This window comes from Carassius carassius, chromosome 9 (assembly GCF_963082965.1).
Source record: "Carassius carassius chromosome 9, fCarCar2.1, whole genome shotgun sequence".
Lineage (NCBI taxonomy): Eukaryota > Metazoa > Chordata > Actinopteri > Cypriniformes > Cyprinidae > Carassius > Carassius carassius.
Window position 1 is genome coordinate 4,457,996 of NC_081763.1, and position 144,179 is coordinate 4,602,174.

General features: G+C 39.5%; 3 protein-coding genes across 4 annotated transcripts; all 3 read right to left on the reverse strand.

Annotated features, from left to right (window-relative positions):
* Nucleotides 1–11,550: 11,550 nt before the first annotated feature.
* LOC132148482 (ethanolamine-phosphate cytidylyltransferase-like) lies at nt 11,551–61,229 on the reverse strand. Its single transcript, XM_059557175.1, has 13 exons — nt 61,105–61,229; nt 41,744–41,832; nt 39,933–40,094; nt 24,868–24,934; nt 24,705–24,789; nt 20,011–20,052; nt 19,320–19,458; nt 14,879–14,961; nt 14,720–14,797; nt 14,545–14,610; nt 13,731–13,796; nt 13,407–13,495; nt 11,551–11,641 (listed from the first exon to the last, which is right to left on the reverse strand). Exons 1-13 carry the CDS (start codon nt 61,200–61,202, stop codon nt 11,551–11,553), a joined length of 1,155 nt encoding a protein of 384 aa, XP_059413158.1. The 5' UTR covers nt 61,203–61,229.
* Nucleotides 61,230–77,591: 16,362 nt separating this feature from the next.
* Nucleotides 77,592–104,814, reverse strand: LOC132148777 (transcription factor MafG-like). Of its 2 annotated transcripts, none has more exons than XM_059557480.1 (3): nt 104,671–104,814; nt 78,758–78,831; nt 77,592–78,388 (listed from the first exon to the last, which is right to left on the reverse strand). In XM_059557480.1, exons 1-3 carry the CDS (start codon nt 104,798–104,800, stop codon nt 77,936–77,938), a joined length of 657 nt encoding a protein of 218 aa, XP_059413463.1. In that variant the 5' UTR covers nt 104,801–104,814; the 3' UTR covers nt 77,592–77,935. The 2 variants fall into 2 exon arrangements, with proteins under 2 accessions (XP_059413463.1, XP_059413462.1); XM_059557479.1 differs by lacking the exon at nt 104,671–104,814 and adding an exon at nt 104,277–104,358.
* Nucleotides 104,815–109,917: 5,103 nt separating this feature from the next.
* Nucleotides 109,918–112,690, reverse strand: LOC132148483 (sterile alpha motif domain-containing protein 9-like). Its single transcript, XM_059557176.1, has one exon. It carries the CDS (start codon nt 112,123–112,125, stop codon nt 109,918–109,920), a length of 2,208 nt encoding a protein of 735 aa, XP_059413159.1. The 5' UTR covers nt 112,126–112,690.
* Between the last annotated feature and the right edge of the window lie 31,489 nt (nt 112,691–144,179).

The following is a 144,179-nucleotide window of genomic DNA, read 5'->3' on the forward strand; positions in this document are numbered from 1 at the left end:
TTGATAGGGAGCCAGTGCAGTGTTGACAGAACCGGCCTAATATGGTCATACTTCCTGGTTCTAGTAAGAACTCTTGTGCTGCATTTTGGACTAACTGTAGTTTGTTCACTAAGCATGCAAAACAACCACCCAATAAAGCATTAAAATATGAAGATAATGAATTAACATTTCTGCATTTGACATTAAGATCATAGGCTGTTATTTAGATATATTTTTGAGATGGACAAATGCATATCCAATTGTCTATGAAACCTCTGTTATTCTGCGGGCACCACTTAGACATGCAGCCATTGAGTGATGATAATCTGCTATGCATCTCATCACCACGATAAGCAGGAAGAGGACCAGAGCAGTGTCTGACATCATGCTTGCAAGATCACACACCTCTTTAATGTTATTTTTAGTGATCTCCGACTGGCGAAGTCGAACATCATTAGCGCCGGCATAAATAACAATCTTACTGTATTTCAGACAGGAACCACTTTGGCAAGTTTACTTGAGTTTATTGAACACAATTTATCTTTGGCGGTATGGTTCCTTATGGGGGTTCTTGCTCCCAGAATAATTGAACATACAAGAGCATTAACATTAACCCCCTGGAACCATGAGTTTAGAAATACATAACAATTAAGACTTTTAATAAAGTCTTTAAAGCAAACAGTGATACTCATGTAGATGTAGCAGTGGGACTTTTATCCAGTAGCCTGGTTATGAAGATGGGTGTCTCTCAGCAGTGAGGTCCATACCAGCTAAGATTTTGGAAGACGAAACGAAGAAGACGACAGCCAGAAGGTGCGCAGTAATGTGCTTATGCTTATAATGGGGAGGGAGGGAGAGAGGGTTGCAAATAAAGTTCACATGATCATATGCTTTTTTAAATGCTAACACAGAGGGGTATATACGCTTTGATCGGTGTGGATGATGTGACTCAATACAACAGCTGACTACATTAAAAGGTTTTACTGTTCTAAAAAGCAGATTTGAGGAATGTTGAATAAACCCCGAAACACACGTGATCGTTGTCATGTGGTCAATCTGGCCAATAGTTACAGCTGTGTCGTCATCAGCCACTCTGGAGAAACTGCAGGCTGAATCAGCTGGCTGCTATCGAAACACTCTTGCGATACTTGATGCCACACGTGACGGTCATGTGCGTTGGCGCAGTCTCAGTCGGACAATATTCTACCCGGTATGTACTGCTTCAGTCAGATGCCGATCAGTTTGAACAGTGCTGGTGAGTCAAACATGCCTGATGCTTAGCAAGTCAGCTGCCTAAGATTAGATGCAGCCAGTACTTCTCACTAGTGATTCCCTATGGTTTCAGAGGATGGTTAGTCCTTGTCGCCCTCTGTTGTTCAGAGAAAGGTACACTAGGGTTTTTACGCCCCTCAAGTAAATCTAAGCACTTCCAAAAACATTTAATTTTCCAGCACTTTAGACTGGGTAAATTACCTTTTTTTTTGAACATTAGTTAAGCACATGCACAGATACTCCGCGGATACCCTTACTTGTAAAACGTTTGGATTTTAAGCTGCATTAGCAATTTCATTGTTCTAGACAAATCATCAAATTGCCAACAGGCGGGTCATTTCGACCAGTACAACGGTTTGTATGAATGTCCTTTCAATAATGATGTTCTTAGATTTTGTCACAATAACGATTAATGTTTGTGGGGGAATGACACATCATGTTCATACATCCTTTGATATGTGATTTTTGTAGCATAACAGATGGTTAATCCATTCAGGAATTAATTTACAGAACGTGCAACATATCCTGATTGATGACTGACGATTCCACTGCATTTCGCGGAGTAGCCACAAATGAATTGTTGTTTACATCGTTCCGCTGTTGAGATGATGATGTTCGAGAGAGTCCAGTCCAACGCATAATCTGACACAACTATAGCATTCAACACCGTGTGTGATTAATTATAATGCCAATAATACCTACCCTGATGCTGGGGAACCCTGCATAAGATTGTATGCACTGCGGTCTTAGGATGTAGTTAAACTGAGCAGGGAAATTTTGTTTACCTTTATATGCTCAAGCTCTCCCATGGAAAACAAAACAAGCAGACTTTTTTCTCTTCTATTGGAGGGCGCGCGTTAATGAGAGCACTGTACAGCCACAGGCGCAGATGTCCCGGCACTACTCATGTAAGGTAAGCTGATGGTAAGCAGCCGTTAAGTCAATTGTAGTGAACACTGATGTACCTCTTAGGTCATTCAAAAGTTCATCCATATGCGGCAGGGGATGGCTGTCAACAATCAGGGTCTTATTTGGCTCACCCAGATCAACGCAGAGGCGTATTTTACCTCCTTTCTTTGTGGTGACAACAATAGGTGAAAGCCATGGGGAAGAATCAATTTTCTCAATTATGGCATTTTGTAGAAACATCTTGTCGGACAGAGAATGAAAGTCGACGAAGCTTCTGTCAAACTGGAGTAGCATCAGGTTTGACTGTAGGCTTATGAACAAAGCCTTTCACGCACCCCAAAGAAGTATCTGAAGCAGAAATAGTTTCACCAATGACTACATGTAGTTCGTCAGGTGCAGTAACAGTACCAAAGTGAAAAGAACAGTTCAAGACTCGAATTAAGTCCATGCCCATCAAAGCAGAGCCATCTTTCACAACGTAATCAAGCAGTATCAAGCGGTAAGTGAACAATCTGAAAAGTGTCGTTTGTATACAGCCACAGGCAGAATTGACACTGAAGAGCCCATGTCTACGACTAATTCAGTCTCAAGAAGCACCATTTGGGATTATAACATGAACATTGCATAAAAGTTTATCTGCAGAAGTATTCACAGTATCAGTCAAAAGAACAACCACATCAGGGACATCTTCCCGAACATCCTTAGAAGAACGATAAACTTTAGAAAAAGTCCGGTCTTACCACAAGTACGACATTTGGCTCCAGCGGCCGGGCAATCAGCAGCGTTAGCCAGGTGATTTGTAGCTCCGCAACGGTAACGTGCGATTCGCCCGCCGTGTAGTATCAGCCACAGATTTTGCTCCGTTAGAATGTGCAGCACGCTTCTTCCGATGAAAGGGTTTAGAAGCCATGGCTTGAACTGAACTTTGTGCCGTGAGCATGTGTGAATACGAGATTGCTTGTTCCACCTGACTTGCAATAACAATAGCGGTGTCCAGGGTCAGTGATGGATCTCACAGGAGTCTGTCTCGCACTGCTTGGGCATACGATCGTTCGCCCAGCTGATGGCGCAGCATTTCACTCTCCATATCAGCATAAGCACATGATGAAGATAATTCCCGCAAAGTAGACAGGAACTGAGAAATGGTCTCGTCAGCATGTTGAGAACGCTGGCGAATGCGATGTCGAGTGACCACTACCTTCACCTTCGGAACAAAATGATCCTCCAACACTGTCATTGCCTCTGCAAATGTAGTTCCAGTATTAGGCAACGTGTAAAACAGCCTCTGGCCTTCAGTACCCAAGCTGTGTAGTAGAATAGCACGTTTCCTGGCATCATGCCATGAGTCTCCTGTAGCATTAATAGCAAGTAAGTAATTCTCAAACATTTTCCGCCAGGTAGCAAAAGGAATCGCAGGCTCTCCACTGCATGGCAGAAAAGGTGCAGGCGTAGGTACGGAAACCATCATTGCCAATTTGTTGTGTATTGTAGTATGAAGCACAAGACCAAAGTAATCTCTTCGAATCCCTTTTTATTTAACACATGTCAAACATGCGTTCTTGAACAAAACTTCTATTCTCCTTAGTCAGCAGCACATCAACACTTAAGCGTTACACTGCCACCTTGTGGTTAACTATGAACACCACAAATGAGATGCAATTTTCCATGATCTATGCATGTTTCATGAAGTTACGAATAAAAGCGCATAGTGAAACTACAGTTATTTGTCCTGCTGTGCCTGTAATGTGCCCATTGGGTTTTATGTGTTATAGCAATTTGAGCAATTTCTTTCAATCCAATCTACGGATTATGGTAGGATTGAAGTATATATATGTGTGAAAAGTTCAGATGCAAAAGCCGCTAAATGCCATCTGAAATTTTCACCAGAAATTAGGATTTTTTTCAGGCTCCTATATTTATGTTCAGTTATTTTACTTTAATAGCCTGGAAAAGGACATGCACATTGCCATTAAATTAAAATGACTCAACCTAAGCATAGGAGCTTGATAAAAAATCCTAATTTTAGATGAAAATTTCAGATGGCATTTAGAGGCTTTTGCATCTGAACTCTTCATATATATATATACTTCAATCCTACCATAATCCGTTGATTGGATTGAAAGAAATTGCTCAAATTGCTATAACACATATAACGCAATGGGCACATTACAGGCACAGCAGGACAAATAACTGTAGTTTCACTATGCGCTTTTATTAATATACAACCCGAATTCCGGAAAAGTTGGGACGTTTTTTAAATTTTAATAAAATGAAAACTAAAAGACTTTCAAATCACATGAGCCAATATTTTATTCACAATAGAACATAGATAACATAGCAAATGTTTAAACTGAGAAAGTTTACAATTTTATGCACAAAATGAGCTCATTTCAATTTTGATTTCTGCTACAGGTCTCAAAATAGTTGGGACGGGGCATGTTTACCATGGTGTAGCATCTCCTTTTCTTTTCAAAACAGTTTGAAGACATCTGGGCATTGAGGCTATGAGTTGCTGGAGTTTTGCTGTTGGAATTTGGTCCCATTCTTGCCTTATATAGATTTCCAGCTGCTGAAGAGTTCGTGGTCGTCTTTGACATATTTTTCGTTTAATGATGCGCCAAATGTTCTCTATAGGTGAAAGATCTGGACTGCAGGCAGGCCAGGTTAGCACCCGGACTCTTCTACGACGAAGCCATGCTGTTGTTATAGCTGCAGTATGTGGTTTTGCATTGTCCTGCTGAAATAAACAAGGCCTTCCCTGAAATAGACGTTGTTTGGAGGGAAGCATATGTTGCTCTTAAACCTTTATATACCTTTCAGCATTCACAGAGCCTTCCAAAACATGCAAGCTGCCCATACCGTATGCACTTATGCACCCCCATACCATCAGAGATGCTGGCTTTTGAACTGAACGCTGATAACATGCTGTAAGATCTCCCTCCTCTTTAGCCCGGAGGACACGGCGTCCGTGATTTCCAACAAGAATGTCAAATTTGGACTCGTCTGACCATAAAACACTATTCCACTTTGAAATAGTCCATTTTAAATGAGCCTTGGCCCACAGGACACAACGGCGCTTCTGGACCATGTTCACATATGGCTTCCTTTTTGCATGATAGAGCTTTAGTTGGCATCTGCTGATGGCATGGCGGATTGTGTTTACAGACAGTGGTTTCTGAAAGTATTCCTGGGCCCATTTAGTAATGTCATTGACACAATCATGCCGATGAGTGATGCAGTGTCGTCTGAGAGCCCGAAGACCACGGGCATCCAATAAAGGTCTCCGGCCTTGTCCCTTACGCACAGAGATTTCTCCAGTTTCTCTGAATCTTTTGATGATGTTATGCACTGTAGATGATGAGATTTGCAAAGCCATGCGCGTAATTTGCACGGGGGTTACGGGGGTCATGACCCCCCCAAAAATCAGATCCAGCTAATATAACCCCCCCAATATCATCACATCATTCAGATTAAAATAGATATGAAATATTCAGAATGAATACTTTTGTTCATTTTCTTTATTAATTTCATTTGCCAGCAAGAAAGATAGTATCATATTTTAAATAATCTGTAATGTACCCCCCGCCCACCGCACCGATTTGGTATTACCAAAGTCTCTGGTATTACCCAACCCGCTTTCTGTACCAAGTTTGTTCACTATTTTGCGCAGTCGATGGGATGACTGGTTGGAGAAAGCTGACGGAAAGATGAAAAGGACACTGAAAGGCAGCCAGACAACGATTTTTCATTGTTTGTCGACACCAGCCAAAAAAAAAGAAAAAAAAAAGAAACGAAAAATCCTGACCAAACGGAGGTACCCTTAAGTTAGCTGTTAAGTTAGCTCAGCGTTTCTCAAAGTGTGGGGAATAGAAACATGACAAACAGGTTTTGTGCCCATCTTTTTAATTCCTTTATTTATTGACCATACACTCAAAATAAAGACACATTTAAATGTAAGCCTTGACGTTACTTAACCTCTTCACACGTAAGTTTAAAAGTATTTCAAGGCTACCGTTATTGATCGTAGTATCGCTTTATGGTTCCCATGCAGACGCGCCATTCATTGCTTGTCACACCGTAGCCACAATAGTGCTGAATGACTGATGATCTGCTTTTATTTCCTTTTTTATTCAAAATTTCACAAATGTGTTAGCTATAGCAGGATATATCTGATATTCAGATTGTCAAATATGTGCAAGTGGATGTGTTTTGTTGTTCAAACACCTTTATAACGATCGCATTACTTGAGCTGTATGCGCAACGTATCTTATTAAACGTATTTTATCTTATTAAAATACCTAAAAAAAATACGTACATTATTAGGAATTTACCACCTCTGGTTCAATTTGAGATTATTTTTATTTTTGTTTGTTTTTTTGTTGTTCTTTTTGCATGGATTTTGCAAAGTGTCAAAATGAATCAAAGCACAACTAGGTTAATGTTAGTCCACACTTGTATTGATGTTATCAGAAGCTAAATGCAAACACAATTATTATTATTTTTAAATCTAATTTTGAGTCTTATTTCATCACACTTTCATTTTCTTTATTTGAAAATTTTTAATGCTGTTATTTGATGTTAAGTTTTTAAAATGTGATGTTAATAAAATACATTTTAACAGTTAAACTTAAAGCCTAGTTTATTAACATTTTGTTGGGGTGATTGGGGACAGGTGGGGCTCGAAACCCTTTCCTACCTCTGAAGTGGGGAATGGCAGAAAAGTTTGAGAAACACTGAGTTAACTGATGATTTGTTTTGTTGACTGGAGTTGGCTGGCTAGATGTTCGTTTGCCAGTGTCCTATGAGGTAAAGCCAGAGGGTGCCAGGGACTGTGTAGAACCAATGTCACTGAATTGTAACTGCTGTTTGCTCCAATACAGTCACCCGTTTTGGGGGGGATTGCATAATTAAATTATGCAAATTAGCATGTTACCTTTTACACAAGAAAATAATACAATAAATTAATAAATAAATAAATACGCCGCGAGTTTAACCCCCCCAATGGTAGACCCAAAGTTACGCCCTTGTGCAAAGCCTTTGCAATTTGACGTTGAGGAACATTGTTTTTAAAGTTTTCCACAATTTTTTTACGCAGTCTTTCACAGATTGGAGAGCCTCTGCCCATCTTTACTTCTGAGAGACTCTGCTTCTCTAAGACAAAGCTTTTATAGCTAATCATGTTACAGACCTGATATCAATTAACTTAATTAATCACTAGATGTTCTCCCAGCTGAATCTTTTCAAAACTGCTTGCTTTTTTAGCCATTTGTTGCCCCTGTGCCAACTTTTTTGAGACCTGTAGCAGGCATTAAATTTTAAATGAGCTAATTAAGTGGATAAAAGTGTAAAATTTCTCAGTTTAAACATTTGCTATGTTTTCTATGTTCTATTGTGAATAAAATATTGGCTCATGTGATTTGAAATTCCTTTAGTTTTCATTTTATTAAAATTTAAAAAACGTCCCAACTTTTCCGGAATTCGGGTTGTATATATATATATATATATATATATATATATATATATATATATATAGCAACTTATCAGCAAATAACTCTGCACCACTTTGGAGTTTTTGTTGATCAAGGCGGTGGTTTGAAAAATATGATTAGTAATATTGTGGCATAGGGGGCCCAGTACACTTTGGTTTAGAGGGACCCTTAAAGAGTTGATCAAAATAATTACATTAATTAAAACATAAGACATATGTTATGGCCTATAAATAATGCATAATCTCATTCTGATTCATTTTAAATTGTTTTTACATTTTTTTTCATTTCTTTTTTTGTACTGTTAATGTTTTTAACATTAAATGATCATTATTCAAAATTCAACCTTTGGATAAGCATTATACAAACGCTCTATATTCTGAATGAGTCATATAGTGGAAGCCAATTGATATTCAGTATCGGAGACATTCTACAAGAAACATGCACTTCCACTTATAAAAATCTTGGTGGAAAAAAAGAAACTATTCTTAAATCTGAATGTTGATTCATATAGTAGACATGTTAAACTATAAGAAACACATATCATGCCATTTCAGCATGTTTTTATGACTGGATAAAAAAGATTCTTATACACATTTCAACCCTAAAATATCAGGCCAAATTTGTATATGTTAGAATGGTTTCCTAATTAATTTCTTTGATATGAATAGCATTTTCTTATTGGTCCCATGCCTCTGATTATGTCTAACATAGTATTGTAATTCCTAAAAGAAATATAAGCAACTTTTTGGTCAACTTTAATACACAATATCAGAATACACGTCATGCACTTATATAGCTGTAAAAAGAAAAAAAATAATTTTGGACAAATATCTTACTTGTTCAAAAACAGATAGTACTCTTAGAATGAACAAAAACAGTGAAATGCAAACTCAGAATATTCCGCAAACATCTCACTCCTTACTTAGGATGGTCTAATTAAACCATATGAATAAGTAAAAATGACCGAAGTTCTTAAGTTTTGTAATGGGTCCCCAGTGCATCTACCTGTACAAACCAGGAAAACTGAGTGGCATCTGTACTTTCCTGTCAGAGAGCACCTGTCTATCAAAAGCTCACTATCCAATCAAGAGTAGATCACTGTAAAGCCCGCCCCCACGAGAGGTTTGTGTCAAAACACCAAACTAAAAATGCGAACCATAAACGAAATCTCTGGCGAAATCTGTTAAGAGCCTGTTAAACTTGTGCGAATGAGTTCATTATTTTCATTTTCATTTTCATTGTGTTTTTCTTCTTTTGTAATGGCATATTTTTGATAGTTTCTGAAAAAGTTTCGTTCATTTTTATTGAAGCAAATGTAATTCCATAGATTTCACCGTTGGCTGCATCCGAAAACTGAAAAATGTTGCCGAATTCAGTGTTAGGTTCACTTCCTCTCTCCTGAGATGCCTGCATCTGGCCAGTTTTTGAAGGCATATGTATCTTTCGCTGCCTTTGATATCCCACAATCCTGTGCGTTCCATTCTATGAGAGGCTGCATTCGAAAAAATTCGAGGCAGCTGACTTGCTGCCTCGCTGTCGTATCAGGCAATGACTTTGCAGGCAGCGTTTTTGCACGAAGTAAGTGATTTCATTACTGCAATATTAATTTCTTGCTAGAAATAATATAAAAAGTGGAAAACTTTGACCAGAAACATAAATTTACACACAAACTGACCACCGACTACAACTTTCAGACACCATCTTTATTTTTTGGCTTAACTGTCACAGAATGGAACGCACAGGATTGTGGGATATCAAAAACCGTCCAGATGAAGGCATCTCAGGAGACGGGAAGTAAAGCTAACTTTGAATTCGGATGTGCCTTGATGCCTTCCTACCTCGGAATGCGTCCAAAGGCAGCTTTTTTCAGTTTTTGGATGCAGCCAGAGTTAGGCCAAAAAAAAAATGGCGTCTGAAAGTTGCGGTCGGTGGTCAATTTGTGTGTAAATCTAAGTTTCTGATCAATGTTATCAACTTTTTATGTCATTTCTAGCGAGAAATTGATATTGCAGTAATTAAATATCCACTTAATTATCACCAAAGACTATATTTCACTATATTTTGCTGTAGATCATTAAACCATTACTCTGCCTCAGAAGCCTGTCCGAAATCCTTTTAATGAGGTTCCTTCGTGCAAAACCGTTGCCTGCAAAGTCATTGCTTGATTAGACAGCAAGGCAGCAAGTCACCTGCCTAAGTTTTCGGATGCAGCCGTGTTCCTGGAACAACATATCAATCCACCAATCAAAATTTAGATATAACTTTCCAGGTAAATCTGTTTTAGGCTTGCAATTATGGTAAGTGCTTCTACATCCTTGTTAATCAGCAAGGCTATTATTTCCCACTGAGTTTAGGGATAAATTATGGGTAGGGTTAGGTTTAGGGGTCGTGATTCAGTTAAGTCTATTTTTGGACAATAATGTTGATCCAGTATCATCATAAGATGTTATGCTTTTTCTTTCATTTGTGTATGCATTTAATCGTGTAAATCATATGAATTTAATATTATAGTTCCAGAACAGGGGATTACAAGATTAAAAATCTGTAGTATGCCACACTTCCAAATGATTACCATATACATTTTTTCAAATAAATAAACTGCAACACACCATGATGTGGTTATTGATCAGAGTGATATATTTGAACAATAATTAAAAATTTTGTACTTGAAAGTATTATATTTGTAAGGACAAAAAACAAACAAACAAACAACCAAAAAAACCTATAAATATTTCTGATAACAGTACAGGAATAAATAACATGGGATCATATGAATTAATGCGCTATTTTTGGGCAAAAACAATAATAGTTGTTCAAAAATGTAATAGTTGTTCAGTTAAAAAAAGAAGTGCCAGTATATTTCAAGTTGACTAATATGTTGGCATAAGGGGAATCTAAAAAAAAAAAAAAAAAAAAACTTTTATATTTAAATAAATTAAAAGTATTTAATACATGAAAAAAAGTCAGTTCAAAGTGGACTTAAAATACTATAATCCCTGAAACCATTATATTTTTAGAGAAGTTAGTACCATGACTGAGGTTTCTTGTTTGAAACATTAAAATAATACATACGATAGCACAACACATCAAAACAGAGTTAGTTGTTTTCAGGCAATTTTCTTTTTTTTTACACAGATTTCCACAGATAAGAGGACCTTTTGTGGCTATAATTGGTAGCACATTCTACACAAGTTCTAGGTATAAACGCAACATCAAAATCTATATATGCAGACTGTAAAGGAGTGTATGCCTGTCCTCATGTACAACATGGCCCAGTTTAAAATGCTGATCTGAAATCGTCTTTTAAAATCAAATAGAAAAGAAGGAACTAACTCTGGATCAGCACTTTCACTCTTAGAGCTAGTATCATCAAAAAAAAGTGTGCCTTACAATGGAAAATACTTCATATGAGTATTACCCATTAATTATAACAGATACATATTCATTCTTTATAATTAATACACTGTTTTAGGACAGAAGACTGTAGTGCTCTTCTGATGGATCCAGATCTTCAGAAGTGTTTGTTTCCAAGCAAAGCTTGGTGTAACTCTGGAGTTACATGTGGAGGTAAAGGTCAAGTAGGTCATGTTGGTCATCAAAGTGGCAACATCCTGTGCACAGCAAAGTGTAGCATAATTACCAGCCTCCATTTTTCCTCAGTGAAATGATCTGATGGCAATGGCCCTCTGCCTACAGAAGGAAATGATGAAGAGGTCCTTCAGGTGGCGAATGTGAAAGTGGTTCACAAAAGTAGATACTCCCAAAACAACACATGCTAATTCTAATGTTCTGACAGTATGTAAGTCCAGAATGTAAAAGAGAAAAGCTGCAGCTGCATGTACTGGGTTTTTGTTAGCCTTTGATGATGTATTTTTTTCTACAGCACAGCCTGTTCTCTCTCTTAAGCCTTCTCTTCCTCTTGTTGATTCATGGCCTGGATTACTGCCATCTCTTTTGCCTCTTTTTTCTGGTTTCTCGCCTCAAACAGCAGCCTGACAGGCACAGGAAGGAATAATACTAGCATTGCATTGATCATTGCTGATAGTGCTCGTCCATCACAACTTAATATTAAAGAACTACAGATGGAATATTCTAAACTTAAAGATCACCTTAAGGGGCCGATGTGAGATCACACAACATGCTGAATATTACTTTATTTTTATCCACCGTTATTGAACAATTTGACTCACAGAATTAATCAAATCTGTATATGGGACGCCTAAGTTTACTTCAATATATTACAATTAAATTCTAATCTAACCATGATTATATATCGTTGAAAAGGTCTAAGACTCCTAATTAGATATTTTACCACTGTGTGTTGCTAAATATCATGTAGGAACAGTAATAGATTAGTTAATGATAAGAGTGCACCTCAAAACATGTACATAATAACAGGAGTCCTGACCTTTGTCACAAAAAATCATGTTGCACTTCCTTTGTCCCTATCACATCATAAATTATATATAATTTGAAATCTTAAACCCTCCAAATTCATCCTGTGAAAACCATTTTAAAACTGGACACTGCGTTACCATGTAAATCGTACTTTAAATTCTTATAGCGGGATACAGTATATTATGGTTTTATTAAATAATTAAAACTTTTCATAAACTTGACAAAATACATATCGTTGGAAATGTCTGAATCTCAAGTTTCCATATTTCATGGTATATTGGTGATATCCATATTTTGTCATAGACATAATATTTAGAGATGAATTGATACATTTGTGACAGAAAAAGGCATCAAAAAAATTTAATGGAGTTTGTGTTTCACCCAGTGAATGTTTGTGATATAAAGCCTACAGAAAATTGCATAGGAAACTTTTTTTTTTTTAATATCAACTTATAAACACAACTTATTTAGACATCTGGCTGTAATTTTATAGCAATGTTTGATTAAAACATTTTATAAAATTTATATAAAATAAAATCGTACAGTACATTTTCTTTAAAGTAAATTTAAACTTTTCTTTTTTTAATGCTTTCATTTTTTTAAATGATCTCACTTCTCCAATAATCTGCATTTTTTTGATTGTCTTCTTTAACAAGAGATCAACCTTAGGTCTGTATTCAAAAGCGTTTATAAATTATAACAATTTAAATTTGAATAGTGTATTTTCACATTTATGTTCGAAAAGAGGGGGGTGGGGGGGTGTTGACAGTTTAGAGGTTAAAATAACAATAATAAAATCAAGAGCCATATCACATAAACTGTTAAGACTGGATATTGCAATAGTGTCAGGTAAGATAGCTCCTGATCATTTCTGCACTTAATTACATAATGTTTTAATTACACATGTACCATTTTAAAAAAATTGGTTTACTACAAAAAATAAATAAATAAATAAATCGCTAAACGTAACCACACATTAACATGGTTTTGCAATACTAGCCATTTAGCTTCACCATGGTGTTAAAAGAGTAGAGAGTGGGTGATCTCTGAAACTCCCAGATGTACAAATCAGACCCTCCCACCTCTGTAATAACACGGAGATGTTAGTCCTGTCCGAACTGGTACATGAAAATCATCAGGTGATAGGAATTGAAACTCAAACGTATTTTAGAAAACTAGTCCCGTCTGAATAGGGCTTATGTTTATGTTTTGTGCCATCAAGTGGTTTATAGGAGAACTGAGCCCTTTACCCTATGCACCTTTAACCCAATTGTGCCCTATAAACTGGTTAAGTTAATCCAAATGACAGTAAAAAAAAAAAAAAAAACCTTGTTAACAGATAAAAGCTGAATGTAACACCTGTTTTTGATTATCCTCTGCACAATGCCATCAGTGGTGAGACTGTTTCCACTATCCATTGTTTGCAATATTCCCATTTTCCTTGGTACCTGTGTGTGGAAAACAGACACAGAATATAAACAAAAGCTGGCATTTTTGAGTATACATTCATACATTTAGACATACATATATTTAGCAGACGCTTTTATCCAAAGCGACTTACAGTGCTTTTTTTTCTTTCTTTTTTTTTTACCAGTATGTGTGTTCCCTGGGAATTGAACCCACAAACTTTTGTGCTGCTAACGCAATGCTCTACCATGGAGTAATTATCATTGTGACACTCACAGCATATGGGTCTGATCCATCTCTGTCTGGAAACACTTCAGTTTTCCCATGGCACACCAGGTCTACCTAAACCATGGGGACAGTGTATTACTCTATGGCCATGTTAACACAGCAGAATATGGTTTATCTAATTTATCGCTTATATTCCCACAAAAATCAGTTATTACCAAGAGTAACTGCATTCTATAACAGAACTGACTCCCCTTAAATTTTCTGGATTCTCAACTGAAGTTTTGACGTACAGAACCTTTACCTCCTCATGTAACTCTACAATACAGATGTGCTCGAACCTGATTACCAAAAAATAAGGGATTCAAATCAAAATATGAATTCTACCAAATTATAGTAAAATAAGTAATAGTCAACAAACACAGTCACTCCTCGTGTTTGCTGGATAAAAGGTGATCCAGAGTTATTATGTAATCTCTACAAATGAAATGTGCACAGAAAACAGAGCTTGACATGCCGGAAAAAAAAATGGTGGCCACACAAGTATCGGTCTGAATCTGAGTAAAATGTTATTTAATTTATTTTATTTTTGAGTGATTTTATTTAACATCTAGTTGTATTGCTGTAATAAGAAGATATTGAAATAAATTTTAGAATTGTAATAAATATTAATTTTATAGTTATACAAGGTGTACAGTAAATACTGTTGTCAATCCTAAATACTGTGAACATGGCCAATTGAGACAGCATGATTACTGGCCACAGTTTTTATGCTGATGGTCAAAAGCCGGTGTTATTTCTAACTCTGTCAAGTAGGTCTGACAAAAGTCAAGAATCAAATTTAACATAATGTAGGGGTGCTTACCTTGAAATGTTCCAATAAGTCTTTTGTGATAGCATATGGTGCTCCTATAACAACCTCAGACACATGCTGGGAGATTTGAAAACAAAATAAAGAAATTAAAATCAAACTATTTAGAACAAATATATCAAGACATAAATGGGCATTGACTGCAATGCAATGCAAGATTAATCCTCACTCGACAGGCCAGCACACTTAGAGTCCTCTCATGGATGTTCATGATGGGATAGTTTTTCCCCTTGTAACGATTCACCTCCTAGAGTGATGATGATAATAATAATAATAATAAAAACAAAACCTGTAGATATTTCCTAAGATTTTCCTGTATTCAGCTTACCTGATCAAAGTGCAAGCCCACAATAACATATGGCTTCTCTGAAAGCTGGGAAACTGCATCCAAGAAATCCACATGGCCAATGTCTGAATTGCATCAGGTCAAAGAATGCAGGGGTCTCCAGGGCAAAACAACACATTGTGTACATTCACAAATCAAGTGAGAAAAACGACAGAGCACTGGTAAAATGTACTCGGTTACTAAACGTAACCTCGGTTCTCTCTAGAAGAGCGAACGAGTACTGCGTCTTAGCTAAGACGCTACGGGAAAAGTCTCTTTTCACGAAATACTGAAGCAAAAAATTATCCTTAATTTTGTATTTTTGTAAAGCGCATTTGCAGCAGTACACAGCCATAGGCGAGACGGCTCGTTCGCTCATTGGCTTGTTCTGCGGCAACTGCACAGCCTATCGAGCGCAGGCTGATGCAACATCAGACCAATAAGGGCGCTTCGCGCCCTTCTTGCCACTTCCCGCCGAAACGGGTGTGGCCCAACCTATAAAAGGAGCTCGAAAAGGCTGACTCACCTGATTTATTTCATCGCCGAAGCGAACCAGAGTGAATCGTACGCACGGCAGAGAACGCAGTACTTGTTCGCTCTTCTAGAGAGAACCGAGGTTACGTTTAGTAACCGAGTACGTTCTCTTACGAGAGCTCTCTCGTACTGCGTCTTAGCTAAGATGCTACGGGAACCCAATGTAAAACGCCGTGCGCGCAGGGATCACACACCAATAAACCTGAAGCAACGCCCAGGATTTACAGTACACAGTCACCTGAGGAACTCACAGAGAGTCCAGGACAGGAAGGGGGGAAGCCCTCCGTCCCATATCTAGCAGCATCCGTAGATGCGGCAATATGACATCACACAGCTGAGGCAATACCTGACCAATGTGGCAATGCGGGTCTTACGCAATACGCTCATGAACTCAGAATTCCCCTCAGGGCCCTGATTCGACTATACCGACAGCAGCCTTGCTTGCAAGGCGGGAACCTCCAGGTTATAGAACCTGATAAATGTAGACGGCGAGGCCCAACCTGCCGCCATACATATATCCTGCAAGGAGATCCCAGTAGATCACGCCCACGACGAGGCGACGCCCCTTGTGGAGTGTGCTCTGACGCCCAGCGGGCACTGAAGGCCCCTGGAAGCGTAAGCTAACGCTATAGCATCAACTATCCATCTGGATAGAGTCTGTCTCAAAACAGCCATTCCCTTGGAACGGTCACTGGACGAGACAAACAGCTGCTCAGTCTGTCGAAAGGCAGCAGAGCGAGACACATAAGCTCTTAAAACCCTGACAGGGCAAAGAAGACTCGAGTCTCTATCCTCTCCTGACACCGGCAGGGCAGACAGGGCAATAACCTGAGCCCGAAACGGCGTGTTGAGGGATTTCGGCACATAACCGTGCCTAGGTTTGAGTATGACCTTTGAGCCATTAGGCCCAAACTCCAAGCACGACTGGCTCACACATGGAGGGACCACAACTCCGGTTGAGGGTGCCAAATCGAACCCCTGGCCTGCGAGAGGAGGTCCCTCCTCAACGGTACTGGCCACGGGCTGACATCTGCTAACTGCATCAAATCTGGGAACCATGGTTGGTTCTTCCAAAGAGGTGCTACAAGCAGTATTGAACATCTCGTTTCTCTCACCCGTTCTATAACTTGCGGAAGGAGGGAGACGGGAGGGAAAGCATAAAGCGGGCAGCACGGTCATTTCCGTGACAGCGCGCTTTCGTTCTTGGAAAAGAATGCGGGGCAGTGAGCGTTTTCATGGGACGCGAAGAGGTCCACCTCCGCCCTGCCAAATCTCTCCCACAACAGCCGGACTGTTTGCGGGTGTAGAGACCATTCGCCCGTAGGAACATTGCCTCTGGACAGCCTGTCTGGACCCAGATTCTGTAGCCCAGGCACATGCACTGCCCTCAGCGAACGCACGTTGCGCTGAGCCCAAACCAGGAGGCGTTCCGCCAGCCTGTACAGGTTTTGGGACCCGAGACCGCCCTGGCGATTTATGTAGGACACCACAGACATGTTGTCCGAACAGACTAAGACGTGGTGGTCCTTGATTTGGGGACAAAAGCGCATCAGCGCGTTCTCCACTGCCAGCATTTCCAGACAGTTGATATGATGGAGCTTTTCCTGTTCTGACCACAGGCCAAAGGACGGTCTGCCCTCGAGCAGCGCTCCCCATCCCGAAGTGGAGGCGTCCGTCGACACCATCTTCACATTCGGGGAAGTCCCCAGGCTTACACCTGATTGGTACCAGCCGTTTGCTGTCCAGGGTTTCAGGGCTGTGACACAGCTCTGATTGACCTTGAGACGCAGTAGGCCAGACACCCACGCTCTGCGCGGCACCCGCGCCTTCAGCCAGAGCTGCAGGGGGCGCATGCGGAGCAGGCCCAGCTGCAGAACCGGAGATGCTGAGGCCATGAGGCCCAGCACCTTCTGACAGTGTTTGAGCGAAACGGTCGCGCCGCAGCGGAAAGAACTCGCTGCGCGCTGAATGCCCAACGCGCGCTGTGGTGACAGCTGCGCCGTCATGGAACACGAGTTCAGAACTATACCCAAAAAGCTCCGCTCGTGATCGAGCCAGAATCAGCCAGTCGTCCAAATAATTCAGCACTCGCATGCCTCTGAGTCTAAGAGGAGCGAGCACTGCATCCATGCACCTCGTAAACGTACGAGGAGCCCGGACAAGCCGAACGGCAGGACTGTAAACTGGTATGTCTGGCCCTCGAAGGCGAATCTCAAATATCGCCTGTGACTTGACGCTATCTGTATTTGAAAATATGCGTCCTTCAGATCTATTGACATGAGCCAGTCCCCTCTGCGAATCTGCGCGAGGAGCTTCCTGGTCGTAAGCATTCTGAAACTGCGTTTCATCAATGCCTTGTTCAGCTGTCTTAGATCCAGTATGGGCCGGTCTCCCTCGCTGAGTGGGGCTCTGACGAGCCGCAGGAAGGCATCTTAAAAAAGACGCAAGCTCTTTTACGAGTGTGTGTCACAAGGCGAACACACACACACACACACACATAAAGAACAGTTGGATATAACAGAATTGAAAGGATATAGGCGCCGGACAGCGCAGCAGGAATGGCAGTGGAAGGCGGCGAAGGCCAGCAGCTTCAGAATGGCTTGTCCCGCTGATATGCTTCTCAGACGGCGCTTGCTTCCTTCGTTATCCAGCGATGCGTGAGCTTCGCTGAAGAGATGAAAAATCAGGTGAGTCAGCCTTTTCGAGCTCCTTTTATAGGTTGGGCCACACCCGTTTTGGCGGGAAGTGGCAAGAAGGGCGCAAAGCGCCCTTATTGGTCTGATGTTGCATCAGCCTGCGCTGTGCAGTTGCCGCAGAACAAGCCAATGAGCGAAAGAGCCGTCTCGCCTATGGCTGTGTACTGCTGCAAATGCGCTTAAAATTAAGGATAATTTTTTGCTTCAGTATTTCGTGAAAAGAGACTTTTCCCGTAGCGTCTTAGCTAAGACGCAGTACAAGAGAGCTCTCGTAAGAGAACTACCCATGGTAACATAACATTTTATGGCCTAATTCGTATTTTCCACAGAGAGAATAGGTCAGGTCATTTAAATATTATTAAACAAATAGAACATTAGAGACAAAAAATCCAAAGAGAATTTTAAAGCCACTGAACATGACAAACAAAACGTTTTATTCATATTGTGAATCTAATGTATGTATATACAGAAAGAAAGAGTTCTGCACCTTTACGAAAACTCCAAATGAAATAATAAAAAAAGTTTAATTAGTTTTAAAATATCAAAGAATGAAACAACAAAGTATTCTGAGCTAGTTGTTTGCTTTCATACTGAAGAATAATTAGCTGCATAGACCAATATACTCACACACTGTATGTTTGAAAGAAGGACAGTATTGTCCTTTGTTTTTCTTTTCTGCAGAACATTTAACTTACAGTTCCCAGCCTGACAAATAATAATGACAATAGATAAGAATATCAACAGAGTAACAATGATAACACAATTTATGGTCCAGTGAGGTTATTTATACCTTTGTTTATACAAGTGAATTATATAACTTTATTTAAGAGGGGCTGTTCCTGTCTCCAAGCTATTTTATTTTTGGTAGTGTAATACTGTAGCTGTCATAGCTCTTGTGATGTTGGGAGGAACCACGGCTTATCAGCTGACTATTTTAAATGAATTATTTACCCCCAAAATTACATTTCTGTCATTTTGATATGTTCAATCGCCTGAAGTCATACGATTTGTGTGAGGAACAGACACAGAATTTGTTATTTACTGTTAATCTTCACCTCCACCAGGTTTATAAAATAATTAAAAAATCTATTTTGTGAATGCATTCAGTTACATCTTTTTTTCTGATATTTAACTAATATATTTTATTTTAATATTTTTATTTTAACAGAAGAAATTTTGGGTGCTCTAATTATTGTCTAAGCATTTAAGGATACGGAATAGGTCAAAACCTCCAGCCACATATATGATGGTGTCTCCTGGCTGAGGTTCCTTTCCTGAGGCAAACTGGATGATTTTTTGGGATGTCTGCAGGAACTGTGACACTCCTGTCCAGGGACTGTGGCCCTTTGGGCCCTGTGGTGAGCAGTACAGAAATGATAACAAACATTACAGAAATAAACAACAAATGAGTGATGGCATTTTAATCATAGTTCATAATGCAGATTCCTATAGTAATTACACTTAAGTACAATTTATTGAGCACGATGTGAGCCTTTTAGAACTTTTAAACCAGCAGCCCTTTCAAGAAGCCAACAAGTAATTTACTGGTGTTAAGAGCACACAATGTGTCTCTGATTATGGACTGTGACGAAAATAAAGCTTTTTTATCTGCCAACTTGGCAGAGGCATGTGAATGCAATGCTAGCAGAAGGAAGAACAAAAGGGCAAAGAAATAAAACAAGTAAACAATCCTGGGACCTGCAAAATTATTATTGCAGGCTTGCCTTGCTGACTAGGTTAAGGCAAGAGCATGGTTTTCTAAACAAATGTTTACAATACTGTTGTACTGACGGAATTATTTTAGTTATAACCAAAATTCCCCAAAAAGTATCTGTAGTGTACTTCTAAACATTTTACTCTTTACAAAAAGTTACAAGACTAACCAAAAGGGAATAAAAAACTCACTCTTCCAAAGTTGTCTGTGTGCTGTTGATAGTCTGAACTGCCCTGAAGAGGAAAGAAAGATGAAGAAATTAATGTCCAATTTGACTATGAGTAATTATAGCATACCAGAGACATATCAGAAATATTCTCTACACAAGTATGTAAGGCAGACGTGAATGCTTGGTCAGTGTATTGCAAGCGTGTGTCACGGGGCAGTAGAGACCGCAGAAGAAAGAACAGGGTCTGGGTCCAAATGCAGGGAAGCACTTTTAATAAACTGAAACAAAAGCCAACAAGGCAAAAGAAAAAGGGTTCAAAACTCTACAACAGAAGTACATAACACAGTTCACAACTACAGTTAACAAATAACAATTAATCCAGCCAGACAGAGTGGTTTGTGAGATAAGAGTATATAGTCCTTGAGTCCGGGAGAATGTGAGGAACAGAGGTGGAGCAATTAAAACAATAATCAGATAACAAGATGGCCGGGGTCAGAAAATAGACAGGAGAGAGCACATGGCACCAAACAAACACAACACTCACAGAAAGACAGTGTAATATGGTGGCCTTCCCTGGCACACCAGCTGAAGACTGTGACATAATCCACTCCCTTAAGGAGTGGATTCCAGACACTCCAAAGTAAAAAATCAAGGAGGGAGGCGGAACGGAGGTGGATCAGGGGGAGGGATGGAGGGCCAGACCCGTGTAGTGGAAGAGGACCTGGAGAAAGAGGTAAAAAAAAAAAAAAGATGCCAGGGTGGGGCCGGCAGCTTGGCAGTCAGCAGGAGTGGAGCCTGCCTCTTAGGCCGACTTGGGGGAACTGTGAACGGGTGCCGCCGCCGTCTCGGTGGAACTATGAGCGGATGCCGCTGACTCGGTGGAACTATGAGCGGACGCCGCTACCTCGGTGGAACTATGAGAGGACGCTGCCGCCGCCACCTCGGGGGAACTATGAGCGGACACCGCTGCCTCGGTGGAACTATGAGAGGAAGCCGCTGCATTGGTGGAACTATAAGCAGACGCCGCTGCCTCGGTGGAACTATGAGAGGATGCCGCTGCCTCGGTGGAACTATGAGCGGACGCAGCCGCCTCGGTGGAACTATGAGCGGACACCGCTACCCCGGTAGAACTATGAGCGGACGCCGCTGCCTCGGGGGAACTATGAGCGGATGCCGCTGCCTTGGTGGAACTATGAGCGGACGCCGCCGCAACCTCGGGGGAACTATGAGCGTATGCCGCTGCCTCGGGGGAACTATGAGCGGACGCCGCCGCCTCGGTGGAACTATGAGCGGACGGCGCTGCCTTGGTGGAACTATGAGCGGACGCCGCCGCCTCGGGGGAACTATGACCGGATGCCGCCGCCTCGGTGGAACTATGAGCGGACGCCGCTGCCTCGGTGGAACTATATGCGGACGCCGCTGCCTCGGAGGAACTATGAGCCAAATGCAGGAAAGTCCAAATGCAGGAAAGCACTTTAATAAACTGAAACAAAAAGGATAACAAAGCAAAAGAAAACAGGATCAAACTAGGCAACATCTAATCAACAACATACATGACTAGAAATTCGCTAGCACTAGAAATACAAAATAACAGAACACGATTAACAAGCAACAATTAATCCAGCCAGACAGAGTGGTTCGTGAGACGAGAGTATATAGTCCGTGACAATGGGCAACAGCTGTATGTGTGAGTGTGTGTGATTGAGTGACCAGGTGTGCGGAGTGAAGGTAAATGAGTCTGGGAGAAAGGGAGAAACACAAGTGGAGCAACTAAACATTAATGAGGTAACAAGATGTCCAAAAACAGGCTAGAGGTCAATAACAAGAAAAGCAGTCCAAAAACAAGAAACATGAAAAAACACAAAGGCACATGAGAAAGCCGGGTGACGGAAAACAAGGACTCCATGAAACAGAAACAGACTGGTTTATATAGACAGGTTAAAATGATGAAAGTGGAGACAGCTGAGTGCAATTAACAGGTGTGCAATTAACCGTGATGAAAGGGACAAAGGCTTTGTGGGAAATGTAGTGCCTGCAGTGGGGTGATTATGGGGAAGTGAGACCACTAGTGGACACCCAGGGAAACACAAACCAGACACTGTGACATTACCCCCCCCCCTCTTAGGAGCAGCTACCAGATGATCTACCGAACACAAGAACATACCAAAGAACACAGAGACCAGGAGGGAGGTGGACTGGTGGAGGATAAGGGGGAGGGACGGAGGGCCAAGTCCATAGAGGGAAACAGAGACAGGAAGAGAAAAAACAACAACAACAACAACAACAACGAGACCAGGAGGGAGGTGGACCGGCGGAGGACTAGGGGGAGGAAGTGACCGGAAGTGAAAAAAAACAAAAACAAAACAACAACAAAACAGAGGCCAGGAGGGAACGGAAAGTTCAGGGGCCCAGGGCAGAGCCGACAGGGCAAGAATCCAGGGTGGAGCAGGTGGAACTGGAGCCCACCAGGATGGCGCAGATGGAACTGGAGCCCACTGTGCAGAGAACCACTGTGGCAAGTGGGGCGGGGCCGAGAGCCGTGGGAACGGAGAGAGGCCAGTGGAGTGATTGGAAATGAGTGACACCTGCTCGACCCACCGGTCTCGAGTCCCACGGAGGAGATGGAAGGATATGAAACAGGAGCGATGACAGTGAAGGACGAGAGAGGACCAGGCCTGGATTTATTTTGTGTTTTGATTTTGTTTGTGCATGGCAGTCGTCCGTGAGGGGCTGCTGCGCTGTTTTGTGTTTATTTTGATTATTAAAGTCATTTTGATTATCTGCCGGGTCCCGCCTCCTTCTTCCCAATGATTTTGAAGTTTGTACTGCGTTACAACCACCACTGCCTTGCGGTCGAGACAGAGGCCCACCAGGGCGGCGCAGAGGGCCACCACAGCTGAGCAGACAAGACAGATGGTCACCAGGGCGGCGCAGAGGACCACCACCTCCGTGTGGTCGTGACAGAAGCCCACCAGGGCGGCGCAGAGGACCACCACAGCCGTGTGGTCGAGACAGAAGCACAGTGGGATCGATGGCACAGGAGAGCACAGGAGAGCACAGGAGAGCAAGTCTGGTTAGGTAAGCCTGAAATAGATAGCATAAACAGGTTAAGGGTGGCCTCCATGGCCCTGATGAGATGGTAGATGGTCTCCATGGCCATGACAGGGCAGGCGGTGAGTTCCTGGATGGCCTCCATGGCCATAACAGGATAGGACAAGCGCTCAGGAAGTTCGGTTGAGATGTGACGAGGCTCTGGAAGTTCAGCAGAGACGTGAAGATGCTCTGGTAGTTTAGCAGAGACGTGAAGAGGCTCTGGTAGTTCAGCAGAGATGTGAAGAGGCTCTGGTAGTTCAGCGGAGACGTGAAGAGGCTCTGGTAGTTCAGCAGAGACGTGAACAGGCTCTGGTAGTTCAGCAGAGACGTGAAGAGGTTCAGGTAGTTCAGCAGAGACGTGAAGAGGCTCTGGTAGTTCAGCAGAGACGTGAAGAGGCTCTGGTAGTTCAGCAGAGACGTGAAGAGGCTGTGGTAGTTCAGCAGAGACGTGAAGAGGCTCTGGTAGATCCGTGGTGATTTCACTGGGTTCAGGAAGATCAACTGTGGCTTGACCTCGTTCCGGAAGATCAACGGTGACTTGACTTGACTCAGGAAGATCAACGGTGACTTGACTTGACTCAGGAAGATCAACAGTGACTTGACTTTGCTCATGAAGATCATTGGTGACTTGCCCTTGCTCATGAAGATCATTGGTGACTTTCCTTTGCCCATGAAGATCATTGGTGACTTGACTTTGCCCATGAAGAACACTGGTGACTTGACCTTGTGACTCAACGGGAACCTGACTCGACCCTGGAGGGTCAACGGGAACCTGACTCGACTCAACGGGGACCTGACTCGACTCTGGAGGGGCCACGGGGACCTGACTCGACTCTGGAGGGGCCACGGGGACCTGACTCGACTCTGGAGTGACCACAGGGACCTGGTCAGTGGGGACCTGACTTGACTCTGGATGGTCACCTGACGGAAAACAAGGACTCCATGAAACAGATAAAAACAGAACGGTTTATATAGACAGAAGTAAATGATGAAAGTGGAGACAGCTGAGTGCAATTAACAGGTGTGCAATTAACCGTGATGAAAGGGACAAAGGCTTTGTGGGAAATGTAGTGCCTGCAGTGGGATGACTATGGCTATGTGAGACCACTAGTGGACACCCAGGGAAACACAGACCAGACACTGTGACATTAATATGGTGGCCCTCTCGGACACAACAGCTGAAAAGTACTTAATGTACATTTTTGCATTTCTGTGTCATGGCAAACCTCAGTATTCTAGGTATTTTTTAGAACTTTTTTTAACAGATAGTTTTCATCATCAGTTCCAATAAAACTTACGGAGTTACAGACATAAGGTGTAAACATGGTACCAAAGTGACAAGCAAACCAATAAAACTGAACAACAGTATGATGGTAAATGTTTCCATAAAAATAGGTATTAAAACCCAAAATTATTTAGTTGTAGCATGAACCATGCCAACCAACCAAACCCTGGCCCTGGCATTAGCATGGAATTTATGCTAATGCACACTATAGCGCTCTGTAATGCAACTGTGAATGCAACGTACTTAAATTATGAACGGATGTCTGACATATTTGAAATCATGCTTGTAGAGTGAGAACTGTCTGCATTTACAAATGTTGAGGATGTTTCGGGCCTCACCATGTTGCTGTGATGAGCTTTGGTCATGAGCAGCATGCGGCCAACCAGGTCTGTAGTGGAAACACCTTGGGTTCTCTTGCACTCTCTGTAAAGGTCCACTTTAAATGAGAACTTTAATAAACATGGGCAAAACGTTAGCAGTGTGATCAGCAGAGGGGCTTACCTGTACCTACCCGACTTCTTCACTTCTTCATATGTGTCTTTCCCATCCACAGTAAGAGTGATGTCATCTGAGGAGACAGGAACACAGTTGAGCTGATTCAGGACATAATAAAGTTTCCATTAGTGTTTCCATATTGAGTTTCACAAGGATGGGTCATCTAAGAAAAGAAGATTTTACACTAATTCTTCTTATTGTAAGTTTAACCCTGTGTACAGTGCCAAAAGGAGTGTAACCAGCAAGTGGTGTATTAAATACTGTGCCCAAAATTCTGTGCACGGAGGAACAAGATCAAACAAGTTACTCAAAGCTTTATTTCCAGAGGAGAGTAGTGATGCGCTAACACTTTAGTTAATATATATTCAGACAACTAGAAACATGATATAATGTGCTTTTTAATGTTTACTAATAACCTTATTTAACATTGCCTAGTGATTACATGACTATATGTAGTCCAAAATGCGGCTTTTAGAGTCTTTATCAGGTCAAGAAAATATGATAATATTACCCCAATTTTACAATCTCTACACTTGCTACCTATTAAGGTCCTTATCAGTTAAAAAATATTACTGCATACTTATAAAGCCCTAAATGGTTTAGATTCCGCCCCTGCGTACCTAAACAGTCTTATACCACGCTACAATCCATCAAGCTCTCTAAGGTCACAAAACTCTGGACATTTGGAAGTACCTAGGATATCAAAGTCCACTAAAGGAGTTTTTTTGCATTAGCCTCCCAAACTCTGGAATAGCCTTCCTGTCAACGTTCGGGGTTCAGACACAATCTCTGTTTAAATCTAGATTAAAGACACTTAATAACTCTTTAGCCAACCAATTGCATAATGTATCTCATGACCTTGTACTCCAAATGTATCTGAATGAAAGCTATGATAATCTTTCTCTATTTTCTTCTCTGTTTCTGCCACAGGGTGGGAACTAGGAATTACACAAGCTTGCGTCTGAAAAATGTCTACAGATGTCAATTTCAATTCATATAGTCATGTGCTTCTGGAAAATCTACAAATGATTTGAATAAAAGCTTTTGTTAATTCACAACAATTTTGTTGTTTAAGGGTTGGTGAAAGGGTGGGAAGTGTACAGGGCTCAGGAACACTGTTCATTTATTCTAATATCACTATTCATTGTTTGATAAATGAACAAGTATTATAAATAAGTAGTTTGCTCCCAAATTACAATGTGTGTGATGTGTGATGTTTAGGATTTATTTTTCTTTCTAAACTTATAAGTAACCATCTTTTACACAAACATTGTTACAGCAGCTAAAATCCCATGAAGCCCATAAATATACTAAATGTTAATAAACATTTATAAACAAATTATTCAACAAATGATGAATAGTTTACACTTTAGTTTGGATACTACAAAAACATGAACAAAATTCTTTAAGATGTGAGAATAGTAGAATTCTATACAACCAAGTGAACCAACACAAGACAAAATATCTGAGCTTTACAGATTGTGATTACAATTTAATGAAAAATATGTGAGCATGAATAGTTTGTGAAGAGCTTAAAACTACTAATCAAGTAAAATATAATAATAATGTAAACACACCATTAGGTAAAACATAAACTTACGTTTAATGACATTTGTTAGCATTCAAAAGTACATTAACAATTAAGCTTGTAATCATTGTATAATTTCTGTTATAATCATTTGTAGATTTTTAAAAAGTGCTTATAGTATGAATGGGAAGTTTAATGACATTTGTAAGCATTCCCTAATGGTCAGTTAAGCATTATATAATGTTTGTTAATGATTTATTAATGAAGTATTTAACAATTTAACAAATCATTTGAAAATATTTGTAAAAAGTGCGAATCATGTGAATGGAAAACCTGATGACATTTGTAAGCATTTCAATTTCCATTAAATAATTGTCTGTTAATAATTAGGTTATTTTAATAAGTCCATTAGTAAACATGAACAAGCACATTATCTTATATTTCTAGCTATGTGAATATATATTAACTAATAATCTGTTAAGCTTAAATAATGTTTGTTAATGCTTTATTAATGAGTCATTATAAAGAGTTACTCTCACTGTTCAAAATATTAATAAAAGTATAATATAAATATAATTCCTCTTCAGGAACTCGAGCTGCGTCGAGAACGTTTGGGGAACGCGTCCAGCGTGACGTCTCTGAATAATGTGTATAATCAGTCCAAAAGGAAGGGCGAGACGTCATAGGCGGGTGACATCAGAGACCAGGAAGCATAAAAGCATGAGCGGCGAAGCCGGTAATTAGCCTTGTGTCTTCAGCAAGCGCTCTGTGTGTGTGTGTCAGTTGCTATCTGTTTGTGAGTCTTATTTAGTGTCGTTTGTCCACTGATAAAGTCCATTGTCAAAGCTTCAATCAAGAGAAGTTTTGGGCGAGAGCAGGCAGCATTCAGGCTATGCGTTTTCCCTGCCCAAAAAAAAAGAGGTGGGGACACACACAGCTTGTGTGTTGTCTGCTTCAGAGTGAAGCGCGCAGTGTCAGCTCTCGAGGGAGTTGACGGCTGCGATGCGAGCCTTTGCTTCACTCTCAGAAGGCTCTCTTTGAGGAGAGAGCTTTCACTGGCGTTTCTCGCGGTGCCAGCCCCGTTTTCGCCGAGGCGGAACGGTGGTTGTGCTCGCGGGATTCGCTTTCGGATCTGCTGGAAGGAATGTAAGAGGGGCAAGTCCCTATCTTCTTTCTTAGTCACCAGATCCGGCGCCCGCTCTCGGTGGTCGGAAGCGAGCGTTTGCGGTACTTTCTCCCCGATGAGAGGGCGCGACACGCTGCCTGTCTTTCTCTGAGGAGATTGATGTGGAAAGGCGTCGATGAGCTCGCCAGTTGCACAAGCACCAGTCACACAAGCATATTAATATTAACATAAGCAGCATTAATGAAGAGTGGAGCTCGCTCAGGCAGCTCTCGGGGGCCTGATTGTGCTTTTCTCGCTGTTAAGCGCTCCGCTCTCGCCGGGCACACTCCGAGGAATGTGTCCGTGCATGCAATCTTGCGGTCGCGGTTTCGCCCGTGCTGAGGGGATAGCGGGAATCGCACATGATCTGGCGAACGGGTTTGTGAAGGCTCCTATCTCCACCCGTGTTCACTAGATCTAGAGCTCGTTCTCGAGGCTTGGAAACCAGCGCACCGGTTTCTTCGCCCTCTGAGACAGCTCACTGCTGCTGCTGCATGCTCTCTCGCCGGGCACGCTCCGAGGAGTGTGTCCGTGCATGCGATCTTGCAGTTGCGGTCGCGCTGTTGCTGAGGCACGGCGGCGACCGCGATAGCAGGAATCGCACATGATCTGGTGAACGGTTTGGAGACGGCTCGCCCTATCTCCACCCGTGTTCACTAGATCTAGAGCTCGTTCTCGAGGCTTGGAAACCAGTGGTTTCTTAGCCCTCTGAGACAGCTCGCTGCAGCATCCATCTTTCTCTGAGGAGATTGATGTTGTTTGTGTAACTGAGTAGCATAAAAATATATATATATATATATATATATATATATATATATATATATATATATATATATATATATATATATATAAAACGTGTGTATTACATTGTTTTATTTTTATGTGAGTTTTTTCTACACCAGACCGTGTTGACTAGTCTGGATGCTGACTACATTTAATTCTAAGGAATAAAATGACATATTTATGTGAAGTTAGATGTACAGGGGCTCTAGGGATGTGATTTCTTGTGTGAGAACACGTGTGTAGAACACTTCCTCTAAGGAGGTTGAGGCGATCAGGGGCTGCTGGGCAGAGCCCCACGTGCCGGGGGTGTCACTTTTGTACTCCGCAGACGCTAGAGTCAAAGTGGCGCTCCCAGGCCGAAGGCTTCTAGTGGAAAGCCGTTGTTTTCGCTGGATAGCCTTCATCATAACGTCCTGACGCCTAGACCTAGGATGTTTTGAGGGCCAGCTCCCTCTGTGGAAGAGTGGTGTACACCGCATTACATGGTGCCCGTCTCTCCTCAGTGCCCTCAGGAGATCGTTCTGCCAACCCTGCCGGTGTTCCAGGGAGCAGCGATCTCCGGCGAGCGCTTCTCTCAGTTACCGCCCGGAAACGTAGCGGTGCTGAGAGGCTCGCTACCTCTACGGGGGTCTCTAGAGCAGCTAGTACGGTCGTCCCCTGCTGGTCCACCGCTTCAGGGCACCGAGCTAGTGGCTCTAGGCGCACCAGAGGCCAGTCTCGTGAGACTGGTTCCCTTAGGAGGTCACATGGCGGTGTGGGAGCCCCTGCCAATGTACTTCACGGGGTCCTGCCCCGAGCAGGCTCTGGTCTAGTCTTCCTAGCAGACGATGTGGGTCTGAGGACCGTCGTTTTTAGGAGACTTCAGCTACGAGAGTCCTGATGCTGCGGCTCAGGACCTCAGAGGGCAGGCACCTTTGGGGAAGAGCGGTGTACACCGCATTACACGGTGCCCGTCTCTCCTCAGTGCCCTCAGGAGATCGATCTGCCAACCCTGCCGGTGTTCCAGGGTGCAGCGGTCTCCAGCGAGAGCTTCTCTCAGTTACCGCCCGGAAACGTAGCGGTGCTAAGAGGCTCGCGACCTCCTGGGAGGTTTCCAGAGCAGCTAGTTCGGCCGTCTCCTGCCGGTGCGCCGCTACAGGCCACCGAGCTAATTGCTCTGATGCAACCAGAGATCAGTCTTGAGGGGCTGATTCCCTTAGTAGACTATATTGCAGCGTGAAAACTACTGCCAAATGTGTCTCAGTGGGTCCTGCACACTGTAGTGAGAGGCCACAGAATCCAGTTCTGGTGGGCCCCAAGCAGGCTCTGGTAATGGAACAGAAGTAGACTCTCTCTGAGGACGGAGACCATTGAGGTGGTCCCTCCTTGGGTTGCAGAGTCCGGGTCCTACAGCCGGTACTTCACTATTCTGAGGCAGGATGAGGTGTTGTGTCCTTTTCTAGATCTGTGCTTTTGAACCTCTCAGTCAGGGGACTGAAGTTTAGCACGCCTGCACAGGCCAAGTCCGAGGACTGGTGTGTCACGATCTATCAAAAGATGCACTTATCTCCATTCTTCTTCATCGGAAGTTCCTGAGGTTTGCTTTTGGGGGCAAAAGCCTACCAATACGGATCTTCCACTGGCCTTGCACTCACACCTCACACTTTCACGACTCAACCACATTGACGATTGGTTGATATCAGCTCAATCTGAGCAGATGACGGTTCGGCACCGAGGTGTCGTTCTCGCTCACATGAAAGAGCTGGGGTTAAGACTTAACGCCAAGAAAAGTGTGCTTTCTCCAGTTCACAGAACCACTTATCTGGGCATGGTGTGGGATTCGACCATGGTGCAGGCACGTATGTCACCTGCTCGGATCGAGTCGATCCTCACTGCAGTCGCGAGAGTGAGAGAAGGCCGGTCACTCACTGTCAAGCAGTCACAGAGATTGCTGGGTCTGATGGCAGCTGCGTCCAACGTGAATACTATTGGCCTGCTGTACATGAGACCCCTACAGTGGTGGGTCAAGACCAAGGGGTTCTCCCTGAGGGGAAACCCACTTCGCATGCTAAAGGTCACGCGGCGCGCCTTGGTTCTTGTCCCAGGGCCCAGTGCTGGGAGTTCCTTGTCACCGCATGATGCTAGCGACGGACACATCCCTCACCGGCTGGGGTGCGGTCATGAGTGGGCACCCTGCCTGTGGTCTGTGGAGTGGTCGCCATCTGACATGGCACTTCAATTGCCTGGAGAAGCTGGCCGTGCTTCGTGCACTTCGTTATTTTCTCCCAGACCTAAGAGGTCACCATGTGTTGGTGCGCACCGACAGCAGCAGCGGTGGTCTCTTACATCAACCACAAAGGAGATCAGCACTCACGCCGTTTATACAACTAGCGTACCAGATCCTTGTGTGGGCCCAGGACGAATTCCTCTCGCTCAGAGCAGTTCAGATTCCTGGGCATCTTAATATGGGAGCAGACATCCTGTTGAGGCAGGGGCCGAGGCCCGGGAATGGCGGCTTCACACTTCCTGCAGGCTCTCCGCAGGGTTGACCCACTCCACCCTGAAGGTCTACGTGGCGGCCATGGTGGCCTACCGCGCCCCTCTCTGTGGCCAGTCAGTGGGCAGAAACCCTCTGGTTACATGTTTCCTCCATGGTGCGCTGAGGCTGAGGCCTCCGGCCAGAAGAAGCTTATGCTAAGCGGTGATCAGGATGTTATCCTAAGCCTTGAGTCCTCTAATCTCCCTTCTCCTGGGGGTCAAGACTCACTCCTTCTGAAGTTTGGCCATTGGACGGGTTGTCCCCGAATTCTGTCAGGCTCCTTCTCTTGCTTTAGCTGTGCTCTTCCACACTAGGCAGAGATTTGAAAGTCTGGCGGCGTGGGCATTCTCGTTCCCCAAACGTTCTCGACGCAGCTCGAGTTCCTGAAGAGGAACGTCTAAGGTTACGTATGTAACCCTGGTTCCTCGAAGGAACGAGACGCTGCGTCGCAGTGCCAAACTTCCGGCATCTCTGGCCGGCGCTTGCTTCATCCTTTGAGGCTAATTACCGGCTTCGCCGCTCATGCTTTTATGCTTCCTGGTCTCTGACGTCACCCGCCTATGACGTCTCGGCCTTCCTTTGGACTGATTATACACATTATTCAGAGACGTCACGCTGGACGCGTTCCCCAAACGTTCTCGACGCAGCGTCTCGTTCCTTCGAGGAACCAGGGTTACATACGTAACCTTAGATGGTATTTCCAGCACTTCACTTATAAAATTCCAGTAAAGAAATGTTATGCTATTCTTCAGTGACATACAATCCTAATGCAATGGCTTTCAATGAGTTTCCAGTCTGATCTTTGCACAGACTTGTCAAGTTCTTCCAGACTCATTTCAGACAGGTTTAAATGGTCAAAGTAAATTTATTACAATTATAGTATACAGTTATTGTTGGTGGTATGGTTCTGTTCTGGGCAAAACAGCCCACGCCTTTCCATGCAGCCATGCCAAGAGCAGCAAGTCAATCCCCCCGGGCTACAGAACAGATCCAGTATATGCATACATACATAAAACTCACAATTACATAAGTTGTAGAAAATACAAAATACATGATAGAGATTGTTTTCAAAATAGTGATCTGTATATGAAGAAGAGAGAAAAAGAGACCTTGATTTGTGCACTGGAGCACTGTCACATCATGAACAAAATCAAAGTAGTATGGCTTAAGTACTTAATTTGCTTTAAAAGGTCTATTTAGTATGTATGTGTGTAGTATGCATGTAATTCCAATGTCATATATTTGTAATTTTGGTATTGTAATGTAATGTAATGTACGCTATAAAAAATTATCGTCATTGTCAAGTCAAGTCACCTTTATTTATATAGCGCTTTAAACAAAATACATTGCGTCAAAGCAACTGAACAACATTCATTAGGAAAACAGTGTGTCAATAATGCAAAATGATAGTTAAAGGCAGTTCATCATTGAATTCAGTGATGTCATCTCTGTTCAGTTAATAGTGTCTGTGCATTTATTTGCAATCAAGTCAATGATATCGCTGTAGATGAAGTGACACCAACTAAGCAAGCCAGAAGCGACAGCAACGAACCGAAACTCCATCGGTGACAGAATGGAGAAAAAAACCTTGGGAGAAACCAGGCTCAGTAGGGGGGCCAGTTCTCCTCTGACCAGACGAAACCAGCAGTTCAATTCCAGGCTGCAGCAAAGTCAGATTGTGCAGAAGAATCATCTGTTTCCTGTGGTCTTGTCCTGGTGGTCCTCTGAGACAAGGTCTTTACAGGGGATCTGTATCTGGGGCTCTAGTTGTCCTGGTCTCGGCTGTCTTTCAGTGCAGTAGAGGTCCTTTCTAGGTGCTGATCCACAATCTGGTCTGGATACGTACTGGATCCGGGTGACTGCAGTGACCCTCTGATCTGGATACAGACTGGATCTGGTGGCTAAGGTGACCTCGGAATAAGAAAGAAACAGAGAAATATTAGCATAGATGCCATTCTTCTAATGATGCAGCAAGTACATAGGGTGTTATTGGAAGTGTTTCCGGTTCCGGTTTACCTAATTAATGCAGCCTAAAAATCCTTTAACGGATTTGGATATTAAAAGCATATTAGTATGTTATGTGTAAGCCAGGTTAAAGAGATGGGTCTTTAATCTAGATTTAAACTGCAAGAGTGTGTCTGCCTCCCGAACAATGTTAGGTAGGTTATTCCAGAGTTTAGGCGCCAAATAGGAAAAGGATCTGCCGCCCGCAGTTGATTTTGATATTCTAGGTATTATCAAATTGCCTGAGTTTTGAGAACGTAGCGGACGTAGAGGATTATAATGTAAAAGGAGCTCATTCAAATACTGAGGTGCAAAACCATTCAGGGCTTTATAAGCAGTGTTGGGGAGTAACTAGTTACATGTAACGGCGTTACGTAATTTAATTACAAAATTATTGTAACTGTAATTAGTTACAGTTACTAAGAAAAAATGAGTAATTAAATTACAGTTACTTATGAAATTTTTAACGATTACAAAGTGGATTACATTTGAATGTTTACACGCATCCACATACAGATTTAACTGATTTCTTTCCCAAATTGCACTGACTATTCTGAGACATACCGCCCTAATAATTTCCGGGATGCGGAAATACAGTCTGGTTCGTAGAATCCAGTCATAAAAACGGAATGCCTAACGCGGACGGAATATGCCAAATTTTGGATGACTAAATCAAAAGTAGGTCAGTACACTTGAATCAAAACATGACATCGACTAGTGTCAGTGAATATAAAGCCCCAAAAATGCAATATATGACTTGCACATTCTGCGTGTCTGTGGAAATCAGGCGCGGACTGGACACCGGGAGAACCGGGACAATTCCCGGTGGCCTGGCAGCCGATTTTGCCCCACTATTTAATATCATTATTGTATAATTGCCTGCCGAATGTACTAAAGCGATCATTTGCGAATCCGCCATTTGATAATTAAATCTCTAATAAGTCATGAAGTGTTAGTTATGACTCGCGCGCTCTCCGCGCCTCCGCCAAACGGTTTGGATCAGACTCAGAGTAATCAATGAGAGAGAGAGAGAGAGAGAGAGAGAGAGAGAGAGAGAGAGACTGGAGCAGTGGACAGCTGGAGCAGAGAAGCAGAACTCCTGTTCAGGGTTTCAGGTCAGTTTCATCTGGAAAAATGCTTTTTTGTCTTTGTTTTTTTATTTATTTAATCAAGTAGCAGCACGTTGCTCATCAGTCATCACTCAAAATACTATATAAAGGACATCATTATTATATGTTGTAATGTTACAGAAGTAATTTAGCTGAAAAAAAAATCTGATTTTTTTATAGGTTTAGGGGGAGCTACGACAGACAACAACACACCTTACGAAAATTAACATTTTAATATTTAAATATAAATCCAGAGAAAATGGTTACTATTGTTTAATTGTGATAACCAAAAATGTAAAATTATTTTACAAACGTATTTATTTAAAAATAAATACAAATCCATTTGCAAAAAAAACAAAAAAAAAAACAAGGTTATTTTACTTTTATATAAAAGCATGGTGATTTTTTGTAAGGGAAAAACATGACTCGTGTACAGTATAAGGATTTTTCTATAAAAATATTGTAGTATTGTAGGGTATTGTATTGTAAAGTAGTTTTGTTCAATCTTGAGTATTAAAAGTCATGAGAGAGAAGTGAAGGTGCAGTTAAGGAGAAAACTTTTAATTATTTTGCATGTCCCCAAATTACAGATTTAAACCTTTTTTATGTCAGGTTCATACAAAAAAATAGTTTTGTCCATGAATTTCTTTGTATGAGTTTGAATTTTCCAGTCTGATTTTTTTTCCCAGTCCGCCCCTGCTGTAAATTAATGGCAAAGACATGGTTTCATTTACTACACATAGGCCTGCTGAAGCTCGCAGTGTTTTCAACCTCTGCCATCTTAATATAGGAGTACACAAGCACATAAACAATTTCTAGAACTGCTCTGTGTCACTTCATGTGCATTTTACTTATTTTGAGAACACTATCATCATATACAAAGAAACAGCAGTTTAAAAAAACACCAATGTTTCAGGAGTTTAGTACACAGAATACGTCACATGCTTATTAGATAACTGTATTTAAGTTGATGTATATGCTTTTATTTATTATTCTTTAATTTTCACAAATTTAGAAAAGTAATCAAAAAGTACTCAAAAGTAATTAGTTACATTACTTTAATAAAGTAATTGAAAAAGTTACACTACTATTACATTTTAAACAGGGTAACTTGTAATCTGTAACCTATTACATTTCCAAAGTAACCTTCCCAACACTGTTTATAAGTAATAAGCAATATTACTTTAAAATCTATACGATGTTTGATAGGGAGCCACTGCAGTGTTGACAGGACCGGGCTAATATGGTCATACTTCCTGGTTCTAGTAAGAACTGTTGCTGCTGCATTTTGGACTAGCTGTAGTTTGTTTACTAAGCGTGCAGAACAACCACCCAATAAAGCATTACAATAATCTAACCTTGAGGTCATAAATGCATGGATTAACATTTCTGCATTTGACATTGAGAGCATAGGCCGTAATTTAGAAAGATTGCGATCAAATAGCACACCTAGGTTCCTAACTGATGATGAAGAATTGACAGAGCAACCATCAAGTCTTAGACAGTGTTCTAGGTTATTACAAGCAGAGTTTTTTAGTTCCTATAATTAACACCTCTGTTTTTTCAGAATTTAGCAGCAAGAAATTACTCGTCATCCAGTTTTTTATATCGACAAAATATAATACAAAATTATATTTTCAAATTGGTGTGTTTCACTGGGCCGCAAAGAAATATAGAGCTGAGTATCATCAGCATAACAGTGAAAGCTAACACCATGTTTCCTGATGATATCTCCCAAGGGTAACATATAAAGCGTGAAGAGTAGCAGCCCTAGTACTGAGCCTTAAGGTACTCCATACTGCACTTGTGATCGATATGATACATCTTCATTCACTGCTACGAACTGATGGCGGTCATATAAGTACGATTTAAACCATGCTAATGCACTTCCATTGATGCCAACAAAGTGTTCAAGTCTATGCAAAAGAATGTTGTGGTCAATTGTGTGAAATGCAGCACTAAGATCCAATAAAACTAATAGAGAGATACACCCACGATCAGATGATAAGAGCAGATCATTTGTAACTCTAAGGAGAGCAGTCTCAGTACTATGATACGGTCTAAATCCTGACTGGAAATCCTCACATATACCATTTTTCTCTAAGAAGGATTATAATTGTGAGGATACCACCTTTTCTAGTATCTTGGACAGAAAAGGTAGATTCGAGATTGGTCTATAATTAATTAGTTCTTTGGGGTCAAGTTGTGTTTTTTTTATGAGAGGCTTAATAACAGCCAGTTTGAAGGTTTTGGGGACATATCCTAATGACAATGAGGAATTAATAATAGTCAGAAGAGGATCTATGACTTCTGGAAGCACCTCTTTTAGGAGCTTAGATGGTATAGGGTCTAACATACATGTTGTTGGTTTAGATGATTTAACAAGTTTATACAATTCTTCCTCTCCTATAGTAGAGAATGAGTGGAACTGTTCTTCAGGGGGTCTATAGTGCACTGTCTGATGCGATACTGTAGCTGACGGCTGAATGGTTGCAATTTGATCTCTAATAGTATCGATTTTAGAAGTAAAGTAGTTAATAAAGTCATTACTGCTGTGGTGTTGGGAAATGTCAACACTTGTTGAGGCTTTATTTTTCGTTAATTTAGCCACTGTATTGAATAAATACCTGGGGTTATGTTTGTTTTCTTCTAAAAGAGAAGAAAAGTAATCGGATCTAGCAGTTTTTAATGCATTTCTGTAGGATAGAATCCTGTCCCGCCAAGCAATACGAAATACCTCTAGTTTTGTTTTCCTCCAGCTGCGCTCCATTTTTCGGGCTGCTCTCTTTAGGGAGCGAGTATGCTCATTATACCATGGTGTCAAACTGTTTTCCTTAACCTTCCTTAAGCGTAAAGGAGCAACTGTATTTAAAGTGCTAGAAAAGAGAGAGTCCATAGTTTCTGTTACATCATCAAGTTGTTCTGAGGTTTTGGATATGCTAAGGAATTTTGATACATCAGGAAGATTACTTAAAAAGCAGTCTTTTGTGGTAGAAGTGATGCTTCTTCCATACTTGTAACATTTACAAGTATGGCTAAATTTACAATTTTGGCTATATGAAGTTTGCACAGAACTAAATAATGATCTGAGATATCATCACTTGGCTGAATAATTTCAACACTATCAACATCGATTCCATGTGACAGTATTAAATCTAGAGTATGATTTCGACAATGAGTAGGTCCTGAAACGTGTTGTCTAACCCCAATAGAGTTCAGAATGTCTATAAATGCTGATCCCAATGCATCTTTTTCATTTTCAACATGGTTATTAAAATCACCAACTATTAAAACTTTATCTGCAGCCAGAACTAACTCAGATGTAAAATCACCAAACTCTTTAATAAAGTCTGTATGGTGCCCTGGTAGCCTGGATAACAGTAGCCAGTACAAACATAACAGGGGATTTATCATTAACATTTGTTTCTCTGGATAATGTTATATGAAGCACCATTACTTCAAATGAGTTATACTTGAAGCCTGCCCTCTGAGAAATCCTGAAACCATTGTTATAAATTGAAGAAACACCTCCCCCTTTGCCTTTTAGACGCGGCTCATGTTTATAACAGTAATCTTGGGGGGTGGACTCATTTAAAATAATGTAATCATCAGGTAATCATTGTAATCATTGTAATGGTAAAAGGCTATAAAAATGCTAGTCTAAAAACCTATTCATTATTTAATGGTAAGTTCAACAACTATATACGGTGAAAGACTGTATTGGACATTTTTTTGGAAGTGAAAAGAAATATATAATTTACAGTACGGGTGTAACGGTACATGTATTCGTACCGGACCGTTTCGGTACAGGGCTTTCGGTACGGTGCACGTGAGTACCGAATGATCGAATGCAATATTTTGTGTGCGGGAACATAGGTACATTTTCGTGTTTCCAAACGAACATATTAAGTGGCGGAAGTCTCCGCGTTCAGCGCAAATCCCGCCCTGCAGCTGATTCTAAGGCCGGTGACACACTGGCTGCGTGGCGTGAGCGTGGCATTTCTGCTGCATGTCAGTTGCGTGATGGCTGCTTCGCGTTTTCTGTGTCTTTACACACCTGAATTGTGCCTGACGCAGCGCTGGCATAGAGGTAGGCCGCCGACAGACCAGGATCTTGTCTTCACGACAACAATATCTATACTTCATGTTGAGCATAAATATAAAGCCTACTGATAAAGGACACCGTCAACAGTATTGACGGCAAAATACACTATGTTTGACAGGTGCAATATGCCTGTGTGTCACCGGCCTAAGGTTTTCAAAAGGCATCACGCGAGTGTAAACATCACTACAACTAGGAAAAAAACGACCGTCGGCATTTAAACAGACCTTTGCTCTTAATTCCGATCTGTCCAATGCAATAACGAAATCTGAGCAGGTCTAAAAACTGAAACTGTTGATGCTGCACTTCACACTTTGGAAAAGTTATATATATTTTTAAATATGAGCAGGCCTACAAGCTGGGATTGGTAATGCTGCACTGTAATCATAGTTATTTATTTATATTTTTCATTATATTTTATTATATGATATTGGTTTGAGACTGAGAGTATTTTATTTAGTGGAGAACTTTGCAGCAGTATTTTATTTCTTATTCTTTTTTTATTTTATATATATTTTATGAAAAAATAAAACAAATGTAAACAAATTGTAAAACAAATTGTTAAAAAAAGTTTATAGTAATAAACAACCTGCAGTTTAATGTTTGCATTTCCTTCCCTTACTGTACCGAAAATGAACCGAACCTTGACTGTAAAACCGAGGTACGTACCGAACCGTGATTTTTGCGTACCGTTACACCCCTAATTTACAGTGAAAACCCGAAAATTGACATTCCCAGAATTGCCTGTGTTAAATTTTATGACTGATGTTTTTTGCATTGAAATAACTGTTTCTTCTTAGCTTTTTCATATCATTAGGGATATGAAAGTCCAAGTCACGTTAGTGTTGTGTGTATATATATATATATATATATATATATATACACACACACACAATATATATAGACATATATATATATATATATATATATATATATATATATATATAGACACACATATATATATATATATATATATCTTCACAGCTTGTGGAAAAGCTGCTTGTGATGAGCCACCTTCAGAAGACTAGGGGTACTATCACATTCCAGTCATTCCCACTAGTGGACTAATTATCATGCACACATTACACCCATCAGGAGGAGGAGATTTAGAGCTCCTGCCTTGTCCTGGTCTGTTGATTCCCCATTACTATGAATTGTTGAAATAGCTATGTGCAATATAACAGAAAAAGTTCCACCTTCTTAATAAAATAGCTTTTTAATGTCAGTATGTCACTGCAGCTGCCTTTAGAAGCGCTGGGTTGCCATAGAACCAGTCAGTGACCTTGTGCACATGTGTATTGTCTGGTCCAGCCTGAAATCTAAGTTTTTTAATGCTATTTGAAACAACATTTATTGATTTTGTTGTCAATATGAAATGTTATTTAATTGTGAGAGTGGTATGTTGTTTTTGAGATTTCAGGATTTCCCCATTCAAGAAGTCAGGACTTGGTCTTGTATGAGATAAGGGGAGTTCCTGCGCAGTAAACTGACTAATTTGCAAATACATTACAGTAACCCCCAAGTTAAGTAATCTTTGAGATTTTAACAGTCACTTACAGTACCTGTTTATCTTGTTCTACAAATAAACATCAAGCATTTGGGTTAATTTTCAATTACATTCCTTCGTGTTACCGACAGAAATGACTTTCCCCTGACTGCTTCAAAAATTTAAAGCACACAATTCTGAAGAATTATATTATATAGTGCACAGGTCTTCATCTGTTCTTGGGGATTTACTTTCCTAGTCTATCAATGACAAGGCATTAAACACAAACATTATTAGAATAATGGCTTTTCTATATTGACTTAAATATCAATGTTTTACCACAGGTTAGACATGGTTATTATGTTTAGGCTCTGACCTCCATGAACACAGAAATCGCAGCAATATTTGTCCAGAGTCTCAAGCGTGGTAACATATGGAGCTCCTTCCACGATTTCATCCACCCACTTGATTGCTCGCACCATCTTATATCTCTCAGCTTGAGTAAAGACTGGAGGACCTTTGTGCTTGGAGATCTCCTCTGCAAGAAAAGACAATAGAATCAATCAACTTAATTTACATCTTCTGTTATTTGTTTCACTATTACATTTTTGACCAAACTGTCAAAAAGTGTTTCTGATTTTAACAGCTAGACAGCATGGTTTCCTGGTTCAACATAAAAAAAATAAATAAAATAGACATTTTCAATTAAGCATTTTTAGAAGTAACATGCAGTCTTTAGTCAAAAAATATATCTTCATGTGATTTTCAACTTGACATTATCTCGTATAGGCTGTGAATTCAGTTTGTTTAGCTTAGTTTTTTTTTCTTTCGGTCAAGTATTACTTTTCTGCACAGTTTGTGTTGCGGTTACCTGTCTACCTCCAGAACCCACCAGTTTCAGACTGCTCTCTTGTTGATGACCTTCTGATTTCCTCCTTGGTACTGTCTGCCCCTCATCTGAATTCCTTGTTGGTGCTGTCTGCCCCTCGTATGATCTCTCTCCCTGTCTGACCTTGATTCTCAACTCATATTTGGACTGACCATTCTTCTTGTTTGCTGTCCTGAGCTGGTTTGGAGCCAATAAAGTTAAGTGTAATGGTTTACAAACTTCATAATCTTGGGAAGAAGGAGGCAGGAACTGGCAGACATTCAAATAACAACTTTAATTTCAAAATAAACACAAAACAGTGTGACAGCCCCTCGCGGACGACTGCTGCACCCAAACAAAAGCAAAACACAAAATAAAATCCAGGCCTGGTCCTCTCTCGTCCTTCACTATCGTCGCTCCTCTTTTGTATCCTTCCAATCTCCTCCGTGGGACTTGAGACCGGTGAGTGTTGCAGATGTCGCTCATTTCCAATCACTCCATCGGCCTTGCTCCATTCCCACGGCTCTCGGCCCCGCCCCACTTGTCACATTAAGCATCCTTCTTCTTTTCAATCCTTCATTCCAGAGATTGTAACCCAGATACGTTTTTTAAAGAATGAGTTGTAGACAAGTATTGTCTTAAGTGTTGGTGATTTTAACATTCACATAGAAAATGAAAAAGCTGGATGATCATTATGTAAACCCAACAATAACAATTAGAGTTGTTCCGATTCCGATACTAGTATCGGAAATATCACTGATACCACAACAAATTCTGGCATCGGCGAGTACATGAACCCATATACCGATCTGATACCATTTTCTTAAACAAGACCTAGTTATGACCGCTAGCTTTGCCTAACCACTGCACGGTTCTTCTTTGCTGCTCAGAATGCATTGCAAACACAGGAAGTTGTGCTGTGTTCCCACAAGCAACCCCTGTTTAGAGCAGCAAAGAAGAAATGAAAACGCATTAGCAGTATTGGTGCATTCAAGTCATCTCGTATAGATCGTATTTACGAGTTGAATGCACATGAACGCCCCCACAATATCGTCATTTCAGTTGTCAATTATTGTCTAAAAGTTACACATTTGCATGGATTATTCCTGAGTTTTTCCTGTATGTTTTTGAGTGGATTTATATGAAACACTTTTATTTTGGATTCCCTGCTCTCCTAGATTTTAATCTACCAGAGATCATTACAACTACTCTAATGTATTAAATTTTTCAGTGCTAAGATCAATATAATCAACAAGCAACACTGACTGGTACTGTGTGTTTGTGTGTGTGTGTGTGTGTGTGTGTCTGTGAATCTTCACCGTCAGTATGCACTCCCAGAATTAGATAGTCCCCCATAGCCTTGGCTTGTCGAAGCTGGTTGGAATGACCATAATGGACCATGTCATAGCTAAGAAGGGAGTAAGGTAGATAAAGACAATTGTTAAAATAGGTGAAGAGTCATTTCATTCAAAAGGAAGTGAAAGCAAACATCAAAGCAAGTTTTATCTAATAAAAAAAATCAATGCTATCCTTACCATAAAGTAAAAAAAGGAAAAAAAGTAAGTTTATTTTAAATATACTTAAGTAAAGTTCAAGTATATTTTTAAGTATACTTTATGTAGTAAGTATACAAATATCAGTGTACTAGTAGTATACTTGTTGTTAGTCACCACTAATAAGCTGCTACTAAATATTGTAGAAATTTCATTTTCTGTAAAGTTGCTTTGCTTTGCCTTATTACTTGAATTGAATTCTATTTCAATATTCATTGGGACTAAACTGGTCCACTTTCTAGTATATAAAAGTATACTTTAAAAATACCAGTAGTACATTTTGAGTACACAACTAGTTTACACATCTATGTTTTTAGTTTTTACTGCAACTATACTAAAAGTGAACTTATAGCTATACTGATCGTTTACTAATTAAATACTAGTAGCATTTTTTGTACACTTTGAAGTATAGTCTCAGTAAACTGCTAGTTTAGTAGTTTTGTACAGCATACTCGTAAGATTTCTTTAAGTTAACCTTACATCATACTTTAAGCATAATACTATGTCCCTATTTAGGTATTAATTTGTATATATTTTGTTATATGAATATCTGAACATACAAAATATCAAAAGAACAGGAAGTCTGCTTGTAAACAAAAACATTTATTATAGCTTCATGCATTCTTTTTTTTTTTATAAACACTTGAAGGTGGGTAAGTTTTATAAAAATAAATAAATAAATAAACATTTTGAACAAAAAGCTGAAAAAAGACTATTAATTGGATTCAGAATGATTTACAAAACGTAGATGGAGTCAGTCAACACCCGAAAACTTGACAGTCATTATTACCTATTACCTCTTCATTGGTATTCCATAATGTTTCAGTTTTGTTGCTGTTTTATGTCTGATGATAATGTTAGAATAAATGTGTAAACATCTGTTGGCTGTGTCCGAAAGCCTAGGCAGGCTGCTTTATGAGGCAATGACTTTGCAGGCAGCGTTTTTGCACGAAGGCACCTCCTGAAAGACAGAGGTGAAAGACAAAGTCCTTCAGACAGACTTCGGAGGCAGCATAACGGTTTAATGATCTACAATAAAATAGGAGTTTTGGTGATAACTAAATGAATATTTAATTAGTATAATATTGATTTCTTGCTAGAAGCAAGTGCAAAAAGTTAGTCAAAAATATAAATTTACACACAAACTGACAACTAAACGCAAATTTCTGATCTTTTTTTGTTTTGTTTTTTAGCTCAAGAGTCACAGAATGGAACGCACTGGATTGTGGGATATCAAAGGCAGTTAAGGATACATCTATGCTGCCTTCAAAATTCGATCAAAAGAAGGTAACTCCTGAGACAGGAAGTAAAGCAGAATTTGGACTTGGACGTGCCTTGATGCCTTTCTGCCTTGGAATGCTTGCCTCCAAAAGGAGCTTTCAGATGATTCATTTGTGTTTTTTAAGAAGTGTTATAGCACCCCCTAACTATATAATAAAACACAGTTCCTCGAAGCACAAGTATAGCTCAAATATTTTTAGACTTTTTCTAACTATAAGTTTATTTATTTAAGTATACTTAAATGTAATTTTAAGCATTTTTCTGAGAAGTACATAAAAAGCAAACTGAAATAATACTTCACTATTTTTGGTTTAAAAGATGTATACTAATAGTGGCAAAATTGAATAAACTACTTTTGCGTAAGGGTACAACCTTTCATGATCTATTAAAACTATTTTTGGTATAAATAATATTAAATAATATTTTCAGAAAACTAACCAAAATGTTTTTTTTTTTTTTTTTTTTACTACTTTGCCCTTTTTCTTCACAAATAACATTTTCAGGCATGTTTGTAACTGGCGCGGTTGTATATAATTTTAGTCTTGCATTTGAATAAAAACTTACAATACAAAATGCAAAGTTAAACACTGACTCTTTGTCCTTTACTTTTTGAAAATGAATTCATTATTAATATGACAAAACAAACAAATACATACATACATGTAACATGACAGATACCGTGACACATTTTTACAAACACAAAATATAGATAAAAGATATATTTTTTATATCTCACATACTGCAAGTTTAGCACATAAAAGCAATATGATTGGTGTCACACATTCTAAATATAGCAGAATTATAAAACCAGCTCATAAAAAACAACAGTACTATAGTCATAAACTGTATGCTTTCCTACAGACCAGAAGAGTGACTATCCAGAAATATATCACTTTTTGTATACCAAATATATATATATTTTTTATTCTTCTCAGTGATGATTTTCATTGATGAAATACAGCAATTAAAACATTAGAACACCATAAATATGACAGATTTCCCCCAGTTTCACATGCTACACGTTTCTTGAGATTAATCTATGAATAATTCAAACTTTTTACTTTTAAAATAGTTACCAGCATAGGATCTCACCTGGATAACAAATAAAACCATTCATAAAAGGAGAACCTTCCACTGATTGTTGCGTTCCCAATTTATATTAATGTCATTCTCTCGAATAAATTTTCCATACCATCTGAGTGCCTCTGAATGGGCTTTCAGTGTTTGACTTATTTATACTTTGGTTTGGTATTATTTGTCATCTTCAATATCATTTAGGTCTATGATGTGCATTTAAAGTAAAGTAGAATAAGAGTTTATAGATGAAGCATCTGCTTTTATATATTAATATGATGAACAACAACTAGCCATTGGTTTCCTGACTCTGCTGTATCTTAAGTAGACAGGATCACAGCAACACTAGCCATGAGCATTAAATACAGTGTTGGGAAGGTTACTTTGGAAATGTAATAGGTTACAGATTACAAGTTACCCTATTTAAAATGTAATAGTAGTGTAACTTTTTTAATTACTTTAATAAAGTAATGTAACTAATTACTTTTGAGTACATTTTGATTACTTTTATAAATTTCTAATGAATGTTAATTTGCAACTGTTAATCATCTTCAACCATTTTACACCATGCAGGTTTAACCTTACAGTAGTGCTCAATACTGTCAGACTTTCACCATCCTTCATCACCTGAATTAAGATGATCACATTTGAACACATCCACCACACAATCAGACTTTACTTAGAGATTGATCTGAAGTTCAAAGCAGATTTAAAATCAAAAGAAATAGTTTATAGATACTGTTTTTGAAACCAAATCTTTGCATAACTACAGGCATCTAACTGCATCTAACAATGGTTTGGGGAAAAATAGTTAATAAAAAAATAAAAGCATATACATCAACTCAAATACGGTTATCTAATAAGCATGTGTCCTATTTTGTGTACTAAACTCCTGAAACATTGGTGTCTTTTTGAAACACTGCTGTCTCTTTGTATATGATATGATGATAGTTTCTCAAAATAAGTAAAAAATGCTCATGAAGTGACTGTTCTAGAGATTAATTTCCATGAGGGGCGGACTGGGGAAAACAATAGGCTGGGAAATCTCACACTCATACACCCACAACACATTCTGAAACATGGACAACCCTATTTTTTTTATGGACCTGATATGAAAAAGATTTGAATCCTTAGGTTGGGGACTTGCAACGTAATTAAGAGTTTTCTCCTGAACTGCACCTTCACTTCCATTATCCACCCACCTAGATTTGTATTTGACTTTTACCATGTTTTGTAAGTGCAATTTTGTTTTTTTGGCAAATGAATTACCACTTGTATTTATTTTTACTACAAATTCCATAATTAAACCACAGTTAGTGCCATACCATAGGCTATATTAATTTTCCTAATGGTTTTGTTTTTGTATCCACTAGCTCCCCCTAAACCTATGATAAAATATGATGATTTGTCTGCTAAATTACTACTGTAACATTACAATAGATAATAATGACGTCGTTTATACAGTATTTTGAGTGATTGCGAGCAATGTGCTGATGCTGCTTGACTAAGTAAACAAAGACAAAACTACATTAGCATATTTACAGATGAAACTGACCTGCACCTGAAACCCTGAACAGAAGTGTCGCTTCTCTGCTCCAGCTGTGCGCTTACACATCTCACTCCGGTCTCTCTCTCTCGCATTGATTACTCTGAGTCTGATCCAAACCGTTCGGCGGAGGCGCGGAGAGCGCGCGAGCCCAACCATTGCCAGTCACGACTAACCGATTCATGATTTATTAGAGATTTAATTATCGAATGGCGGATTCGGAAATAATCGCTTTAGTATATTCGGCCTGCAATTATACAATAACAATATTAAAGTAGAAGGCCAAATCGTCTGCCAGGCCACCGGGAATAGTCCCGGTTCTCCCGATGTCCAGTCAGCGCCTGATTTCCACAGACACGCAGAACGTGCAGGATTCATATTCAGTCTTTTTGCGGCTTAATATTCACAGACATCAGTCCATATCGGGTTTTGATTCAAGTGTACTGACCTACTTTTGATTTATTCGTCCAAAATGTGGCATATTGTGTCCGCGTTAGCCTATAGGCTGAATTCCATTTTTATGACTCGATTCTACGAATGTGTTTTCCGCGTCTCGGAGATTATGGGCCATATGTCTTAGTGCAATTTGGGAAAGAAATAAGCTGTATGTGGGTGTGTGTAAATATTCAAATGTAATCCTCTTTGTAATCGTTACAATTTTCATAAGTAACTGTAATTTAATTACTCATTTTTTCTTAGTAACTGTAACTGATTACTGTTACATTTATTTTGTAATTAAATTACGTAACGCCGTTACATGTAACTAGTTACTCCCCAACACTGATTAAATATCAATAACTGAAACTGGCTTGCACTTTGCAGGCATCCAAACTGCCAGTGAGCCAGGACAATGATATCACATGCATAAGCCAGTAGTGTTTGAATGCCCTAGAAATTTCATAGCCTGTCACAAAGTTGAATCCACAACCTTTGTACTGAATAAAAGCTGACCATTCCTCAGGACTTAATGCATTCTTTAGCTGCAAACATTACATCCTCCTTTCCTATACCCTGGTCTGAATCAAAGAGTATAGAAGTAACAAGAGGCGAAACTCAATAGAACGTTCCATAGCAACAAACGCACCCATGCGCAGAGCTGCAGCTCCGCCATCTTGGACTGAACGCAACACAGCTGTCATAGAATTGAATGATACCGGTTCCAATTCAAAAGCGGTTGAGGGAATTAAATAGTAGTTTCTAGTTTTTAATATCTCTATAGCAGACATCCCATGTCTCTAAAATGTGAAACACAACTTGTTCAGATTTTTGCTTTCATTTTCTTGCAGTTATAGAGTAAAATATATATATATATATATATATATATATATATATATATATATATATATATATTATATAGAATATAAATAATTATATTTTTTAATTTGTACATTTTAATAAACTCAAACTTATATAACTTTTTTTCTGTTTCACTTTTCATAATTTATTTCACTTCAACAATAAACTAGCAAATGTCTTCTTTAAAACAAGACCAACCATACAGTAAGTCTATATTCCAAAGCATTCTTGAATTACAATAAAAATCATTTTCTAACATTTAAAAACTGTTTTAATCATTTTAAAAGTTTTAAAATTGCTTGTTTTATTTTTGTTATTATTTTTCTTCATGATTATTTTACTTTCTTTTATGTAAAGCACTTTGAATTACCATTGTGTACGAAATGTGCTATATAAATAAACTTGCCTTGCAGACATAATGTTAATGCTGCAGTGTATACTGTAGTTCTGCCAACGGTAAAGCCGTTGGTTCAGTCCAAAATGGCGGCAGCGCGATAGCAGCGCCATCTAGCGATTGTTGTCAAAACTGCAACGGAGTTTCGCCTCTTGTTACTTCTATACTCTTTGTCTGAATATGTCAGGGAGGGATTACATTACATTTTATTGTGAATTGACTTCTTGACAATCCAGGGTTAGTGATGCATTTACACTTTCACCTAGAACCTTCACGTCATATTCACCTAGATTTTTATTTGGAGTGAAGTGGTTATTATAAACATTTACATTTGGCCAGTAGTTGTCTGGTTACTGCTGACATTCAAATAATACATTTTCAAGAGTAGTTATGGTAAATTTTGTAACAATGATTCATTGTACAGTTAGAAATTTTGCATTTAAGATGACAAGAAAAATGCAAACTGATGTAATTAGTTATGTACTTCTGTATTATTTCATAAACAACGATTTAAAAATAAGGGCCAGATTTACTAACAACTTGCAAAATCCTTCGTTTGGCATTAAATAACTACTGTCAGGGTTTACTAAAGACAAGCACTGAAAAATTAGCAAAAAAACAAACAAAAACATGAACTGTTATTTTTGCAGCTGACTATATTACAAATTTATGAGAGGACAATTTTTAAAACATGCAACACAATTTCCTAAAGTTTGCAGTAGTCAATTGAATATAGTGGTATTTGCAGCATGATTTAATGCCCCAAAAAGCATTGCTGCTAGCAAGTGCTGCAGAGAAGTGTGGTAAAAGAAAAAAGGTTTTCATTTATCTGGAATGCCAGAGTCATTGTGAAAATGACCTGGCTTCATCTGTATTCTTTAATTTTTGCATTGTCATTGGATCAACCACAGAACTTTACACTCCCATTTGTGCTTTTTTGATGTCTTGTACTAATTCATCTATCGAGAACCAACTGTAGAGAACTGTTAACTGTTATACAGTACAACTGAATACTGAGAAACAAGAAACTTTGCAGCGGTAATATTTATAATTAAATTTTTTTTTTGCTCTCTCCTCTGCGCTTCCGTGTTCATAACTTATCACAGTTTGCCTACACCTAGGTTATACGTCAGCATATGACAGTTAGCTGTTTTTATTTTATTTTTTCTCTAGAATCTTTATCTTACTATCACTCTCTGTTTTTGTGATTAAGTGATAAAATATAACTTAATTCACACCATATTTCTGATATTATCGATCAATATTATCAGATTAACTTTGATCGTTCACTTTTATTTTATATCCGTGAGTGCAGTACACCTGCAAAGCATTAGCACTCGTTAGCTTGTCATTAGCATTGTCATTCGAACCTATCGCTGTTTTCTTTTCTCCTCTCCTCTCTCTCGCTCCAGTTTTTCACAAGTTCATCAAACAACCGCAGTAAGAATATTTCATCAAGCACAGTGAGTAATGGCTTCTCCTGCTATTGTTATTTGCACCTCTTGCCACATGTACAGTTTATCTATCTCTGTCGCAGATGAGGGATTCACATGTGATAAATGCAGGGAAATAGTTAGGCTGACAGAGAAGATTTCAGAAGTAGAGACATGCATCCAAACTTTAATTGAGGACAGTAAAAATGTTAGGGCTCTAGATACGGCTTTGGATGCGTCTAGCTCAGGGATTCCTGTACATTGTTCGGTTCCGGAAACAGAGCCCCTGCAGCAGGACAACTGGGTGACGGTGAGGCAGCGTAGTCGTGGGTCAAAACACAGCTCTTCTGTTCCGATCAAAACATTAAACAGGTTCTCCCCACTCAGTGATGCACCCACTGAGAAACCTGATGAAAGTGCTCTAGTTATTGGTGATTCTATTGTACGGAACGTGAATATAGAGACACCAGCCACCATTGTCAAATATTTACCGGGAGCCAGAGCGCCTGACATCTTGGCAAATTTAAAAGTGCTGGCTAATGCTAAACGTAAATACAGTAAGATTGTTATTCATGCCGGCGCTAATGATGTTCGACTTCGCCAGTCAGAGATCACTAAAAATAACATTAAAGAGGTGTGTGAACTTGCAAGCACGATGTTAGACACTGTAATATGCTCTGGTCCCCTCCCTGATTACCGTGGTGATGAGATGCATAGCAGATTGTCATCACTCAATGGCTGGATGTCTAAGTGGTGCCCACAGAATAACATAGGTTTCATAGACAATTGGACGAGCTTTTGGGGCAGACCTGACCTGTTGAAAAGAGATGGTCTTCATCCCTCCTGAGGTGGCACCACTCTTCTCTCTAGAAATATGGCAAATAGTCTTAGAGTTTATACTTGACTAACTGGGGCCCAAGTCATGAAGCAGACAGACTGGTTAAACCGACCGTCTGCTAGCTGCCTCCCGTCACAGAGGTCAGTTAATTCTCAGCACATAGAGACTTTTTCACCTAGATATCACACTATAGAGACTGTGTCTGTTCCCCGAACTAGAAAATACAAAAAACGTCCAAACCAAGTTAAGATTAACAATTTAATTGAGGTTCAACAAATAAAAATCAGATGCAATATGGATAAAGAAATGAATAAAAAAATTACTGTTATAAACATGAGCCGCATCTAAAAGGCAAAGGGGGAGGTGTTGCTTCAATTTATAACAACGTTTTCAGGATTTCTCAGAGGCCAGGCTTCAAGTATAACTCGTTTGAAGTAATGGTGCTTCATATAACATTATCCAGAGAAACAAATGTTAATGATAAATCCCCTGTTATGTTTGTACTGGCTACTGTATACAGGCCACCAGGGCACCATACAGACTTTATTAAAGAGTTTGGTGATTTTACATCCGAGTTAGTTCTGGCTGCAGATAAAGTTTTAATAGTTGGTGATTTTAATATCCATGTTGATAATGAAAAAGATGCATTGTGATCAGCATTTATAGACATTCTGAACTCTTTTGGTGTTAGACAACACGTTTCAGGACCTACTCATTGTCGAAATCATACTCTAGATTTAATACTGTAACATGGAATTGATGTTGATAGTGTTGAAATTATTCAGCCAAGTGATGATATCTCAGATCATTATTTAGTTCTGTGCAAACTTCATATAGCCAAAATTGTAAATTCTACTTCTTGTTACAAGTATGGAAGAACCATCACTTCTCCAACAAAAGACTGCTTTTTAAGTTATCTTCCTGATGTACCCAAATTCCTTAGCATATCCAAAACCTCAGAACAACTTGATGATGTAACAGAAACTATGGACTCTCTCTTTTCTAGCACTTTAAATAAAGTTGCTCCTTTATGCTTAAGGAAGGTTAAGGAAAACAGTTTGACACCATGGTATAATGAGCATACTCGTACCCTAAAGAGAGCAGCCCTAAAAATGGAGCGCAGCTGGAGGAAAACAAAACTAGAGGTATTTCGTATTGCTTGGCGGGAAAGTAACCTATCTTACAGAAAAGCATTAAAAACTGCTAGATCCAATTACTTTTCTTCTCTTTTAGAAGAAAACAAACATAACCCCAGGTATTTATTCAATACAGTGGCTAAATTAACGAAACATAAAGCCTCAACAAGTGTTGACATTTCCCAACACCACAGCAGTAATGACTTTATGAACTACTTTACTTCTAAAATCGATACTATTAGAGATAAAATTGCAACCATTCAGCCGTCAGCTACAGTATCACATCAGACAGTGCACTATAGACCCCCTGAGGAACAGTTCCACTCATTCTCTACCATAGGAGAGGAAGAATTGTATAAACTTGTTAAATCATCTAAACCAACAACATGTATGTTAGACCCTATACCATCTAAGCTCCTAAAAGAGGTGCTTCCAGAAGTCATAGATCCTCTTCTGACTATTATTAATTCCTCATTGTCATTAGGATATATCCCCAAAATCCTCAAACTGACTGTTATTAAGCCTTTTATCAAAAAAACACAACTTGACCCTAAAGAACTAGTTAATTATAGACCAATCTCGAATCTCCCTTTTCTGTCCTAGGTCCCCTTCTATTTTCAATATACATGTTGCCCCTTGGTAATATTATTAGAAAATACAGAATTAGCTTCCACTGTTATGCTGATGATACTCAGCTATATATCTCAATGAGACCAAATGAAACTTCCCAATTATCTAAGCTAACAGAGTGTGTTAAAAATGTAAAAGATTGGATGACAAATAATTTTCTCCAATTAAATTCGGATAAGACAGAGATATTAATTATTGGACCAAAAACACCACACAGAATCTTGTAGATTACAATCTGCAACAAGATGGATGTACTGTTACTTCCTCTACAGTCAGAAATCTGGGTGTTATATTAGACAGCAATTTGTCTTTTGAAAATCATATTTCCAATGTTACAAAAACTGCATTCTTCCATCTTAGAAACATTGCCAAGCTACGAAACATGTTATCTGTTTCTGATGCAGAAAAGCTAGTTCATGCATTCATGACCTCTAGACTGGACTATTGCAATGCACTTCTAGGTGGTTGTCCTGCTTCGTCAATAAACAAGCTACAGGTAGTCCAAAATGCAGCAGCTAGAGTCCTTACGAGGTCAAGAAAATATGATCATATTACCCCAATTTTACAGTCTCTGCACTGGCTACCTATTAAGTTCCGTATCAGTTACAAATTATCATTACTTACCTATAAGGCCCTAAATGTTTTAGCTCCTGCGTACCTAACTAGCCTTCTACCACGCTACAACCCATCACGCACCCTAAGGTCACAAAACGCTGGACTATTGGTAGTTCCTAGGATAGCAAAGTCCACTAAAGGAGGTAGAGCTTTCTCACATTTGGCTCCCAAACTCTGGAATAGCCTTCCTGATAATGTTCAGGGTTCAGACACACTCTCTCTGTTTAAATCTAGATTAAAAACACATCTCTTTCGCGAAGCATATACGAATAATGTATCTTTTAAATTGTGAGTGTAGTTGCATCTGATCAAATGTGCATTTTTATTCATTAGCTTGGGTTAAACTAATTTTACTTTGTTGGATCAGCAGCTATGCTAATGATGTTTCTATTTTGTTTCTATGTTTTGCCACGGGATTTACATCCCGTGATAACTAGGATTTACACAAGCTCCAGTCTGGATCCAGAACACCTGAGAAGAGATGATGCTGACCCTCAGAGGACCCCAGATGATGCTAACCTTGAATCAACAAACAGAACTAACAATTATTGCTACATGTGTGACTGCATCATATAATAACCAATAATTAATGATATTGATAGTTCATCGTCTAGCTGATTACGTCTTGTATTATTATTATTTTTTTTTATTTTTTCTAAAATCCTGTCAAACGTGCACAAATTACTAGCTACTAAATATTGTAGAAACATAATTTTCTGTAAAGTTGCTTTGTAACGATTTGTATTGTAAAAAGCGCTATACAAATAAACTTGAATTGAATTGAATTCTGTCCAAGATACTAGAAAAGGTGGTATCCTCACAATTATATTCCTTCTTAGAGAAAAATGGTATATGTGAGGATTTCCAGTCAGGATTTAGACCGTATCATAGTACTGAGACTGCTCTCCTTAGAGTTACAAATGATCTGCTCTTATCATCTGATCGTGGGTGTATCTATCTATTAGTTTTATTGGATCTTAGTGCTGCGTTTGACACAATTGACCACAACATTCTTTTTCATAGACTTGAACACTTTGTTGGCATCAGTGGAAGTGCATTAGCATGGTTTAAATCGTACTCTTCACTAAAACAGTGACAGAGGTTGGACAGTGTTTTCTCTACTTCCTGTTGGCCTTCTGTAGCAAATTGTAGCTCCGTGTAGCTGTTTTTATTTTATTTTTTTCTCTAGAATCTTTATCTTACTATCACTCTCTGTTTTTTAAAGTGGTAAAATATAACTTAATTCATACCATATTTCTGATATTATCGATCAATCTTATCAGATTAACTTTGATCGTTCACTTTTATTTTATTTCCGTGAGTGCAGTACACCTGCAAAGCGTTAGCACTCGTTAGCTTGTCATTAGCGTCTTCATTCGAACCTATCGCTGTTTTCTTTTCTCCTCTCCCTCGCTCCAGTTTTTCACAAGTTCATCAAACAACCGCAGTAAGAATATTTCATCAAGCACGGTGAGTAATGGCTTCTCCTATCATTGTTTCTTGCACCTCTTGCCACATGTACAGTTTATCTATCTCTGTCGCTGATGAGGGATTCACATGTGATAAATGCAGGGAAATAGTTAGGCTGACAGAGAAGATTTCAGAATTAGAGACACGCATCCAAACTTTAATTGAGGATAGTAAAAATGTTAGGGCTCTAGATACGGCTTTGGATGCGTCTAGCTCAGGGATTCCTGTACATTGTTCGGTTCCGGAAACAGAGCCCCAGCAGCAGGACAACTGGGTGACGGTGAGGCAGCGTAGTCGTGGGTCAAAACACCGCTCTTCTGTTCCGATCAAAACATTAAACAGGTTCTCCCCACTCAGTGATGCACCCACTGAGAAACCTGATGAAAGTGCTCTAGTTATTGGTGATTCTATTGTACGGAACATGAATATAGAGACACCAGCCACCATAGTCAAATGTTTACCGGGAGCCAGAGCGCCTGACATCTTAGCAAATTTAAAAGTGCTGGCTAATGCTAAACGTAAATACAGTAAGATTGTTATTCATGCCGGCGCTAATGATGTTCGACTTCGCCAGTCGGAGATCACTAAAAATAACATTAAAGAGGTGTGTGAACTTGCAAGCACGATGTCAGACACTGTAATATGCTCTGGTCCCCTCCCTGCTTACCGTGGTGATGAGATGCATAGCAGATTGTCATCACTCAATGGCTGGATGTCTAAGTGGTGCCCACAGAATAACATAGGTTTCATAGACAATTGGACGAGCTTTTGGGGCAGACCTGACCTGTTTAAAAGAGATGGTCTTCATCCCTCCTGGGGTGGCGCCACTCTTCTCTCTAGAAATATGGCAAATAGTCTTAGTGTTTATACTTGACTAACTGGGGCCCAGGTCAGGAAGCAGACAGACTGGCTAAACCGACCGTCTGCTAGCTGCCTCCCGTCACAGAGGTCAGTTAATTCTCAGCACATAGAGACTTTTTCACCTAGATATCACACTATAGAGACTGTGTCTGTTCCCCGAACTAGAAAAAACAAAAAACGTCCAAACCAGGTTAAGATTAACAATTTAATTGAGGTTCAACAAATAAAAAACAGAAGCAATATGGATAAACAAATGATAAAGATTGGCTTATTGAATATCAGATCCCTTTCTACGAAAACACTTTTTGTAAATAATATGATCACTGATCATAATATAGATGTACTCTGTTTGACAGAAACCTGGCTAAAACCTGATGATTACATTATTTTAAATGAGTCCACCCCCCAAGATTACTGTTATAAACATGAGCCAGATCTAAAAGGCAAAGGTGGAGGTGTTGCTTCAATTTATAACAACGTTTTCAGGATTTCTCAGAGGGCAGGCTACAAGTATAACTCGTTTGAAGTAATGGTACTTCATATAACATTATCCAAAGAAACAAATGTTAATGATAAATCCCCTGTTATGTTTGTACTGGCTACTGTATACAGGCCACCAGGGCACCATACAGACTTTATTAAAGAGTTTGGTGATTTTACATCTGAGTTAGTTCTGGCTGCAGATAAAGTTTTAATAGTTGGTGATTTTAATATCCATGTTGATAATGAAAACGATGCATTGGGATCAGCATTTATAGACATTCTGAACTCTATTGGTGTTAGACAACACGTTTCAGGACCTACTCATTGTCGAAATCATACTCTAGATTTAATACTGTCACATGGAATTGATGTTGATGGTGTTGAAATTATTCAGCCAAGTGATGATATCTCAGATCATTATTTAGTTCTTTGCAAAATTCATATAGCCAAAATTGTAAATTCTACTTCTTGTTACAAGTATGGAAGAACCATCACTTCTAACACAAAAGACTGCTTTTTAAGTTATCTTCCTGATGTATCCAAATTCCTTAGCATATCCAAAACCTCAGAACAACTTGATGATGAAACAGAAACTATGGACTCTCTCTTTTCTAGCACTTTAAATAAAGTTGCTCCTTTATGCTTAAGGAAGGTTAAGGAAAACAGTTTGACACCATGGTATAATGAGCATACTCGCACCCTAAAGAGAGCAGCCCGAAAAATGGAGCGCAGCTGGAGGAAAACAAAACTAGAGGTATTTCGTATTGCTTGGCGTGCAATGGAATGCATAGTCTATATAAAAAACTGGATGACGAGTAATTTCTTACTGCTAAATTCTGAAAAAACAGAGGTGTTAATTATAGGACCTAAAAACTCTGCTTGTAATAACCTAGAACACTGTCTAAGACTTGATGGTTGCTCTGTCAATTCTTCGTCATCAGTTAGAAACCTATGTGTGCTATTTGATCGCAATCTTTCCTTAGAAAGCCACGTTTCTAGCATTTGTAAAACTGAATTTTTCCATCTAAAAAATATATCCAAATTATATGCTTACTATGCTCTCAATGTCAAATGCAGAAATGTTAATCCATGCATTTATGACCTCAATGTTAGATTATTGTAATGCTTTATTGGGTGGTTGTTCTGCACGCTTAGTAAAGGGGAAGTCGTGGCCTAATGGTTAGAGAGTCGGACTCCCAATCGAAAGGTTGTGAGTTCGAGTCCCGGGCCGGCAGGAATTGTGGGTGGGGGGGGTGCATGTACAGTTCTCTCTCCACCTTCAATAACATGACTTAGGTGCCCTTGAGCAAGGCATCGAACCCCCAACTGCTCCCCGGGCGCCGCAGCATAAATGGCTGCCCACTGCTCCGGGTGTGTGCTCACAGTGTGTGTGTGTGTGTTCACTGCTCTGTGTGTGTGCACTTTGGATGGGTTAAACGCAGAGCACAAATTCCGAGTATGGGTCACCATACTTGGCTGAATGTCACTTCACTTTAAACAAACTACAGCTAGTCCAAAATGCAGCAGCAAGAGTTCTTACTAGAACCAGGAAGTATGACCATATTAGCCCGGTCCTGTCAACACTGCACTGGCTCCCTATCAAACATCGTATAGATTTTAAAATATTGCTTATTACTTATAAAGCCCTGAATGGTTTTGCACCTCAGTATTTGAATGAGCTCATTTTACATTATTATCCTCTACGTCTGCTAAGTTCTCAAAACTCAGGCAATTTGATAATACCTAGAATATCAAAATCAACTGCGGGCGGCAGATCTTTTTCCTATTTGGCGCCTAAACTCTGGAATAACCTACCTAACATTGTTCGAGAGGCAGACATACTCTTGCAGTTTAAATCTAGATTAAAGACCCATCTCTTTAACCTGGCTTACACATAACATACTAATATGCTTTTAATATCCAAATCCGTTAAAGGATTTTTAGGCTGCATTAATTAGGTAAACCGGAACCGGAAACACTTCCCATAACACCCTGTGTACTTGCTACATCATTAGAAGAATGGCATCTACGCTAATATTTGTCTGTTTCTCTCTTATGCCGAGGTCACCGTAGCCACCAGATCCAGTCTGTATCCAGATCAGAGGGTCATTGCAGTCACCCGGATCCAGTACGTATCCAGACCAGATGCTGGATCAGCACCTAGAAAGGACCTCTACTGCCCTAAAAGACAGCCGAGACCAGGACAACTAGAGCCCCAGATACAGATCCCATGTAAAGACCTTGTCTCAGAGGACCACCAGGACAAGACCACAGGAAACAGATGATTCTTCTGCACAATCTGACTTTGCTGCAGCCTGGAATTGAAATACTGGTTTCGTCTGGTCAGAGGAGAACTGGCCCCCCAAACTGAGCCTGGTTTCTCCCAAGGTTTTTTTCTCCATTCTGTCACCGATGGAGTTTCGGTTCCTTGCCGCTGTCGCCTCTGGCTTGCTTAGTTGGGGTCACTTCATCTACAGCGATATCGTTGACTTGATTGCAAATAAATGCACAGACACTATTTAACTGAACAGAGATGACATCACTGAATTCAGTGATGAACTGCCTTTAACTATGATTTTGCATTATTGACACAATGTTTTCCTAATGAATGTTGTTCAGTTGCTTTGACGCAATGTATTTTGTTTAAAGCGCTATATAAATAAAGGTGACTTGACTTGACTTGACAGTTAGCGGAAGCTAGAGACTAAGGTTTATAAAGTTTTACATTTTAAATTTCTTACAAAACACATACCTCACTGGTTTTTCCATTATTGCCATCTCATCTCCTGTCTTGTCAGTCTGTCGGCCTTGTCAGCTGCTTACTCTTACCCATGGCCATCTTAGTGTTGACCCCTGTCTCTGTCTCCGGTTGCTATTTCTCCTTTATTCTAGTTGATAGTTTGGACTTTCTAATTGTTGATGACTCTGGGCTGCCACTGACTTTGGTCCAGATTCTTGCATTCTTTGTTTCTAGTTGCCTGGCTATCCCTTAATCTTCTCAATCGGCTTGGGTGCCGTCAAGACTGCTTCCCTGTTGGGCCTGGCTTTCACAAATCCTTGATTCTGCTCTGCTAGTTGGATTTGTGCTCAGAACTCAATACTTTTAGTTATTATTTTTCAATATAGCCTTGTTTTAGCATGTATCTGATCTTGGATTCCTTTTTTTCTTAAATCCTGACATTGCTATACAAAGGTGTTGGGTGGTAGGTGGTTGCTTCCTGGCCAAAGCCAATAAAGCCCAAACCAAATCTTATGATATTGTGATCTCTGGATATAATTTGGGTCCTACATTAATGTAACACTATGTGGTTCTCCCTTTCCATTATTCATCAAGCATAAATTTCTAAGTCCAATCACTTAGAAAATTAATTTGGTCTGGACCACAACTTGCAAAGTTGCCAATTTTGCCATACCTGGACAAGCTTAGTGCAACAAGCAAGTTGGCAATAACATCCAGAAAAAGACTAAGACATAAATATTAGACTGATGTGATAAGGCTTTGATCTTCCTCTGGAGCATATAGCATACTGATCTTGTCTGAATCTTGCTCTTAAGGCACGGTCACGTTAACAAAACTTCAAAAAACAAAAACAAATTTCACGGGCATAAAAGGTATATTATCAGTAATGTGGTGATGCATGAGTACCGTTTACTTTAAGAACAGTTCCAAACCAAGCAGTTAATATTAGTTCACATAGCAAGTTCACACGTTAAAGGTTCAACAAACTTGCATCAGATGTGTATTCGGCGTGGGGACCATGCCATTGGGATCCCCATTCTCGTCGATCGATATTGACATGACTGTTTTTTGTTGTCTAATTAGCTCCTGAGCAATATACGTGTCAGGATACGGCATCGAACTCTGGTCAATGGCGGAAGATCTCTCCTGCTGTGCTTGGATGATGAATCCTTAACTGCAGCGGTAGGAGAAATAACTGCTGGTGATTGAACATGTGCCAGGGAAGCTGCGCTTAGCTCTCTATAATTCCCACGGTGAGGATGGATGCGCATACCCTCAAGGTGTAATCAACAAACTTCATAAAGGAACGGTGATCCTCCCCCAACAACAGCAACTGGCCAAAGAGCTCATTAAGGGTTTCATCATCCCAGTGTGCCCAATGTAAAGTTGATGATAGCCCTCCACATATTCCTCCAGTGGCCAACCGTTCTAGAGAAACCAGTCTTCTTCATCAAATATGGTTAGTTCTTCTGTCACATATAGGGCTGTGCAAAAAATCGAATGCGATTTTCATGCACATCTCATCAGTAAAGATGCTCCTGTAATTAGAAGTATATCTCCAGCACGTGCGTTTGGATCAGGGTTGCCAGGTTTTCACAACAAATCCTGCCCAGTTGCTTCCCAAAACTAGTCCAATCGCGCTTCCAGGAGGTTCCCCGATAAAAATTGCTTCCCGGGGTTACAATATAAGTTTTTTACCTCCTGGAAGCGCGATTGGGCTAGTTTTGGAATAGTTTTAAGAAGCTACTGGGCAGGATTTGTTGTGAAAACCTGGCAACCCTGATCTGACGTGCTGGAGATATACTTCTAATCACAGGAGCATCTTTACTGATGAGATGCCCATGAAAATCGCATTCGATTTTTTGCACAGCCCTAGTCACATATATTGTGGTTTCAAGGAGATGCATGATGCAAAATGATAAACAGGTGAAGGAACTATAGAGACTAGTAAGGACACACGAAGACTAGAACCAGGCGACTGGGGACAGATGAACTTTCTTTTTAAATGTTTTTATAAAAGAAGATGAGTTTTGAATGAAGCACCTTCATTTGAATCTTTCCACAGTGTGTGCAGTTTAGCAAGCCATTCATTGCTTCATTTTAATCTTTCCACAGTGTTTGCAGTTTAGCAAGCCATTCAGTGCAGCTTGAGCATGACCAAAGCCCAAACACTCGATGCAGTTTGAGTGTCCTCGTTCTTCATGAATCACATCATTTTGAGGAACTGGTGACATGGCGCCTCAGCAATATCAGCCAATGAATTTACTTCTGTGATTCTCTATATGCTTCAGACAAACATCACACCTGGAGGTGGATCCCAGAGCATCAGTTACTGATGCAGCATCAAGTGAACCTACGGAGAAAAAAAAACAGTAGCACCGCCAGCAGCATTATGAGCTGAGGCACCGGCTAACTGTGACATTCTCTTGCTATGCAGTAAAAGGTTTTATGTGAAGAACTGGCAGGGTTTGAGGGGGGTCACTGGACGCGGTTTACACTGCCTCTCTTTGGTAGTTCACTCAAATGTCTAATAATCTGGCATCACAAACATTTTGCAACATTAAAAATAATAATAATAAAAAAAACATCACACAACCAGGCAGCAATGGCTGGAATTCTGAAAGAGAAAGGCTCTATAATCCTGCTGCTTGTGCACATGAATCACCAAACACATTTTTTTCAGCCAAATGAACTCACAAACTCTGATACTTGTTACAGAAAAAGTCTTCTTTTAGAAATAACTGTTTATCAACTATCAACTTAGACTGATAAACCCAACTCATAAGCAGATAAAATGGGAAGCCTGTTAGCACACCAAGCCATCTCTGCTCAGTGAATCACATGCACTATTGTGAATTAAAGCGAAGTGTGAAATAACAGATGAGATTCTGGAGGGGGGGGGGGGGGGGGGGGTATTTTAGTGCAATATTTAGTTAAATAAAATACATTGTATGTATATATAAACTTAAAAATGCAAGCACAACAATCATATTTTAAACATAAGTTATAACAAATATAGCCTACAACTTTTCCTTACTGTATTAGAGTCACTAGACATGCTTAGACATACTCTTATATTCATAATACAAATACAATATATACAATATACAGTATGATTAAATATTATTAAATTATTTTTAGTAACAGTACTAATTGAAGCAATCAAAACATCATTGAGCATTTGATGTTTTAAGACTTTATGTTAAGATGTGGTGCTCTGCTGTGGCTGTCTACAGTGTCATCATATAATCTAATTTAAATGTAAGCAGAGCTCTAGACGTGGGATATTTTATGCCAATGCGGTGAAAATGTATTCTAGCGTGCACTCACCATCCATCGCACCAAACGCGGACAGTACGCCTCCTCTTCTCCGGACTGCAGGCTGAGGCGGCCGGAGCGCTGCTCACATGATGCCCGTTCTCCATCATATTATACAGTCCTATTTACAAGCACTTCAGCACAAAGCAAAGTCAAATCTCTGATATTCACTATAATCACTGCAATTCTGTGTGTCTTACAGGATTGGGAAATATTTGTCTTTTTCCAGGACAGCCGGCTTCAGCATTAAATGAAGGTGACGTTCTAATGTGGGACAACGCCTCCTCTCTGCCGGCCAGCAAAATTACGAATCATACTACCATGAAGGCTTGCTCATGAATATAGTGATGCAAGAAGACGTTTGGTCCGTAGGCCTAATTCATGTGCTGGAAGGCTAAGTGACGTTAGCGAAGGAACGAATCATAGTCACGGCGTGGCTCATGAATATTAGCTGGCTTGATTTAGGCTACGACTCATGAAGATTTTCAAGCAACATCAGCATAACCATATTAACATTCATGGCATGCGCCTTTGCAATAGTAGGATATGTTTCCCAGGAAGTGGCGTCATATGTGCCGGACTCGTACGATGAGCGGTGACAGGCAGCGGACACTGCTGTTACATAATCGCTGCTCACATATATCACGTGACAAGTGTTGATAAGTGTTGATAACGTGACGTATGTAGCAAATAAATGCATAGGACCAGTTAATTTAAAAATGCTAACTATTATGCACTGCCAATATAGATTTATAGAATAAGTTTACAAAGCAATCAATTAAGTATTGTTTATTATATGTTAATTTAACTTTTATGTATCTCAATAATACCTTTAATTCTTTGCCAAAATGGCATTCATGATCTATTATAGCCTATTGCTCTCCTTTTTAAATGAACAGGCAATTTTATTAGTCTCTTCTGAGTTAATATAATATTTCTATAAATACACAGTCATCTAGTGTTAAACTGTGTATAATAAAACAAACACTTATGGGCTAAACTGCAGGCATCTAAGTAATCATACAGACAACACATTCTCAAATAACCAGACACCAGCTCAGGAGCACCTGAAGCCCAAAAAGTTATTGAATTTTAGAAATTATACAATTTCAGTATTAATATATTATAATTTGTACAAATATATTATATGCTAAAACACAAGCAAAGTGCAAGAATCTAAATCTTCTTGTTTTTTGTTTATCAGAAGCAGGTTTGTGTTATCAGTGTAAAAAACACAGAAGCTATTGAGCTGATAATGTATTTATTAAATTAATTCTGGCTTGCTTTAGGCTACACCTCATGGAGATTTTCAAGCAACATCAGCACGACTATATTAACATTCAAACTGTAAAATAACACAATTGAAGGTATGGCAATAGAGTAAAAATATACAAAGTATAAAAATTAATATAATAATATAATAAAATTTAAAATACATTTATGCATTTAGTAGATGCTTTTATCCAAAGCGACTTACAGTGCAGTCAGGCTATAAATTTTTACCTATCATGTGTTCCCGGGGAATCGAACCTCCAACATTGCGTTTGATACCACAATGCTCTACCAATTGAGCTACAGGAACACTAATTACATTAATAATTTAGTAAATGTATATTTTGTATGTGTGTGTGTGTGTGTGTGTGTGTACATATTATTTACAACATTTTACATCACCTTTCTTTTTAAATGAGACTTGTTAATCATTTCTGAACTGAGGAGACCAATTGCTGCAGTTTGAAATTTGAAACAAGATTTAAGCTGCTCAACAGTCCTTGGTCATTGCTGTCATATTCTCCTCTTCATGACATACCACACATTTTCAATAGGACACAGATACTGCAGGCAGGCCAGTCAAGCACATCCACTCTGTGTCTATGAAACCTCACTGTTGTAGCACATACAGAATAAGACCTGGCATTGTCTCACTCTAATAACCATGGACGCCAGTTTGATAGCAACTGGTCTCTGTACAATCCGACTAAATGCCTCTGTGACTAGCACAACCAATCATATTTTAATCATAAGTTATAACAAATATACAACTTTTTTTTTACTGTTTGAGTCTCTAGACATGCTCAGACATACTCTTATATTCATAATACAAATACAACTTATACAATATACAGTATGATTAAATATTAATAAATTATTATTTTTAGTAACAATCCTAACTGAAGCAATCAAAACATCCTTGAGAATTTGATGTTTTAAGACTTTATGTTAAGATGTGGTGCACTGCTGTGGCTGTCTACAGTGCCATCATATAATCTAATTTAAATGTGAAAATAATTTAAATGTAATTTAATGTGAAAAATTTAAAGAGCTTGTGGAAGATTTTTATTAATAATATTTTAATCAATCAAGTATAATCAATGTGAAACTAGCCATTTTTGTTGCTAGTTATTATTCCATTATAATCCTATAGGTTAACTATAGGTTTTATATATAGATTTTACAGACCAGCTGAGAAACATGTAGACAGACATACAGACAGGGCCTTTGTCTATACCAAAGGAGGGGGCCTCTTCCCTCTAGGGAGATATTAAAATTGTAAACATAAAGAAAAGTTTGACTATTTGGAAACGCCCTGTATAGGGTATATAATGAGATGCTACCTAGCATTCGGGAGATCTTCTGGCAGAGAACATCTCGGCTTTGTTTTTCTGTGAAATAAAGTCTATCTTCTGGAAACAAAACCCCGAGACTGTGTGATTCCTCAGATACATAGCAGACAAAAATACACTACAAGCTCTAGTCGCGGGATATTTTATGCCAACATGTCTCTGTACAACCCCACTATATGCCTATGCCTCAGTGGAACCTTCACACACATAAAAGTCTGGATGGACCCTTTTGTCTTTGGCATGGAGGTCTTGATATCAGTTTTCCCTAAAAACAAGCGAATAAACAGAATGACACCTTTTTTGTTTCACTATAATAATGGTATAATTAAAAGGTTTTTATTTTTTATTATTTTTTTGGATGGAGCATACCTTTAACATCACAGTTAAAGTTATCAGAAGCTTTTAGCCCCCCTCTGATGTATGAAAGTGCAGCAGCATATATTATTTTTCCAGCAGATGGCGCTCCACCTTCATCTTTTGAGACCATATTGCTAACCATTTCTCTCCTTTCCTAAAACTATAAAAAAAAAAAAAAAACACACAATCTGCTTGTCTGAGTTTCTAAAATAAAGATTATAAATACTATTATTCTGCTATTATTACCATCGCTGTAGTAGGCTATATAATATTGTGTAGGCGATATTAAATTGAAATTTAAAATTATATATGATGTGAATGGCAGTTTTCTTTTTTCTTCTTCTTCTTTTTCTAAGACAAACCTTTCTAAAAATGAATGCAGCCTAAAGTATTCGAGCTATGACCATCAAACAGTTGTGTGGTGTTTGTTTTAAAATTCTTTTCACATCCCATTAAGCATGGGCATTTACAGATTAAGTCTATAGGATTCCTAATGGTCCATGGGGATCTTCCTAGTATAGGCTTTACAGAATGACCGTTATCCATTGAAATGGATGATGAAGAAGAGGAAGACTGCATGATCAGATGCACTTGCGCTTCAGGTTAAACTTGAACCCTTCACTTTCCTGATCATTCTGAGTCTTGCTTGTTTTCTGTCTTAAGGAGACATCTTCAAGACAACAGATTTCTTGTCCCAGCAGTTTGAATCTCTAACCGTGTCATTCTTTGATAACAGTTTCATCCTTTTGGTTTGCTTTGTTTGCCTTTGATCTCTTTTATAGAGCTGTCTGTTTCTGCCTGTCATAAAGTGTTCTTATTTTATGATGCATTAAGAGCTCTGCAAGGGCTCAGTTGACCATTTTCTCCAGGGCCTGCAGATAGAATCCTTGTATCTTCTTCTTCATCCTAAAATGCCCTTCGTGTATCCTGAAAAGCATCTCTTTTGTCAGCACTTCAATTCTCTCTCATCTAAGATCACCATACACCACACTGTGCTCAGCTCTAACAAGCTCTAATTGTGAACAAGAATTTTTGATTACAGCTTGCAAAACTGGTTATTTTACTACCTCCTCAGCATTTTTCTTGAATTTCTAACCAGACTTCAGGGAAACTAATTTTTGGGAATTTACATGTTTATAGTGCACAAGATGGTGCATTAGCTAGGAGTATGTATTTCTACTAATTCAAATCATATTGTTGCAGACTTCTCATTTGACAGGTTTCAGGTTCAGGTTTTTTTGATCTGCTGTGAACAATGGCAGGCCATACACATACATACATATACAGTACCCTGAGTCTGCACAAACTTTGTGTTTCTGTGTCCTGCCCATTGTAGGTTTTGAGCGATGCTGGGTTGCTTCTAATCTGGGTCTTCAATTTCGTCTCCTTTATGTCACTTATGGTAATTAGATTTGCATTTGCTCCCATATTAAGTTTCACATTTACAGCTAAATAAACATGTGCCTGCCCTCTGTGTAGCACCTTTTTCATGAGTGATTGCAAAGTCTCCAAGACTGACAGCAACAGCAGTGCCCTCTTTAGCACTGAAAGTTTTAGAATGCAGCAAAGCAAGTTTGCTTGCATGGCAAATCTTGACAGCACCATCTAATGTCAGCTACATTTCTCTATATAGTCTTTTTCTTACTTTCTTGTCATTTTCCTTGCATTCGGTTTGCTATTCAGTGCTCAGTCGGTTTGCTATTCAGTATTCAGTCAGAGTGCTTTCATGTATATTGTGAATATATGCTTGAATGTCTGTCAGCTGCTATCAACATTTGAAAGACCTGAACATCTGTGTTCCCTTATAGTAATCAATTTGACCCCTGTAGACTTTACCCCATAACCAAACCTTAAACCTACCTATACCATCAAACCTGCCCCTAACCTTATCCGTATCACACCTCAACAGCAGCAAAAGTGTTGTGCATTAACAAAAGCTTTTAATCATTGTATAACATCTGTTAAAATTATTTGAAGATTTTCAAGAAGTGCATGATCATATGGACTGAAAGTTTAATGACATTTGTAAGTATTTTAACTTACATTAAATAATGATTTGTTTAAGTTTATTAGCAAAAATTAACAAGCACATTATCTCACATTTCTAACACTTTCAATCTATATTAACTAATGATCCATTAAGCATTATATAATGTTTGTTAATGTTTTATTAATGAAAGTTTTTATAAAGTGTTACCCAGCTTTACACAGCAAAGGCATAGGAGCAATCATACTCTGATTATGAATGACAAATAACCTTATATAATTCACCATTAAGTACAGTACATAGTGTGTCTTTTTTCTTTTTGCAATTTTTAGTGTGAACACACTACTTACACTATTTATACTACAAAATGGCATAAAATAGTGCACAAGTACGTGAACTGGGATGCACCATTTACATTTTTTATTCATTATTTTGAACTCAATATCCAGTCACTTCAAAAAGCAGACTTAACAGAATGCACAAAAATATGTGTGTTAGATTATAGTTTCTATTCTCTTATTGGATAGCACACAACATTTCTGAAGAAATTGTTAGAAAATACATAATTATCATCAATGTAATATACCCTAAATTACAAGACCCAAATATTGCTAACAACATGCTAGCAACCTCCAGCAACATGTTAACATAACAAATACCTATTTTATTATTTGGTCAGACTGCAAAATCTTCACATAAAATTTTATATATATAAAAAAAAAAAACATTACCCCACCCGAAGATGATAACTGGACTGAACATACTGTGACCATTTAGCACACTGTTGTTTAAATGATCCATTTCCCATAATATTTGTGAAGAATGTCACGTAAATAGCAAGCTTGTATTCTATTCCAAACACAGCCAAAGATATTTCTCCCTCAGGAGCAGCTGCTATGTAGTTAGATATAAGAGATGTGGAAGAGTGGATGTCTTGTTGATGATGGTGCATGAGCCCCATTAATTGTGCCACTGGCTCCAGGCTGTGAGATCTGGGGCAAGCACCTGCTGTAGAAGTGGGTAAGAATGACGAATGCTGTCCTACATCAGCCATCCGCTCACCTCTCCCCTCCATGTGCCAAATTACTCATATCCTGGGGGCAGTCTGGGCTCTCCTCTGGAGGGGAGCATATCTCTGATGTCCTATGGAGTGGTCAAACACTAGATAGACTATATAGACTATATTACAATTGTATTAGCTACAATAATTGCCAATCCAATGAAGAGAGCAGATTTGCCTGATTTTGTCTTATTTCAGTGGTTTCTCAATAATGAATGATTACTCTATTCATTAACCAGTAATTTGAATATTAGGAGTGACAAGATGCCCCTTCATATCTATTGTGGTTGCAGTAATGATATGGTATTAACTAGTTGCCTATTAGCATTCCTTTTATTAACATATTGGCAGTTTATTAGTACTTATAAAACATGTAAATTTACAACGCTAATCCAACCTGATAATTAAAGATAACAACTACCTTACTATTAATAAGAAGCAAATTAGAAGTTTACTGAGGCAAGAGTCATAGTTAATGGTTTGTTAAAAAATGAGATTGGACCTTAAAATAAAGTGTGACCAATTATTAAAATTACGAAAAAAGGGTTACATTTTAAGTGTCATGTAGGTGCCTTGACGTAATCAACCCATATTAATTTGTTACATGAGCCTATTCTATTGCGGTTTAGTTTTTAATCCCACAGTTTAAAAGCTGAGAGAAAAGTGTTGATGAAAGAGGCATTTGGGCCAGTGAACACTTCTAAACATAGAGGAAAAATTTGCCTTGTATGCTACCGACCCAGATTTAGGACAGCAACATTGCTCATGACTCCAGTGTTTTACTCACGTCAGAAAAAAAAATGTTCTCAGAGGTTGCTTGAACTAGGTCGACTGACATCTTTTTTTGGATCACAGAGACAGAAATTGTGCCATCTAAATGATAGAAGTCTCCTAAAACCAAAATGAAGAGCAATAAGCCTTCCCCACTGGTTTATTTTTACATGAATCAAACTGGGTCAATAACGATGCCATGGAAAATAACCAAAAATATGTTTGGTTACTGGATTAAATTATATAATCATCATATCTCTCAAACTAGGTAACAAATTTCTGACGATTTCTTGACAATTTGAGAGAAATCATGATTTCATAATCATGATTACCATCCATCCATCTTCTTCCGCTTATCCGGGGCCGGGTCGCGGGGGCAGCAGTCTAAGCAGAGACCCCAGACTTCCCTCTCCCTAGACACTTCCTCCAGCTCTTCTGGGGGGACACCAAGGCGTTCCCAGGCCAGCCGGGAGACATAGTCTCTCCAGCGTGTCCTAGGTCTTCCCCGGGGTTTCCTCCCAGTGGGACGCGCCCAAGAATACCTTCCCGGGATGGCGTCCAGGAGGCATCCGGAACAGATGCCCGAGCCACCTCAGCTGACCCCTCTCGATGTGGAGGAGCAGCGGCTCTACTCTGAGCTCCTCCCGGGTGACTGAGCTTCTCACCCTATCTCTAAGGGATCGCCCAGCCACCCTGCGGAGAAAGCTCATTTCGGCCGCCTGTATCCGGGATCTTGTCCTTTCGGTCATGACCCAAAGCTCATGACCATAGGTGAGAGTAGGAACGTAGATTGACCGGTAAATCGAGAGCTTTGCCTTGCGGCTTAGCTCTTTCTTCACCACGACAGACCGGTACATCGACCGCATTACTGCAGAAGCTGCCCCGATCCGTCTGTCAATCTCCCGTTCCATCCTTCCCTCACTCGTGAACAAGACCCCAAGATACTTAAACTCCTCCACTTGAGGCAGGAACTCTCCACCAACCTGAAGTGGGCAAGCCACCCTTTTCCGACTGAGGACCATGGCCTCGGATTTGGAGGTGCTGATTCTCATCCAAGCCGCTTCACACTCGGCTGCAAACCGTCCCAGTGCATGCTGAAGGTCCTGGCTTGACAAAGCCAACACGACAACATCATCCGCAAAGAGCAGAGACGAAATCGTGTTGTCACCAAACCTGACCCCCTCCGGCCCCTGGCTGCGCCTAGAAATTCTGTCCATAAAAATCATGAACAGAACCGGCGACAAAGGGCAGCCCTGCCGGAGTCCAACACGCACCTGGAACAAGTCTGACTTACTGCTGGCAATACGAACCAAGCTCCTGCTCCGGTCGTACAGGGACCGGATAGCCCTTAGCAAAGGGCCCCGGACCCCATACTCCCGGAGCACCCTCCACAGGCCGCCGCGAGGGACACAGTCGAATGCCTTCTCCAAATCCACAAAGCACATGTGGACTGGTTGGGCAAACTCCCACGAACCCTCCAGCACCCTGTAGAGGGTATAGAGCTGGTCCAGTGTTCCACGGCCTGGACGAAAACCACACTGTTCCTCCTGAATCCGAGGTTCTACTATCGGCCGGATTCTCCTCTCCAGTACCCTGGCATAGACTTTCCCAGGGAGGCTGAGAAGTGTGATCCCCCTGTAGTTGGAACACACCCTCCGGTCCCCCTTCTTAAAAAGAGGGACCACCACCCCGGTCTGCCATCCCAGAGGCACCGTCCCCGACTGCCACGCGCTGCTGCAGAGGCGTGTCAGCCAAGACAGCCCCACAACATCCAGAGACTTGAGGTACTCAGGGCGGATCTCATCCACCCCCGGTGCCTTGCCACCGAGGAGTTTCTTGACTACCTCGGTGACTTCAGCTTGGGTGATGGACGAGTCCACATCTGAGCCCTCAGCCTCTGCTTCCTCAATGGAAGACGTGACAGCGGGATTGAGGAGATCCTAGAAGTATTCCTTCCACCGTCCAACGACATCCCCAGTTGAGGTCAACAGCTCCCCACTTCTACTGTAAACAGCGTTGGTAGGGCACTGCTTCCCACTCCTGAGGCGCCGGACGGTTTGCCAGAATCTCTTCGAGGCCGACCGATAGTGCTTCTCCATGGCCTCACCGAACTCCTCCCAGGCCCGAGTTTTTGCCTCCACAACCACCCGGGCTGCAGTCCGCCTGCCGGTACCTGTCAGCTGCCTCAGGAGTCCCACAAGCCAACCAGGCCCAATAGGACTCCTTCTTCAGCTTGACGGCATCCCTTACTTCCGGTGTCCACCACCGGGTTCGGGGATTGCCGCCTCGACAGGCACCGGAGACCTTACGGCCACAGCTCCGAGCGGCCGCTTCGACAATGGAGGTGGAGAACATGGTCCACTCTGACTCAATATCTCCAGCCTCCCTCGGGATCCGGCCGAAGCTCTGCCGGAGATGGGAGTTGAAGATCTCTCTGACAGGAGGCTCGGCCAAACGTTCCCAGCAGACCCTCACAGTACGTTTGGGTCTGCCGAGTCTGTCCAGCTTCCTCCCCCGCCATCGGATCCAACTCACCACCAGGTGGTGATCAGTTGACAGCTCCGCCCCTCTCTTCACCCGAGTGTCCAAGACATACGGCCGGAGGTCGGATGAAACGACCACAAAGTCGATCATCGACCTACGACCTAGGGTGTCCTGGTGCCACGTGTACTGATGGACACCCTTATGCTTGAACATGGTGTTCGTTATGGACAAGCTGTAACTAGCACAGAAGTCCAATAACTGAACACCACTCGGGTTCAGATCAGGGGGGGCGTTCCTCCCAATCACGCCCCTCCAGGTGTCACTGTCGTTGCCCACGTGGGCGTTGAAGTCCCCTAGTAAAACGACGGAGTCCCCTGTCGGAGCACTTTCCAGCACCCCTCCCAGAGACTCCAAGAAGGCCGGGTACTCTGCACTGCCGTTCGGCCCGTAGGCACAAACGACAGTGAGAGACCTATCCCCGACCCGAAGGCGCAGGGAAGCGACCCTCTCGTTCACCGGGGTAAACTCCAACACATGGCAGCTGAGCTGGGGGGCTATAAGCAGACCCACACCAGCCCGCTGCCTCTCACCATGGGCAACTCCAGAGTGGTGAAGAGTCCATCCTCTCTCGAGGAGTGTGGTTCCAGACCCCAAGCTGTGCGTAGAGGTGAGCCCGACTATGGCTAGTCGGAACCTCTCAACCTCACGCACAATCTCGGGCTCCTTTCCCGCCAGTGAGGTGACATTCCACGTCCCTAGAGCTAGTTTCCGTGTCCAGGGATCGGGCTGTCGAGGCCCCCGCCTTCGACTGCTGCCCGATTCTCTAAGCACCGGCCCCTTACGGTCCCTCCTGTAGGTGGTGAGCCCACGGGAAGGCGGCCCCATGTCGCTCCTTCGGGCTGAGCCCGGCCGGATCCCCCGTGGGGGGAGGCCCGGCCACCAGGCGCTCGCATACGAGCCCCAACCCCGGGCCTGGCTCCAGGGTGGGGCCCCGGCTGCGCCATACCGGGCGACGTCACGGTCCTTTGATGTGATCTTTTCATAAGGGGTTTGTGAACCGCTCTTAGTCTGACCCGTCGCCTAGGACCTGTTTGCCTTGGGAGACCCTACCAGGGGCATATAGCCCCGGACAACATAGCTCCTAGGGTCATTCGGGTACTCAAACCCCTCCACCACGTTAAGGTGGCAGTTCAAGGAGGAGAATCATGATTACACTGTACATATTATATATATATATAAATAAATAAAATAGTATTTGGGTCCATGAAGTCCCTGGATATTTCTCAAAACATTTTTATTGGTCATATACAAAAAAAAAGCTGTTATTCAATAAACATACATTTTATACAACAGTAAATGAATAATTTAGCCACATCTGAAAAATGGTTAACTGCATGGTTAAAATCCACAGTCAATAAATATGAATACAGTGATTTATCTAGATATTTATCTGCCAAAAAGTACAATTTCATCAGTAAATAGTTACAATCACCCATTTTGTTACGGTGTTTCATACAAACCACAGCAATATATCTCATTACAACCCATTGATAAAGATTACCAAAACATATTCTACCAATGACCACCAATCATATATACTCACATTTCATATCTTTATTTTATGACCCACAGATCTGAGACAAATGACTAGTCTGAATGCCAAATATAAAACCCTTTACAGTCACCAGCTCAGTAAACAAAGAAAGTGATGAATTATCAGCCTAAAAATAGATAACATTGACATTAATGTACTGACTGAAAAAAGCTGCTTTTTGATAGGATTCATTAATGATTCAAGACCCATAAAAACAATGAAAGGCCTGTTGCATAGCCTACCATTAAATTAATGTAGTCACAATACAGTTAATTAGTAGCAGTGAAAACAACTCTGTGTGTGTTACACAGGCATGTTACAAAATGACACAGATAGTGCTTCTCACATTAGATGTACAAAAGTCTGTAGTTCCAACTGATTCTGACATAAGAATGTTGCAGGCATCCACATTTTTTAAATTAATAGAATTGTTTATATACTTTATAAAATGAATTAAACCGTTTGAAGTATGCAGTATGTCCACCATCTTGGAGGAACTTTTTGAATGGAGGATCAATTTGGATATACTGAGAGAAATTCATTGGCAACAGGTTTTCTTAGAAGACAAATAGCTGAAACACCCTTCAAGTCAGTAATGTGACTATGATATATTAGGATGATAACTAGGGTTGGAACAGAGCTTATAAACACACATTAGTAGTGACTGTATCACACTGAAATATCTTTCTCCTCGGCAGTCATTTTTCAATAGTGCTAAAATACAAACTACCACAAACATCATTGGTCAAACATTGGAGTATCAATAATTTATGTGCACATAAGGGTAAAGTGTGGCACTTATCCAAGAACTACATCAAACACCCACAGAGAAGAGCTGTGCCAAACAAGTATGCTGAAAATCTCAGAGTAAAAACTGCAAAAAACTGCATTTCAAAGCAACAAAACAAGACGAGTGAATGTGTTGAGTGTATTACGTGAGCAATGAGCTAAAAAAAAAGATTAGTCATCAAATTGCTGAAACAATACACCCTATATGCTGAAAATGGGGGATGCATATTTAATTGTAGCAAACCTCTTTCTGATGGCGGGTAGAAATGTTTTCAGAATCTACAATGTGAGGCAGAGTTGAGGTAAGAGGGCAGTGCATTCTTGTCACAGTGCATCAGTTTCAATGTATTAAAACCTTAAAGGAATAGTTCATCCATAAATTAAAGCTGTCATCATTACTTAGCCATGTGTTATCGCTCACTGCTGTAAAAAAAAGCCTCACCAGGCGATCAGGATTTATCACCCTGAAGGGGTTCATTGTGCTGTCTGTAACTTATACTGTTTATTACACATTTAATTTAATCATAATGATAGATATTATATAATGTATAATACTGTGTATAAGAGTGAAAGCATTTTATTATAACATGTGTTTAAGGAGATGATTTGCAGAGAATAACTTAAAATAACATTTTATTGTTTAGCCTTAAATGACTTATGGAGCGAAAAAGTCATTTGCATTACTTTCATTACAACTTACATTGCTTTTTTCCTTTTTTGGAACTTGGCATTAAAAATTACTGGTGACTTTATATGTAAACTATCTTTTTAAATCTACTGCAGTCAATGATCTGCAGTCAAAGTTCGCTAATACTTTTCCATGCCAGAAAGTGTATATATATATATATATATCAGTCTCATAATCTGAAGGTCGTGAGTTCGTGCCTCACACGGGGCAGAGTGGTGCTTTTTGGGGTGGTGTTAGCGCAGTGGATAAGACGCATGCCTGTGGTGTGGGAGACCCGGGTTCGAATCCACTGTGAACCGCCAGTGTGTCCCTGAGCAAGACACTTAACCCCTAGTTGCTCCAGAGGCGTGCGACCTCTGACATATATAGCAATTGTAAGTCGCTTTGGATAAAAGCGTCAGCTAAATGTAAATGTAAATGTATGTATATATATATATATATATATATATATATATATATATATATATATATATATATATGTTTGTGTGTATGTACAGGTGCATCTAAAAAAAAATTAATATCATGGAAAAGATCTTTATTTTTTGTAATGTAATAAGAAAAAGCTAATTTTCTCATATTCTAGATTCATTGCACACAAACTGAAATGTTTCAAGAGGTTTTTATTTAAAATCTGATATTTACGATTTACAGCTTACAGTGACTAAACTGGTTGTGCTGGTAAGAAAATGTAAAATTCAGTATCTCATAAAATTGAATATTCCATTTTGAGCTTGATTAGTTAGATTAATTTGGAGTATAAATACTGGGTACCAAATTCCTCTTTTCAGATTAAATTTAATTTAGCATTTCATTTGAAAATCAAGGTCTGGAATCTGGAGGAAGACTGAAAAGGCACAGAATCCAAAGGCCAGTGTGAAGATTCCAAAGTCAGTGATGATTTGGGGTGCCATGGCAACTGCTGTTGTCGGTGTTTTATCAAGTCCAAAGTCAATGCAGCCATCTACCAGGAGATTTTGGAGCACTTTATGCTTCATCTGCTGACAAGCGTTATGGAGATGCCCACAGTGCAAAAACCACTTCCAAGTGGATTGATGACCATGATATTAATGTGCTTGATTGGCCAGCCAACTCACTTGACCTTAACCTCACAGAGAATCTATGGGGTATTGTGAAGAGGAAGATAAGTAACATCTGACAAACAATACAGAGAAGCTGAAGGCAGCTATCAATGCAACCTGGGCATCAGTAACACCTCAGCAGTGCCACAGGCTGATCGCCTCTATGCCACTCCGCATTGAAGCAGTAATTTGTGCAAAAGGAGCCCCAACCAAGTATTGAGTGCATTATTAAACCTGCTGTGGAGATCTTGAATATTTCAGTTTTGTAAATCTTTTTTTGATTGATCTTTGAGAAAATATTATAATTTTTTTTAGATACTGATTTCTTACTTTTTCTAAACTGTGATTCATTATCATCATTAAATAAAACATAATCACAATTAAAACAAAAAACTCTTGAAATATTTCAGTTTGTGTGCAATGAATCTAGAATATAAGAAAGTTTGCTTTTTTGAATAAAATTCCAAAATAAATAAAGAACTTTCCATGATATTAAAATTTTTTGAGATGCACATGTATGTATGTATGTATATGTATATATACATTAATTCAGCTGATTTTTACAGCTGTGACACACCTCAGGGCTACAAGTTGAAGTAGTTCTGGTGCTTTTTCTTTTTTTATTACACTGAACATATGTCCTGGGATAAAAACATGGAAGAGCATATCAAAATAAGCCAATTTCATTAGTGCATTTCACTTGATCGCCTGAACATCTCTCACAGAGAAGTCTCTTCAAACTTATTTCAAACATGTTTACGCTGTATGTAGTCTGCTTTGAAACCACAAAAGACATCTGTCCATAAGATACAGAACATGAGCGAGTTGACAGGATTGACAGTCAATTAATTTTTCTAAATATTATAGCTCTGTTCCAAACCCCAGTGAGGGACTGCCTTGCTGTCTGTAGACATACGGTAGGCAGTATCCAACAATCAAATCATGTCACAATCAAATCAAGTCACTTTCTACTGTATTTGAACTTTCTACTGCACTATTTTGCTCAAAGTATTGGCCATTTATTATATAGTGGTCTGAAGAATAGATGAAAAGATTTCAGTGAGTTTGTCACTTGTTCTGTGCCATTGCATGCTTCCTTATTTGATGTCTTTTACAACAGATCTCATGTTGGGAGAGCACATTATGATGGCTTAAAATGAACAGTTCACTAGGTTTTGGAACAGAACCACAACTTTAAAATTCAGGTCTTGCTATTTTTGTTGCCCTGAAACATTAAGGATAAATTGTGTTTTGCCCAACCACCTTTGCTGGAAGAGAACCGCAGACTGGCTATGCACCATTATGAAGGGTCAAATTGGGATTGTTATAGTTAGCTTTAGTAAAGCTAAAAATTTTATCATTCAACAAAACCCAGATGTTCTGAGAGCAAGAATCTTCATTACAGAGAATAGAATTACTTCCATAGAAGGAGCTGATATGAACGACTGGCTTCTGTACACTGTCTAGATTACTTTATAATATTCATTTAAAGATATACAGTTGGACACTTACACAGTGAACAACACTGCCACCTGACCACACACACAGCACGCCACGCGCTACCCACTGCACGCGCCTACTTACTAGAAAAGCAATCAGACTTTAATAATAAGCCACTTTTGGTACAATTGCAAAATAGATATCAAACTATTTATTGTTCATATAAATAACTTTTTTTTTCTCAGTTTTCTTATTCAGTAAAGGAAAACAACAAAAGTAGCTAGAGTAAGATATCAGAGAACTTTTGCTAACAATTCAACAATAAAGTTTATATGGGGTGGCTTTTGGAAAATCAACTGAGACCAGCCAATCCACACAAAGCACAGAAAAACGAAACTACAGCTCTACAACAAAGCTAGAATGATCAGTTTTACCAACACGGTTTACCAACTTAAAATATTTTCCAAGAACAATTAAATGCCTACTCTCTCTGCGATATCTTTAAAAAAAGGCTTTCTCATGTCTCATGTCTGCAAAAGATTAACATCATCTGCCACACAGCTCAACAGGGCCTCTGCTATCCCATGCATAAATAAAGTAGTTTATTGCCTCTCCTAGTACCTATTTAATCAGAATATAACTTGTAAACATCAGTCCACTACTGGAATTGAACTTAATAGTAAAGAATACCTAAAAAAATGTTGCTTGCTTTTTGAATTACAAGATCCTTATGTCATATGGGAACGGTGCTATTTCTGTTAGAATAATGAATAACTTAATTTTCCCCATCTGTATATCAGTCAGTGGACAATATCAAGCACCGATAACTCAATTGGAGTTAAAGGGAACAGGTAACCCAAAAACTTGAAAATGAAAATTGTGACATTTCAAATTAGTCAAACACGTCTGGAGTCACATGAACCCTTGTGTCAGTCCAAACCCATATGATTAACTTTCTTCCATGAAAAATAAAAATGAGAGATTTAGCAGTATGTCCACGATCTTTTAAATACAATAAAAGCATACCGTGGCCATGTCTGTCCAGCCCCAAAAATGATAAAAAAAAAAAAATCTGGGACACATTCAAATTCAAGTTATTCATTAACAATCTCTCCCTCTTAGCGCATATACATATTTAAATTTGGTATCAAAAGATGCACTGCATCAGGTTGGAAGTCAGTGACAAACAGTGATGTGGAAAGTTACTTTAAAAAAAAAGTATTGCATTACAATTTATTTTTACTCCATAAAAACAAAACAAATTTTTATAGAAAGTAATGCATTATATTACTTTTGCGTTACTGTTTGTCACCTAGGATGGGCTTGCTCTTTTTTTTAATAACAAAAAACCCAAAAGTAATATTTTCGGCAAGTGTAAAGGCCCTTTCACACAAGGTGAAAATTAATAAGCCTCAAGATGAAGGAATTGTCTCTGCATCTCATTTTCTCTCAACACAGGGACAGGAGAGATGTCAGGGAAATAATGGGAAAATAAGTAAATGTGCATTACTTATTTGAAAAATATTTCATTGTATATTCAAAGTAATGCTTAATTTTACTAGTTACTTAAAAAAAGTGATCTGATTGCATAACTCTTACTTGTAGTGTGTTACCCCAACACTGATGACAAATAACATCAAGTCTTTAACCACAGGTTGTTTATAAATGTTACAATGTGACTTTACAACTTAAAAACTTTAGTGCAACAAGATGTTGACTGCATGGCAAATGTTTCAAATAATTTTTGAGTGAACCTCAAGTGTGTAATATTAATGATATGCTGATAAAATTGTTGTTCGTTAACAACAAGGGTTGTAAATGACATCAGAGGGACTTTAGTGTTGTCTGTTTATATTTTTACAGTCACAGAGCAGATCTTGCTGAATTTTGCCATGTCATATAACATTCATCAACCCTGTGTCTGATGAATACGCTGACCAATATACTTACAAATGTTCCCTGTTTGTGCATTACGACCGTGCTTCTGTTTTGGACTTAACAATTGTGATGACACTGGTGGCGGCCACTTTGCCTGGTATGAGGGGCCCTATGACAGATGTGATGGGGCCCCTGGCAGCAGCAACAGGGTTGCGGGCTACAGTTCTGGCAAAACTCTGGAGAGCCTCGTATTTGGTGCGCAGCACATCAAGCTCCACCTTCATGCTAGCATTTTCCGAGGCAAGCTTCTCGACCTCCTGCTGAAGCTCCACTTTCTGTTTCTCTAGCTGCTCCTTTTGTGTGACACGTTTGACGCGGCAGCTGGCAGCATAGCCACGGTTTTTGAGCGTACGCCGCCGCTGTTTCAACTGCAGGATTTCCTCTTTGGACAGACCTCGCAAGTGCAGGTTCAGCTCCCGCACAGACATAGACACCAGCTCGTCATCTGTAAGACTTGTGCCATTTTCACCTGGCTCTCGCTTCACCTACAGGAAGCCACAAGGGATGGGATCAAGAGAGAAGAGAGAAAAGGGAGGCCAGGGGAGACTGAGGCAATTGGAATGATCTTCGATATTAACAAGCTACAATGATGAGTCCTATCCAGCAGATGTTCTAAATTTCTCTCTCTAAATACTAATTTAGAATACTAATGCTAAATAATCTTAAGTAAAAAAAAAAAAAAGTATGTTGGGTTGAGAAAATTCTGTAAAACATATTGCTAATTTTTAGTTAATGGTAGCTAATGCATGTGTGATTGCAGAGTGATTTATTATGTGGTTTAATACTTTTCTTCTGCCGCCTTGAATGAAGTATTAGAAAAAAAAAGAAAAACTGGAAATATCATCTGAACATACCTTCAGTGCTTTGTTGCCCTTGTTTGTAGTAGTCATACCACGAGAGCCACTCTCCACTGCCCCGCTCGACAGGTCTGTGAATACAAAAGAGAGATCCCAAAGATCAGAGAGATGTTTTTCAGTCAGGAGGGTAGACACACAGGATCTTATCCTTATTAAAAAGTTAATTTAAATCCATGCTATGAATTGTTCTGATAAGTGAGAATATATAATAATTTCTCTTTATTAAAATCTTCATAGAATGTCATAGCTGCCTGTCACCAGAGATGCAACAGATTGCAAAATGAAGTCACGGCAAAAACATAGGATAAAAAGTGATTTTTATCGATTTGTTAATATGCTGTATAGGGTGATCTGGGTGGTTACTCCATGCCTTTATGATGTTTCTGACCTCTACATATGATAGAGGCTCCTCCCTCGATGCAAGGCTCCCTATGGTAGATTTTTTTCAGCTATTTTATAATTTGTGAAGTTAATTTTTGTTGTGGACAACAAAATATTTATTTTGCTTAAGATAAACAACAATATTCTTGTGGAGAGGGGGTTAACATACAGTTAACCTGCTCAGCAACTACTCTGTTCTCCCTTAAACTTATCTTAAACTTAAACTTATCTTAAACTTAAACTTATTAACTTATAAGTCTGAATGATCGGAAATTCCTCTCAAAAGAGAAACAAGTTTTGCCATGCTACAAAGGAAGAATAGATTTCACATGCATTCTCACTTCATGGACACAAAATTGATTAAGCCTTTATATCCATTTACAGAACTGTATTTACTTGAAGAGTGCTATTTGAGATACAACAATATATGCAACCTTACATTTTAAGGTATTTACTGTACATATCAGTAGGGGTGTAACGGTACGCAAAAATCACGGTTCGGTACGTACCTCGGTTTTAAAGTCACGGTTCGGTTCATTTTCGGTACAGTAAGGGAAGGAAATGCAAACATTAAACTGCAGGTTGTTTATTACTATAAACGTTTTTTTTAACAATTTGTTCACAATTTGTATTTTTTTTAAATACTTTTTAATAAAATATATATAAAATAAAAAAAGAATAAGAAATAAAATACTGCTGCAAAGTTCTCCACTAAATAAAATACTCTCAGTCTCAAACCGATATCATATAATAAAATATAATGAAAAATATAAATAAATAACTATGATTACAGTGCAGCATCACCAATCCCAGCTTGTAGGCCTGCTCATATTTAAAAAATATATATAACTTTTCCAAAGTGTAAAGTGCAGCATGAACATTTTCAGTTTTTAGACCTGCTCAGAATTTCGTTATTGCGTTGGCCCGATCGGAATTAAGAGCAAAGGTCTGTTTAAATGCCGACGTGAACTGCGTTTGAATTACAATCGTTTTTTTCCTAGTTGTAGTGATGTTCACACTCGTGATGCCTTTTGAAAACCTTAGGCCGGTGACACACTGGCATATTGCGCCTGTCAAACATAGTCTATTTTGCCGTCAATACTGTTGACGGTGTCTTTTATCAGTAGGCTTTATATTTATGCTGAACATGAAGAATACATATTGTTGTAGTGAAGACAAGATCCTGGTTTTTCGGTGCCTCGGTGGTCTCCCTCAATGTCACCTACAGTAGCAGCAGCGTGCCAGCACCGCGTCAGGCACGAGTCTGGTGTGTAAAGACACAGAGAATGCGAAGCAGGTGTCACGCAAGTGACAAACACCAGAAACGCCACGCTCACGCCACGCAGCCAGTGTGTCACCGGCCTTTAGAATCAGCTGCAGGGCGGGATTTGCACTGAATGCGAAAACTTCCGCCACTTAATATGTTCGTTTGGAAACACGAAAATGTATATGTTCCGCAAACAAAATATTGCATTTGGTCATTCGGTACACACGTGCACCGTACCGAAAGCCCTGTACCGAAACGGTCCGGTACGAATACACGTACCGTTACACCCCTACATATCATTGCATGGGCCAATGTTCAGCATCACCCACTGATATTTGGTGTTCATATTTAAAAAATTAAATAAATTAATTTATGCATTTAGCAGACGCTTTTATCCAAAGCGACTTACAGTGAATTCAGGCTAACAGTTTTAACCTAACATGTGTTCCCTGGGAATCGAACCCACAACCTTGCCCTGCTAACGCAATGCTCTACCACTTGAGCTGGAATTAAAATAAATTATGCATAAGAAAAACCTTAAAGACATTGTGCTAAAGGTGGACTTTAAACTTTGCAAATAAAACTCATGCCAGCATCGGCCAATGAAAATTCCAGATCTGAAAGGCACCAACTTGCAAATCCCTCTTTCTCAGGAAAATATTAAAAGGTTCTCTCTTAGACAAAGACACTCTCTTTTGTTGCTCTACTGTACATAGCTCTACTGTATGTGCTAAGTTAAATGTGCTAGCCCAAGATGTGCTAAGTTAAGTCGTTCTAAGAAAGTTAGGAAACAGCAACAGCAACAAGGACCACAAGCAACAACTTCAGAACCTTCTCTTCAGCAATCCTCCGTTTGCGTGTTCCAGACAGCCAGGATCTTTTCCACCAATGTCAGAATTGTCTAGTCACTGATCCAGACGTGTTCCAGATGTTTTTTTTCCCGGGTTTTTTTTTTTTTTAACTTATTTGTATAGCGCTTTATACAATACTGGTTGTGTCAAAGCAGCTTTACAGTCAAACAAATATTTTGTAAAAATATTTTGTAAATAATGCAGGAAGACAATAACAACCATTTTTCAGCGAAAGTCAGCTCATTGATGATTCATCATCAAGTTCAGTTCAAGTGTCCCCAGATAAGCAAGCCAAAGTCGACAGTGGCAAGGAGCCAAAACTCCACTGGTGACAGAAATGGAGAAAAAAACCTTGGGAGTTCTCCTCTGGCCAGACAAAACCAGCATGGCGTGGTTTTAATTCCAAGCTACAACACAGGTGCAGAGGTCTTGTCTGGTTCTCATGGTCTTGTGCTGATGGTTGTCAAGGTGACAGGGTCTTCGCAAGGGATCTGTCACCGGGGCGCATCTTGTCTACATGGTGGTGATGAGATGCATAGCAGATTGTCATCACTCAATGGCTGGATGTCTAAGTGGTGCCCACAGAATAACATAGGTTTCATAGACAATTGGACGAGCTTTTGGGGCAGACCTGACCAGTTGAAAAGAGATGGTCTTCATCCCTCCTGGGGTGGCGCCACTTTTCTCTCTAGAAATTTGGCAAATAGTCTTAGTGTTTATACTTGACTAACTGGGGCCCAGGTCAGGAAGCAGACAGACTAGCTAAACCGACCGTCTGCTAGCTGCCTCCCGTCACAGAGGTCAGTTAATTCTCAGCACATAGAGACTTTTTCCCCTAGATATCACACTATAGAGACTGTGTCTGTTCCCCGAACTAGAAAATACAAAAAATGTCCAAACCAAGTTAAGATTAACAATTTAATTGAGGTTCAACAAATAAAAAACAGAAGCAATATGGATAAACAAATGATCAAGCTTGGCTTATTGAATAGCAGATCCCTTTCTACGAAAACACTTTTTGTAAATAATAGGATCACTGATCATAATATAGATGTACTCTGTTTGACAGAAACCTGGCTAAAACCTGATGATTACACTATTTTAAATGAGTCCACCCCCCAAGATCACTGTTATAAACATGAGCCGCGTCTAAAAGGCAAAGGTGGAGGTGTTGCTTCAATTTATAACAACGTTTTCAGGATTTCTCAGAGGGCAGGTTTTAAGTATAACTCGTTTGAAGTAATGGTGCTTCATTTAACATTATCCAGAGAAACAAATGTTAATGATAAATCCCCTGTTATGTTTGTACTGGCTACTGTATACAGGCAACCAGGGCACCATACAGACTTTATTAAAGAGTTTGGTGATTTTACATCCGAGTTAGTTCTGGCTGCAGATAAAGTTTTAATAGTTGGTGATTTTAATATCCATGTTGATAATGAAAAAGATGCATTGGGATCAGCATTTATAGACATTCTGAACTCAATTGGTGTTAGACAAAACGTTTCAGGACCTACTCATTGTCGAAATCATACTCTAGATTTAATACTGTCACATGTAATTGATGTTGATAGTGTTGAAATTATTCAGCCAAGTGATGATATCTCAGATCATTATTTAGTTCTGTGCAAACTTCATATAGCCAAAATTGTAAATTCTACTTCTTGTTACAAGTATGGAAGAAGCATCACTTCTAACACAAAAGACTGCTTTTTAAGTTATCTTCCTGATGTATCCAAATTCCTTAGCATATCCAAAACCTCAGAACAACGTGATGATGTATAAAAAACTATGGACTCTCTCTTTTCTAGCACTTTAAATAAAGTTGCTCCTTTACGCTTAAGGAAGGTTAAGGAAAACAGTTTGACACCATGGTATAATGAGCATACTCGCACCCTAAAGAGAGCAGCCCGAAAAATGGAGCGCAGCTGGAGGAATACAAAACTAGAGGTATTTCTTATTGCTTGGCGGGAAAGTAACATATCCTACAGAAAAGCATTAATGACCGGAGACCGGAGACAAGGCGGAGAGGACGCTGGCTGTTCGCCGCTTCTCTGCAAATTCGCGCAAATCCGCTCTACCGTACTATTCTTACTGTAGTTACTGAAATCGCTACAGCAATTGACGGATATTTTTTTTGCACTCAGTAGCCAACTGATTGCTACGTGAAGTGTTACCTGGCACATACCTGTTACTAAGCTGAAACCGGCAAAGTCACAGTGTATTTTCCACTCTTTGGCTTCAAATCCCTGAACCAACTTCGGGTTCTGCAATCGCCTCTGCCTTCAAGCGGATGTCTGCACGTGGAATACCATCTTTGTGGAAGCTGTGGATTACCTTGGCTTGTGTCGTTGTCTTTCACCGGTACTCGCCTGGATATCGGCTAACCGCTAACACATCACGCATCATGTTGTGGTCCGACACCTCGATGCAACATCTCCGAGCTCTCAATAACAACAACCGAGCTCCCCTGCAGCAACTGGATCTTCCGTACCGACCTCGATATATCCATAGGGGATCAAGGCGCCGGTTTGTTGTGTTTAAATCCGGTGACCACAGCTCCATCTCATCCCTCTGGTCGGCATCGCGTCCCGTTGCGCAACTGACACGTCACCGTTTGCGTCATCAGAGTACCGCTACTCCTGGCATAGATAGTGCTGTGTGTAAACGGTGCACTGTAAAACCTGGAGTGGATCGCAGGGTTCTCCGCCCTGTCAATAAACTGGATTTTAGAGCTCAAATGACATTTGAACTGCTAAATGTGCAGTCCCTGTCAAACAAATCTGGACTTGTATACGACCACATCCTGGATAAGGGGATAGATATTCTCTGTCTTACAGAGACATGGCAGCAGCCTGGAATATACTCATCCCTAAATGAGGCCTGCCCACCCGGGTATAACTACCTCGATAAGGCTCGTACAACTGGCCGTGGTGGGGGCCTAGCTGTTTTACATCGCAGCAACATTGAATTATCCCCCGTGTCTGTGCCCAGTACTGGCTCATTTGAAAGTCTGGTTTTTAGTTGCAAAAAAGCTTTTTCAGCAACAATAGCCCTCGTCTATCGCCCTCCCAAACCACAACCAACTTTCATTCCTGACATTCATGATTTTCTAATCTCCCTCTGCACAGCTCACTCAAATATTCTGGTTATTGGTGATTTCAATATACACGTGGACTCCCATAACTGTAAACTGGCCTCAAATTTCAAACAAACCCTGGATTGTCTTAACCTCCAACAGCTTGTGGATGCCCCCACACACAATAGGGGGCACACACTGGACCTTGTCATTACAGACTCCCTCTCAGTTTCAGGCCTTCAGGTGTATGACGTGGGTGTCTCCGATCACCTGGCGGTTACATTTGAAGTCCCAATATAAGTTCCTCCCACCAAACCAAAACGCCATATTACCTTCAGAAACATTAAGAACTTGGACGCCACCTCCCTCAGTCAACATCTCCAGCATCTCTCCCCCTCTCCTCACTCATCAGCTGATGACTTAATGGACTACTACAACACCAGCCTCACCTCTATTCTGGATTGTCTTGCTCCATTAAAAACCCGGACAGTCACGTTTACCCGCTCTGCCCCCTGGTTTACAAACGAGCTGAGAGGGATGAAGAGGTCTGGCCGTGTCCTGGAGCGTGCCTGCAAAACATCTGACCTGACGGTGCATAAGTTGGCCTACCGGGAACATCGTAGGGCTTATGCCAAAGCACTCTCCAAGGCTAGGTCAGAATACTACTCAACACTTATAAACAACAACCCAGGTAACTCCAAAAAACTGTTCTCCACAATAAATCACATCATCAAACCACAGATTTCCTCATTCTACAGTCCAACTGATATAAATTGCAACCGGTTTCTTGATTTTTTTACATCAAAAATTGACATTATTCGCTCCTCATTTCCACTTCTAAATAGCACCTCACTAGACCTGCCCGCAACACCCATCTCTCAAACCCTATCACAACTGTCCCCCACAACGCAGCAGGAGGTCGAGAACATCATTCGTAAATCCAAAACATCCACTTGCCGCCTTGATCCCCTCCCATCTCCTCTGCTTAAAACTCACACTAACTCTATCAGTTCCCTCATAACCAAAATAATAAACATGTCCGTAGAGACAGGCTATGTTCCCACCTCCCTCAAAACTGCTCTCATCAAACCCCTCCTCAAAAAAATTACCATGGACCCTACACCACTGTCGAATTACAGACCAATTTCTAATCTCCCATTCATCTCCAAACTCCTGGAAAAAGTTGTTTCCACCCAGCTCCATAATCATCTCAAATCCAACAGGCTATATGAGAAATTTCAATCTGGTTTTCGTCCCTCCCACAGCACAGAAACAGCTCTTATCAGAGTCACCAGCGATTTGCTGATGGCTTCTGATTCTGGTTCCACATCCCTCCTCATTTTTCTCGACCTCTCTGCTGCGTTTGACACTGTAGACCATCACATTCTCCTGCACCGACTTCAGCACTACACAGGTCTTTCTGGTACTGCCCTGAAATGGTTTCACTCCTATCTCACTGATAGAACCGAGTATGTAGCTCTGGGTGATGTAAAATCCAGACCCCACACTGTCACCTGTGGGGTCCCCCAGGGCTCCGTACTCGGTCCAACCCTCTTCACCATTTACATGCTCCCCTTGGGTCGTGTCGTCAGCAGGCATGGAGTTAATTTCCATTGCTATGCTGACGACACACAACTCTACCTTCAAGTCACTCCCTCTAGCTCCCCCTCTACCACGACTGCCCGCCTTAGCTCCTGCCTGGAGGAGATAGAGGCGTGGATGAGTCAAAACTTCCTGCAGCTGAATGGCTCCAAAACAGAGGTCATTCAAACTGGAACTGTTCATCAACTCCGCTCCTCTCCAATCACCACTGTTTCACTCTTTGGACACACCACTCCCCTTTCTTCCTCTGTTACTAACCTAGGGGTAAAATTTGACCCCCACCTTTCCTTCGACAGTCATGTCACCTCCATCTGCAAAACTGCATTCTTTCACCTCCGCAATATTTCCAAACTGCGCCCCTCCCTCTCCATTTCTGCTGCAGAGAAGCTCGTCCATGCTTTTGTCTCCTCCAGGCTGGACTACTGTAATGCACTCCTCATTGGGATTCCTGGCAGGAGCCTTCAAAAGCTCCAGTATGTTCAGAACAGCGCTGCCAGGGTCCTGATGAGGGTGCGAAAACATGAGCACATCACCCCCATCCTTCGTTCGCTGCACTGGCTCCCCATTCAGTCCCGCATAGAATATAAGGTCCTCCTTCATACCCATCACTGTCTGCACGGTGCGGCCCCCACTTACCTCACTGAGTTGCTCACGCCAAATTCATCAACCAGAACCCGGTCAGGCCAACAGCACCGTTTGGTCATGCCCAGGACACGGCTCAAAAAAATGGGCGACAGGGCCTTTCAAGTCGCTGCTCCCTGCCTGTGGAACGCCCTCCCAGACCACCTCAGGGCCCCGCAGACAGTGGACACATTCAAAAAAGGACTAAAAACCCACCTTTTTACACAGGCTTATTTTAACAGCTAAAGCTTGTTTTTTAGTCCCGTCTTTTAACATGTTGTGTTTTTATTGTAATACTGTATTGTTTTTAATTATGTTCTACTGTAGCACTTTGAGATTTGGTGTCAAATGTAAAGTGCTTTACAAATAAAATTTATTATTATTATTATTATTATTAAAAACTGCTAGATCCGATTGCTTTTCTTCTCTTTTAGAAGAAAATAAACATAAGATAGAATAAAATAAAAACAGCTACACGGAGCTACGAGCTACGACATTGTGTTGACATTTCCCAACACCACAGCAGTAATGACTTTATGAACTACTTTACTTCTAAAATCGATACTATTAGAGATAAAATTGCAACCATTCAACCGTCAGCTACAGTATCACATCAGACAGTGCACTATAGACCCCCTGAGGAACAGTTCCACTCATTCTCTACCATAGGAGAGGAAGAATTGTATAAACTTGTTAAATCATCTAAACCAACAACATGTATGTTAGACCCTATACCATCTAAGCTCCTAAAAGAGGTGCTTCCAGAAGTCATAGATCCTCTTCTGACTATTATTAATTCCTCATTGTTATTGGGATATGTCCCCAAAACCTTCAAACTGGCTGTTATTAAGCCTCTCATAAAAAAAACACAACTTGACCCCAAAGAACTAGTTAATTATAGACCAATCTCGAATCTCCCTTTTCTGTCCAAGATACTAGAAAAGGTGGTATCCTCACAATTATATTCCTTCTTAGAGAAAAATGGTATATGTGAGGATTTCCAGTCAGGATTTAGACTGTATTATAGTACTGAGACTGCTCTCCTTAGAGTTACAAATGATCTGCTCTTATCATCTGATCGTGGGTGTATCTCTCTATTAGTTTTATTGGATCTTAGTGCTGCGTTTGACACAATTGACCACAACATTCTTTTGCATAGACTTGAACACTTTGTTGGCATCAGTGGAAGTGCATTAGCATGGTTTAAATCGTACTTATATGACCGCCATCAGTTCGTAGCAGTGAATGAAGATGTATCCTATCAATCACAAGTGCAGTATGGAGTACCTCAAGGCTCAGTACTAGGGCAGCTACTCTTCACGCTTTATATGTTACCCTTGGGAGATATCATTAGGAAACATGGTGTTAGCTTTCACTGTTATGCTGATGATACTCAGCTCTATATTTCTTCGCGGCCCGGTGAAACACACCAATTTGAAAAACTAATGGAATGCATAGTTGATATAAAAAACTGGATGACGAATAATTTCTTACTGCTAAATTCTGAAAAAACAGAGGTGTTAATTATAGGACCTAAAAACTTCGCTTGTAATAACCTAGAACACTGTCTAAGACTTGATGGTTGCTCTGTCTATTCTTCGTCATTAGTTAGGAACCTAGGTATGCTAGCCACGTTTCTAGTATTTGTAAAACTGCATTTTTCCATCTCAAAAATATATCTAAATTATGGCCTATGCTCTCAATGTCAAATGCAGAAATGTTAATCCATGCATTTATGACCTCAAGGTTAGATTATTGTAATGCTTTATTGGGTGGTTGTTCTGCACGCTTAGTAAACAAACTACAGCTAGTCCAAAATGCAGCAGCAAGAGTTCTTACTAGAACCAGGAAGTATGACCATATTAGCCCGGTCCTGTCAACACTGCACTGGCTCCCTATCAAACATCGTATAGATTTTAAAATATTGCTTATTACTTATAAAGCCCTGAATGGTTTAGCACCTCAGTATTTGAATGAGCTCCTTTTACATTATAATCCTCTACGTCCGCTACATTCTCAAAACTCAGGCAATTTGATAATACCTAGAATATCAAAATCAACTGCGGGCGGCAGATCCTTTTCCTATTTGGCGCCTAAACTCTGGAATAACCTACCTAACATTGTTCGGGAGGCAGACCCACTCTTGCAGTTTAAATCTAGATTAAAGACCCATCTCTTTAACCTGGCATACACATAACATACTAATATGCTTTTAATATCCAAATCCGTTAAAGGATTTTTAGGCTGCATTAATTAGGTAAACCGGAACCGGAAACACTTCCCATAACACCCTATGTACTTGCTACATTATTAGAAGAATGGCATCTACGCTAATATTTGTCTGTTTCTCTCTTGTTCCGAGGTCACCGTGGCCACCAGATCCAGTCTGTGTCCAGATCAGAGGGTCACTGCAGCCACCCGGATCCAGTACGTATCCAGACCAGATGGTGGATCAAAACCTAGAAAGGACCTCTGCATCCCTGAGGGACAGCGGAGACCAGGACAACTAGAGCCCCAGATACAGATCCCCTGTAAAGACCTTGTCTCAGAGGACCACCAGGACAAGACCACAGGAAACAGATGATTCTTCTGCACAATCTGACTTTGCTGCAGCCTGGAATTGAACTACTGGTTTCGTCCGGTCAGAGGAGAACTGGCCCCCCAACTGAGCCTGGTTTCTCCCAAGGTTTCTTTCTCCAATCTGTCACCGATGGAGTTTCGGTTCCTTGCCGCTGTCGCCTCTGGCTTGCTTAGTTGGGGTCACTTCATCTACAGCGATATCGTTGACTTGATTGCAAATAAATGCACAGACACTATTTAAGTGAACAGAGATGACATAACTTAATTCAATGATGAACTGCCTTTAACTATCATTTTGCATTATTGACACTGTTTTCCTAATGAATGTTGTTCAGTTGCTTTGACGCAATGTATTTTGTTTAAAGAGCTATATAAAATAAAGGTGACTACATGCTTCTTTGCTGACTTTGAGGGCTGTATAGGTCATCTCTAGGTGCTGATGCACCATCTGGACTGGATACAGTTTGGATCTGGGTGGTTATGGTTACCTTGGAATAAGAATGAAAGAGACTAATATTAGCATAGATGCCATTCTTCTTACGATATAACAAGTAGATTGGATGTTATGGGTAGTGTTCTGGTTCCGGTTGACTTAATTATTGCAGCCTAACAATTGATATTCTAGGTATTATCAAATGGCCAGAGTTTTGAGATCTCAGTGGACGTGTAGGACTATAACGGGATATGAGCTCAATCAAATATTGAGCTAAACCATTAAGGGCTTTGAAGGTAATTAGCAAGATTTTAAAATGTATTCTTTGTTCAGTAGGGAGCCAGTGCAGAGTTGACAGAACCAGGTTAATATGGCGGTACTTCCTGGTTATAGTAAAAACTCTAGCTGCTGCATTTTGGACCAGCTGGAGTTTGTTTATTAACCACACAGAGCAACCACAAAATAAAGCATTACAATAATCTAACCTTAAATTATGATTTCTGCACTTGACATTGAGAGCATAGGTCATAATTTAGATGTAAGTTTTAAGATGGAAAAAATGCAGTTTCACAAATGCTAGAAACATGGTTGCCTTTCAAGGGAACTTCGAACTGCGTCCTCTAGGGGTTGCTATGGGGAACACCTCGTCGTGACCTGTGTCTGAAGCATACATTGAAAAAACACCAATGAGTTGGCCGGTGACAGCCTCTGACGTCCTACCGGCACGACTATAAACAGGCACTGGGAGAACACGTCATTCACTTTTTCATCTTCACTGACTGTTCTGCTTGAAGTGTGCATCTGAAAGAACTGGTAAGAGCAACCTTTTCTGTCTATCATGGTGACAACTAGCAAGCATTTAGACAAAGTGTGCATCCGTGTCAGCGTTATTTGACACCCGATGACACACACAATCTTTGTGTCATTTGTTTGGGTTTAGAGCATGCACGCAATGTCTTTGAGGAGGCAATCTGTGTGCATTGTGAGCATTTTTTTCAATGATGCTCGGGTTTCGCCTTCTGAACTTTTCGGTATTTCCATTGAGATGGTGATCGAGACGTTCAGGGAGATGAAAGTGCACTCCGCTGCTTTCAGACCCTTCTTTCCACGAAGGTCCAGGTCTGAGCCCGAACAACATATGGGTCCTGGCCTGTCTCGATCTGAGGATCAAAGACGAGCACAGAAGGCTAGTGTCACGACTCACTCTCCTCCCCCCTTGCGGGCAGGGGTTGAGAGGAATCGTGGGTCACGAGGAGGTAAGCTGAACCTAAGGGATGTGATCCAGATGAGGCAGCGTTCTCGTCCGAATCAGAGCAATACATAGGTATTTACTTGTTCCCTTTAGGGATTTTTAACTTCTGCTTTTATCCTCCCCTTCCTAATTCCCCTGTAACCACCACCTCTCCACCTGATCAAGGTTAGGTGGCAACCTCTCACATAACCTATAATGATTTTGGCTGGTTCTATGTTAATTCCATGGATGTCCGGCCAGGTCACCCTGAGGGGTCTCCTGGCCGCTTAGTTGTGCTGTCGCACCCAGCAGGAAGTGGAGGTGGCAGTTACAGAAGTCTTCTTGTATATGCTACCTCAGGTGATTCTCCCCTCGCCAGAGGTTTGTAAAATTTGATCTTGCCTATCCCGTGTGGTTCAGCGCATCTGCTGTGCTTAGGAACGTTTAGGTACACATGGTAAGCTCTGTGTACTTTCTGAAAACCACATGGTGGTGAGTGTGCACGTTGACACTTTGCACACTTTCTTAAATCCATGTAAGTGGTAAGTGTGCACGCAAGACCAAACTTTGCACTTTCTGAAATACTGTACAGTAAGGGTTACGTGCTCCGCCTCGTTCCCTTTCTTGAGATGATTAGACCTTGGTTCCTTGGGCTCCATTCAGCCAGTGTGTATTTGTTTATATACTTCAAGCGTCGCTTCCCTCAACATGAGGAGCTATTTGGGCAATTCTCGTGGTAGTTTAGCACTGCTCCCCTTTTCCAAGAAGGGTCGCCTACTCTGAATTCTGAGTTCTCCTTTCATATGAGACCGAGTTCTCTGTTTTTCCCCAAAGCTTTCTAGCATTGTTTCCACAGATCGAGTTGATGACTCTCAAACATACTGTTTTGAGATGCACCATTCCATCTATGAGCTGCTTTATCAGAGTGCCACGAGAGCCCCTCCTTAGAACAGTATTTGAAAATCCATGCTATGGTAAGTGCGTACGTGAAGTCTTTGCGCACTTTCTGAAATCCACACTGTGGTAAGTTTGCACGCTAGTATTCTACGTTCCTTCTAAAATCCTGTATGGTGAGGGCTTTGCGCGGTTGCTTCCTGCCCTTTCTTGAGTTGGTAAAAGCCCCATTCATTTTGGGCACCACTCCACCTATGTATCCTTGGATACCTATCTAAACAGGGTGTTGCTACTAGAGATCTATTGAGACATCTCCTTCAGCAAGCTTATGTGAAAGCTAGCGGTAGCCCCTGTGTGACAGGCAAGACTTAGTATAAAATGCTAGGTTCTTATTCGTATCCCTTTAAAGGAATCTTTCCTGATTCCAAGCTCTACCCCAGGCAGAGGCCCAAACAATTAAGTTTGGTATGTAGCTTAGGCCTTTGGCCGTAAGGGGTACTATCACAGACAGCCGTCTAAACATCCCAGGGGCAACTCCCATGGAAATGGTAGAGTTGGTACTTTATTGTTTGCCATGATTCTGGCTTGCACACCCATCAGTAAGGCAGCATGGGGATACTGTTCCCCTGTAGTGACCACTAGAGGACGCAGTTCGAAGTTCCCTTGAAATGGAACGTCTCAGGTTACAAATATAACCATGGTTCCCTGAGTGGGGAATGAGACACTGCATCCTCTAGCTCCCTGCCATGCTTCGGACGCAAGCTTCAGACGAATAAGTGAATGACGTGTTCTCCCGGTGCCTGTTTATAGTCGCGCTGGTAGTGACGTCAGAGGCTGTCACTGGCCAACTTGTTGGTGTTTTTTCAATGTATGCTTCAGACACAGGTCATGACGAGGTGTTCCCCAGAGCGACCCCTAGAGGACGCAGTGTCTCGTTACCTACTCGGGGAACCATGGCTACATTCGTAACCTGAGACGTTTTCAAAGGAAAGATTGCTATCAGATAGCACACCTAGGTTCATAACTGATGACGAGGAATTAACAGAGTAGCCATCAAGTGATAGACAGTGGTTTAGGTTATTACATGTGGAGGTTTTTGGTCCAATAATTAACACCTCACACCTAGTAATTTGCTAGTGCTAAATTCTGAAAAAAAAAAACAGTCATGCGGTTTTTTCAACTATGCATTCCGTTAATTTTGCAGATTTGTATCTTTCAATGGCCATGAAAAAATATAGATTTGAATATCATCAGCATAAAAGTGAAAGCTAACACCATGTTTCTTGATGATATCTCCCAAGGGTAACATGTCAAGTGTGAAAAGCAACAGTCCTGAGCCTTATGGCACTCCATAATGTATTGTGATTGATATAATATTGTGTTTATTTACTGCTACAAATAGATGACGGCCAGATAAGTAAAGGCCAATTTATACTTCTGCGTCGAGGGTACGCCGTAGTGTACGTCGTAGGCTACGCACGTAGGTGACGCCGTCGTGAGCATTTATACTTCTGCGTTATGTCTGCGTTGCTCTGCAGTTGCACCGCCGAAAAGCTAGTTGGCGGGGGCGGGTTTTAATGTTCCACTGTGTTTAGATTCCTCGCGGGTGTTTTGAGTTTAGGCTACTACAACAAGCAATGGCGACTGAAAGAGAGCGGATCATGTTGGAGTTGGAGCTTATTGAGGTTGAAAAACAGTTAATTTTAGTGAAATTACTATTGGAACCACTAGATCCACGTCACCTTTCAAGGGCCCGCTCCACCAGAGCTGCAATTGGTGTACGGAATGACCTGACGGCCTTCTTTCAGTCACCCCACGGAATTGTGCCATGGCAGAACAACATAGTGTGTCGTGGTCAACTTGGTCAGTAAATTGTACTGGTGTAAAATATATACACCAATAAATGACATGCAACCATGTAAATAAAGACCAGTTTTAACTGTTCACGTTGTTTCTTCTTTAATTACAGTAACCTGCACAATACAATGTGCAAACTATGTATAAAATAATGTAACATGTAAAGGTGCAATGGTCTAGAATTGTTTATATTAAATATAGATGCAAAAGAGCAAACTATACACAAATAAATACTGTTATTGATCTTAATTTGCTGTAACCTGAACCATACAATATGCATACAGCAGGAAATGACATAATTGGTTTCAAACTATATATACAAATAGGTTAAAATATGTAAAAGTGCAATGTATAAAGGTGCAATGGTCTAGAATTGTAGATTAAAAATAGATGCTAAAGAGCAAACACACACAAATGGGTAAACTATACATTAATCTTTATTTGCAGTAACCTGCACAAAACAATGTGCAAACAGCAGGAACAGGCAATTTTTTGTATGCAAACTATATACACAACTATATCCAGGATTCCCTCCTGGATCCCCGCTCCTTGTGGCGAGCTTTTTACGAAGGCGAACGTACTTGTCTCGACAGTTCTTCCATCTCTTCATACAATCCGCTACATCCAAACCGACATTGGAGGAAATCTCTCTCCACGAATTCGCTGCCATCTGGCAGTCTTTGTATTCTGCAGAAGACGAGTCATACAGATGGCTGTATTTCCGCACTTCTTCAACTAATCGCTCGGTCACTTGGTCCATTTCCATTTTCTTCACTGAACTTTCACCTGAACTTCTGAATTTAAAAATGGCGGGCGGTGCAGAAGAACACGCCGGAAATGCGTAGCCGGAAATGCGATGCTACCAAGCCGACCAATCACAGATCTTGCGGTCCGCGTCGCCGCGACGTGTAGTTACATTTTTGAGGAGGTGCGCGTCAGGGTACAGCGAAGGGTACGACGTATGGTACACGTCAATGCGTATGCTACGCCGTACCTTCTACGCGCACCCGACGCAGAAGTATAAATTGGCCTTAAGATTTGAAACATGACTATGCAATTCCATTAATGGCAACATAATTTTGTAGTCTACTCAAAAGGATATTGTAGTTGATAGTGTCAAATGCAGCACTAAGATCCAGTAGCACTAACAGAGAAATACAACCATGACCAGATGACAAGAGCAGATCATTTGTAACTGTCCAGACTTCAGAAACTTCACCTTCAAGGATCCTCCATTTGTGAGTTCCAGACCAAGGACTTTCACAATGCTTAGGAGTTCATCGTTTACCAGTGCTTTGTGTTAAGGATTGTGAAACAGATCCATTTCCTTTCTTCTTACTGCAATGTGGACTGGATCAACAAGTGGAAGACATTGCCGCTCATACTCCGCACATGAGCAGGTAAAATGTAAATATTACTCTTTCCACACCTTTCAAGAGAACGTTGGCCTTACCCACTGAGCAAATTTATGTCCAAAAGACATCTTTTTGATGTCTTTGTCACATGTATAAAAAAAAAAAGTCCACTGAGAAACCAGAATGAAAGTTTTTATGACATCTTTTTCTGTGTTCTACACATCCGATATAGACATTCATGGAGCCTAGGTACAAGTTTAAAAACTAGGTGAAATGTGGTCATTATGGGCATATTTTCAACGTCATTTAGAGTCTCATTCTCAAGACATCATTTATACTGTTTCACTCTCAGGATGCATTAAATGATGTTTATTTCAATGTAATTTCCATTTAGAATTAAAAAGCAGCTCCTAGTGTTTGTTTTTCCAAAAATAATGTAAAGAAAAGAAACTTCACTCACACCTTTAGACAACTTAGCATTTGTAATTCACACTTTGGACTGTGAGGGAAACCAGATCTGAAGGAAACACTTTCTGGCTCAGCTGGGATTCAAACCAAAGGAACTTCTGCTTCTCTTTCTTAGTGCTTTCTGAGGCGAGCAACAAAAATAGTACATATCATTACAGTTCAGTGCCACATTATTTACTGCCGCACATTATTTACCCATTTTCTGCGGCACTCTTACGACGTAAAGGATGCAGCATGAAAGGCAGCAAGTTTGATAAACAATAGTGCTTTTATTGAAAAATAGAAGAAGATCAACTTCAGAAGATGAATAGGCCAAACCTGCTTGTACTGTACGTATGTGTGTGTGTGGACTTAAAATATAAATAAGTATAATACTACAATAAGCATTTACTGTTGTAATTTTACTCAAACATTGTGTATTTTAAAATAGAACATAATGCTAAATCTTCTGCAAATACTTGAAGCACCAAGTACCAGTAGTTCAGTACCAGTAAAAAAATATTAAATATACTGTATGTTTTCATAAATAAATAAATAAATAAAAACCCACAATCAATTACATATAAAGAAGACAGTATAATGTAAGGTACTGGTCAAAGGTTAGGATGAAACAACATCCTTTAGATGGCTAAAATGGATTTACGATCTTTCCACTGTAGTAGGCACCATACATCAGAAGGTTAGAGCTTTTTGCTACATGTATGCTAGAGGTTGGAGAGAGCTGGAATTGTTTCCAGTAGTAGATATTTGCTGCAAAACTACAAGCTCGATTCCAAAAAAAGTTGGGACTCTGTACAAATTGTGAGTTAAAAAGGAATGGAATAATTTACAAATCTCATAAACTTAAATATTTTATTCACAACGGAATATAGATAACATATCAAATGTTGAAAATGAGACATTTTGAAACTTTGGCTCATTTTGGATTTCATGAGAGCTACACATTCCAAAAAAGTTGGGACAGGTAACAATAAGAGGCTGGAAAAGTTAACTGTACATATAATGAACTGCTGGAGGACCAATTTGCAACTTATTAGGTCAATTGGCAACATGACTGGGTATAAAAAGAGCCTCTCAGAGTTGCAGTATCTCTCGGAAGTCAAGATGGGCAGAGGATCACCAATTCCCCCAATGCTGTGGCGAAAAATAGTAGAGCAATATCAGAACGCACCCGAGACCCGTCGACCCGGGACCCGACCCGGGACCCGTACAGGTTCGGGTCTATATTTTAAATGATCAGCCGGGTCCGGGTCAGGTCCGAATCTATTACTTCGGGTCCCGGGTCTGTTTAACATTGTTTGTAATACCCGTGCGATCGGAGTCATCGGACTCTGTGATCACACACTGCTTGTGTTTCTTGTAACTTGCAACTTGTAAAATTAGGAAAAGAAAAGTGTGGGCCAAAAAAAGAAAGAAAAAAGCGATCTCTCTCTCTGCCGTTAGAAGCAGAGTGCGCAGACTCAGAGTTAATGCAAGGGCAGGCACGGTAATAATGCTTGCAGACTTGACACACTCATATTTAATATATTTCAAATCAGCAACAAGATCTGAGGTGAACTGTCACATGAATGTTTTAGATGACGCTCAGACTACGTTAAAAAGCATATTTCAGGTTGATTCGGCTAGCACGCATGTGCAGTCTCGAGCGTGTGTCATGTTTCTATGGCAACCAGTGAGGGACAAACCGCGTTTTACATTTTCTACCATTTTTTTAATAATATAAATGAACCGTTTAATCTTAAAGTTTTAGTGGTCAGATTCAGACTCGACGCAGAGCGTCGATGATAGAGATGATAGCAAATAAATAAGGTCAGCGGCCATGGCATTGCACGAGCGATAGTTATTATAGGGCAAACAGTCGAAGTTATTATGCGAGTTAACTCGAGTCAGAAAGCTCGGACTTGAAATAACGAGAGGAATAACATGGATAACTTTCTTGTCGGAGGATTTTAATGCATCAAAGGCAGTCAGGTACAAGGAAGAGAAACTACGGCTCCTTAAATTAGGTTAGAAAAAAAGTTGTATTTTTCGCAACAGGTTTATTGACTTGTAATAGCAATTTAAGGTGGAATATGTGACAATCGGGTCCAGTCGGGTCTGTGTCTTCCCGGCGGGTTAGGGTCCAGCTTTCAAATAATAGAAGGGGTCCGAGTCGGGTCCGGGTAGGCATTTCTCGGATCTACACGGGTCCGGGTCCAGCTTTTGAAATAATAGACGGGTCCGGGTCGGTTCGGTGTAGTACATTACGGGTCTCTTTCGGGTTCGGGTTCGAATTTTTGGACCCGTGAAGACCTCTACCTCTGGGACTAGGCTCATTTAAAATGGACTGTGGCAAAGTGGAAAACTGTTCTGTGGTCAGAGGAATCAAAATTTGAAGTTCTTTTTGGAAAACTGAGACGCCATGTCATCCGGACTAAAGAGGACAAGGACAACCCAAGTTGTTATCAGCGCTCAGTTTAGAAGCCTGTATCTCTGATGGTATGGGGTTGTATGAGTGCGTGTGGCATGGGCAGCTAGCACATCTGGAAAGGCACCATCAATGCTGAAAGGTATATCCAAGTTCTAGAACAACATATGCTCCCATCCAGTTGTCGTCTCTTTCAGGCAAGACCTTGCATTTTCCAACATGACAATGCCAGACCACATACTGCATCAATTACAACATCATGGCTGCGTAGAAGAATGATCCGGGTACTGAAATGGCCAGCCTGCAGTCCAGATCTTTCACCCATAGAAAACATTTGGCACATCATAAAGAGGGTGATGCGACAAAGAAGACCTAAGACAGTTGAACAACTAGAAGCCTGTATTAGACAAGAATGGGACAACATTCCTACTCCTAAACTTGAGCAACTTGTTTCTCAGTCCCCAGACGTTTGCAGACTGTTATAAAAAGAAGAGAAGATGCCACACAGTGGTAAACATGGACTTGTCCCAACTTTTTTGGGATGTGTTGATGTCATGAAATTTTAAATCAACTTATTTTTCACTTAAAATTATAAATTTTCTCAGTTTAAACATTTGATATGTAATCTATGTTGTATTCTGAATACAATATTGAAATTTGAAACTGCCACATCATCGCATTCTGTTTTTATTCACAATTTGTACAACGTCCCAACTTTTTTGAATCGGGTTTGTACTTGCCAGTAGTGAAATAGTAAAGAACTGCAAACCTCTGGCAGTTTGCCACAAATTTACCACAAATTAACAAATTTGCTACAAAAACAAAATATTTTAAAAAAGGAAGAGAAGTAAGGATTATATCAGTTTGTTTTTTGCTTTAGGATCTGATCAGACTCATAAACAGTGACATGTGATGATGTCAGTATAGCTAACTAAAACCACTGAAAAGAAATCAAAGCTGATTACCAGTGGAGAATAGTCATCAGACCCACAGGAAAACAGAAAAAGCTGAGTGAAGCCACTTACAAGAAAGCTGGTGAAGTAACATAGAGAGACAGAGAGAGGGGGAGAAATAAAGAACAAACAGAGCAAGGGAACATGGAGGTGTTGGAGGAAACAGCCTTGTGAAAAATGTTTCATCAGCAGATTTGCTCTAGCTTGCAAAACCAAGGGTAAAAACCCCTGATCTCAGCAAGGACTCCGACCAAGGCACCAATTAGAAGGCTGTGTAGCTGAACTCAAATGACCACAGCAATCATTTCTAACCTTCAATCCCTGCCAGAGTTCATAAATTTAGAGGATGTTTTGAACCTGCAAGGTCTAGAGATACATGCAATGATAAATACATTTCAGTACATATAGCGATGATAAATGCTGAGCCAACAAAAGCACTGTGGCCTTGTTGTTTACACATATGCACAGACATTTTTTATACACAACATCGTGAGATGCAAGAAACATATGGCAAGAAATCTGTAGACTCGTCCATAACAACAAAAGACAATACTTTATTGAACCTTTTCAATAAGTGTACGCTGCAAACACGAGCATGTTTGACGATCGTTTCTGTCCAGTCTGCTCGTTTTATCACGTTTAAACATAGCTGATCATCTGTTTGTTTGTCTGGCAGTGGCAGCAGATATCTGTTCAAATTTCTAATTTGAGGCTGTATTACGTTGATTCTGGCACCCAACATCACAACAAGATGATATTTATGTTCCTTACGTAGCTGAATCTGCGCTGGTTTCAGTGGGCCACCCCCTTTTTTTCCCCCTTTGTTTCGCTGCCTCCAGCTAGCGCTGTGAGCTCGGCTGGCCCTAGTTACCTGTGGTTGGCATATATATTCTTAAGGACATCAAAACCTAAAATAAAACTCCAGAAAGGTATACAATATGGGATCTTTAAGCATTTCTTTACAATGAGTGTAAAATCATTTCTATTTTGTAAATTGACATGTAATAAGCAAGTAACTTACTTAGTAATTGTATTTGCATAGCTTTGAATTTGATTACTAATTTCATGTTAGAAACTAAAACAATATATTAACAACTGTATATATGCATATGAATCATATTAAAGGTAACACTTTACTCCAGGGACCAATTCTCACTATTACCTAGTTGCTTATTAGCATGAATATTACTAGCATACTGGCTGTTTATTAGAACTTATAAAGTTAATGTCTTATTCTGCATGACCATGATTAGATTCCATAATCTGACCCCTAACCTAAAAAATCTGACTCCTAACCCAACTACCTTGCTAACTAACTCACTAATAAGCAGCTAATTAGCAGTTTATTGTGTCAGTTTATTGAGCCATAGTTAATAGTTAGGTAATGGAGAGAATTGGTCCCCAAACTAAAGTGTGACCAAATTAAAATGAAAATGCACAAAAATGCAATGTTTGGTAGCTTCATTACACCCTAACAAGATAAACCATGCAACAATAATAGCACACAAAAAGCAATTTATCAAATTCAGGCTTTAAATCACTGCCACACTTGTTTCCTGCAGACTAAACACAAAGGTACTGAAAAGCAGTGTCTTATCTACAGTATGTTTGAAGGTGCAGAGTTGATACTTCTAATGACAGTGCATCCAGAAGAGTAGGATTTTGTTAGAAAGTCTGATTTAAACTAAAAAAAACATTCATCAGGATTAGTCTTCCAATATGTATTTTATGCTAATGTTAATATAGAAAACTCTTTGTCAAAAACCCTTGTTGCCTTACCAGATTCAAATCATGGCTCCAACAAAATCTGTTAACATCTAAAGATTTGAACCTTTAAAACCCATAAAATGCATTTTTTTTTATTGAAATACATTATTCTCTCTCAGTTTGTTGTCTAAAGTTAGCAATAAGCAGGTCCAAAAAAGAATCTACAGACTATCTGCATTCCTGTCCTGACATTCGGGGGAAAGTCAACAGAATTAAAGGTTTTTAAAAGTTTTTGAACACAGCTTTAGTCTTCTTGGCAGATGAAAGCACATTCAAATTAGCCAAAAATATACTTTCTGTGATGCACTGATGTTTTAATTGTGATAAAATGACATGAAATTAAATCTCAGTGAGAATGACAAGGTAACACATCTAAACATTTGGTGCTTAAAGGGATAGTTGACCTAAAATGAAAATCCTTTCATCACTTTTTCACCCTCATTGTTGTTCCATAACCTGTGTGAATTTCTTTCTTCAAGGGACACAAAGGAAGATATTTTGAAGAACGTTGGTAACCAATTTGAATTACTGAATTACTGTATGGACACACACACACACACACACACACACACACACACACACACACACACACACACACATACTGAGACTTAAAAAGTCAGTAAGTTTTGGAATGATAAAAAGTTAATACATTCAGTTATCCCTTTAAGACCCATAAGCTCACCATGGAAAAAATCATGGAAAAAAGTATTGTATATTTTAGTGTAAGCCATCAGGTTTCAGCACACTAATGTGAGCACACTGACTTCAGGTCATTGTTCAACCTTCTGACCTCTTGGAAGCCAAGATGCCCCTCAATTAAGATGGCCACTGGCTTAGAAACCCTATAATTAATTTCATGTATGATCAGAACCTATTTGTTTATATGCATCAGCAAGTAAAACCAAAAAAGAAAAAAAGGAGAAAATGAGTAGTATGCAGATCTAATCATCTCTCCCTTCAACAGAGTTAAGTCAATTATCAAACAACCTGCACATGTCAAGCACCATTTAACGAGAAGGGTCTGGCTGCAGACTTGCACTTGCACTCTCAGACTTGCACTCTCAGACACTTGTGTTTCCGCTAGCGACGTCACTTGCAGTCTTTATTTATTTATTTATTTTTTATTTATTTTTTTTGTTCTATTTATTTATAACTTTTTGTCTGAATCTCTCAACATTTTACAACAGTAGCCAGGTGGTGAAGACAAGAAAAAAGAAACTAAATTACAATGTCACTTGCAATCGCTACTTGCACTCTCCACTACCTGTGACGTCACTTGCAATCAACACAAATCATGCATGTTGCCAATGGAGACAAGACGCTGTGGTGGTGCAAGTGCAAGTCTGCAGCCAGACCCTCTTGCATTTAACTGCAAATTAAAAATCAGACTTGGCTGATGGCTGTGTTTCTTCAAGTTGGGCATCAATTTATTTGAAGAGTGCTGGGAAACCATAAACTTGTGTCTATTCAGAGCATGAAAAGGAGATGCAAATTATTCTGATGCTTTCAGCTGTGAAGAAGCGATGATGCACCATTACCAATCAATAGCAGTAACAGTAGCACTGTTGATAGGACAAACTGCAGTGATAGATGAGTGGGGCTGGCCAAAAAGATCTTGAGAAGTATTCCCTCAAAGTCAACCCTGATTACATTTCAGGGAAAAAAAGCCTAATCAGTCAGCTGTGATAACAATGGAGTCCAACTTTGGTGAAGAGATTGAATTTGTGAGCTCAAATGAAAGGTAGATACATTATTGACATTTGGAGACACCCTCAAACATTGCAAAAAGATTAGAGACTCTTTCTAATGCTATATTGATTTTGCCACCGCACAAATGGGTAAGGCTTTGAATAGAAAACTATAAGAAAACCAAGCTTTTATAAACTCATTTCATGCCCGAGTTAAATTACAGGAGAGACGTTTGGACTAAGAGTAAAGCTGTCAGATATTAAGGGGTAAAAACCTAAGTTATCAAACATACTGAATATACAGTACTAGAACAACATTAGAATAAGAGCAGAGAAGAAGATGTTTCATAGATGTGCTTTGAGAATGGGACTTTTGGAAAAGACCAGAATATAGGAAAACAGAAAAGCTAGAGCATTTTTTAAAAAAAAGAAGATTTAATTGACCATGTTTGCAGTTTAAATGATCTGTTGACCAGTTAAAAGAGGTAATTTTGGAATTTGTTTTTTGTTTTTTACTTAGGTCAAATAATAAAAAGACCATAGTACTTTGAGTGGGGTTGGGAATCAGCAACTGGCTCCTATATACAGTACATTAAGGAACTGAAGTTAAGGAACCAAAATAGGTTAAATTACATACCATTTCCATTCTTTTTACAGTCCGGTCGAAATTAAAAAACACTATGAATTGGCATGAATAATAAAACTATTATGTGACATCCAGTAAGAACTATTTAGGTGTTTAAACACACGTTTGTTTGATTTAAGCTCTCTGATGGCTTATTCCTCATTAATTATAATCCACATGAATAATCTCAAATATAGAAAGAAAGAAGAAAAATGCCTAGCAACAGCAGGCGAAAGACAACTGCAGTAAAAAAGAAGAAAAAAAAGAGAGATATCCTCACTTACACCGAGTTTCATCAGCGACACCCCTCCCAACACCCCCCAAAAACCCTATTGATCTTTTCTGGAGTCTTGTGCTGTTAAAGCTCTGCATCCAGAAAACACTGTACTTAAGGACTGTTTCAGGGACTTTCATTTCTACAGAGATGGCATAAGAAATGGAAGATATGAGGAGCACCTCCTCCACTCATTAAACACTTTCTTTAGGTTGCATCAACTCTTGTCCTAGCTGAGCTTCAGCCAATGACTGCAGCTCATGTTAAACAAAAATACCAGTCAAAGCCTGTATCACAGGAAAAAAGGGAGGCTGTATTTATACAAGGCATGTGATACCATACCATATATCTTTCAAAAGAAAGCTGCTGTCTAAACCCCTGCTGCTCGATGAAGCTGCTCATCTGTTGTTGTTACCTGCTCTGGTACGTGCAATTACATATGAATAGATGGGGTTTATAACACAAAAGTATCTTTTCTAAAGTACAGACAGGATAGTCATGGGTAATGCACTATATTCAATACGCTTTTAACGTGTCCCTCTCTCCTGCAGCTCAATACGGATCTCAGATGCTCATGGCTGTCAGGACTCAGGAGTGCTCTTGATGCTTAGAATTGTGGTCAACAAATACCTGCTCCTGCTGCTCCTGTTTTAGCCTATTATAGCATAAGAGCAGGCAAATACAAATTCAGAAAAGAAGCCTTGGATCATTCTGAAAACAATGATCAAAGTTCATCGGGAATTTCCATTTGACAGGATTAAAACAAACACACAAGCATTCAAACAGGTCAAAAGCACATTAACAACCGCGTTTATTAATACAAACGTTTATTAAACAACATTTTTCAAATGAGCTCACACTAAAAGTCATCTGCTTTTGAATGTCATGCTATATAATAGATACTCCTTACACTGACAAATAAATCCAGGAATTGATTCCTGAAATAGAGACATGAATGAACCGAGCAGCATTATGATGAATCAGCATCGAATCCAAATCAAACAAACAAAGCGATTTTTTTTCATGCCTATAGGAAAGACATCTGAACCCCTTTTTCACTCCGATATTTACCTGTCATAGTTTTGCGATAGAAAGACTGTATAGTAAAATAATCAATTGTCCCATTTAGATATGAATATATGTATACAGTATCATATCATATTGACAAACACACGCGTCCTACCTGGTGCTGAAGCGAACAGCGTCCTTATGATGAAACAGCTGCTTTGTGCTGATGTGTGTGTGTGTGTGTGTGTGTGTGTGTGTGTGTGCGTGCGTGCATGCGCGAGCGCGTCTTTCCACACATTTCTGCACATCCCCCTAGCTGTCACTATAATGCCTTCACACAGGGAATCCCCACAGGCTGTGCGTCTCTGATTCCAGTCACGCTTATTAAATATGTTTATGATACACAGCAACTCGTTTACATTTTGAATAAAATGCATGTGCGTTTATAGAGCTGCTACATGTATAGGCTAGACTATATAGCCTATATGTGATGAGAGTGAGTGGAGGCGTGCATGCACACTCAACAACACTGTCACACATTTGATGTAACAATAATCGAGTCGACTCACCAGTTAGAACAGAAGCCTTTCTGTATGAGCATGTATTTGTGAGTAGAGGATCCAAATTGTGTTTGAGTGCAATCAGATGTGTAAATGAGTAATTGTTGTTCGGATTTGCTTTCTCTGGTACTGAAATCATCAGACGTCATATGATGTTTTTTTTTCACGTGGCTTCATTCATGAAGGATCTACGACACCGCTCATTTAAAGGAGCCGTCTTCAATACTTTAATCATTTTACACTTTTTATTTTATTTTATTTTATTTATTTCGTTTTATAGTTTAAAGCCTATAAAGGTTTGTTGGTTGTACACCAATATGTACGAGTACATTTTAGAGAGGATGAATTAGATGAAAATTTACATTCTGTTAAATAAATAAATAAAATGCTGTTTTCACACAGATCTCATATTTTGTTTTTAAATAATTCCTATGTTGCAGTATGGATGCTTCAACGTATCATCTCAGCGTACCAAAACCGCTTAAAAAACGATGTTTTTATTATTATTATTATTATCAATGTAATTATAAAACAATGTATAAAATAGTATTGAACACCAATATGTACAAGGTACATGATATCATTTTACAGTAAATTGAAATGGGCATCCTTTTTTATTTATTTATATTTTTAGGGAAATAAATACAGTTGTTTCACAAATGTCTCTGTCCAATGTCATATTTTATGTGTTCATGTTTTCTTTTAGGTTATTTACACCCCATTTCAAAGATGTTTTAAATATTTAGTTGTAAACAGTTATTGTATATTAAAATGTCATGCCACTTAAATGTAATTACCATCAGTGTTAATCAAAATTTAAATTTTGAATGAGCTTACTCATTGTGAAACACATTGGTTCAATTGAGTACACAAAACTAATATTTATCAAAGGTGTAGCTGGCATAACTCCCTTCAAGTATTTGACTTTAGAAGCTCAAAAATCTCTACATTGTTTATTTATTTATTGTTAGTTTTTTTGTTTTTGCAATCACATACATACACACACAAAAAAAAGCTGTTGTCTTCATGGTAAGCAGGACTCTTAAATTGAAATAACATTATTCCTGGTAGTTTGCCAGTGGCTTCACATCCAACCCAATCCACTCAGAGCTCTGAGAAAAGAGATGGCTCCATTTAAACATTTCTGTATGATTTTTACACACACACACACACACACACACACACACACACACACACACACACACACACACACACACACACACACACACACACAAAACAAATGAACAGATTTTACATTTTAGGGCAAACTATTTATTTGACATTTAATTCATTATGCAGAATTTTCCCCCAAATAAAGTATAGACTTAAAATTATAACCCCTCTCAATAATCACCACTGCCCTGTGTCTGTATGACCAATTTTATTGTTTTACTGTGCTCAGGATGTTTCTGGGGTGCAGTCTTTGGCCAGTGGGCATGTAGCTTTCAGCAAATAATGATTTGTGGTGCAGGTGAAGATGAGACTTGTCCAAATACACGCACTTGAGTTATTTTTTTTTTTTTTTTTATCACTTGACCACTTGTTTACTTAATGACTTATTTCCTGTATTTGGCCCAAGTCTTTAAGTGGGTGTGAAAACCAAAAGGGTGTATAGAACTTTTCATTACCAAATGGGACACAGTTATAGTGTTATAAAAATGCAAGTGTTTCCAAAGCGTTATTTCGATCAGTACTTTGCATTTTTAAATGCATTTTCTCCTCTGTTCAGTAGTCTCCATAACAGATGATGCAATTTAGTAACTGTGGTAATAAAAGCAGTTGCTAATGTAGTACAAATCTAAACATACTCATCTTTTTCATTTCCAGAACATGATGCATGATGGGACACTGCTATGAAGCAGCGTGGATTTTGTGTGCGTTAATGGTTTATATGACTACTTTAGATACTTGCTCATATATAAACGCCAGTCATACAAACCATTGATGCATTAACCCTAAAAGAGGCAACATGTCCTGGGGAATACAAAAATGTGAGAGTCTGTGGGGAGAGGCAGTGAAAGTGTAGATCTTATTTTTTGATTTTATGTTGAAAGGGCGTTTGTTGTGAATATTTTAATCTGGTGACTATTTCATACATTCTTTGTTTAGCTTACAGGCAGCATATAAAAATGCTGTGGCCACCTGTTGTGGGAAAATACTCACCCTCATATAAAAGTTTATGTATTTCAAATATTTACAATATTTGCAGGGAACTTACAAGTTGTTGTTAAGCGTTACCTTATTATGTTCATGTTGAAATTTTCTGAATTTATTTTTTATATTTTTTCATAATCTTTAAATGATATTAGTACATATTGACTAAATATTGGTTTCCCTACATCAAATAAACATTAAGGCTTTTATACATTTAGATGTTATCATATAATATAGAGGAGGAATTATGAAATCAAAACAAAACAAAAAAAAGATTTAAGTGATTGTCTTTTTCTTCTCTCGAGCTCACACTTCTCGGGAGTCAAAGAGCCAATAGTGACTTGCACTTCTGCAGGGAAAGTTTATGACTCTTTGTCTCTAGCATGATGTTTTGCATATGAAACTGGATTGGGTGTTCAAGAGAATAATCTTCAAGATTCTTATAATACTAATGTGTCGGTATCAACATATAATATACACTCTGATTGAGATCATTAAAATACAAAATCATAGATACCAAACATGGTATAGGTGAGGTTATATTAAATAGTGATCTATCATAAGCATGCATAAAACATATACAATACACAAAACCATATAAAAGAAGGTAGTAATCATACACAATGACCTCGGCATATGCATGATAGAAAAATTTGTTTATTAATTAATGTAAGAAGTCATTTCCTGTAGCAGTATGTGTCTGTTTGAGAGACTTAAGTAGGAGGGAAGACTCTCTCTACTTACTTTTAGGTTGTAAAGTTTATCTGATCTGTCTGAGATGTCCTGGTTGGGTTCTGGCTGTCTTTCACAGACATAGGCACCGAGTCTGGTGTTGGGTGAGGGGGGTTGTGATTGTTTGTTAATCTAATGAATAATTTATTTGTTAAATATAACAAACTTTTGTGTCTGATTGGTCCAGATTCTCAGAAAATCAGTTCAATACATAAAACTCTTAGATAATAATTTATTGTCATTCATTTAATAACTTATTAAATTTAGTTTTAGGTCAACAATACATGGGTTTACAATACACACATCTAAACCTATATCAAGCCTATATACATATGTAAATCTATAAAATAAATTTACTAAAAAAATACATATGTAAACTTATGTATAAAACATACAAAATATATATAGTTTATTTAGTATTATATATTTAGTTTATTTAGCATTGCATTTCATACATAAGGTTTTTATGGCTCACATATTCAATTCAGTGATTAATGTGAGACAAATAAACCTTCTTCAAAAGCATGTTGTACCATATTCAACATTTACTTTTTACTATAAAAAAATTAACATAAAAAATACATTAATGAAGAAATCCCAAGCTGTTTCAGTCCAGTACGATTACAGTATCTTGAATTATTACTAACAATATAAAAGTTATTTCAAGATTTTACAGCCAAAATACCTAATAAAAAGTAAAAAAAAATCTATAAACCAGAGAGCAGAAGGCACAAAGTAAATTGTTTACAGCAGGTTTATCAGTAAAGCTTTGTTCATGTTGACAATTTATAGGCCCTAGATATTTGTATATCAACTATGATACAGTAGGCTAATATATTCATAAATCGACATAATTATGGTTTAACACAATTTTACAACAGATGTTTACTGTAAATTATGAGAGATAATTTTTTTTTACAAATGTATCTCAAATGTTGTAACCTGCATTGCCTGACAAGCATTCTATTTTAAATCAGTTTATACCCATAAAGGGGTGACATATACTGGAGGATACAAACATAAAAATTGCCCTTTTTAACTCTAAAAAGGTCTTGCCTTTTTAAGGGTTAAACAAAAAATGGTATAATTCATGAAAAATATGAAAAGTCTTCTTTGATTTTATGTCCTCCAAACTGTTGCTGTTGTCATTAGTCGGTTGAAGAAAATAAATAGAAATTTGGTTTGGATCCTGACAATATATAAAAAATATTTAATTTGATTATAATTTTAGTTTTAATTAGATATAAAGTATTTTTTAGTTTTTTTATTGAATTTATTTATTTTTCTTCCAAAACAATCTTTGTCTATACACAGTTACAAATCAGTTTGATAATAGATTATTTTCTATTGAACAAATAACAGGATTAATCAAAAACCTAAATTAAATCAATTCGATTTTAGCCGGATAAAAAACATATGTATATTTTTAAAAGTAACCTGATTTAAACAGTATGTTTTACAAATACACCAAGCTTTATTCCAGTTAAATGTATGTAAATTTAAAAAAAGTGTGTATTTATTCTAAATACATTGGTTGACAATAAGCTTTTAAGAGTATAGCTGTTTCACCTATTATAATATTCCTATAATATGTTTATTAGTACAACTGTGTTTAAGATCAATGTCTCCTAGAAACATGCTGTCTCATATAACATATATTGCCTCCGGAGAATCACTTCCACAAGCTCTTACATACTGTATAACTTGTTAGGAATGGTGTCAAATACAGCAGCGTACTCTTTTGACATAGCTGTAAAACCAAATTTATCCAGGAATTAAAAATAAATAAATAAAATAAAACATTACATGACATATATGAAGCTAAAGACACATAAACAGATATTAAAAAAGTATAGTATAGTCATTCTTGCTCAATGACTCTAACAACGTGCCTGCAACTCTGCATAGCCTCATATGACGTGATGCCTGCAAGAACAATGTACGTGAAGGTATGCAAATACATAGGATACATTCATACTACAATGATTGGATGAACATTTTAATGACACGAGTCTTACACAGAGGATGTTTATTTATAATTTTTTTTAAACAATTTAGAAAAAAGTATATTATTTATATAAGATGTAAAGAAACATTCAACCATTATTATTATTATTATTAGTTTTTTTTAAAGAAATAGACCAATTTTTTTTGCTGGGTTTACAGACAATATCTGACATTTTAATTTTAAACTGTTTAATTTTACTGTAAAAATGACAGTAAAGTACTTTTAAAAAGTTATCAACCATGCTAAATGTAGTATATCCTCAACTCTAAATACCCTTCTTCTTGGATGAGAATTCATTAGCACCTAAAGACAGGTTTTGGACCATCTTTTTGGACTACTTCATCTACCCTAAACATGTTTGTCTATGTTTGTACTGTAATGTTGTATGCAACAGGTCCTTTCAGAGTGAAGCCCAGGTAAAAAGTGACATTCTCATTGTTGTGGGGTACTGAGGATGTCTTCAGAGCTGGTATATGAAATTTCATTCCTTTGGGACCCTCCAGAAATACCTTCTCGTCTTCCGTCCAGCCTGTGACACATTTCAGCAATTTAGACATTTCTGGCATTTTCCATAACTCTCCACTGAACCATTTCAGCCGTTTTTCTGAAACTGAGAACATTTTTGTGATTGTTTCAAACTTACTCTTGTGGACAAATTTTTCAAAACCAGTCCCATTGCTCAGGAAGAAATGAGTGTAGATCCTCTTTTTCCTTGGAGGGATGTCTTTCAATTTCTTGTCATAGAGTTTCTGGAGGTGTTCAACAGCAGAGAGCACTATCTCATACTTGTGTTCTTTCTCTGCTTCTGTGTCATGTTCTTCTGGCCAGAAAAGTAAGACGAGCAAGAAAAGAGTGCTTGGTAAGCACCTCTGTTTCTCTCTAGGAAACTGGTCAGTCAGACTTTGTAAATCCTGAAATGCAGCCAGCTTGGGAGACTGAGTTGAGAGGCAACTTAAAGCAAAGTGTGATGCTATGTAGTTGACAAGGTCGGATTGTGGCATTTGTGCCCCCATAGGATTGCTTGGGTAAAGTGAAATAATTTGCTCCAGAACCATGACAGGACTTTCTGGTTTGTTAAGACCACAACAATCTTTCTGGTTTGTTAGGATGGAAAAAATGGTTGTGATGTTTCCCCCACCATGATGATAAATCATCATGCGTTTCATGACAGGAGTTAACTTTCCTTGGTTTTGGTCTTTACTTTGAGAAGCACCACTAAAGTATTTACCATAGGCAGAAGACTTATTCACCAGCCAGTGCATGGGGTACTTTGTGGTCCTCTCAACAGTCTCAGATGTCTTCTCCTCATCGGTGTTCTTGTCAGTCTGGAAGTAACTCAAGTCTTCTGAAATCCATTCCAGTGCCTCCAGTATTATTTTTTGGAGGTTCTTCAGCTTCCCATGAAAAACTTCCCATGGTTTTTCTACCTCAGCAGGCATATAATCTGTGAGGAGGTATTTTATGCATTGGGAATGATTTCTTCCCGAGAACACATCAAGAGAGGAAATCAGCTTTAGCAATTCACATCCTACTTCTACTACTCCAAAAAAGCCAGCATTGTTAATGGTCTCATTGTCTTCAACTGCTGCTTTCTCACATTCCTGAAAACATTCAATAGCCTTTAGTGCTGTTTCCAAAGCACCTACAACATTTTCAGGTGTTTTTTCAGTTTGCTTCATGGCTTTAAATTTTGCTGTGAACCATTGCCTGTACACCTGACCTCTGGTATCAAGAAAGTAAGAATTGTTTGGCCTTTTCGCTACAGCAGTCTTTGCCCACTGTTCTGCTTCTTCAAATCTGTCATGTTTGTAATTGAGTCGAGCCAGCTGTTGAGCAAAAAATGCATCCTCGTGAAAACGCTTGTAAGCCGCCTTGAGAAGTTCGATAGCTTTATCTGGACATTCTTTCTCTCTCACATGCTCAATTAGAGGGGAGAAGAAGGTGTCCATTTTATCACCTTTGCTGATCCTGCGGCGTGTCATGAACAGATCTCGCAAGAACTTCATGTACTGATCTTTACCAAACCTGTGCTCAAAGAGCACATCATTGTTAAGAAGATCCAAAGCGAGACCACTTTGTTGTTGCTTGTCACCCAGAAGTTGATGGAGTAATTCCTTTGCAATCAGCGGATGAATTATTCTGATGAACTTAATGTAGGTTTTTTCATCCCTCAAATGTATTAAGACCAATCTAGCTTGCTCACTCAGAGAAGTCTCAAAGGCATGTTGTCTAAATCTATCCAAATGAACTGAAAGACCCAGGAGAGCTTCGCAATGTGACCGAGAAATGAATGAGTTCTGCACGTAAGTGTTGAGCAGTGCCACATACAGAACAAGCTTAGTAACAACAGACTTGATATCAATGCCTTGTAGTAAATGCTTGACAAACTGCTTCACATATTCAATAATTTTGTGGCTCTCAAATTCCTCACTCATCAGGACAAATGTTAGAATGAATTCTGGTTTAAACTGTTTTTCAAGGCTTTGTCGTTTTTTGGAAAACTGCTTTTTTTCTGTCTCTGAAAGCTTATGAGTAATAGAAACGTTGTGTTGAGGTGATTCCTTGCACATTTTTTCTGGATTGTGAGATCTCCTACAACTTAACAGGATGAAGCAGAGGGTTCCACGTGCTATTTTCTTGGTATTGACGGCTACTTCCAGTTCATACTTGACATCTTCTAAATACTCATGATCACAGTCTTCAAACAGCAGGAGTACAGGGAGGCATTTTTGGGGATCTTTTTCTTCATATTCTCAAAGCCAAATGGCATCTTCTGAAACAACCGATGCTGAGTATGAAGGTTTTACAACTGCACACCTTAGATCCCTTCGGTTATTCCACAGCACCTGCCTTGCCACTGTACTACCACCACTGCCCGGATGATGGTACATGTTGATGCAGCTGATAGGTGCCCGGTCCAAACTCCAACAAAGACAGTCTTTTACCAGACTGTTGACTTCATTGTAAGCATCTCTTTGAATAACCTCTCCAACAATTTTTTGATCTGCAAGCCAGAGATTCATCCAAGTTACTTTTCCTCCATGGTAAAACTGCTGCTCAATATTCTCTTTTTCAGATTTAATGACATCAGGACTAGTTTCTTCGCAGTGATTTAGACTCAAAATCTCCAAAGAACATATTTTTTCCTCCTCTCGAGTATCAAGGAAACACTCTCCTTTGACATGGATTGGTAATCGTTTCATTGTCCGTTTAGTGGTAGGCTGGACCTGTTGGAGGGTTGCATTTACTTGACTTAATGTCATCCCAACAACACTTGATCTATTTACTGTTTCAATATCACTGGATCCTAGAGCAAAGGTCTGCCATTTCTTAAAATTGTCCTCTGATTCTGCAAGGCAAATAATGTCTTCATGTCCTTCCATGTCAGTGATGAACTCATAGAACGCGTTTAGGAAAGGTGTGTCAACAGGTGAAGTAAGGAGGAAAATCACTTGAAAGGTTCCTTTGGGTAAGATGTCTTTGCAAATCAATGACACACAATCTTTTAGAAGGGTCCTTTTTGTTTTAACCCAGGTCTTCTCATCACAGGGAGGCTCGTTGCCTTTGAAATCATTTCGGCCATTGCAAAATATCCAGCTGATCTGATCAAACAAACGTTGATGACTCTCAAATTCTCGGATGCTCAAGCCACTGGGTATTTTGTAGTTCTGCAGGAAATGGCGGTTCACTGCATGGTGCTTATTGTATTCATGGCATAGCCCATAAACATTGGAATCTGGATCAAAGTCAAACACACAGAAGATGTTCATGTTCAACAAAAAATCAATGCTTTGCAGATCCTTCTCCTGAAGTTGGTTGGTAACCAGTATGTGCCATTTGTCCTTGTCCAGTATTTTCTTTCCACCCGTTATGAGCATGATGAGCTTCTTTCCCAGGTTCTGGCTTAGATCTGGTGCTGAGAAATTATTCCTTCTCTCTGCCTCTTCTCTTTGAGTATCCCTAAAACTGATGTTTTGGTAAAAGTCACTGAGGTCATCCACTGGTTCGGTTTTAGAACCTACTCTGCGAAAAACAGTGTACTTCTCAAGATGAACTTTGTTTGCCTTCTCATTGAAATTTGGCAAGCTAACAGAGAACACCCTATTCTTGACTATGCTCACTGCTGGCTTAATATCAACCTCCACAACGTAGAGTTCCTCGTTGCTGTTTGAACATACTACTTGAACAAACTGAGGTTCACCAATACATAATCGTACAAGTTCCCTATCAGAGCTAGAGAAACTCCTCTCTATGTAATCAATTGCATCACAGTATACGTCTTTTTCTTTAACAGGAATACCAATGATTTCACCATGTACGTAACCAGTGGCACCTCTACTGTCCATGACACCAAAATGTATTGTGCCATTTGTACGAACATTCATACAACCTGTAGCAAATTTCAGCACTTCCTTTGCAAACTTGGCCTGTAGTCTTTGGCGGTCTAGTGTTGCAGCAATGGCAAATGACTTATACTCATGACATGGACTAATAAAATCAACAACCCCTGATTCTGGTAAGAGTACACTGTTTTTGACATATGTAAAATCAACACCTTTTATGTCAAAAGGTCGTAGTTTTGAATCTCTCTTTGTTGCTACCATAGGCACAAAATCTTCTTTATGCTCTTCCTTGATGTCGGCTGTGGTGTCAAGACTTTTAAGTGCACTTGCTCCATGGTCATTTTTTCCAGAAGTTCTTTTGTGGGAATGTTGGCTCTGGGCTTTTTGTGAAATTACAAGCTCATCTCTTTTTTTGATTATCAAAAGCGCAGGCCCAGATTTCATTCCAATCTTTTTTTCCAGATATTCTTCTGAGAGTTCACAAAGGACCCGCCCATCTACTTCCTCTTCATGAAGTTTTTTTATGTTTGTTTCTTTAACTCCTATTGACCTTAACCAATCGCTCACCATAGACTCAGTCCAAGTCTCTAGCGGAGGATCCTCTGGCTTCTCTGCAAAACGAATAAATAAATAAATAAATAAAATAGGTGAGATCATGTTAATTAAAACAACTTTAAAATAATGACTGGTAAGTGCTGAAAAACAACAATATACTTGCCCATTGTTTAATGGCTTCTAGTGATCATTCACAGTACAAACTCAAACATCATAACATTGCGAACCTTGAAAAACAGAAATTACACTGTTATAGCAGAGACTTTTTGAAGCCATGAAAAATATATTTATCTGCATTTTGTACATTTACATTAAATAAATGTACAATTTGCTCCCCGGGCACCGCAGCATAAATGGCTGCCCACTGCTCCGGGTGTGTGTTCACGGTTTGTGTGTGTTCACTGCTGTGTGTGCACTTTGGATGGGTTAAATGCAGAGCACGAATTCTGAGTATGGGTCACCATACTTGGCTGAATGTCATGTCACTTCAATTCATAAATGTTTAACACAGGGTGCGAACACAGAACGTTGCTTTCATTTAACTTTTTATTGCTAATGCATCACATAAAAATAACTTATATGTTAATCTTAAATATTTAATAACGTTAAAAGTATGTGGGAAACACAAGTGGGACATAAATGAAATACCCAAGATGGTTTATTCTTATGGATGGGTTTGAGCCTGGGCAATAAAATGTTATCAATATTTAATGATGGTATACCATCATCGATAACAATATAAAAAAAATTCAATATATCGCAACATTTGAACAGCACCGTCTTTGTCTGTTCAATGCTTAAATCTTATTTATAAAAAAAATGTATGCCGGGTTAAATTTTTACTGTACTGTGTTGTGTATTTTCTACAATTATGTACAGCACTTTGGTCTTTGGTTCAGCACTTTGTTTGTGCTTTATAAATATATGAAAACAAACCAATAAAAAAAAACATAGTTTCACGTTTTTTTTTTTTTTTTCATTTAAAGGCGCGTTATGAGTGACAAGCAGACAGCCAACAGAACACACAAACACAAGCTGAAATGAATGCCTGCGATGAGTTGAATTTAAAATAAAAATTCACATTCAAATGCAAAAACTGAATTTGAATTTTAGGTGTGTGCCAGGGAGCCTTATCAGTGGTGCAGGAGATGTGGCGATGATGATGTCATTGTTGGCAAAATAAATAAATAAAAAATATTTTAAAAAATCCCACTTACCAAACTTTTAAATAGTCATGGCTATTCAAAAGTTTGGAATAAGTATGATTTTTTTTAAGAAAAATACATTGATAGAAAAGATTCATTTAATCAATAGTTACAGTAAAGGCATTTATATATTCTATTAAAAAAAAAAAAAAAAAATGTATCAATGTTTCCACAAAAATATGAACCAGTTGTCAACTGCTGAAATTGATGCTATTTTCAACATAAAGAATAATAAAAAATGTTTTTGAACAGCAAATCAGCACATTAGAATGATTTCAAAAGGATCATGTGACTAGTGTTAGGTAGTAGTCAGCTAGTGATTACATATATTCTGGATTACACAATCAGATTCCAAAAATTAAGTACTTATTATTAGAGTATATTTCATTTTATAATGCTTATAATAAGATAACAGTTACTTTTTTATGGATTACATGATTACATATAATTCGCACAATGAGGGTAAATCATAATTTACTGATTCTATCTAATTCTTATTTTTTTTCTATTTTTAAGTTTTCCTTTCTAAATATCCTACTATATGTCATACTGTCAGGCAGTCACAGCCACCCCAATCATTACCAGCACATGATCCCAATCACTCCCGATCCCAATAACCGGAGTACTGATAACCTGCACCTACATCCAGCAATCACTCACCTGGATAAAGCCATCGTAAGTACTCCAGCGTCCAGTCTACCATTCACTACCCCATACTGGTGCCTGACCATCTCCTCTAAACCTTCTCCGTGCAGCTCTCACAGCTACATCCACTCCCCAATCTGGCTCTGCCAGTCCCATGGCGCTGCCTGCGTCATATGCGGGGGAACCATCTGGATTTGGCGGCTTTCTACTACAAGTGTCATTATACATTGTGGCACAACCACAGAAATTCTCCACAGACCATACAAAGGTTGCATTCTTAATTTCTTTACTGTCTGGGCGTGCCCTGCAATGGGCAAAGGCCATATGGGATGCTAATAGTGTCATGAATAACTCTTATGAAGCTTTCAGCAGTCACTTTATTCGGCTCCTCTGTGGATGAAATTTCTGTCGTTGATCAACTACTGCGGTTGCGTCAGGGTGAGACGTCGACCAGTGAATATACCATCCAGTTTCAAACTTTAGCGGTGGCTAGTGGATGGAATGAAGCAGCTCTCTTGAGCTCGACTACTGAGAACCTTAACTCTCAGACAGTTAAACTCCCATATCCACTTCCCCTGGTCCCTGCCACCCTCAAAGAACTCTGTGAAGCCCGGATCTTCTCCAAGCAAGACCTGCGGAGTGCCTATAACATCGTTTGATATGAAAAGGTGATGAGTGGAAGACGGCCTTCATTACCCCTTCTGGACACTACGAATACGGCGTTATGCCATATGGACTTGCCAGTGCCCCCTCTGTTTTCCAAGGGTTTATGAACCACAAGTTAGTCATAATCAGGGGCGTCGGACTGGGGGGGTAAAGGGTACCGAGTACCCAGGGCCCGAGGCAGGGGGGGTCCCTTAGAAGTCAGTTTTCTATACATACATATACATGCACTAACATTTGTATAGCATTTATGTACAAATAAAAAAGTTATAAAAAAGTTCCTGTGCAAAACTAAACTTGTAGTTAGGCACTGGTTTGGTATAAAAAAAGTCATTTTCATGCTGTGCAGGGCCCCACCACCCCTCTCGAATTAATGTAAATGGTATGACCCGCAGTTCAGTTGCTTCTGCTGCGGTGAATCATTTAATGAGACAGGAGCTGGAGTTAGCTGTGATATAACCTAGGAAGACAGGGGAAGAGTCATGTCTTTCATTAAAAAAAGAAAATTAGGGGCTCAAAAATAAAAAGAAATAAAATTAAAGAGAGAAAGGCAAATGAGGGCAAGCAGTTGCTCACTCAACTGCTGAAATTGATGCTATTTTCAACATAAAGAAAAATAAAAAATGTTTTTGAACAGCAAATCAGCACATTAGAATGATTTCAAAAGGATCATGTGACCAGTGTTAGGTAGTAGTCAGCTAGTGATTACATATATTCTGGATTACACAATCAGATTCCAAAAATTAAGTACTTATTATTAGAGTATATTTCATTTTATAATGCTTATAATAAGATTACAGTTACTTTTTTATGGATTACATGATTACATATAATTTGCACAATGAGGGTAAATCATAATTTACTGATTCTATCTAATTCTTATTTTTTTTCTACTTTTAAGTTTTCCTTTCTAAATATCCTACTATGTGTCATACTGTCAGGAACTCACAGTCACAGCCACCCCAATCATTACCAGCACATGATCCCAATCACTCCCGATCCCAATAACCGGAGTACTGATAACCTGCACCTACATCCAGCAATCACTCACCTGGATAAAGCCATCATCACATAAATACTCCAGCGTCCAGTCTACCATTCACTACCCTGTACTGGTGCCTGACCATCTCCTCTAAACCTTCTCCGTGCAGCACTCAAAGCTACATCCACTCCCCAATCTGGCTCTGCCAGTCCCATGGCGCTGCCTGCGTCATATGCTGGGGAACCAGCTGGATGTGGCGGCTTTCTACTACAAGTCTCATTATACATTGAGGCATAACCACAGAAATTCTCCACAGATCGTACAAAGGTTGCATTCTTAATTTCTTTACTGTCTGGGCGTGCCCTGCAATGGGCAAAGGCCATATGGGATGCTAATAGTGTCATGAATAACTCTTATGAAGCTTTCAGCAGTCACTTTATTCGGCTCCTCTGTGGATGAAATTTCTGTCGTTGATCAACCACTGCGGTTGCGTCAGGGTGAGATGTCGACCAGTGAATATACCATCCAGTTTCAAACTTTAGCGGTGGCTAGTGGACTACTGAGCCCTTAACTCTCAGACAGTTAAATTCCCATATCCACGTCCCCTGGTCCCTGCCACCCTCAAAGAACTCTGTGAAGCCCGGATCTTCTCCAAGCTAGAGCTGCGCAGTGCCTATAACATCGTTCGTATATGAAAAGGTGATGAGTGGAAGATGGCCTTCATTAATGCATCATCGAGCATTGACATTGTTTTAACATAAATATCTACTCTTGGAGGAGTTCTCCCCAGAGTCAAAAGTTTACATGAAAACATTGTATATTTCCCTCCATTGTCAAAATCTAACACTCGCGAAAACACAGATCGTTAGCCCCTTTTTTACCACATTGTTATGCAAATTAGCTTGTGCACGCTCTTACATTAAGTACAGGATTGTTCTCAGTTTAATGCACATCTTAATGATTGAAAATGACTTATTTTAAAACGTAATTCAAAGACTGAATGTCTAGTTTGGCGGTTAGTGTACCCTGTGATTCTATAGTCTGCATTTATTTTAAACAGAAAAATAATCAGCAATTAACTAGTACTTTAAAAAAGGTATTGTGACAATAAAGGATATTTTAGCAACCATCTGAAGCCATATATTTCAGTTTCAGACCCTGCAGCAGCAGGCCCCTCATCATGGCCAGGTGAAAGCAGTGACAGTGAGGTGGATGTGACAGTGAGACAAGGTGAGCTTTTAGCGGAATTGCCTGTTTTAACACTTAGTAATTAAGTGTTAAGAGAAAATAAGCAAAATGGGTACATTGTTATTGTACACATTTAAACTTTAAAGGGATAGTTCACCAAAAAATGAAAATTCTGTCATCATTTACTCTCCCTCAAGTTGTTCCAAACCTGTATGATTTCCTTTCTTCTGCTAAACACAAAAGAAGATATTTTAAAGAAGGTTGGTAATTAAACAGTTGCTGGTCCCCATTGACTTCCATAGTAATTTTTTTTCCTACTATGGAAGTCAATGGGGTCCATCAGTCGTTTGGTTACTGACTTTCTTTAAAATATCTCACCCATTGGTATCACTATGGTATTTGGTACGGGGGCCCAGCAAGATGGTTTGTACCCAGGGCCCAAAATTTGGTGCTACGCCCCTGTTCATAATGTATATAGATGATATATATTCCAGGAACCTGGCCGAACTTCGCCATAACGTTATGCAGGTCCTACAGAAGCTACGACAACACCATCTATTCCTGGAGCTTGAGAAATGTGAATTCCACCACTCCACGGTACAGTTCCTCGGCTATAACATCAGCCCAGAAGGTCTCCAGATGGACCAGGGGAAGGTAACAGCCATTACGGAGTTTCCTGTTCCTCAGTCAGTGAAGGAACTCCAGAGGTTCTTGAGATTTGCTAATTTCTATCAACTCTTTATTCAAGATTTCAGTCTACATACAGCTCCATTGACCACCCTCCTTCGAGGAAAGCCAAAGTCCCTTTCCTGGACTTCTACCACCTACGAAGCCTTCCACCGCCCACGAAGCCTTCCGAGCACTCAAAGAAGCCTTCAGCACAGCTCCCATCCTTTGTCACCCAAATCCTGAGTCTCCATTTGTGGTTAAAGTTGACCACCACCATCAGTGTAGGAGCCGTGCTGTCCTGGCAGTTCAGTGAGCCTCCACGCCTCCAGATAATTTTTTATTGTTTCTGCAGTGAAGAAATGCATTTTGTTTCTACACTATGCTCTACACCATTTTATTAAGCTATTATATTATATTATATTATATTATATTATATTATATTATATTATATTATATTATATTAAACAATATGTTATTAAGTTTTAGAACAAGTTTCTAATTTTATGTTCTATTTATGTAAAGGCTGTGTAAATTTCATGTGTTTAATGGGCGGGTGCGTTGAACATTTGAGGCACATTTAAACTGGAGTGGAGGGAGTTACCAAACTCGGGGGAACTCAGCTGACAAGTAGCACAACTCCGTCTCTCACTGTTGTTTTTAATGCTTTCAGGTAAATGTAGTCCCTAAAATTACACAAATAATGTATACAACTTTTCCTGACACTTTCTTAGATGAAACTGACATGCTTCTGTTGAATATTTACTTTACAGAAATGGTGTCATGGGAATAAGTCCATTAGCATCACAAGCATTAGCTAAATATAGAGGATAACTATAAGAGGTAAACTAGCTATAAATTTGAGCTCTTATTTATGAAAGTTTGGGATTTTAATCACATTTTATGTGTAGATTATTTTTTTTATAGCTTTGTAAATGTTTTGCTGGCAATCTGTTAATGGATGAATTGAAATAAGCTAGCCTAATTTAACCTAAAAGTTTGCACTGTACTGTTTATACACTTACATGAACTAAAATAGGCTGAAACTATTCCAAACACATTTTTCATTTTCATTGTAGACAAATATTGATTAAATAACTGTACTGTGGTTTTAGGAGTGTCAGAAAATAGCCCTCTAATGGGAGCTACTGATTGAGATATAGGAAACACCGGTGATCTGATTATTAAATAACTTAGAGGGATAGTTCACCCAAAAATGGTTTAACAATTATTTCATTAATGACTTACCCTCATGTCGTTCCAAACCCGTAAGACCTCCGTTCATCTTCGGAACACAGTTTAACACCCCAAAAAAGGAGCTCAGCACCCCTAAAACTTGGAGTAAGAAATTTTGTTATTCTAAAATTTTTGTTCGTCTTTTACACGGTTAAATATTGTCCAAAACATACTCCGTAGTTTGTGGTTTAAAATGTATGTGTTAAGGAGGAAAATGAAAACATTCCCGCATAGCAAATGGTGTCATCTTCTTCTCTTCTTCTACTTCTGTGTACCTGCACCGCTCAGCACGACCGTCATCCAGCGCGAAACACACGAAGAGTGAGAACCCGTGATGTAGTGTTGTGATCGGTTGTGGTGCAACTAAGTTCCGAAACCATATCGGTGAATACTGGAGTCAGTATCCTGAATCACCATGGTGGTACATCTATAATAAGTGTTTATTTTCAGACTATTTTAGTCCGGCGGGTCGCCGCCGCTGTGGAGTAGCACAGGACCTGGGTGACTCGTCCATAGTCATAAACGGAGAGAAGTAACGCCGGTTACAATGTTCTTCCACAAGACGCATGCAGTTCTGTTTATTAACTGCTAGAGCGTGAAACAAAAACAGAAGCGCGACAAATAAACTGCGTACCTGTGTACTGCGTACGTGTGTCTCTGTTGTTAAAGTTTATCGTTAATTTAAAACTCGGGAGTCATGTAAACATGAAGTCACGTGCGTCTTTTCTCGTCAGTCGTCATGGAAACATGAAGCCCTGGCGTTTTGAGTGAAAACACGTATCACTGAAAACACTCACTGTGGCTTTTTAAAAGAATTGTTATTAATTCCTAGATTTATATCTGTTATTTTTCAGTTGTGGCTGACAATCAAACTAGACAATAAAAGAAAGTTTCATGTTTTTCTTTTGCTGTATTTATTCATTCATCACACACAGGATTTAACCTGAACCAGGCTTAACTCCTGAACTCCTAGCATTACTCTCTCTCTCTCTCTGTGTGTGTGTGTGTGTGTGTGTGTGTGTGTGTGTGTGTGTATGTGTGTGTGTGTGTGTGTGTGTGTGTGTGTGTGTGTGTGTGTGTGTGTGTCTGTGGCCTGGCAGTGAGCAATGGACATACGACAATTCTTTAAAAGAAAAAAGACAGATTCAGGTGAGAGACGAGACAGTCCATAATGACCTCTGTCTTGTTTTTTTTTTCTTCTGCTGAAAAGAGTTAAGTTAAAGTAACAGATAATGCAAACCTGCTGCTTTTGTATTAAATTACTTATCTAGGCAATGGTCCCCTGCTTTTATTTTTTATTTATTTATTTCAAACTCACAAGTTTCTCTTGTGAAAGGAATTTGTCATTTAAAAAAAGTTTCTAAGCCCAATAATAATAATAATAATAAAGACATTTAAAATGACTCTTGATATGAAGCTTGTTTTATTATTATTTATTGATGACATATTGGTTTATGAAAGTTCAGACAGGCGTGCATCCAGATATGTTAGAGATGGCCATTTGTAAATAATTTACAGAAGATGAATTACATTTTGTTGTCCAAGTACCTGTTACTTTGTTCAATGACAATAAAGTTGAATCTAATGTAACCAATCTGATGACTGTTGATACAAAAGGAGGCACATGGAGTTAACGGTCAGGAAAACCAGCTGAGTGAAGAAGGTTTTGTGTTTGTTACAGGGGGCTGTCTGTGTGAACTCTCACAATTAAGCTGTTGTTTTGAAAAGGTCTCAAAAAAAATAAAAATAAAACTGGATTTTGGAGTTAGTTGAATCAATGTTAAAGTTATAGTTATTTTTCAATAGACATATTTTTTGTTTTCGTGTGAAAAGAGGGTGGGTGGAGGCATTGGGGCTCATTGGGTGCTCAGCACCCCTAAAGCTCTGACCCTAGAATCGCCCCTGGTTCTGAGCTTTCTGTCCCTCCATTGAAAATGTATGTACGGTCTACTTTCCATGGTTAGAAAGGTAATAAAAATATCTTCAAAGTAGTCCATGTGACATCAGAGGGTCAGTTAGAATTTTTTGAAGCATCGGAAATACAATTTGGTCCAAAAATAGCAAAAACTATGACTTTATTCAGCATTGTCTTCTCTTCCGTGTCTGTTGTGAGACCGTTCAAAACACAGCAGTTTAGTGATATCCGTTTCGCGAACGAATCACTTGATGTAACCGGATCTTCTTGAACCAGTTCACCAAATCGAACTGAATCATTTGAAACGGTTCGCGTCTCCAATACGCATTAATCCACAAATGACTTAAGCTGTTAACTTTTTTAATGTGGCTGACACTCCCTCTAAGTTAAAACAAACCAATTTCCTGGAGTAATTCATGTACTCAAAAAGTACACTGACTGAACTGCTGTGAAGAGAGAAGTGAAGATGAACACGGAGCCGAGCCAGATAATGACTCGTTCACGAGTCAAGAACCGGTTGCATCGGTTTTCGGATTACCAGTAGTTCTTTCGGACAGTTCGATTCAATAAACTGATGATTCGAGAACCGAGGAGCTGATGAATACTGCGCATGTGTGATTCAGTGTGAAGCAGACTGACACTCAGAGCGTCTGAACCGAACTGATTCTGTGCTAATGTTATGAGCCCATGTAAACCAAAGACTTGAATCAAAGGCCAATCATCGCCAATGACGATTAATAGTCATTGGAGATGTTTTGCTATTTTTGGACCAAAATGTATTTTCGATGCTTCAAAATATTCTAACTGACCCTCTGATGTCACATGGGCTACTTTGATGATGTTTTTCTTACCTTTCAGGACATGGACAGTATACCATACACACAGCTTCAATGGAGGGACTGAGAGCTCTCAGACTAAATCTAAAATATCTTAAACTGTGTTCCGAAGATAAATGGAGGTCTTATTGGTTTGGAACGACATGAGGGTGAGTTTTTTTGGGTGAACTACCCTTTAAGTCATTTGTGGATTAATGCTTATTGGAGACGCAAACCATTTCAAACGATTCAGTTCGATTGGGTGAACTGTTTCAAGAAGATCCAGTTACATCGAGTGATTCGTTCGCGAACCGGATATCACTAAACTGCAGAGTTACCAAGAGTTTTGAACTCGCTCACAACAGACACGGAAGAGAAGACAATGCTGAATAAAGTCGTAGTTTTTGCTATTTTTGGACCAAAATGTATTTTCGATGCTTCAAAAAATTCTAACTGACCCTCTGATGTCACATGGACTACTTTGATGATGTTTTTCTTACCTTTCTGGACATGGACAGTACACCGTGCACACAGTTTCAGTGGAGGGACTGACAGCTCTCGGACTAAATCTAAGATAGCTTAAACTGTGTTCCAAAGATAAATTGAGGTCTCACAGGTTTGGAAAGACATGAGGGTAAGTCATTAATGAGATAATTTTTATTTTTGGGTGAACTAACCCTTTAAATCGTGATTGGTTGTATTTTAAACAGCTTCGGAACAAATGTACACTTATGATTAAAAAAAATCAGCAAATGCTAGTAAGTTCTGGAAAAACAAAGTTTTTGACTGGTAATAGATGTGTTTCAGGTCTTACCCATTGCTTAACAAAAGATTTTTACCTTTGATGTCTGCTCTGCATTACAAGACCTGGATGTGAATAAATCATCAGGTCATTGTTTTTCAGAATCAGTTGTTTGAAGAGTAAAAAAATTGGTCGGTCTTAACGCAAATTTACAACTGGCAAGTCGGTCGGACTAAGACCAAAAAAAAAAAAAAAAGATTTGAGTAGTTCCTATATTATATTAGGCATTATATTGACTCCATACTGGACGCTTACAGAAGGATAATCTTTCATTTATGTGCGGGAAACTTCATCATAAGCATTCATAATTTTTTTTTTTTTTGTTTCATGCTAAACTGGTGTTGATAAATGTACTCTTTATATTAATAAGTCAGTTTATATCGTCACTGTTTTTAATTGTCTGGAGAGTTTTCCAGTGTCAAATTTTTGTTTGCATTATATTTATTATGAAGGGCCAAATTATAATCTTTATAACAAAACATTTACATGTGTGGAGATTTATAAAGTTTGTGTTAACGAGAATATATTCTATGAAACATGTTTAAGTTTAATTGAATATTTTAATGTTTTAAAATATATTTGGATTTATAGAAATCTAATATATTTACATGTACAGAAATGTAATATGTTAACAAATATTAGAAATGAATATATGGACATATATTGCTAATTAATATATTTACATATTATGATATCTATTATTATTATTATCTATTATTATGATATCAGAAGAAACAGCCGAACAACAGAGAAGGACAGCAGCTTGTAAGTGTTTAGTCTCGTTTTCTCATTAGACTACTGTGTGATCGTCATTGCTAGGAAAGTTTTTGGTTTAAATTGTGTGTCTTACCCTGGTAAATACATGCTGAAAGTGATGCTTGGTTTAGCGTTTGCCTATCGTGGGACTGCCCAGTTTCGATCTGCTAAATAGTGAGGCGTGGCCAGCTGACTTCAATCACAGGTAATCAGGCAAATACAAAAGCAGGGTCACGGCAGCCCTCATGTGAATCCTCCTCGTGTGAAGACCGACAAGTGTAGACCATCGACTCTACCTGCGCGACTCCACCAAGCAAGGACACCCACAGGGCACTTGAGTATTGCTTTTCTCCTCCTCCTTTAATTTTGGTATAGCTTATTCTCAAATACATATTTCTTACACTTGTAGTCACTATGTGCTTTCAGATCTCTACTATCACTACTAACACTCAGAGAGCACGCTACATACATCGCAGGAAGGCCTGTCTGACAAACCTACTGCCTGTCCCTCTGACCTCTACTACTACGCTCTCCATTCCAGTTGGTCTCTGGAACTGCCAGTTTGCAGTTAACAAAGCAGACTTAACTTCTTCCATTTCTACTCATTCCGGTCTCAACCTCATGGCATTGACTGAGACTTGGATCAAACCTGAAGACACTGCCACTCCCGCAGCCCTCTCCACTAACTTCACTTGTTCCCACACTCCTCGTACCACTGGGAGGGGTGGAGGTACTGGTCTCCTTATATCAAAAGAATGGAAATTTGATCTTTAGCCATCACCTACAGGTAATGGTTCATTTGAATCACATGCTATTACTGTAACCCATCCTGTTAAAATTCACTTTGTGGTCATTTATCGTCCCCCTGGTCAATTAGGAAACTTCTTGGAGGAGTTGGATGTGCTGCTATCAAACTTTCCTGAAGATTGTACTCCTCTGGTACTGCTTGGTGACTTCAACATCCACCTAGATAAACCCCAGGCTGCTGACTTCAAAACCAGGCTTCAAACTTCAGGCAACCAACTGGACCTCATCTACATGCGCTGTTGCTCTATGGACAACTCTTCAGTTGCTCCACTGCACACCTCAGACCACTTCTTCATTACTGCTAACCTAGCACTTACTTCTGAAGCGGCACAAACTACAACGCAGGTCACATTTCGACGGAACCTACGCTCACTCTCTCCATCTCGCCTATCTTCTGTGGTTTCATCCTCACTTCCTGCACTCTCTCAGTTTTCAGCTCTGGACACGAACAGCGCTACGGACACTCTTTGCTCCACTTTAACATCTTGCTTGGACAACTTTTGCCCACTGTTGTCTAGACCAGCATGCACCGCCCCATCTGCACCCTGGCTGTCCGAGGTTCTCCGTGAACATCGCTCTAAACTCAGGGCTGCAGAGAGGAAATGGCAGAAATCAAGAAACCTTACCGACCTCAGTGTGTATCAGTCTCTCCTCTCTTCTTTCTCTGCAAATGTCTTCACGGCTAAAACATCCTACTACCACAACAAAATGAACAGCTGTTGTGACGCTTGGACACTCTTCAAAACTTTCTCCTCTCTTCTTAATCCGCCTCCACCACCTCCTCCATTGACTCTTACAGCGGACGACTTTGCAGTTTTCTTCACAAATAAGACAAGAACCATCAGTGACCAATTCTCCACACCACAGACTGACGAGAACTTCACAAAGACCGACGCACACTCTTTCTCCTCCTTCTCCCCACTCTCAGAGATGGACGTCTCCAAACTTCTCCTGTCAAATCATCCTACTACTTGTCCACTTGATCCGATCCCCACTCACCTCCTTCAAGCGATCTCTTCTTCAGTCATACCTTCGCTTACTCACGTTATCAACTCCTCTCTTCACTCTGGAACATTTCCCTCAGCATTTAAGCAGGCTCGGGTAAGCCCAATGCTCAAGAAACCATCTCTAAATCCAGCGCTTCTTGAAAACTACAGACCGGTATCCCTTCTTCCATTCATTGCAAAGACACTTGAGCGAGATGTGTTCAACCAGCTTTCTATGTTCCTTGTACAGAAAAACCTCCTGGACAGCAACCAATCTGGCTTCAAAAGTGGCCACTCAACTGAGACTGCTCTGCTCTCAGTTACTGAAGCCCTGTGACTAGCAAGAGCAGCTTCAAAATCCTCAGTACTCATCTTACTGGACCTGTCTGCTGCTATTGACACTGTTAATCACCAGATTCTCCTGTCCACCCTCAGAAAGATGGGCATCTCTGGAACCGCACTCCTGTGGGTTAAGTCCTACCTCTCTGACAGATCCTTCAGTGTGTCTTGGAGGGGTGATGTTTCTAAGTCACAACACCTTGCTACTGGGGTTCCTCAAGGCTCAGTACTTGGACCACTTCTCTTCTCCGTCTACATGACGTCATTAGGATCTGTCATTCAGAAGCATGGCTTTTCTAATCACTGCTACACTGATGACACCCAACTCTACCTCTCATTCCAACCAGATGACCCGACTGTAGCTACTTGCATTTCAGCCTGTCCGAACGACATTTGTAGCTGGATGAATGACCATCACCTTCAGCTTAACCTTACGAAGACAGAAATCCTGGTGATTCCAGTTAACCCATTGCTTCATCACAACTTTTCTATACAGCTGAGTTCGTCAACCATTACTCCTTCAGGGACTGCCAGAAACCTAGGAGTTGTGATGGACCATCAGTTAAGCTTCACAGACCACATTGCTACAATGACCCGGTCCTGCAGATTTGCCTCATACAACATTAGGAAGATTCAACCCTTCCTGTCAGAGCAAGCCACCCAACTTCTTGTCCAAGCTCTTGTTCTCTCCAGACAGGACTATTGTAATGCTCTCCTGGCGGGCCTTCCTGCATGTACTGTCAAGCCTCTGCAATTGATCGAGAACGCAGCAGCGAGGGTTGTCTTCAATGAGCCAAAAAAAAGCTCACGTTAGTCCTCTCCTCATCAGGTTACACTGGCTACCAGTAGCGGCTCGGATCAAATTCAAGGTACTGATGCTTGCCTACAAGACGACCACTGGCATGGCACCAACATACCTAAACTCACTGGTTAAATTTTGTGTGCCCTCCAGAAGTTTGCGCTCTGCAAGTGAACAACGCCTTGTCGTGCCATCCCAAAGAAGTTCAAAATCACTCTCACGGACCTTTTCCTGGACTGTGCCCAGCTGGTGGAATGACCTCCCAATCTCAATTCGTACAGCTGAGTCTTTACTCATTTTCAAGAAACACCTAAAGACTCATCTTTTTGGTCAACACTTAACCAACTAAGCAGTTTTCCTTCTTTTCTTGTCTTTTCATTTATAAATAAAAAACAAAAAAAACAACCTGGCTATGCGTTCTGTACTAGACTGAGACTTGTCATGGCACTTGTATACTGTTGTTGTTCTCTTGTTGACCTGACTGCTTCTATTGTTCTCATTTGTAAGTCGCTTTGGATAAAAGCGTTTGCTAAATGATTAAATGTAAATGTAATCTAAATATACTTGCATATAAAGTCAATAAATATATGTAAATATTTCCGATAAAAATATATTTAAATATATTTAATATATGTGAAAGACTTTATAAGCGGCCAAAATAAAATATTTAAATAGATTTTTTTATATATATATTTCAAAATATATTTACATATACAGAAAAGTAGTATGTTAACAAATATTAAAAATGAATATATTAACACATACAAACCCGATTCCAAAAAAGTTGGGATAAATTGTGAATAAAAACAGAATGCCAGAATGTGGAAGTTTCAAATTTCAATATTTTATTCAGAATACAACAGATGACATATCAAATGTTTAAACTGAGGAAATTTATCATTTTAAGGGAAAAATAAGTTGATTTTAAATTTCATGGCATCAACATGTGTCAAAAAAGTAGGGATAAGGCCATGTTTACCACTGTGTGACATCCCCTCTTCTTTTTATAACAGTCTGCAAACGTCTGGGGACTGAGGAAACAAGTTGGTCAAGTTTAGGAAGAGGAATGTTGTCCCATTCTTGTCTAATACAGGCTTCTAGTTGCTCAACTGTCTTAGGTCTTCTTTGTCACGTCTTCCTCTTTATGATGCGCCAAAGGCTGCAGGCTGGCCATGTCAGTACCCGGATCCTTCTTCTATGCAGCCATGATCTTGTAATTGATGCAGTATGTGGTCTGGAATTGTCATGTTGGAAAATGCCTAAGGTCTTCCCTGAAAGAGACGACGTCTGGATGGGAGCATATGTTGTTCTAGAACTTGGATATACCTTTCAGCATTGATGGTGCTTTTCCAGATGTGTAAGCTGCCCATGCCACGCACACTCATGCAACCCCACACCATCAGACATGCAGGCTTCTAAACTGAGCACTGCTAACAACTTGGGTTGTCAAAATGTAGACTGGAACAGCTGGGGAAATTTGCAGTGAAACAGTTCAAACAGATGGGCAGGAGGGATGACCACTGAGACAGTCCGAGATGACCACGGGCTCAAGCACAGAGAAGGCAGCTCCAGAGGAAGGGCCAGGCAGACACAGGAAACCCGTAGCTTCAAGTGAAACTCAAATGTCACAGTCTAGTCGCCAGGTAGAGACTCACGATACCAGAGACTTGACACGTGAGAGGTGAGCTGCTTCCAGGCAGTGGGGTTCAGTGGCCTGGAAATCTGAGTGTGGGCAAGACAGGACAATACACAAAAACAAGCAAGACTCAAAACGACACAGACAATTGAAAACAAATTTAGAACCAAGCAAAAGAAAACCAAAGCTATCCAAAGATATAATCTAAGAGTAAGAACAAAAACAAAATCCAAAACTGGAATCACTTAAACAAGAATAGATGAAAATCTAAATCAAATGAGAAACAAAACTAGATTAGAATACACACAAAATATTTTGAACTAAAACTAGACAAAACTAAAGACCAAAAAGGATATAAATAACTAGAGAAGCGATCAAAAATAATGATCAATCTCAAAGGGATAAATTCTGGGCCAAGAGACAAGTAAACACCAAAAACGAACCAGCAGAGATACAAGGAAAGAGAACCCAATATATAGAGCAGTACACAGGATCAGGATCAGGTGAAAACAATCAAGCAGACAAGGGCTAAACAAGGGGACGTGACCAGGGGTAACAAGGAGGTGGGACAAGAGGAGCATGTGGCAGACACGAACAAAGACAGAACCATGTGCTTAGACACAAAACAAACAAAGAAACATGGAACAGAGACAATATGGACAGGACTGTCAGGGCAGGATCCTCCTGACAATGGCTTCTTTTTTGACCTATAGAGTTTTAGCCGGCAACGGCGAATGGCAGGGTGGATTGTGTTTACCGTTGTTTTCTGGAAGTATTCCTGAGCCCATGTTGTGATTTCCATTACAGTAGCATTCCTGTATGTGATGCAGTGCCGTTTAAGGGCCTGAAGATCACAGGCATCCAGTATGGTTTTCCGGCTTTGGTGATCCTCTGCCCATCTTGACTTCTGAGAGACACTGCCACTCTGAGGTTCTTTTTATACCCAATCATGTAGCCAATTGACCTAATAAGTAATAAAATTGGTCCTCAAGCTGTTCCTTATTTGTACATTTAACTTTTCCGTCCTCTTATTGCTACATGTCGCAACTTTTTTGGAATGTGTAGCTCTCATGAAGTCCAAAATGAGCCAATATTTGGCATGAAATTTCAAAATGTCTCACTTTCAACATTTGATATGTTATCTATATTCTATTGTGGATAAAATATAAGTTTATGAGATTTTAAAATTATTCCGTTGCTTTTTTACTCACAATTTCTACAGTGTCCCAACATTTTTGGAATCAGGGTTTGTATTGCAAATTAATATATTTACATAGTCTATTATCTAAATGTATTTAAATATAAAGGAAATAAATATATGTAAATATTTCCGATAAAAATATACTTCAAATGTGTGAAAAAATATTAAGTACAGCCGACCCGTACTTAACTGTGAAAGTTTTCAAAGATCAGTTTTTTTTCATAGCGACTCTTAATTTTATAATGCCTATAGCTCCGAAAGTTGGAAACTTAGAGGAGTGAAACCGTTGTCATCTTTACCAGCTTCAAAGCTCTTGTCCGTAAACCCCTTGATAAGTCCGCCAGTAAGGAATGTGAAAGAAAGGCGTTCTTCATGTTTAATGTCTATTACCAATAAACATGCAGACTGCTGGAATAAAATAAAAATTTTTTAGGTTGAGCTCGATTTGTGAAAACATTCACAATAGCATTTTATCGCATGGCCGGGTTTCTCTTTGCTCTGCCCCCCTTTTTTGTCTAATATTGTCATATGGTTGCTGTTCCAATGAAAAACTGTTTCCAATTTATTAGGTAAATGAACTTAAATATATATGTATTCTGATCTTAAAAATTACATCGCTATTCTGATCTGTGAATGTTTGCACAGTCCAGTACGGGTCACCTGACCATTCCCAGGGTCACTAACATCACTTTTCTGATCTGTGAAAACTTTCACAGTTGAGTTTTGGTCAGCTGACCCTTCCCTGGGTCACTTACATCTCTATTCTGATCTGTGAAAACTTTCACAGTTAAGTGCGGGTCAGTTGACCCTTACCTGGGTTAATAACATCAATATTCTGATCTGTGAAAACTTTCACAGTTAAGTGCAGGTCAGCTGACCTTTTCCTGAGTCATGTACATCACTATTCTGATCTGTGAAAATTTCCACAGTTGAGTTTTGGTCCGCTGACCCTTCCCTGGGTCACTTACATCACTATTCTGATCTGTGAAAACTTTCACAGTTGAGTTTTGTACCGCTGACCCTTCCCTGGGTCACTTACATCACTATTCTGATCTGTGAAAACTTTCAAAGTTCAGTACATGTCAGCTGACCCTTCCCAGGGTCACTAACATCACTTTTTTGATCTGTGAAAACTTACACAGTTCAGTACGGGTCAGCTGACCCTTTGCTGGGTTAATAACATCAATATTTTGATCTGTGAAAACTTTCACTGTTCAGTACGGGTCAGCCGACCCTTCCCTGGGTCACTTACATCACTATACTGATCTGTGAAAACTTTCACAGTTAAGTATTGGTCAGCTGACCCTTTGCTGGGTTAATAACATCAATATTTTGATCTGTGAAAACTTTCACAGTTCAGTACAGGTCAGCTGAGGGATTCAAGGGTCACTAACATAATTTTTCTGATCTGTGAAAACTTTCACAGGTGAGTTTTGGTCAGCTGAGCCTTCCCTGGGTCACTTACATTGCTATTCTGATCTGTGAAAACTTTCACAGTTAAGTAAGGGTCAGCTGACGCTTCCCTGGGTCACTAACATCACTTTTCTGATCTGTGAAAACTTTCACAGTTGAGTTTGTGGTTGGCTGACCCTTCCCTGGGTCACTTACATCTCTATTCTGATCTGTGAAAACTTTCACAGTTAAGTGCGGGTCAAAGCTGACCCTTTCCTGAGTCATGTACATTACTATACTGTCACAGTTGAGTTTTGGTCCGCAGCATTGGGGGATTTGGTGCAGCATTGGGGGAATTGGTGATCCTCTGCCCATCTTGACTTCTGAGAGACACTGCCACTCTGAGAGGTTGTTTTTATACCCAATCATTTAGCCAATTGACCTAATAAGTAATAAAATTGGTCCTCAAGCTGTTCCTTATTTGTACATTTAACTTTTCAGTCCTCTTATTGCTACATGTCCCAACTTTTTTGGAATGTGTAGCTCTCATGAAGTCCAAAATGAGCCAATATTTGGCATGAAATTTCAAAATGTCTCACTTTCAACATTTGATATGTTATCTATATTCTATTGTGGATAAAATATAAGTTTATGAGATTTTTAAATTATTCCATTGCTTTTTTACTCACAATTTCTACAGTGTCCCAACTTTTTTGGAATCAGGGTTTGTATGGCAAACAGAGGTGGGTAGAGTACCCAAAAACTGTACTCAAGTAAAAGTAAAAGTACTTCTAGAAATATTTACTCAAGTAAAAGTAAAAGTACTAGTCTTGAATAGTTACTTGAGTAAGAGTAAAAGAGTATCGGATAAAAATTCTACTAAAGTAGTTAGTTACTAGTTACTTTTGGTCATATATACTGAGCCTATTTTTATTTAGATATAGATAAAATGTATGTAATGTATGTGTGTGTGTATAAATGTATATATTTCATCAGCCTTTACTCCAATTTATGTAATTTATTATAAAACCCTGTCTGTTTACTTAAGTAACAGATATAGGTGTCATGCCATAACATATTTTTAATACGACTGAGTTTATATTAAATGTGAATTTAACATTGAAAGTTAATGTGATATAAATATTGCAACTAATCTTTCATTGTTCAGAAAGAGAGCAAATAACATTTACATTATTAAAGATCATTTTCACTGACAGTCTAGATTTCAATCACTCTCAGAAATTCCCATTCAATCACTGAAACCGTTAACACTGTGAAATCAATATCTTAATGAAAGATTCGTACACACATATGCACTTTGTTGTTTCTGACGAGAGAATTCGCCAGAAAGAGGTATTCAGTCAGTGAGTGAGTGAAGGAAGCACCGGCATTTTAGCAGACTCATCTGAACGCCTCTGATTGGCCAATGCTTTAATAAGCTCAAAATAATCTTGTGTGATTGGTTATAATGCACAGTGCTGTAAAAACACATCTATCTCTGGCTCAGCGCCAGCAAGCAATCACAGATTAAGTATGGGTCAGCTGACATGTACTGAACTTTGAAAGTTTTCACAGATCAGAATAGTGATGTAAGTGACCCAGGGAAGGGTCAGCGGTACAAAACTCAACTGTGAAAGTTTTCACAGATCAGAATAGTGATGTAAGTGACCCAGGGAAGGGTCAGCGGACCAAAACTCAACTATGAAAGTTTTCACAGATCAGAATAGTGATGTAAGTGACCCAGGGAAGGGTCAGCGGACCAAAACTCAACTGTGAAAGTTTTCACAGATCAGAATAGTGATGTACATGACTCAGGAAAAGGTCAGCTGACCTGCATTTAACTGTGAAAGTTTTCACAGATCCGAAACGTGATGTTAGTGACCCAGGGATGGGTCAGCTTACCTGTACTGAACTGTGAAAATTTTCACAGATCCGAAAAGTATTGATGTTATTAACCCAGCATAGGGTCAGCTGACCCATACTTAACTGTGAAAGTTTTCACAGATCAGAATAGTGATGTTAGTGACCCTGGGATGGGTCAGGTCAAAGTCACCTTTATTTATATAGCGCTTTAAACAAAATACATTGCGTCAAAGCAACTGAACAACATTCATTAGGAAAACAGTGTCAATAATGCAAAAATGATAGTTAAAGGCAGTTCATCATTGGATTCAGTTATGTCATCTCTGTTCAGTTAAATAGTGTCTGTGCATTTATTTGCAATCAAGTCAACGATATCGCTGTAGATGAAGTGTCCCCAACTAAGCAAGCCAGAGGCGACAGCGGCAAGGAACCGAAACTCCATCGGTGACAGAATGGAGGAAAAAAAAAAAAAAAACCAGAAACCAGGGAGAAACCAGGCTCAGTTGGGGGGCCAGTTCTCCTCTGACCAGACGAAACCAGTAGTTCAATTCCAGGCTGCAGCAAAGTCAGATTGTGCAGAAGAATCATCTGTTTCCTGTGGTCTTGTCCTGGTGCTCCTCTGAGACAAGGTCTTTACAGGGGATCTGTATCTGGGGCTCTAGTTGTCCTGGTCTCCACTGTCTTTCAGGGATGTAGAGGTCCTTTCTAGGTGCTGATCCAGCATCTGGTCTGGATACGTACTGGATCCGGGTGACTGCAGTGACCCTCTGATCTGGACACAGACTGGATCTGGTGGCCACGGTGACCTCGGAACAAGAGAGATACAGACAAATATTAGCGTAGATGCCATTCTTCTAATGATGTAGCAAGTACATAGGGTGTTATGGGAAGTGTTTCCGGTTCCGGTTTACCTAATTAATGCAGCCTAAAAATCCTTTAACGGATTTGGATAATAAAAGCATATTAGTATGTTATGTGTATGCCAGGTTAAAGAGATGGGTCTTCAATCTAGATTTAAACTGCAAGAGTGTGTCTGCCTCCCGAACAATGTTAGGTAGGTTATTCCAGAGTTTGGGCGCCAAATAGGAAAAGGATCTGCCGCCTGCAGTTGATTTTGATATTCTAGGTATTATCAAATTGCCTGAGTTTTGAGAACGTAGCGGACGTAGAGGATTATATGTAAAAGGAGCTCATTCAAATACTGAGGTGCTAAACCATTCAGGGCTTTATAAGTAATAAGGATATTAAAATCACCAACTATTAAAACTTTATCTGTAGCCAGAACTAACTCGGATGTAAAATCACCAAACTCTTTAATAAAGTCTGTATGGTGCCCTGGTGGCCTGTATACAGTAGCCAGTACAAACATAACAGGGGATTTATCATTAACATTTGTTTCTCTGGATAATGTTATATGAAGCACCATTACTTCAAACGAGTTATACTTGAAGCCTGCCCTCTGAGAAATCCTGAAAACGTTGTTATAAATTGAAGCAACACCTCCACCTTTGCCTTTTAGATGTGGCTCATGTTTATAACAGTGATCTTGGGGGGTGGACTCATTTAAAATAATGTAATCATCAGGTTTTAGCCAGGTTTCTGTCAAACAGAGTACATCTATATTATGATCAGTGATCATATTATTTACAAAAAGTGTTTTCGTAGAAAGGGATCTGATATTCAATAAGCCAAGCTTTATCATTTGTTTATCCATATTGCTTCTGTTTTTTATTTGTTGAACCTCAATTAAATTGTTAATCTTAACTTGGTTTGGACGTTTTTTGTTTTTTCTAGTTCGGGGAACAGACACAGTCTCTATAGTGTGATATCTAGGTGAAAAAGTCTCTATGTGCTGAGAATTAACTGACCTCTGTGACGGGAGGCAGCTAGCAGACGGTCGGTTTAGCCAGTCTGTCTGCTTCCTGACCTGGGCCCCAGTTAGTCAAGTATAAACACTAAGACTATTTGCCATATTTCTAGAGAGAAGAGTGGCGCCACCCCAGGAGGGATGAAGACCATCTCTTTTAAACAGGTCAGGTCTGCCCCAAAAGCTCGTCCAATTGTCTATGAAACCTATGTTATTCTGTGGGCACCACTTAGACATCCAGCCATTGAGTGATGACAATCTGCAACCAGAGCATATTACAGAGTCTGACATCGTGCTTGCAAGTTCACACACCTCTTTAATGTTATTTTTAGTGATCTCCGACTGGCGAAGTCGAACATCATTAGCGCCGGCAAGAATAACAATCTTACTGTATTTGCGTTTAGCATTAGCCAGCACTTTTAAATTTGCCAAGATGTCAGGCGCTCTGGCTCCTGGTAAACATTTGACTATGGTGGCTGGTGTCTCTATATTCACGTTCCGTACAATAGAATCACCAATAACTAGAGCACTTTCATCAGGTTTCTCAGTGGGTGCATCACTGAGTGGGGAAAACCTGTTTAATGTTTTGATCGGAACAGAAGAGCGGTGTTTTGACCCACGACTACGCTGCCTCACCATCACCCAGTTGCCCTGCTGCTGGGGCTCTGTTTCCGGAACCGAACAATGTACAGGAATCCCTGAGCTAGACGCATCCAAAGCCGTATCTAGAGCCCTAACATTCTTACTGTCCTCAATTAAAGTTTGGATGCGTGTCTCTAATTCTGAAATCTTCTCTGTCAGCCTAACTATTTCCCTACATTTATCACATGTGAATCCCTCATCAGCGACAGAGATAGATAAACTGTACATGTGGCAAGAGGTGCAAGTAACAATGACGGGAGAAGCCATTACTCACCGTGCTTGATGAAATATTCTTACTGCGGTTGTTTGATGAACTTGTGAAAAACTGGAGCGAGGGAGAGGAGAAAAGAAAACAGCGATAGGTTCGAATGAAAGCGCTAATGACAAGCTAACGAGTGCTAACGCTTTGCAGGTGTACTGCACTCACGGATATAAAATAAAAGTGAACGATAAAAGTTAATCTGATAAGATTGATCGATAATATCAGAAATATGGTGTAAATTAAGTTATATTTTACCACTTTAAAAAACAGAGAGTGATAGTAAGATAAAGATTCTAGAGAAAAAATAAAATAAAAACAGCTACACGGAGCTACAATTTGCTACAGAAGGCCAACAGGAAGTAGAGAAAAAAGGAAGGATAGTGTGAAGGATTCACAGAGACAGACAGATTAACTACAGGTGACCAGTACCTAACTGTGAAAGTTTTCACAGATCAGAAAAGTGATGTTAGTGACTCTGGGAAGGGTCAGCTGACATGTACTGAACTTTGAAAGTTTTCACAGATCAGAATAGTGATGTAAGTGACCCAGGGAAGGGTCAGCTGACCAAAACTCAACTGTGAAAGTTTTCACAGATCAGAATAGTGATGTAAGTGACCCAGGGAAGGGTCAGCAGACCAAAACTCAACTGTGAAAGTTTTCACAGATCGGAATAGAGATGTAAGTGACCCAGGGAAGGGTCAGCAGACCAAAACTCAACTGTGAAAGTTTTCACAGATCAGAATAGTGATGTACATGACTCAGGAAAAGATCAGCTGACCTGCACTTAACTGTGAAAGTTTATACAGATTAGTATAGTGATGTACATGACTCAGGAAAGGGTCAGCTGATCCGCACTTAACTGTGAAAGCTTTCACAGATCCGAAAAGTGATGTTAGTGACTCTGGGAAGGGTCAGCTGACCAAAACTCAACTGTGAAAGTTTTCACAGATCAGAATAGTGATGTTACTGACTCAGGGAAATCGTTACCTGACCATAACCACACTGTTAATGTTTTTTACGAATCTAAATAGCGATGTAAATGAATCAGGGGATGGTTAACTGACCAAATTTTTAAGATCAAATTAGTTAAGGGATCAAGAAAGGGTAAACTGACAAAAGCTAAACTGTGAAACTTTGGCATATCAGAATATTGAAGCCAAGTACTCAAGCAAAGGCACAACAACCAAAACCTTATTGTCACACAAAGTGTACACGTGCATGTATGTATATATAATGCATATATATATATATATATATATATGTATGTATATATATATATATATATATATATATATATATATATATATAATATATAAATATATAAATATATAAGTTAATTTACCTAATAACTTGGAAACTGTTATTCACTGGAACAGCAACCATTTGACAATATTAGACAAAAAAACGGGGGGCAGAGCAAAGAGAAACCCGGCCACGCGATAAAATGCTATTGTGAATGTTTTCACAAATCGAGCTCAACCTAAAACAATGTTCTTTTATTCCAGCAGTCTGCGTGTTTATTGGTAATAGACGTTGAACATGAAAAACGCCTTTATTTCACATTCCTTACCGGCGGAATTACCAAGCGACTTAAGGGGTTTACGGACAAGAGCTTTGCTGTGAAAAAATTCACAGATCAAGCTGGTGAAGATGACACCGGTTTCACTCCTCTAAGTGTCCAACTTTTGGAGCTATAGGCATAATAAAATTAAGTTATAATCAAGTTATATATATTCAGAGTGCCACTGACAATCACTGTATTCATTTCTAAGGTATTTAACTCTATGGTATTTGAGAAATTTAAAAGCAAACTCACCCAAAACATCAAACTCAATTGTTGCACTTGCTCTTTTTCCCATATTCCAACATTCATAAAAAGGGTTCCTTTATAGGTTAGCTCATTCTTTCAAATCACATGTATTCAGAGTGAGTCTGACCATCACTTTATTCATTTTTCAGGCATTTTACTGTATGGTTTTTCAGAAATTTAAAAGCAAAATCACCTAAAACAACAAAATGCATCCTAGCATTTTTTCAGAAATTTAAAAGCAAAATCACCTAAAACAACAAAATGCATCCCTGGTGTCCCATTTTCCAACATTCATGAAAAGGGTTCCTTTATAGGTTTGCTCATGCTTCCAAGTCATATGTATTCAGAGTGACCATCACTATCACTGTATTAATTTTCAAGGCATTTTACTCTATAGTTTTTGAGAAAACTAAAAGCAAAATCACCCAAAACATTGAACTCAATTGTTGCACTTGCACTTCTTCCCATTTTCCATCATTCATAAAAAACGTTCCTTTATAGGTTTGCTCATTCTTTTAAGTCATGTGTATTCGGAGTGACCCTGACTATCTCTGTATTAATTTTCAAGGCATTTTACTGTATAGTTTTTGAGAAAACAAAAAGCAAAATCACCCAAAACATCAATCTAAGTTGTTGCACTTGCACTTCTTCCCATTTTCCAACATTCATAAAAAGGGTTCCTTTATAGGTTTGCTCATTATTTTGAGTCATATGTATTCGGAGTGACCCTGACTATCTCTGTATTAATTTTCAAGGCATTTTACTGTATAGTTTTTTAAGAAACCAAAAGCAAACTCAACCAAAACATTAAACTCAATTGTTGCACTTGCACCTTTACCTATTTTCCAACATTCATAAAAAACGTTCCTTTATAGGCTTGCTCATTCTTTTAAGTCATATGTATTTTGCGTGACCCTGATTATCACTGTATTAATTGTCAAGGCATTTTACTGTATAGTTTTGGAAAAAACTAAATGCAAACTCACCCGAAACATTAAACTCAATTGTTGCACTTGCACTTTTTCCCATTTTCCAACATTCATAAAAAACATTCCTTTATAGGTTTGCTCATTCTTTTAAGTCATATGTATTCAGAGTGACCCTGACTACCACTGTATTAATCTTTAATGCCTTTTACTGTATAGTTCTTGAGAAAACAAAAAGCAAAATCACCCAAAACATCAATCTCAGTTGTTGCACTTGCACTTATTCCCATTTTCCAACATTCATAAAAAACGTTCCTTTATAGGTTTGCTCATTATTTTGATTCATATGTATTCGGAGTGACCCTGACTATCTCTGTATTAATTTTCAAGGCATTTTACTGTATAGTTTTTGAAAAAACCAAAAGCAAACTCACCCAAAACATTAAACTCAATTGTTGCACTTGCACCTTTCCCCATTTTCCAACATTCATAAAAAACATTCCTTTATAGGTTTGCTCATTCTTTTGAGTCATATGTATTCGAAGTGACACTATCTCTGTATTTATTTTCAAGGCATTTTACTGTATAGTTTTTGAAAAAACTAAAAGCAAATTCACCCAAAACATCAAACTCAATTGTTGCACTTGCACTTTTCCCCATTTTCCAACATTCTTAAAAAGGGTTCCTTTATAGGCTTGCTCATTCTTTTGAGTCATATGTATTCAGAGTGACCCTGACTACCACTGTATCAATCTTCAATGCCTTTTACTGTATAGTTCTTAAAAAAACAAAAAGCAAAATCACCCATAACATCAATCTCAGTTGTTGCACTTGCCCTTTTTCCCATTTTCCATCATTCATAAAAAACTTTCCTTTATAGGTTTGCTCATTCTTTTAAGTCATATGTATTCGGAGTGACCCTGACTATCTCTGTTTTAATTTTCAAGGCATTTTACTGTATAGTTTTTGAAAAAACTAAAAGGAAACTCACCCAAAACATCAAACTCAATTGTTGCACTTGCACTTTTCCCCATATTCCAACATTCATAAAAAACATTCCTTTATAGGTTTGCTCATTCTTTTGAGTCATATGTATTCAGAGTGACCCTGACTACCACTGTATCAATCTTCAATGCCTTTTACTGTATAGTTCTTGAAAAAAACAAAAAGCAAAATCACCCATAACATCAATCTCAGTTGTTGCACTTGCACTTTTTCCCATTTTCCATCATTCATAAAAAACTTTCCTTTATAGGTTTGCTCATTATTTTGAGTCATATGTATTCGAAGTGACACTGACTATCTCTGTATTTATTTTCAAGGCATTTTACTGTATAGTTTTTGAAAAAACCAACAGCAAACTCACCCAAAACATCAAACTCAATTGTTGCACTTGCACCTTTTCCCATTTTCCATCTTACATAAAAACGTTCCTTTATAGGTTTGCTCATTCTTTTAAGTCATATGTATTTGGAGTGACCCTGATTATCACTGTATTAATTGTCAAAGCATTTTACTGTATAGTTTTGGAAAAAACTAAAAGCAAACTCACCCGAAACATCAAACTCAATTGTTGCACTTGCACTTTTTCCCATTTTCCAACATTCATAAAAAAAGTTCCTTTATAGGTTTGCTCATTCTTTCAAGTCATATGTTATTCAGAGTGACCCAGATTATCACTAAAAAAAATATCAAATATTTTTATTGTACAATTGTGGAGAAAATTAAAGGCAAATTCACATTTTCCAAGTGAGTAAACACATACACTATGTCCTTGTTACAATGAGAATCAGAGACGTTCGGATCCATGTGCAGAACTTTATTATAAGAACTGTCGGACAGGCAGTAATCAGGAACGGTGTCAGGTATGTCAGGGATATCCAGAATCAGTAACAGTCACAAGCAGAGGTCGGGGCAGGCATCATAGAATCAGAGTCGGTATAAACAATCCAAGATCAGACACGGAAGGAACAAACACAGGGAAATCGCTCGGAAATGCAAGACAGAACTAAACACGACTTCCCTAGACTGAGATTGATTGTGCTGCTTATAATTGTGTCTGTATATTAGCTGCAGGTGTGTGTGTGTGCAATCAGTCCCAGGAATGGGGCAGGATAGGAAATGGAGTTCGAAAAAAGGGATGGACACAAAAATGCCTGAGTGGAGTGCCCTCTATTGGAGTTTATTGACACTCCAGCTAATGATCGTGACAGTCCTATTTTCAAACACTCATATAAATCTTTCCTCTATAGGTTTGCTTGTTCTTTTAATTTGAACTCTGTTCAGTCACCCTAACTATTATTACTGTATTAATTCAAATTATAATAAGTAATTAAGAGCACAAAAGAAGTCAGGAAAGTTCTATTTGATGACATTTAAAATAAAACCTGGCTAAACTAATTTAGCTCTTGTATCCTGTTAAATGCCATAATTTGAAACATATACCTTATCTTTCGAGATCAGATACACATAGTAAGTGTAACACTATTAAAACTTCACAATCCCGGGAAGGAGGAGGCGGGAACCGGCAGACATTCAAATTAAGCTTTAATAATGAAATAAACACAAAACAGCATGACAGCCCCTCGCGGACGACTGCCGTGCACAAACAAAAACTAAACACAAAATAATGCCCAGGCCTGGTCCTCTCTCGTCCTTCACTATCATCGCTCCTCTTTTGTATCCTTCCGATGTCGAGACCGGTGAGTGGAGCAGGTGTCGCTCATTTCCCAATCACTCCACCGGCCTCGATCTGTTCCCACGGCTTTCGGCCCCGTCCCACTCGTCACAGTAAGTATTATATAACAAACATTATTTGCTATTATTAATATTAGTCTATTATTGTTTCAGTGTGAATTGTAGAAAACAGTCGTGTTTATGTTTTGATGGGAAAATTTGTTGAGGTTTCCTTTCCTTTATTTTTATTTGTTGTTGTTTTTATTGTACAAAAAGCTAAAAACAAATTATAGTCCTCATGCCTCTGCAGAACTCCCTATCATTCTTCCACAGCTTCTGTTGCCGCTTACTCCTATGATAATTTAATGCTAATAATAATAATACAATTTATTAGGCACCTTTTAATTCTCGATGACACCTTGAAATAACAGTAGGCTATTGACTGATCGACTGCAATACAACCTAATGGAATTTAAACAAGAGTTTTATTAAGACTGAAATACAGAAATAAGATGTGATTGTCATGATCGGGTTTTACAGAGAACACAGGAGAGAGAACCAAGTGCGGGTATGATATTTATTTAAAGGGTAATCCAAAGGGGTAAACAGTCCAGGCAGGGTCAAAACCAAAATATCCAAATCCAACACAAACAAGACACGAAGGCAAGGCAAGGCAAGATGACGGACATGAATTAACAGCAACATTAAACAAGGACTCCGTAACACAGACTCAGACAGACCGGGTATAAATACACAGAAGGATAATGAGGGAACAGGAGACAGGTGGGGAACAATCAATTACTCAACAGGAGGAAGGTGACCAAATAAGGGAACAGGAAGTGATAAGGTGACAGACACCGTGAGAAAGGAGGACACCTAGTGGAAACCCAGGGAACACAATCCAGACACTGTGACAGTACCCCCCCTCTACGGAGCGGCTCCCAGACGCTCCACGACAGACACAACACAGAGACCAGGAGGGAGGCGGACAGGTGGAGGCTCAAGGGGAGGGATGGAGGGCCAGAAACGAAAAACATGGGGAACAGGCACCAGAATGTAAACACAAAAACAAAAGGCAAAAAACAACATGAAGCCCCCCACGGCGGAGCAGAAGACCACCACATCCTTGGGGTCGAGGCCAGAGTCCTCCAGGGCGGGGCAGAAGACCACCACAAGCGTGTAGTCAGGGCGAGAGCCCCCCAGGGCGGAGCAGAAGACCACCACAACTGTGTGGTCAGGACGGAAGCCCCCCAGGGCGGAGCAGAAGACCACCACTTCCTTGTGGACGAAGACAGAGTGCTCCAGGGCGGAGCGGAAGGCCACCACAACCATGTGGTCAGGGTAGAAGGCCCCCAGGGCGGAGCGGAAGACCACCACAGCCATGCTGTCAGGACCAGAGCCCCCCAAGGCGGAGCAGACCTCCGTGCGGCTGGACCAACGGGACGACGAAACTCTGGTAACCCCCTGGTGTCCTTACTGGACTCCAGAAGATTGGTGCTGGCCTGACACTGCTCATGAAGATCATTGGTGACTTGTATTTGTACATGAAGATCATTGGTGACTTGTATTTGCTCATGAAGATCACCGGTGACTTGACTCAGTCCTTGAAAATCACCAGAGACTTGACTCAGTCCTTGAAAATCACCA

Bases quoted from the DNA above. Each gene is read 5' to 3' on its own strand.
- LOC132148482 (XM_059557175.1), bottom strand. From the start codon at position 61,202: ATGATGGAGAACGGGCATCATGTGAGCAGCGCTCCGGCCGCCTCAGCC. The intron at 41,833-61,104 runs GTGAGTGCACGC...CTCCCTTCTTAG, and splicing joins CGCGTTTGGTGCGATGGATG to CTATGACATGGTCCATTATG. The intron at 13,496-13,730 runs GTGAGTGTCACA...TTCCACACACAG, and splicing joins ATGGATCAGACCCATATGCT to GTACCAAGGAAAATGGGAAT.
- LOC132148777 (XM_059557480.1), bottom strand. From the start codon at position 104,800: ATGATTTCAGTACCAGAGAAAGCAAATCCGAACAACAATTACTCATTT. The intron at 78,832-104,670 runs GTGAGTCGACTC...TTGTATTCACAG, and splicing joins AAAGGCTTCTGTTCTAACTG to ACCTGTCGAGCGGGGCAGTG. The intron at 78,389-78,757 runs GTATGTTCAGAT...GGCTTCCTGTAG, and splicing joins AGGGCAACAAAGCACTGAAG to GTGAAGCGAGAGCCAGGTGA.
- LOC132148483 (XM_059557176.1), bottom strand. From the start codon at position 112,125: ATGTGCAAGGAATCACCTCAACACAACGTTTCTATTACTCATAAGCTT.